The sequence below is a fragment of the Neovison vison genome, chromosome 11 (genome assembly GCF_020171115.1).
Source record: "Neovison vison isolate M4711 chromosome 11, ASM_NN_V1, whole genome shotgun sequence".
Taxonomy (NCBI): domain Eukaryota; kingdom Metazoa; phylum Chordata; class Mammalia; order Carnivora; family Mustelidae; genus Neogale; species Neogale vison.
The window spans coordinates 193,342,280-193,486,458 of record NC_058101.1 but is presented as its reverse complement, the minus strand read 5'-3'; the positions used below and the strand labels follow the sequence as shown (position 1 = coordinate 193,486,458).

The window sequence follows — 144,179 nt, the reverse complement described above, 5'->3', positions numbered from 1 at the left end:
TACCCAGAAGGGAGCAGGCAAAGGGGCCAAGCTGGGGGAAGCCCGAGGTCTGCAAGGGGCCAGGCAGGTTGTCCCTGCCAGAGGAGAGCCTCTTGTCCAGACCCGGGCAGTGGGAGGGGGCGGGGTGACTGCAGTTGGTGGAGTTTCTGAGCCGCTCTGAGCTGATAATGGCAGTGCGGTGTTTCGATCCTGGGGGAGATGCTGTTATGTGAAATGGGTCTGAGATGATAAAAAATGGTCTCGGTCGCTGCTCAACCTGACTTGCCGTAGGACTGTATACCGTAGGCCTGGGTGAGAATCTGTCGGCACTTAGCTCATTTGATTGATTGGATAAGTGCCCGCATTAAGATAACCTGGCAAAGGGAAGGGGGTTGTTCCCTCTGCTAGGCTTGCGGTCTCTGGAAGAACTGCAGGGGATTCCTGGTGAACTGGGAATGAAACATGAGCTCTGTGCCCAGCGTTTTAGAGGCCCACACACAGACTTATTTTCTTCTGGTATGAAAGGTAGTATCTTACAGTCAGTGCTGGGCACGTGGTCTGGGATTTGAGTATCTATTCTTGCCCCCAGGGTTAATCAGCCTATCACTACAGCAGCCCTGGTGGCGGTTGATGTAAGTAAGACTGAAGGAATTGCCACAGGTGGAAACAGATGGGTTGAAAATCGGAAAAACAGCGTTTTGCTGATGAAAAAATGGTGGCAAGGGGGCCCATCAAGGTCTCCCGTAAACAACTGTGGTGAGATCTAATATTATCCTGGACTCCCCCAACCCCACCCTTGGAGAAAATCGAAACAACCTGATTCAGTGCTGCTAAGCTTGTTGAAAGCATTGCCTAAGGGAAAGTGGTTTTCTCCCGTGGTGGAAGGCTCGAACAAGACAGGTGGGTCACAAAGTGCCCCCCCCCCCACTGGCGAATTTAGGGGCTGGCTACCCCTGATGACTCGGAGGGCATTAGGCCAGCATTATTCTCTAGTGTGAGAGATAGGGGGCAACCAGAGGGCCCCCCAAAGTGGAATTAGCCATTTATTGGTCTCCCCCTAACAGCCTGTTGTAGATCCCCTAGACAGTGGAGCTGAAGGCACTCTGTCCATGGAAATCCTCTCAAAATTTTGGGGAGAAACAAAAGCTGTTGATGGTCATGGCAGACGAATTGTCCAGATCAGACAAACTAGTCATCGCCTACAGGTTGGCAGACTTCCTCCCCACTGTTTTCTAGCGCACATTTCCCTCAATCCTGTGCACATTTGGGGTGTAGATGTTCTACAGGATCAGGATCTAACTTCAACCACAGGTGAACTCAGGTGAATTGTGTAACTTGTGACGATTTACCCTCCCTGTCTCAAGCGGTCTCGTCATACTAGGCGTACTTACAGCCCTGAGCATGGGCGATAAATACCTACAGAATCCAAAGACTACGTCAATCCCTGAAGCTCCTGGGGGAGACCCAAGGTGCTAGTGGCAGTGGTCATTGACAAAATGCAAGCCTTCCAAATCCCGCAAACACTAAAGGAATGACAAGTTTTAGTTGGTTTCCTGGGTTACTGGAGACTTTTACATGCCTTGATTAAGAAGGGAAGCCAAGGGGTCGAGTGCTAAACAAGAGGCTTTCTTAATGGCAAAAATGGTAGTAAAACAAATACAGGTCGTGGAGGTTATTAATGCCAGATGTGAGATACAAACAAGTTCATAGCCAGAGGGTTTGGTCAGGGACTCCTGGCAAGGACAAAATGGGAAATCAATTATTATTTGGATAAGTTCAATAAGAATCTGTTCTTCTCTTCTTAAGATGACACCATTGGAAGCATTGGTTGTATTCCCGAGGCTTTGACTGAAATGCTGTGTTTGAGAGAGACACACGTAGACTCAGGTCTGACCAGACAGCTTTGAGGAACTCGGATTAACTTGATGGAGCCAGTGAACCCCCTTGGGGGGGTAATTGAACTGGCACCTTGCTTACAGGGTTCCTGGGAGCCTTACCAGGTGAGTAAGAGAAGTCACTTCCTGGCAGGCTCAGGAACCTCAGGAGATTTAGGGGGGACCTCCAGAAGAGAGGAAGTAATCCAAAACTATAGATATGGCCAGCAAGTCTGACGGTGAGGATTTGGCTTGGCTCTTAGCCTTGAATGGCTTTAAAGGCTCACTCTGAAATTCCTTATGAAAAGTTCTAGCAAAGCCGATTAAAAAGAATCTGAATGACCAGTCTCTATTCTTACTGCCCTAACGTAACTGGGCCAAGTTGGTTAAAACTGGACTTGTTTTACAAACAACTTAGTCTTAATTTCGGTACCTTTGCCAGAAGTGGGAGTGACTTTGGAGAAGAAAAACAAAATTATTGCCATAACATACCTCTGTGGGTATTACATTCTAGCTCTGGTTAATTGTCGTGAATGTTTATTATTTATCTATAAAACCGGGCAGGATCCTGCATTCTGGTTTCTTTGCATATCTGGCTAATTTTCTACCTGATCGCTTGCACACTATAAGCCTGACTTTAAAAACCCAGCGGCAGGCCCATCTCCTGAAATGAGACCACTTAACTGACCTGACCTAATTGACCTGGTTATGAAATGCGGAACAGGTGCTGTCTCAGACCATCCAGGAGGGTCCAAAACAATGGCTCTATGAAGGATGGGACTCAGCTTAGCACTAGGCAACGTCAGCAGTTGGAAGCAAGCCAGTTTCATTGCCCAAATCATGATCTGTGCCCCCTTTCCAGCAGGAGGTAGCTAGAGCAATCATCACCCTTACACCTCGAGAATGAGGAATAGCGAAAGCCAGGGCAGGTCCTGGCTCACGGAGACCAAACAGCTACTGTGCTAAAATGAGATTTGTCCTGCTGCCCGTAAAGCATCTTCTGGCCACTAGCCTCACATTGCTGATGTTCCTTTCTGCTGCCTCAGGAAACGTCTTACTGTCACAGAACCCCACTTACACTGAAGCTCACAATCGCTACAACCGTGAAGTCTGAGGAAAGGACCGCTCTACCAGATCACTCACGTTATATTGTAGCTGTGGGGTAGGGATGCATGTTCGCTCCCGATATCTAGGTCTAGGGTCCTCAGGGAAGATTGGCATACCAAGATTACAGGGGCGGTAGAAATGTTGGGGTGGAGTGTAGGAATGCTGACAACACTGACTCCATCTTGTGTCCTCCATCTTGTCCCCGCCCCCACACGGATGGGGCCACTTGAGATAATTAGCAGAGCTTCTCGGCTGCACAGATGACACAACTTCAGATAACTGCCCCGTGACCCATCATTGCCCCTCACTTCGTGAAAGCTGTACTTGAGGTCCAGTAGGACAGACCCTGGGGCAGATCTCTCAGATCCCACCTGTCAATAAATTATTCTGAGTAACTCTCAACTGTAGGGAGTGGCTTGCTTGCGGTTATTATTTTGTATAAAAATGCCTTCTGAGGATTGAGGAGACACCGCTGACCCTCTTCCCCCTCGTGACTAGTTATTTTGCCATTTTATACATGAAAGAACTGTGCTTGGGCATTAAGAACCCCCGGAAGATTTCACATCTAGCAGCGATTAGTTAAAATCTTCACTTATCTTTCAGGCTTCAGAGACTATGATTAAAAAGCGTTCCCCTTGTAATAGGAAGGCTATTTTTTAACAGAAAATGTCTTTACACATAGCTAAAAGCATATTTTTTATCCTAAAGGAGGGGGTGGGAGGGATGGGGTGGCTGGGTGATGGACACTGGGGAGGGTATGTGCTGTGGTGAGTCCTGTGAGTTGTGTAAGACTGATGAATCACAGAGCTGTACCCCTGAAACAAATAATACAGTATATGTTAATATAAACATACCCATCCAGCTTCCTCCAAAGTGGAGGGCATGGGTGCCGTCTCATCTTAAGATGTGGCAGCACCATCTAGTGGTCACAAGAGGCATAGACCTAGGAGTTGATTTTCTTCATTGGACAATGATCCCCATTTTTAAGGGCGACCAAGATGAATCTGGGGCTTCCAATGAAAGATGAAATGACCAAATCTGTTTATCTCCCTTACTTGGGAAAAATTCTTCCACAAATACTAAGAAGACCGAAAGAGTACAAAAGGACTTAACAGAGGAAGTGAGAAGCCTTAGCCCGCTGAGGGGATAGGGGATGGGAGCCCAGGCTCAGGGCTGAGGCATTATGATATATGAATGCAGGCGTGAGGCCAGAGACTGGAAAATGGGTGAACTAAAACGGTCTCCACCCTGCCACCCTATAGGAGTCAGGAGGTCTACACTCGGGGCTGTGAAGTCAAGGGCAACAGACCCTGCTTAGATCGGGGGGATAAAGAAGGAAAATCCACACTATGAATGGTGTGCCTTCCACATCCTTCCCACAGTCAGCTCCCACATTCCTTTCTGGAGGAACTGAAGGGCGCTGGGGGAGACTCTGGCCATCCAGAAGTACCTCAGGAAGAAGGCTGCTGTCTTCTATGAGGCCAACATTCAACAGCCCATCCCTGCTTGTTTGAGTCTCTAAAAATGAGTGGATGGCCCAGAGTCCTCACAGATTTGGGAGAAACAGCAATATGAAAGAATGAAGATCAAAACAAGAAGTTAGTGGGAACAGAATATACAAGGAGGGGGACAAAAGGTCCACTTCATAGTGTCTCTTTTCCCCAAAAGTAGAAATGGCTAGCTATTTCGTGGCTTTGTCTCTCCTGTCAGGAAGGACCTTGCCTGCTTGTCTTGACTCACATGGGAGGAAGGGTGCAGAGCAGTTGGAAACTGCTTAAGCTACATTTGGTAACAGGGACGGTTAGGGGGGAGAATGGCTCAGGCACTTCTTCTCTGAAGCCTATATCTTCCCCAGGTTGTGGGCACCGAGCAGCCTGACTTTATTGGGCACGTCTTTTCTGCAAAAGACATACCACAGAATCAAAAACAACATGGTGAGTCTAAACTGTATTTTGGTTCTAAACCAGGACCCTAGGTCTGTAAGTAGCCAACTGAGAGTCCTTATTGGCACTTAGAGAGGAAAGGCTTTTCCCTATGAAGGCAAACCTGACTCCAGGTTTCCTCTTGAAGTCCCTGTGAGGCAGAAGCATGGAACAGAATAACAAAGCATGTTTGGGAAGATACAGCATGCTTACAAACAGGAAGCGCTAGTTAATGAACTTTCTGCAAGAAAAAACTTCAAAGACGTCTTAAAACAGTATTGCTATTTCAAAAGAGCTGCTTAGAGCCCTGTGTGTGCTCACTAATGGTCCGTAAAGTTGTAAATTCAGAAATGATGAATTTGGAATCGAATCCAGAGTCTGTTAATAGTTCAAGTAAAAGAGTTTTGTGAATTCTGAACCTTCTAACCCTTCGGAAATGCTTGCAGGATCATGATGAGGCTGTTTCTGAAAATGTTATAATCAAAAGAGGTTCCCCCTCCCTTTTTTAAAGATTTTATTCATTGCAGAATCATGATGAGGCTGTTTCTGAAAATGTTATAATCAAAAGAGGTTCCCCCACCCTTTTAAAAAAGATTTTATTCATTGACAGGGAGAAGGAGCAGGGGGAGGGGCAGAGGGAGAGGGAGAAACAGACTCTCTACTGAGTGGGGAGCCCGAGGCAGGGCTGGATCCCAGGACCCCAAGATCATGACAGACAAAGGCAGACACTTAACTGACTGAGCTACCCAGGATTCCCTGAAGTTTCCCCCTTTTGCAAGAGATTGAGAGATGCAGATAAAGGACATTTTCTTTCCACGAAAAGAGAAGAATCAACAGATATAGGTGTACAGGCTGGTCTGGACATCTTGGGGAAGCTCTCTCTCCAGATCTTATCTGTTCCAATTCCAGGAAACCTTTACTTTTAGGTCACCAGATGGAGTGTGGGTCCTGTCCGGGCTTGGTTCTTCCCTTAGATGTGTCCCATGGATCCAAGAGGCTGTTCTCTGGAATTTGGTGGCCAGGGGTTGGTTAGAAGTACCTGATGAGGGCCTCTCGCAAGAATTTGAAGAGAGTCTTTCTAGACAATAGACAAAATCAAGTTGCAAGGTGGGATGCTTAAGATCATTGTCTCCTGGGAGTGTAGTGTGAAAAGTTCGCTCTCCCAAAGCATGGTTATTTTTAATAGAAGCAACCAGACCTTTAGGGTATTGAAGTATATCTCCTTTATCAACTCTGGGTCAGAAGAGGCAGGGGCCAAGTGCAATGGACATCCTGTGACTATCTCAAAGAGTGAGAGTTTATAAGTTCTGAATGAGGTGGATCGGAGATTTAGAAAGATCAATGGCAATGCCATTGTCCAGGGCCTTGGGAGGTACTGACAAATATTGCCAACTGAGTGTTAATGGAGCAGTTATTGTGTTTGACCAACCCTGAGGATGATATGCATAATGAAAGTGTAGTAAGACTGGCCAAGCAGTACAGACTTGTTGAAGCCCCTAGCCAGTGAAATGGGTTCCCCAATCACTATGCAGTTTAAGAGGGGTTCCCCAGGTAGGGATAATTTTTTGTAATAGAATTGGGCTGTCTATGAGGGAAAACTTGGGTCAACCAGTGGGAAAACATACAAACCATGACTAAAACATAATTCTGTCCATGAGATGGGAAGTTACATGAAATATATTTGTCAAAACTCAAACGGTCCATTGGGCAATTGGAAAGGCCTGCAGGCAGGATGGACGGGTTTCCCAGGATTGTATTTTGGACAAGTGGGATAAGGTAGACACTTTTGTAGTCTTCTTAATATTTATCCACCAATATTGGCTCACGAGTGCTATCATTTTGTCAGGAGACCAATGATTTAATGCATATGCAATTGTAAGTAGTGGGAATTTCAGAATTTCTGGTAGGACTGGATTGTTATTTGGTCCAAATCAGACTTCTTTCTTTTTATCCAAGCAGCAGTTACTAGATTTCCAATATTGTTTCTCCTTTTCTGGGGCCAATTGTTGGGCATCCTTGGTCAATTTTTCCAAATTATCATTTGGAAAATCTCAAAATTATCCAATTCCCTCTGGAAGATGACAGAGATTTGGCTATTGGTCTCCTTGAGAGTAGCATTTTTGGCAGAAATATCAGCAGGGTGATTTCCTTTGGCCTCCAGGGAGTTGAGTCTTGAATACCCAGGAATCTTAGCAATAGCTCGAGCTGCCAGCAAAAGCATGACATCTGCTACATTTTGGACATGGGACCCATTTTGAATCTTATCCCCACTGGAGGTAGGGAGACCTCTTTGCTTCCATAATGTTCCAAAATCATGACCTAGCCCAAAGTCACACCAACTATCAATATAAATGTCTGTGGTTTTTCCCTTGGCTAAAAAGAAGCTTAAGTAAGGGCACAGACGTATAATTCAGCCTGTTGGGCTGACGTGGCCAAAGGTACAGATGCTGCCTCAGTGACTTCAAAGGGAGTTGCAGTCCTATACCCACCATGATATTTACCATTTTTATCCTTCAAATAAAAAAGAAGCATCAGTAAACCATGAAAAGTCTGCATTGGTTAGAGCTTTCTAAAAATTATCATGGGGAATCAAAAGGTGATCTGTGAACATTAAGCAGTTGGGGGGGTTTCATCCACGGAGGAGAAGGAACGGGCATCAGGGTTAAGGCTACGGCAATGAGAAAAGGTTACAGGAGGAGCAGTTAATGGGAGAACGTCCTGGGAGATGAGGCAGTAGGCTGGAAACAGTTGAGTGGGACGAGACCTTGGAATGGCTTTTGCTGCACAAGGCACAGGATGCTTAAAGGAAACCCTCAACTGTTTCTTCAGTGGCTTAATCAAAAGGACAGTGACAGGAATGGCTCTGAGGTAAGGGGGATGTCACCAAGCCACAGAAACTACTTGTTGACCACAGTACCCCATGGCATGGTGATGGTCCTACATTTTGGGCAAGCACTCCAAGGACATTCCACTTCCTCTCTCGTCACCTACAAAGAGGCAAGAGGGAAGTTGGGAATTAGGATGTCTGAGGGCAGGGGGCTTTGTTAGACTTTTCTTTAAAGTCTGAAAGGCTGTGTTACCACCACCCCCACCCCAGTTTCCAAATAGTAGGGTTAGGATTATCTCTTTTCACTAAAATATTCAGAGGCTGAGCCTAAAGACAGAAGTTTGGAATCCAATTTTTTAAAAATTCCAGTAGCATACGGTGTTAGGTTGGTTTTGGGTGTATAATAGAGCGATGCTACAACTCAGTACTCCATGCTCGCGATGGAGTCAGTGTCCTTATGCTTAATTGCTTTCACCTGTTTCAGCCATCTCCCCTCTAGTAACCATCAGTTTGTTCTCTCTAGTGAAGAGTTTGGTGTTTTGTTAGGCTCTTTTTTCCTTTGTTTCTTAAATTTCACATCTGAGTGAAATCATATGGTATTTATCTATCTTTGACTTATTTCACTTAGCATTATTCCCTGTAGATCCAACCACGTTGTTATAAATGGCAAGATCTCATTGTTTTATTGTTTTGTTTTGGTTTTATTCCATTGTATATATCTGGTTTTTTTTTTTAAGATTTTATTATTTGTCAGAAAGCACACATGCATGCACATGCAGGAGGAACAACAGGCAGATGGAGAAACAGTCTCCCTGCAAGACTCCATCGCAGGGTCCTGGGATCATGACTTGAACTGAAGGCATTCTCTTAACCCACTGAGCCACCCAGGCATCCTATCCACCATCTTTTTTATCCATTCACCTATTGATGGACATGGGTTGCTTCCATAATTTGGTTATTGTAAATAATGCTGCAATAAACACAGGTGTGCGTATATATTTTTGAATTTGTGTTTTCATATTCTTTGGGTAAACAGCCAGTAGTGAAATTACTGGATAATATAGTAGTTGTATTTTTAAATTATTGAGGCACGTCCACAGTGGTTTCACCAGTTTGCCTTTGCAGCAACAGTATGTAAGGTATCCTGCTCCACATTCTCGCCAACACTTGTTGTTTCTTGTGTTTTTTATTTTAGCCATTTTAATGGGTATGCAGTGATCTCATTGTAGTTTTGATTTGCATTTCCCTGATGGTGAGTGAGGTTGAGCATGTGTCTGTTGGCCATCTGTATGTCCTTGGAAAAATAGCTGTCCATATCTTCTGTCTGTTTTATAATTAGATTATTTGTTTTGGGAGCATTGAGTTTTGTAAATTCTTTATGTATTTTGGGTACTAATCCATTATTGGATATGTAATTGCAAATATCTCCAGGAGGTTGTCTTTTGTTTTATTGTTTCCTTTGCTATGCAAAAGCTTTTTATTTTGTTGTAGTCCCAAGAGTTTGTATTTGCTTTTCTTTCCTTTGCCTCAGAAGATGTAACTAGAAAAACATTGCTATTGCCAAATGATGTCAGAGAAATTACTACTTGTGCTTTTTCTAGGATTTTTATAGTTTCAGATCTCACATTTAAGTCCTGAATCCATTTGGAGTTTATTTTGTGTGTGGTGTAAGAGAGTGGCCCTGTTTCATTCTTTCACAAGTAGCTGTCCAGTTTTCCCAGCACATTTTGTTAAAGACACTGACTTTTTTCCTATTGCATATTCTTATTCCTTTGTCATAGATTAATTGACCATCAGAGCATGTGTTTATTCCTGGGCTATCTATTCTGCTTCATTAATCTATGTGTCTTTTTTTGTGTCCATACCATAATGTTTTGATTACTATAGCTTTGTAATGTAACTTGAAATATGGGATTGTAATACCTCCAGTTTTATTGTTCTTTAAGATTGCTTTGGCTCTTCAGGGTTTTTTTTTTTATTGTTGTTGTTGTTTTGTGTTTTTTTTTTTTTGTCATTCCATACAAATTTTTAGAATTTTGTGCTCTAGTTCTGTTGAAAAATGCTATTGGTATTTTGGTAGGGATTTGTATTAAATCTATAGATTGCCTTGGGCAGTATAGACATTTTAACAATAATGGTTTTCCACCCAAAAGACTCCACCCCTAAACTACTAGAACTCATACAGCAATTCAGCAATGTGGCAGGATACAAAGTCAATGTGCAGAAATCAGTGGCTTTCTTATACACTAACAATGAAAATAAGAAAGGGAAATTAGAGAATCAATTCCATTTACTATAGCACCAAGAACAATAAGATACCTGGGAATAAACCTAACCAAGAGGTAAAGGATCTGTACTTGAGGAACTACAGAACACTCATGAAAGAAATTGAAGAAGACACAAAAAGATGGAAGACCATTCCATGCTCTTGGGTCAGAAGAATAAACATTGTTAAAATGTCTATACTGCCCAGAGCAATCTATACTTTTAATGCCATTCCGATCAAAATTCCACCGGCATTCTTCAAAGAGCTGGAGCAAAGAATCCAAAAATTTGTATGGAATCAGAAGAGACCCCAAATCGCTAAGGAAATGTTGAAAAACAAAAATAAAACGGGGGGCATCACGTTACCTGATTTCAAGCTTTATTACAAAGCTGTGATCACCAAGACAGCATGGTACTGGCATAAAAACAGACACACAGACCAGTGGAACAGAGTAGAGAGCCCAGATATGGACCCTTAACTCTACGGTCAATTAATCTTCGACAAAACAGGAAAAAATATACAGTGGAAAAAAGTCTCTTCAATAAATGGTGCTGGGAAAACTGGACAGCTATATGTAGAAGAATGAAACTCGACAATTATCTTACACCGTACACAAAGATAAACTCAAAATGGATAAAAGACTTCAACGTGAGACAGGAATCCATCAGAATCCTAGAGGAGAACATAGGCAGTAACCTCTTCAATATCAGCCATAGCAACTTCTTTCAAGATATGTCTCCAAAGGCAAAGGAAACAAAAGCGAAAATAAACTTTTGGGACTTCATCAAAATCAAAAGCTTCTGCACAGAAAAGGAAACAGTCAAAAAAACAAAGAGGCAACCCACGGAATGGGAGAAGATATTTGCAAATGACAGTACAGACAAAAGGTTGATATCCAGGATCTATAATGAACTCTTCAAACTCAACACACACAAAAGAGGCAATCATATCAAAAAATGGGCAGAAGATATGAATAGACACTTCTCCAATGAAAACATACAAATGGCTATCAGACACATGAAAAAATGTTCATCATCGCTAGCCCTCAGGGAGATTCAAATTAAAACCACATTGAGATATCACCTTACACCAGTTAGAATGGCCAAAATTAACAAAACAGGAAACAACATGTGTTGGAGGGGATGTGGAGAAAGGGGAACCCTCTTACACTGTTGGTGGGAATGCAAGTTGGTGCAGCCTCTTTGGAGAACAGTGTGGAGATTCCTCAAGAAATTAAAAATAGAACTTCCCTATGACCCTGCAATTGCACTCCTGGGTATTTACCCCAAAGATACAGATGTCGTGAAGAGAAGGGCCATCTGTTCCCCAATGTTTATAGCAGCAATGGCCACAGTCACCAAGCTATGGAAAGAACAAAGATGCCCTTCAACGGATGAATGGATAAGGAAAATGTGGTCCATATACACTATGGAGTATTATGCCTCCATCAGAAAGGATGAATACGCAACTTTTGTAGTAACATGGACGGGACTGGAAGAGATTATGCTGAGTGAAATAAGTCAAGCAGAGAGAGTCAATTATCATATGGTTTCACTTATTTGTGGAGCATAACAAAAAGCATGGAGGACATGGGGAGTTAGAGAGGAGAAGGGAGTTGGGGTAAATTGGAAGGGGAGGTGAATCACGAGAGATGATGGACTCTGAAAAACAATCTGAGGGGTTTGAAGTGGCGGGGGGCGGGGTGGCGGGAGGTCAGGGTACCAGGTGGTGGGTATTATAGAGGGCACGGATTGCATGGAGCACTGGGTGTGTTAAAAAAATAATAAATACTGTTATGCTGAAAATAAATTAATTAATTAAAAAAATAATGGTTTTCCAAATTTATGAGCCTGGAATCTCTTTCCGTTTGTTTTGTTTTAAATTTCTTTCTTCAGTGTTTTATAGTTTTCAGAGAACAAGTCTTTCACATCTTGGTTAAGTTCATTCCTAGGTATTTTATTTTTGGTGCAATTATAAATGGGGCTGTTTCTTAATTTATCTTTCTGCTACTTCACTATTAGTGTGTTAGTGTATGCAAATGTGAGGGATTCCTGTGCATTGATTTTTGTATCCTCAACTTTATTTACTTTATTTATTTATCAGTTCTAATAGGTTTGTTTTTTTTCTTTTTGATGGAGTCTTTGGAGTTTCTAGATCTAACATCATATCATCTGCAAATAGTGAGAGTTTTACATCTTCATTACCAATTTGGATGCCTTTTATTTCTCTTTTTTGTCTGATTGCTGTGGCTGGGACTTCCAGTATTATGGGGAATAAAAGAGGTGAGAGTAGACATCCTTGTCTTATTCCTGACCTTAAGGGAAAATCTCTATTTTTCCCCATTTAGGATGATATCAGCCATGAGTTTTTCATGTAAGGCCTTTATTGTGTTGACGTACGTTTCCTCTAAACCTATTCTGTTGACAGCTTTTATTATAAATGATGTTGTACTTTGTCAAATGCTTTTTCTGCATCTATTGAGATGATCATATGGTTTTTATCCTCTCTTGTTGATGTGATGTGTCATGTTGATTTTGTGAATATTGAACCACCCTTTCAACCCCGAAATAAACCCTACTTGATCATGGTGAATTATTATTTTTTTTTAATGTGCTGTTGATTTGCTAAAATTTTGTTGAGGATTTTGACATCTATGCTCATCAGAGACACTGGCCTGTAGTTCTCTTTTTTGTATTGTCTTTAACTACTTTTGGTATCAGGGTAATGTATCAATGTATCAATCAGGGTAAGGTATCAGTGGCCTCATTGAATTTGGTAGCTTTTCTTCCTCTTCTACTTTTTGAAGTAGTTTGAGAAGAATAGGTATTAACTCTTCATCTCTTCTTTAAATGTTTAGTAGAATTCATTTGTGAAGCCATCCCATCCTGGACTTTAGTCTTTTGGGAGGTTTTGCTTTGGTTTTTTTTTTTTTTTTCTTTTCTTTTCTTTTCTTTTTTTTCAATTACTTATTCAATGTCATTACTGATAATCAATCTGTTCAAATTTTCTATTCCTATTTCTTTTGGGGGAGATTATATGTTTCCCAGAATTTATCCGTTTCTTCTAGATTGTCCAATTTGTTGTCAGATAATTTTTCATAATATTGTCTTACAATCTTTTGTCTTTCTGGGTGTTGGTTGTTACTTCTCTTTCATTTCTGATTTTGTTTGAGTCCTCACCTCCTGCTTTTTTTTGATGATCATGGCCAAAGACTTACCTATCTTCTCAATCTTTTCAAAGACCAACTTTGTTTCATTAATCTGTTCTTCTTTATTTTTTAAGTTTATTTCTAATCTTTATTAGAAACACACAACATTGTATGCCTGTAGCAATGTATATTAAGTTGATATAGACTTAAGTTTGAATCCCTTTGTTACTCCTTTTCCTCCCCCTGCCCCACTTTTTGGGTTTAGGGGTTCATACTTTATATCCTTTTATTTGGTGACTGATTATTATAGGCATACTTAATTTTACTGCTTTGGTGCTTCCTACTTTTCTTACTCCTACTCATGGTCTTTGCACACAAGCAGTCCCCTTTAACATTTCTTGTAGGGCTGGCTTAGTGGTCATGCATTTTTTTAACTTTTTTTTTGTATGGAAACTCTCTCCTTCTATTCTGAATGATAATCTTGCTGGATAGAGTAGTCTTTGTTGCAAGGTTTTTTTGTTTTTGTTTTTATTTTCTTTCAGCACTTTAAATACGTCATGCCACTCCCTCTAGCCTGCAAATAATTTGTGGAAAAATCAGCAGATGGCTTTACAGGAGTTCCACTGTATGTAACTGTTTTCATTTCTCTTGCTGCTTTTTAAAATTCTGTCTTTATCACTACTTTCTGCCATTTTAATTATTATGTGTCTTGGTGTGGACTTCCTTGCATTTTGTTGGAGGCTCTCTGGGCCTCCTGGATGTGGATTTTTGTTTCCTTCCTCAGATTCAGGAAGTTTTCTGCTGTTATTTCTCAAAATTTTCTGCCTCCTTTGCTCTCTCTTCTCCTTCTGGGACCCCTAGAAGGTGAAGGTTGCTATACTTCATGCTGTCATTGAGTTCCTAAAGTCTTTTTATTTTTTATTATTTTTTCCTCTCTCTTTTTCAGTTTTGCTTTCCATTGTTCTGTCCTCCAGGTCACTGATCCGTTCCTTGGCTTCCTCTAGTGTACTGTTCGTTCCATCCAGGGTATTTTTTTTTTTAAAGATTTTATTTATTTATTTGAAAGAGAGAAATCAGAAGTAGATGGAGAGGCAGGCAGAGAGAGAGAGAGGGAAGCAGGCTCCCTGCTGAGCAGAGAGCCCGATGCGGGACTCGATCCCAGGACTCTGAGATCATGACCTGAGCCGAAGGCAGCGGCTTAACCCACTGAGCCACCCAGGCGCCCCCATCCAGGGTATTTTTAATTTCAGTTATGGAATTCTTCATCTCTGATTGGTCCTTTCTTATGTTTTCTCTTTGTTGAGGGTCTCACTGAGATTCTCCACTCTTATGTCCAGTGAGTATCTTTATAAAGACCATTACTTTAACTCTTCTATCTGGCATATCCTCCCCATTTTGTTGGGCTCTCTTGCTGTGTTTTTGTCCTATTCTTTCATTTGACACCTATTCTTCTGTCTCCTCATTTTGTCTAAGTCTGTCTGTTTCTATGTGTTGGGTAAGTCAGCTATGTCTCCAGCTCTTGAAAGTAGTAGCCTTATGCAGAAGAGGTCCTGTGGTGCCCTACAATGCTGTGCCCCTTGTTCACAGATCCTGGCATATCAGGCATGTCTCCTATGTGTGTTGCATAAACACTACTCTTGTGGCTGAGCTGTGTTTGCCTCAGTCTGGTCATGGACGATGGATCTCTCTGCCTGATGTGGGCAGGGTTGGGTCCCTGTGGTGTTAGTGCACCACTCTGGGGCTGCCTTGTACTTGGGTTGAGTCAGACCAGGAATTTGCCAGAACTGCAATCACAGCAAACTCCAGGGGGCTCTCCCTGTGTTGTCCCCTGCAAAGCTTTTATTGGTAGGTGGGGCCAGCAGTCAGATCAGATGTCTGCCCCTAGCCCATTGCTGGGGCTGCAGTTGGACTGGAGTGTGTGTTATACTTTTCCTCTTCCCAAGGCAGGAGTCTCTCTGGGGTGGTGCTGGCCTCTGTTAGAGTTTCTTGCATACTTGCCAGGATTCTGGTACCCCTTAGGCATCTGGCAGGAGAACATCCAATTGTGGGGGTGGGGGTCGGTCCACAGAAGAATGCAGGGAAAAGGCACAGGGGGTTAGCGGCTCCAGGTCTGTTGTGGAAAGGGACCTGGAGCCAGTTTAGAAAACTTCTCCCACAGGACTGGAGGGGACAGGTCTTCAGGAGAGTGCTGGAGTGGGATCTATGGTGTCAGCTGGGTGTGGTCCCCTGGAGAAGGGAACCTACAAGCCTGGGATGAGGTTGGCCAGGTTGGAGGGGTTAGATCTACAGAAGAGTTTGGAGGTGGGCCCCGTGGTATTAGCAGGGTTTGCCAGGATCTGTTGTGGGAGACCTGGAGCCCAGGCCTGGCTGGAGGGGGCAGAACACAGGAGCACTGACTGGACTGTTAGCACATTAGGTGGAGAGTATTCAAGCTGCTCTTGTTCTCACAGGTGTCTGTGTATCTAGGTTGGGGGTTGGGAGAGGGAAATGGTGCCTGCCTGCCAAGTCCTTTGTTCCAGAGAAGTCTCCTAAAGATTTCTATTCCTCCAGTACATGTTCTGGGATTAGCTAACAACCTGAGTGTTTTTTCAAACTCTTCTACATTGAATCTCCATTGGTTAGACATTGTGTTGTCTCTTTAAGGGTGAGGACTCAGTTTCCTATGGCCCTCCTGGTTCTCCCAGAGTTGAACCTTCTGATTCTTTAAAGTTCTAGGTGTTAAGCCCTGAAGATTGAAAGAACTCATGTAGGGGCACCTGGGTGGCTCAGTGGGTTAAGCCTCTGCCTTCAGCTCAGGTCATGATCCCAGGGTCCTGGGATCAGCCCTGCATTGGGCTCTCTGCTCAGCAGGGAGCCTGCTTTCTCCTTTCTCTCTGCCTGCCTCTCTGCCTACTTGTGATCTCTGTCTGTCAAATAAATAAAATCTTTAAAAAAAAAAAAAGAAGAAGAAGAAGAAGACTCATGTAATTAGGCCCCTTTGGTTTTCAAAACCAAATGTTAGGAATCTGTCTTCCCTGGGTGAGTTCCCTGTGCCTGGGGGTTTCTACCGAGGTCTGTTTCCCTCCACCCCTGTGGGCATCCATCCCTCCCATAGATAGTGCCATGACCCCTTTTAACTCTTGAATGTGCCCTTGCCCTTCCTACCATCTTCAGTGTGGCCTCTTGTCTACATTTAGCTGTGGAGAGTTTGTTCTGCCAGGCTTTGGGTCATTTTCTGGGTTATTCACAATGATGTGTTGTGTTTTTTTTGTTTTTTTTTTTAAAGATTTTTTATTTATTTGTCAGAGAGGGAGAGAGAGCACAGGCAGACAGAATGGCAGGCAGAGGCAGAGGGAGAAGCAGGCTCCCTGCTAAGCAAGGAGCCCGATGTGGGACTCGATCCCAGGACGCTGGGATCATGACCTGAGCCAAAGGCAGCTGCTTAACCAACTGAGCCACCCAGGCGTCCCTATTCACAATGATGTGAATGTTATCTATGTGTCTCCATGGGACAAGGCAAGCATAGGATCCTCCTACTCCGCCATCTTCTTTGGAAATCCAGTGTGATCCTAGAATCCAGTTTTGACCATAGCCAGCCAGCCCGAGAAAGCCTCATAACTGGCCCTTAGCTTTTAGGTTTTGGGAAACTCAGGATTCTTTGAACTCTACCAGGATCTAAATCTAGTCCTTATTCTGATGCCACGTGCCCTAAATATCTAACCTGAGTTTGAGCAAAACCCAACTTTTCTTTGGGGACTTTCCATCCCTTTAAGTCTAAAAGTTTTAAGAGATGGATGCTTTCTCCCTATGAAGAGGTTTGACAAGGGGAGCAGAGAAGCAAATAATTTACGTATAATAACAAAGCAGAAACTGCAGAAAACTTCACTGTCTTCAAGGTTTGTGAAAAGTTACACTCTGTGTAACCCTGGGGCACTGCTGTCCAGGTGGATTGCCATTCTTCCCAAGCAAAGGCAACTGGAATACTAAGAAAATGTACCACATAGGTCCATTCCAGTGAAAATTTTGCTTTTAGTAGGACTGGATGTGAGCATATGAAGTTTAGGAATAATAGGATATTGAGGTATAACAACGCTATTTATTGCTTGAAAGTTTTGGACAAACCTCCAGCCTTGGCCATTAGGGACTAGTAAGGAAATAATAAGGCCCTGAGACTTATAGTCCTGTATTATAGGCTTGATGCCCTGAAAGGCTTCCTTATAAGACACTTTAATTCTAGGGAGAGGTTTTGAGGGATTTGTTTGAATCCTGGTGGAAGGTACACTATAGATTCTGCCAATATCATTTGAAGATTTTGCCCATAAAGAGGTTGGTAGCTGATCCTGTAGGAATAAGTGACCAGCAGCCCCAGACTCAGCTACATGCTATCATCAGAGACAGAACGTAGACAGGATGGCAAGGGGTCATTTATTTTCCCTTGTTCACTACTTTGGGTCCTACTGTGAAATACTGGAATTATTTTCCCCCTTTGAGAAAAATTCTGGCATGATATTTTCCTAAGAAATCTCAGTCCAGTAAATGAACAGGGTTGGAAGAAATAAGGAGAAAACAGTGTGAATCTCTCAAAGGACCTAGACAGAGTGGAACAATTTATAGATGAGTACCTCTTGAGGTTTTATCAAAGCCTCCCGTTATTTAAGCTGTTTTGGTGCCTGAGGCAGGGGCTGCTTTATAGTAGTGGGGCAAAGAATTGAGATTGTAGCTCTAGTGTCCATAAAGGCAGAGATGTTAGTTCCTAATCTGGAGAGCCTTATTCCCAAGCTAATTAAGAGAGGATTGGGAAGAGCCCCTATAGCTCCTTACAGTCCCATCATTGGGCCTTAAGAGGACGCTGGCTAGAGGGCTGAAGGTAGCTGAAGCTCTTAAATTTGTTACAGTCTTTTCTTTTTTTTTTTCCAGTGTCCTGGTTTCTTGCAATAATAGCTTCTGCTTTTGTCAAGGGACCTTCCTTTGCTGGAGTTGTACACTGAAAATATTAGCATTCCTTCCTTCAAGTGACTGATCTAACATGTGAGCAAGCTGGTGTGCCAGGTCAGTTAAATCTGCAGTGGGCCTCCTTTTCCATTTTATCCTGGTCCCTCTAACTAAACGGAAAAGACCTCAGATTACCCATTAAAAAGTATAGTTAAATGCTACCCCAGTGATTTCAACATCTAAAGAATACCAGAAGTCTCCTTAAAGACAATTTGGAGTCTGTTGTAATAATCATGAATGGGTTCATCAGGCTTTTGGGTATAAGTCTGAATTTTGTTCCAATCAGCAAACTTAGGAAGTCATTGTAATTTCTCAGTGAAGATTTCCAGTAGGTTTTTTAAGCATCTTGCCAAAAGTTAGGGATCTGTTTCTCTAAATTCTATTCAGGATGTTCCCAGTTGGACTAGTTTCATCCAGTGTTTAGCCTGACCCTCAGCAGCAAGCATGTGACCATTTGATACATATCTGAGAGACCAACTTGGTAAGTTTGAATAAGTATATTAAATTTTTTTGCAAACTTATGTTCAGTCACTTCAGGAAGCTCTTTAACTAGGGCTCACAGTTCAGCCTAGACCAGGGAACATCAGAAAGTTGGGTTCTATTTAGATCTTCAGAAGACTTGACTTTAAAGGGGTGAATTGGAAGAGGTCCAGGAGAGGAGGTAGCAGAGGGAACTTCAGAGGTGAGGAAGCAGTGAGCCCAGATAGCTCCAAGGATACTGCACCTGTCTGCTGACCCACCCTGGAGCTGTCGGTGGTCTTCTCTAGATCCCATCTCTGATCACCACTAAAATAAACAAGCCGTGGCAAAACTATAGACAAGTCTGAGGAACAAAAGAGAGGCACACTTTAAGGAGAAAGTAAGTAAATTGGGAAGGCTGTTAGGAACTAAAAGTCCATTTGAGTTTTACCAAAACCAAAGTTCAGTTGAAACAAGCATTGATAGGAAAGGAAAGGTTGCTCTATTTAGGGAACTGGCAATCTGAAAAGATGGTGAACTAATGTCCAAAAACCATCTCTCTTTGGTGAATGAGTTAAATATACGTAGGATTTATGCTACTTGGAACACAGTTATAGGAATAAGCTGGGAGTTCAAAGGATGGTGGTTTTTCATTGGTTGAGCTATTGCCAGTGAAGAAAGCATGTCTTCCGCTGGCTGAAGTAGCAAGGTTGTATCCATGGGCAAGGTCAAATCCATGTAAGGTCAACTCCCTCTCTTCCTATTGGTTCTGCAATTGACTGCAAGTAGTAGGATGTGGGAGCTCCCGTTGCCGAAACTTCCTGACTCTGTTTTAGGGAGATTTCTCATTACTTTTTTTTACAGTGTCTGAAAGAAATGCGTTTTTTAAAAAGAAAAACAAAAAGAGAATTCCTTGAAATTTATAAAAGTGCTAATTTAAATCATAAGTTTTGAAGGCTAACATTGAGGAAATTCCATGAATTCTACAAAGTTCCATGAACATAGAAAAAGTAGGTGGAGAATAGGGGACAAAAGAAATAAAAAGTTGAGAGCAAAAATAAGGGGAGAATATCTGTCTAATGGAACTTTCAGAAAGAGAAGAGAAAATACGTGGTATGTGAATTCTCAATGACATATCTTGGTGGGGCCTTTCAAACCACTTATTATCATGCGTACTTGGTAAACCTTTCAAAAAAGAGACTGGTTATCCCACTCAGGAAAGTGGGGTTTTTTTTTAATGATTTTATTTATTTGACAGAGAAGGGGGGCATAAGCAAGGGGAACAGGAGAAAGAGAAGCAAGCTCCCTGCTGAGCAGGGCCTTGATCCCATGCCCTGAGCCGAAGGCAGATGCTTAACCAACTGAGTCACCTTGGCGCCCCTCTGGGAAATGTTCTTACAGAGCTTTTCGTGTGAGCTGACAAAGCTCATTGTCATTTCTTAAAATTTACTTTTTTATTTTAATCCCAGTATAGTTAATATACAGTGTTACAGTAGTTTCAGGTGGACAATATACTGATTCAACAATTCCCTACATCACCTGGTGTTCATTTGACAAGCGAACTCATTAATCCCTCATCTATTTCACCCAACCCCCTACCCACCTCCCCTCTGGCAACCATCAGTTTGTTTTCTAGAATTAAGAGTCTGTTTCTTGGCTTGTCTCTCTCTTGCTCTTTTTTTTCCCTTACTCATTCGTTTTGTTTCTTATTTTCCATATATGAGTGAAATCACATGGTATTCATCTTTCTCTGACTTATTTCACCTGGCATTATACTCTGTAGCTCCATCCATGTCATTGCAAATGGCAAGATTTCATTCTTTTTTCATGGTGAATAATGTCCCAATTCGTGTGTGTATGTATGTGTATGTATAATATAATGCATAATACTACCTCTTCCTTACCCATTCATCAATCAATAGACACTTGGGCTGCTTTCGTATCTTGGCTATGGTTAATAATGTTGCTATAAAGATCAGGGTGCGTGTATCCCTTTGAATTAGTGTTTTTGTATTCTTTGGGTAAATATCCAGTAGTGCGATTGCTGGATCTTAGGGTAGCTCTGTTTGTTTGTTTTTTTCTTTTTGAGGAAAAAGAAACTTCCTACAGTTTCCACAGTGGTTGCACTATTTTGCATTCCTACCAACAGTGCAAGAAGGATCCTTTTTCCCCACATCCTCCCCAAAACTTTTTTGTTCCATTTTTGATTCTAGACATTCTGGCAGGTATGAGGTGATATCTCTTTGTAGTTTTGATTTCCATTTCCCTGAGGGTAAGGGATGAGGAGCATCTTTTCATGTGTCTGTTGGCCACCTGGATGTCTTCTTTGAAGAAAGGCTATTCATAGTTCTTCCCATTTTTTAATTGGACTGTTTGTTTTTGGTTGTTGACTTATGTACTTGCGTTATATATCTTGGATACTAACACTTTATTGGAAATATCATTTGCAAATATTTGCTGTGATTCAGGAGGTTGTCTTTTTAGTTTTGCTGGTTGGTTCCTTTGCTGTGTAGAAGCTTTGTATTTTGATATAGTCATGATAGTTTCTTTGTGCTTTTATATCCCTCGCCTCAGGACACATACCTAGAAAAATGTTATGACCAGTGACAAAGACATTGTCTGTGCTCTCTTCTAGAATTTTTATGGTTCCAGGACTCACATTTGAGCCTTTAATCCATTTTGAGTTTATTTCTGTGTGTGGTGTTAGAAAGTGACCCAGTTTTATTCTTTTGCATGTAGCAGACCAGTTTTCCAAACACCATTTGAAAAGACTTTTTCCCATTGGATATTCTTTTCTGCTTTGCTGAAGATTAATTGACCATATAATTGTGGGTTTACTTCTGGGTTTTCTATTCTGTCTCATTGATCTAGGATATCTATTTTTGTGCCAGTACCCATACTGTTTTGATCAATACCACTTTGTCATAGAACTTGAAGACTGAAATTATGATCTCTCCGTAGGATTATTTTAGGATTATTGTTCCACTTCTATAAAAGATGCTGGTGGTGTTTTGATAAGAATTGCATTAAATGTGAAGATTGCTTTGGGTAGTACAGACATTGTAACAATATTTGTTCTTCCAATCCATGAGAATGGAATGTTTTTCCATTTCTTTGTGTTGTTTCAACTTCTTCCATCAGTGTCTTACAGTTTTCAGGGTATAGGTCTTTCACCTCTTTAGTTAGGTTTTTTTCTAAGTACCTTCTTATTTTTAGTGCAATTGTAAATGGAATTGTTTTCTTAATTTCTCTTTCTGCTACTTCATTCACAGTGTGTAGAAATGCAACAGATTTCTGCACATTGACTTTGTATCCTGTGACTTCACTAAATTCATTGACCCGTTCTAATAGGCTTTGTTTGTTTGTTTTGTGGAGTTTCTAGGGTTTTCTATATAGAGTATCAGGTCATCTGCAAATAGTGAAAGTTATACTTCTTTACCAATTTGGATGTCTTTTATTTCTCTTTATTGTCTGATTGCTGTGGCTAGGACTTCCAGTGTTATATCAAGTGAAAGTGGTGAGAATGGACATCCTTGTCTTGTTCCTGACCTTAAGGGGAAAGCTATCAATTTTTGCCCATTGAGTATGATGTTCAGTATGGATTTTTCATATATAGCCTTAATTATTGAGGTATAGTCCCTCTAGACCTATTTTGTTGAGGGCTTTTATAATGAGTGAATGTTGTATTTGTCAAATGTGTCTATTGAAATTATCATAAGATTTTTATCCTGTCTTTTATTGTGATGTATCATGTCGATTGATTTATGAACCTTGAACCACCCTTGCATCCAAGGAATAAACCTACTTGACTGTGGCAAATTAATTGTTTTCGATGTATTGTTGGATTCAGTTTGCTAATGTTTTGTTGAGGATTCCTGTGTCTATGTCCATCAGAGATACGGGCCTGTTCTTTTTTTTTTTGTGGTGTCTTTATCTGGTTTTGGTATCAGGGTGATACTGGCCTCGTAGGATGAATTTGGAAGTTTTCCACCTATTTTTTGGGAACAGTTTAAAAAGAATAGGTATGAATTCTTCCTTAAATGTTTGGTGGAATTTACCTGTGAACCCATCTGGTTCTGGGCTTTTGTTTTGAAGAAGTTTTTTGTTGTTGTTTCTGATTTAGTGTCCTTCCTGATAATCCATTTGTTCAAGGTTTTTATTTCTTCTTGTTTCAGGTTTGGGAGGTTTCTAGGAATTTATCCTTTTCTATATTTCTATATGTTTCTAGGAATTTATCCATTTCTTCTAGGTTGTCCAATTTATTTAGCAAATAGTTTTTCATATTCTCTCTTACAAGTGTATTTCTGTGGTGGTGTTATTTCTCTCATTTCTGATTTTGAGGTTTTTTTGTTTTTTGTTTTTTGTTTTTTTTTTGGATGAGTCTGGTTAGGGGTTTATCAGTTTTGTTGATCTTTTTGAACACACCTCTTGGTCTCATTGATCTGTTCTATTTTTCAGTTTCTGTGTCATTTATTTCTGTTCTAATCTTCATCATTTTCTTTCTTCTGCTGGTTTAGGGTTAGCTCCTTTAGATGTAAAGTTAGGTTATTTGAGACTTTTCTTGCTCCTTGAGATAGACTTGTAGTGCTATAAACCTCCCTCTAAGAACACTTTTGCTGCATCCCTAAGGTTTTGGGCTGCTGTGTTTTCTTTTTTGTTTCCATGTACTTTTTGATTCGTTTTTTCTTTCTTTTTTTTTTTTTTAAGATTTTACTTATTTAGTTGCAAGAGAGAGCATAGGGGAAAGGGAGAAGCAGACGCCCCACTAAGCCGAGAGCCTGACATGGGACTTCATCCCTGGACCGTGGGATCATGACCTGAGATGAAGGCAGATGCTTAACTAACTGAGTCACCCAGGTGCCCTTTTCTGTGATTTCCTGGTTGACCCTTTCATTGTTTAGTAGCATGTTTTTTAAACCCCATGTGTTTGTGGTCTTTCCAGATTTTTTTCTTGTGGCTAACTTCTAGTCATACTGTTGTGCTCAGAAACGATGCATGGTATGATTTTGATCCATTTTAATTTGAGGGTTGTTTTGTGACCTATCACAAGATGTATTCTAAAGAATGTTCCATGTACACTAGAAAAAAGTGTGTTTTCTGAACACAGCTCATATTTAAATGCTTTATAATATTCTATTGTCCAGAACTAAATAACATATTTAACTATTCCTTTTTCTGGTGATCACTGAAGTGTTTTCTGTTCCTTGGTATTACAAATAATGTAACTATTTATAGCAATAAATATCCTATAATCCTATAATCCTTGTCTTTGCAGATGTTTTACTATTTCTCCAAGAAATATACCTCAAAACAAAATTTCTGGATCACAGAATATGAACATTTTTAATTTAAAATGCAAAGGTTGCCTTTTCTTCCCAACACACAAATTTGCACTGCCACCAGCAGAATTCAAGGTGCCATTTTCCCCATTCCTTAGCCAATGCTGGATGCTAATGATCTTTTAAATTGTTTTCCAGCCTAATAGGTTATAAAAATGAGGTCTCATTATTATCTTAATTCACATTTTCCTTAAAATTATTGAGGTTGAACAGTTTGTCATTTGTATTTCTTGTCCTATAACCTGTGAACTGGCCATTCATATACTTTGAAAATTTCTATTGGATTATTTTTTTCTCTTGATTTCTAGGAGCTCTTCATGTGTTCTGCATAGAGGCTTTTATCTTACAAGTTACCAATATTTTTTTCTAATCAGTTTTGTCTTCTATCTTTCAGATGTCTTGATTATACAGAAGTGTGTAATAAGTATGTAGTCAAAGGTTTTGTGTCTTACTTACCTGCAAGATTAAAATAGACTTTTGTATATTTCCGTGCAAATCTTGTGTTACTTTTTTATATTTAGCACTTTATTCTTCAGAAATTAACTATGGGTACAGTAACTTACTTTACTATGTTTTCCTAAGTGAATTCACTGACAGCAACACTATTTATTGAATAGCTTAACCTCTTCTCTTTGAGGTGAAATGACTATATAATGAATGGTATGTGGTAGTTTGGTTCATTGATCTACTTGTCTATTCTAGGCCAATACCACGTTTTTCCTATTATTCATTATAATTTAATGCTATATTTTAATATTGGCTTGAGAATATGCTCCTTCACTCTTTCTTAAAGGACTGATAAATGAATCTAATTTGTATTTTGAGCCCTTTTTTCCCTGGAGTGTTAAAAAATTTTTTTTTCAGTCGGTTTGAACACTCCCTCCTGCCCTTTCTCTAGGATTGCTGTAGATGCAAGGGGGTGGGTGGGCACAGGGCGCTGTCTCAGGGACCTGCCTGTGTATGACTCTGGTCTATTCCCTACAGTGCATTCTGCTTCTTCCCTAGAAAGCCCAGAGTTTTACTTTTTTTCTTTTTCAAATTTTGCTGAGCCATTTTGTTGGGTCCATAATCAAAGGAGTGAGACTGATACAAAGCAAAGGTCAAGCAAAGCTTTGTTTCACACCAAGCATTGAGAATCAAACTGACCGGCCAGGGCCGTCTCTTGCAAAGAGGCGAACTCTCTCTGCCTTACAGACTAACTTTTAAGGGCAAAGGCCATGTGGTTGGGCCTGGCCATGCACAAGTGGCCAATGCGATTGTAACACACACAGAAAGCTACATAGTCATGCTAGGTCACACATAAGTGATCAATCGAATTACAATTTACCCTATAGTAGATATTTGAACTAGCCTATCACCTTGGTCAGAATTGGCACCCAAAAGGCACCCTAAGGGCGGGGCCCATACTCCTTGGTAGCTAGGGAGACAGTATGCACCCCCACTGATTGAATACCTCTACCTGGCCTGACCCACCCTTGTATTTGGGTTTTGTTACCTAGGACTAGTTTCTGGGACTTGTTTTAAGTAAGTCCCCTGGGGTAAGCAGGGGCAGGGACAGTTTAAGTTTTACTGTTTAAACAATAAGGTCATTGTTTAACCAGATGGAATCACTCTGGCTAAATAGGCCCTTAGAATTTCTTCCATTTGGGCTACTATCCAGTGGAGAAGGTCATAGCACAACATAAATAACTAAAACTACAGTGATCATATATTGAACTGCTAACTAACACATTACCACAAAAGAAGAAAGTCCGTGTTCTTTACTGGGAGGTCAGATGGACTTTTCCAAGATGGTAGATCCTTCACATTTAGTGAATCTCCTATCTTATCTGCTTTATATTTTTCTTCCAAATGTTACACAGTCCAGTCTACTCAGTAAATGCCTGTATTTTCTATTACCTCACATTGACCCAATTCCTTGTAAACTACAATCCTGGTCTTATTGTGTCAAAGAGTCTTTGGCTTTTCTCCTGAGCCGGCTTTCATTATAAAGAGATCTTTACTTATCTGATTATACCTTTTGATGAGTCATCAAGATTAAATAGCACCACTCTGAAAAATTCCTCTTGCCACCCAGACACCTGGTTTCACTCACCTGACTAATCATCCTACCCAAATTTGGTAAACCAGTTGTTCTCTTAGTCTACCAGAGATGAAATCTTCATGACTTGCCAGCTAGGTTTGCCCGAAAATCAAAGGCATTAATACCACACATTATACAAAGAAGATAACTTACTAGTTTCTTGTTCTCATCATGTTAAACTCCTAACATTTATTTTATCAATACATAAACTAATACCCTCTAATAAGTTTGAAGCAGAGATAAATGTATGCATTTCTTTGCATTTATGAGCTAATCAAACATTATAAGTGCTTACTGATGTAGGGAAGTTTATGAAATTTCAGATAGTGTCTGAGTTCTCATCTAGGAGGTTGGCAGAACCATCCCACGCTAACAATGGGCTTTTGTGCCCAAGTGTACCTTCCTTCCTTAGTAATTACTGTAGTTTTTAGAGAATTCTAGGTTTTTGCTCATGCTGCTCTGTCTAGAGTTCATTCCTCGTCACCCAATTAAATACATTTATTCTTTAAAACAGCCTACAGTCCCTAATTCCAGGAGTCTTGGTACAACACATTGCCACCCAACCCAACATTATACCAATCAACTGACCATCTTTAGAATTTATATAATGCCCCAGGTGTTCTCCATTCATTGTTTCCACTATAATGAGCTCTCCCTGAGGGCAGGGATTTGGTGTTACTTCTGTTGCCAAGCACTTGGTGGGACAAACTGTTCATGGTGTGAATGAATACAGAAATCACAACTGCCATGAAAGAACACTTAAATGTGGTTCTATAACCAAAGTTCTCCTGGCCCTCCGTGATCTCTCAGATTGTAGTGTCAAGGACTGGCTTGAATTTAAGATGTGACAGAAGTCAAGGATGTCACAAAGATGACAGTGTCAAGCACTGTCATTAAGAGGCATAAAGAACAATAACATGGTGGGACACCTGGGTTGCTCAGTTAGGTAAGCATCTGCCTTCAGCTCAGGTTGTGATCCCAGAGTCTGACTCCCTGCCCAGAGGGCAGCCTACCTCTCCCTCTTTCTCTCCTCTCTCTCTCTCTCTCTCTGCCCCTCCCCCTGCTCATGTTCTCTTTCTCTCTCTCACTCTCCCTCTTGCTCTCTGTCGCTCTCCCTGTCTCTTTCTCACTCTTTCTCAATAAACATCTTAAAAAAACAAACAAGATAAACAATAACATGGTCACAGATCATTGGAGGAGAATCCTCTGGTTAGTTTCCTGAACCTAAAAGCAGGATCTTGTCAACAGAATCAATGTAGTATCAATCAAGGGAGAGAACCACCAGTTCAGCTAGCTCACAGAGATGCACATGTCTTTAGGACTAGAGAGTTATTTTTAAAAATTTCAATCTAAGAGGTGCCCAGGCGGATCAATTGGTTAAGCGTCTGCCTTCAGCTCAGGTCATGATCCTAGGTTCCTAGAATCAAGCCCCACATTGGGCTCCCTGCTCTGTGGGGGCCTGCTTCTCCCTCTGCCTGCCATTCTCCCTGCTTGTCGTCACCCTCTCTCTCTTTTTCTCTCAAACAAATAAATAAAATCTTTAAAAAGTTCCACTTGACAACTCAATGCAGTATTTTATACTTTACCATCAATAGCAAGAAAGTATCAACCAAACAGTGTACAAACTAATAAGATTGAGTTGAAGATGAAAATGTGCCACATCTTGTCTTTAAATAGTATCATTTTTAAATTAACATATAATGTTTGTTTCAGGGGTACAGGTCTGTGATTCATCAGTCTTATATAATACCCAGTGTTCATTACAGCACATACCCTCCCCAATGTCCATCACGCAACCCTCAGTTTTTCTGCTAAGATTAAGAGTCTCTTATGGTTTGTCTCACTCTCTGGTTTCATCTTCTTTCATTTTTTCCTCTCTTCCCCTATGATCCTCTGTCTTGTTTCTTAAATTCCACATATCAGTTAGATCATATAATTGACTTTCTCTGATTGGCTTATTTTAGCATAATACCCTCCAGTTCCCTCTATGTCATTGCATATGGAAGATTTATTTTTTTGATGTTCAGTTAGCCAACATATAGTACATCATTAATTTTTTTAATTTTTTTAAAAGATTTTATTTATTTATTTGACAGAGAGAGATCACAGGCAGGCAGAGAGGCAGGCAGAGAGGCAGGCAGAGAGAGAGAGAAGGAAGCAGGCTCCCGGCTGAGCAGAGAGCCCGATGCGGAGCTCGATCCCAGGACCCTGCGATCATGACCTGAGCCGAAGGCAGCGGCTTAACCCACTGAGCCACCCAGGCGCCCCACATCATTAATTTTTAATGTAATGTTCAGTGAATCACCAGTTATGTATAACACCCAGTGTTCATCTCCCCATGTGTTCTCCTTAATACCCATCAGCCTGTTACCCTATCCCCTCACTGCCCTCCCTTCTACAACCCACAGTTTGTTTCCCAGAGTCCAAAGTCTCTCATGGTTTGTCTCCCTTTCTGATTTCTTCCCATTCAGTTTTCCCTCCCTTCCCCTGTCGTCCTTCACACTATTCCTTATGTTCCACGTATGAGTGAAACCATATGATAATTGTCTTTCTCTGCTTGACTTATTTCACTTAGCATAATCACCTCCAGTTCCATCCATATGGATGCAGATGGTCGGTATTCATCCTTTCTGAAGGCTGAGTAATATTCCATTGTATATATGGACCACATCTTTATCCACTGACCTGTTGGAGGACATCCCAGCATCTTCCACAGTTTGGCTATTGTGGACATTGCTATGAACATTGGGGTGCATGTGCCCCTTCTTTTCACCACATCTGTATCTTTAGGTAAATACCTAGTATAGTCCAATCACTGGGTCATAGGGTGATTCTATTTTGAACATCTTAAGGAACCTCCATACTGTTTTCCAGAGTGGCTGCACCAGCTTTCATTCCCAACAATGGTATATGAGTGTTCTCCTTTCTCCACATCCTTATCAACATTTGTTGTTTTCTGTCTTGTTAATTTTTGCCATCCTACCTGGGGTAAGGTGGTGCCTCATTGTGGTTTTGATTTATATTTCCCTGATGCTGAGTGATCTTGAAGATTTTTTCACGTGTCTGCTAGCCATTTGTATGTCTTCTTTGGAGAAATGTCTGTTCATGTCTTCTGCCTATTTATTGATTGGATTATTTGTCTTTTGTATGTTGAGTTTGAGAAGTTCTTTATCGATCTTGGATACAAGGCTTTTATCTGTAATGTCATTTGCAAATATCTTCTCCCATTCCATGGGTTGCTCTTAGTTTTGTTGACTGTTTCCTTTGCTGTGCAAAAGCTTTTGATCTTGATTAAGTCCCAAAAGTTTATTTCTGTTTGTTTCCCTTGCCTTTAGACACCTGTCTTGAAAGAAGTCACTCTGACCAATGGTGAAGAGGTCACTACTGCCTGTGTTCTCCTCTAGGATTTTGATAGATTCGTGTCTCACAGTTAGGTCTTTCATCCATTTTGTGTTTATCTTTGTGTATGGTATAAGAGAATGGTCCAGTTTCATTCTTCTGCATGTGGCTGTCCAATTTTCCCAGCACTATTTATTGAAGACATTGTCTTTTTTCCATTGGATATTCTTTCCTGATTTGCCAAGATTAGTTGACCATAGAGTTGAGGGTTCATATCTGGGTCCTCTATTCTGTTCCATTGATCTATATGTCTGTTTTTGTGCCAGTACCATGCTCTCTTGATGATCACAGCTTTGTAATATAGGTTGAAGTCAGGCATTGTGATGCTCCCAGCTTTGGTTTTGTTTTTCAACATTCTCTTGGAAATTCAGGGTCTTTTCTGGCTCCATACAAATTTTGGGATTGTTTGTTCCATCTCTGTGAAAAATGTTTGTGGTATTTTGAAAGGAAATTCATTGAAAGTGTAGACTTCTCTGGACAACATGGACAGTTTCACAATGTTGATCCTTCCAATCCATGAGCACTGAATGTTTTTCCATCTCTTTGTGTCTTCCTCAATTTCTTAAATGTTCCGTAGTTTGTAGAGTATAGATCCTTTACCTCTTTGGTTAGATTTATTCCTAGGTATCTTATGGTTTTGGTGCTATTGTACATGGAATAAATTCCTTAATTTCTCTTTTTTCAGTTACATTGTTAGTATACGGAAATGCCTCTGATTTCTGTGCATTGATTTTGGTATCCTGCCACATTGCTGAATTGCTGTATGAGTTCTAGTAATTTGGGGGTGGATTTTCTTGGATTTTCCACATAAGGTATCAGGTCATCTGCAAAGAGGGAGAGTTTGACTTCTTTGCCAATTTGAGTGCCTTTTATTTCTTTTTGTTAGTTTGACTGTTGAGGCTAGGACTTTTAGTACTATGTTCAGCAAAAGTGGTGAGAGTGGGCATCCTTGTAGTGTTCCTGACATTAAGGGAAAAGCTCTGTTTTTCCCCATTGAGATAGATATTTGCTGTGGCTTTTCATAGACTGCTTTTATGATATTGAGGTATGTTCTTTCTATCCCTACATTTTGAAGAGTTTTAATCAGGAAAGAATGCTGTATTTTGTCAAATGCTTTTTCTGCATCGATTGAGAGGATCATGTGTTTCTTGTCTCTTTTGTCAGTGTCATCTATCCTGTTGACTGATTTGCGAATGTTGAACCACCCTTGCATCCCAGGGATAAATCCCCTCTTGTCATGGTGGAAAATCCTTTTAATGTACTGTTGGATTCTATTGGCTAGGATCTTGTTGAGTATTTTTGCTTCCATTTTCATCAGGGATATCGGCCTGTAATTTTCCTTTTTGATGGGGTCTTTGTCTGTTTTGGAGATCAGAGTAATTAATGGTGGCCTCATAGAAGGAGTTTGGAAGTTTTCCTTCTGATTCTATTTTTTGGAACAGTTTCAGTAGGATAAGTATGATTTCTTTTTTAAATGTTTGGTAGAATTCCCCTGGGAAGCCATCTGGCCCCAGACTCTTGTTTTTGGAGAGTTTTTTTATTACTGTTCCAATTTCCTGGTTATTGATCTGTTTAGATTGTCTGTTTCCTCCTGTTTCAGTCTTGGTAGTTTGTAAGTATCCAGGAATGTGTCCAGTTCTTCCAGACTGCCTAGTTTGTTGGCATATAGTGCTGATAATAAGTTCTAGTAACTGTCTCTATTTCCTTGGTATTGTTCGTGATTTCTCTTCTTTTGTGATTTTATTAATATGGGTTGTTTCTCTTTTTTTTTTGGTTAAGTCTGGCCAGAGGTTTATTGATCTTAATAATTCTTTCAAAGAACCAGTTTCAAGTTTCATTGATCTGTTCTACTGTTCTTCTAGTTTATATTTCATTGATTTCTGTTCTAATCTTTTTTTTTTAAATTTAAGATTCTTTATTTATTTGACAGAGATCACAACTAGGCAGAGAGGCAGACAGAAATGGTGGGGGTGGGAGTGGTGGGAGCAGGCTCCCTGCTGAGCAGAGAGCCCAATGCCCGGCTTGATCCCAGGACCCTGAGATCATGACCTGAGCAGAAGGCAGAGGCTTAACCCACTGAGCCATGCAGGCGCCCCTCTAATCTTTATTATTTTACTTCTCCTGCTTGGTTTAGGCTTTATTTGCAGTTCTTGCTCCATATCCTCTCAGTGTAAGGTTAGCTTATGCATTTGGAATTTTTCTTACTTTTTGAGCGAGGCTTGGATGACTATGTACTTCCCTCTAAGGACTGCCTTTGCAGGATCCCATAGGTTTTGAACTGATGTGTTTTCATATTAATTAGTTTATATGAATTGTTTAAGTTCCTCTTTAATTTCCTGGTTGACTCATTCATTCTTTAGCAGGGTGCTTTTTAAAAATTTAATTTAATTTAATTTTAATTCTTTTCAGTGTTCCAAAGTTCATTGTTTATGCACCACACCCAGTGCTCCATGCAATACGTGCCCTCCATAATAACCACCACCAGGCTCACCCAACACCCCACCCTTCTCCCCTCCAAAACCCTCAGTTTGTTTCTCAGAGTCCACAGTCTCTCATGGTTCATCCTCCCCCTTCTGATTTCCCCCAACTCACTTCTACTCTCCATCTCCCAATGTCCTCTGTGTTATTCCTTATGCTCCACAAGTAAGAAACCATATGATAATTGACTTTCTCTGCTTGACTTATTTCACTCAGTATAATCTCTTCCATTCCTGTCCATGCTGATATAAAATTTGGGCATTTATCCTTTCTGATGGAGGCATAATACTCCATTGTATATATGGACCATATCTTCTTTATCCATTTGTCCGTTGAAAGGCATCTTGGTTTTTCCACGGTTTGGCAGTTGTGGCCATTGCTGTTATGAACACTGGGGTACAGGTGGCCCTTCTTTTCACAAAGATCTGCTGTATCTTTGAGGTAGATACCCAGTAATGCAATTGCAGGATCTTAGGGTAGCTCTATTTTTAATTTCTTAAGGAATCTCCACACTGTTTTCCAAAGTGGCTCTACCATCTTGCATTCCCACCAACAGTGTAAGAGGGTTCCCCTTTCTCCACAACTCCTGCAACACTTGTTGTTTACCATTCTAACTGGTGTAAGGTAGTATCTCAATGTGGTTTTGATTCGAATCTCCCTGATGGCTAATGATAATGAACATTTTTTCACATGCCTGTTAGAAATTTGTATGTCTAGGGATGCCTGGGTGGCTCAGTGGGTTAAGCCTCTGTCTTTGGCTCAGGTCATGATCTCAGAGTCCTGGGATTGAGCCCCACATCAGGCTCTCTGCTCAGCAGGGAGTCTACTTCCCCCTCTCTCTCTGCCTTCCTCTCTGCATACTTGTGATCTCTCTCTCCCTGTCAAATAAATTAGTAAAAATCTTAAAAAAAAAAAAAAAAAGAAATTTGTATGTCTTCTTTGGAGAAGTGTCTGTTCATGTCTTCTGCCCGTTTTTTGATGTGATTATCTGTTTAGTGTGTGTTGAGTTTGAGGAGTTCTTTGTAGATCTTGGATATCAGCCCTTTGTCTGGAGTGTCATTTGCAAATATCTTCTCCCATTCCGTGGGTTGCCTCTTTGTTTTGTTGACTGTTCCTTTGCTGTGCAGAAGCTTTTGATCTTGATGAAGTCCCAAAAGTTCATTTTTGCTTTTCTTTCCTTTGCCTTTGGAGACATATCTTGAAAGAAGTTGCTGTGGCTGATGTCGAAGAGGTTACTGCCCATGTTCTCCTCTAGGATTTTGATGGATTCCTGCCTCATGTTGAGGTTTTTTATCCATTTTGAGTTTATCTTTGTGTATGGTGTAAGAGAATGGTTGAGTTTCATTCTTCTACACATAGCTATCCAATTTTCCCAGCACCATTTATTGAAGAGACTGTCTTTTTTCCACTGTATATTTTTTCCTGCTTTGTCGAAGATTAGTTGACCATAGAGTTAAGGGTCCATATCTGGGCTCTCTACTCTGTTCCACTGGTCTATGTGTCTGTTTTTGTGCCTGGACCATGCTGTCTTGGTGATCACAGCTTTGTAGTAAAGTTTGAAATCAGGCAACATGATGCCCCCAGTGTTGTTTTTCAACATTTCCTTAGCAATTAGGAGTCTCTTTTGGTTCCATAAAAATTTTAGGATTGCTTGTTCCAGTTCTTTTAAAAATGCCTGTGGAATTTTGATCGGGATGGCATTGAAAGTATAGATGCTCTAGACAGTATAGACACTTTAATGATGTTTATTCTTCTGATCCATGAGTATGGAATGGTCTTCCATCTTTTTGTGTCTTCTTCAATTTCTTTCATGAGTGTTCTATAGTTCCTTGAGTACAGACCCTTTGCCTCTTTGGTTAGGTTTATTCCCAGGTATCTTATGGTTCTGCTATAGTGAATGGAATTGATTCTCTAATTTCTCTTTCTATATTTCCATTGTTAGTGTATATAAGGAACTGATTTCTGTACATTGATTTTGTATCCTGCCACATTACTGAATTGCTGTATGAATTCTAGTAGTTTGGGGATGGAGTCTTTTGGGTTTTCCATGTAAAGTATCATGCCATCTGTGAAGTGAGAGTGTTTGACTTCTTCATTACCAATTTGAATACCTTTTATTTATTTTTGTTGTCTGATTGCTATTGCTAGGACTTCTATTACTATGTTGAACAACAGTGGTGAGAGTGGACATCCTTGTCGTGTTCCTGATCTCAAAGGGAAAGCTGTCAGTTTTTCCCCATTGAGAATGATATTTGCTGTGGGTTTTTCATAGATAGATTTTATGAAGTTGAGGAATATTCCCTCTATAACTGTACTTTGAATCATATTAATCAGGAACAGATGCTGTATTTTGTCAAATGTTTTATCTGCATCAATTGAGAGGACTATATGCTTCTTCTCCCTTCTCTTATTGATTTGTTCTATCACGTTGATTAATTTGTGAATATTGAAGTACTCTTGCATCCATCCCATGGATAAATCCCACCTGTTCATGGTGGATAACCTTTTTAATCTACTGTTGGATCCTATTAGCTAGGAGCTTATTGAGAATCTTAGCATCCATATGCTTTTTAACTCTAGTATTTGCATTCCTTCCAAATTTTTCCTTGTGGTTGAGTTCCAGTTTTAAATCCTTGTGGTCTGAAAATATGCAGGGAATAATCTCAATCTTTTGATATCAGCTGAGCTCTTATTTGTGACCTAGTATGTGATCTATTCTGGAGAAATTTCGATGTGCACTCAAGAAGAATGAGTATTCTGTTGTTTTGGAATGGAATGTTCTGTATGTATCTATGAAGTCCATCTGGTCCAATGTGTCCTTCAAAGCTCTTGTTTCTTTGCTGAACTTCTGCTTAGATGACCTGTCTATTGCTGTGAGTTTAGTGTTAAAGTCTTCTGCTATTAATGTATTATCAGTATGATTCTTTATTTTGGTTATTAGTTGGTTTATGTAGTTGGCGGTTTCCACAGTGGGGACATAGATATTTACAATTGTTAAATTTTCTTCTTGGGTAGACCCTTTAAGAATGATACAGTGTCCCCTACATCTCTTACTATAGTCTTTGGTTTAAAATCTAACTTGTCTGATACAAGGATTGCCATCTCAGCTTTCTTTTGATGTCCATTAGCATGATAAATTGTTTTCCACCCCCTCACTTTCAATCTGGAGGTGTCTTTAGGTTTAAAATGAGTCTCTTATAGATAGCATATAGATGAGTCCTGCTTTTTCATCCAATCTGAAACCCTGTGTTCTTTGATGGAAGCATTCAGCCCATTTACATTGAGAGTAACTATTGAAAGATATTAATTTGGTGTCACTGTATTGCCTGTAAAGTCCCTGTTTCTGTAGATTGTCTGTTAATTTCTGGTCTATATTACTCTTGCAGTCTTTCTTCTTTTGTAGAATCCACCTTAATATTTCTTGCAGAGCTGGCTTGATGGTCACATATTCTTTCAGTTTCTGCCAGTCCTGGAAGCTCTTTATCTCTCCATATGTTCTGAATGACAGCCTTGCTGGATAAAGTATGCTTGGCTTCATGTTCTTCTAATTTAGTACTCTGAATATGTCTTGCCAGGTCTCTATGGATAGGTCTTATGTTATTCAGATGTTCCTTCCTTCATACATAGGAAATCTCTTCCACCTAGTTGCTCTCAATATAGCTTCCTTGGCTCTATAATCTGGAAGCTTCACTCTTATATTTTGGGGTGTTGATCTATTTTTATTGATTTTGGGAGGGGTCCTCTCTGCCTTTTGGAGAGGAATTCTTGTTTCTTTCCCCATCTTAGGGAAGTTCTCAGCTATGATTTTCTCAAATATACCTTCTAGTCCTCTCTCTTTCCACACCATCAGGGATCCCAATAATTTTGACATTGGAATGTTTCATGGCATCATTGATCTATTTTCATGGGCTACTAGCAGCCAATTCTTCTTTTCCTCTACTTCCTTCCATTCTATCAGTTTAATTAATTAATTCTTCTGCCTCATTTACATGACTTGTATAGTATCTGGTTTAGACTGCTTCTCATTCATAGCATTTTTAAGTTCAGCCTGATTAGATCTCATATTTGCCTGTAGAGATTCTATATTGTCTCTGACATCTTGCTTATATCCATATCTATTAGTTCTTTGGCAGAGAACATTGTCTCTGGGTCTTTTCTTTGAGAATTGCTCCTCCTAGTGATTCTGTTGAGGGATGGTTGAGCAAATGAACAGAGTCTAGAATATCAACCATGACCCAAGCAAAATGCACCTTAGAAAAAATCTGAAGTGGTCAAAAGTTACCACAGATACGCAACCAAAGCCAAGATGATCCAAAACAATAAAATAGGAAAAACAAAGGGGGTGAGGGGAGATTATAATCCCTCAGGGTGGACAAAACAAGGTGATCTGCCTGTTCCTGAATGATTTTTGATCTCTGTGTTAGAAGATACTATATCCCAAAATTGCAAAGAAATCAGAATATATATGTATAGTTATAGATATATCTATAAATCTATACTTATCTATATATATCAACATATCAATATATTGATATATTTATATATATCAAGATAAAATTGAATGGAGTGAAAAACAGGCTAATACAGGGCATAAAACATAGATGTGAAAAAAATAAAAGCTACAAAGTTACTTAAAAACATAGGTTGGGAAATAATCTATTTGAAACATGAACGGGGTAAAAAAAAAATGTAAATAAAGAAACTAATAAAGAAATGTAAAATTTTAGCCTGAAGTGTAAGCGAGTCGTGAAGGAACACCCTCATGGAGCTCCCTCTATTATTTTCCCCTGGCACTGGAGTTTTACAGTCCTGTGGGAAATAATCACAATTATCATTCACCTGTCTTCTGGGGGAGGGGCCTGCATCAATGATGCCAGAGGGAGGTGTCTTTGCCTGGGTGGAGTTGCCCCATCCCTGTCAGAAGGCTTGGCCCATGGTTTATGGTGATTGGAGTTAAGAGTCTCTTCTAGGCTTGCTGACCATAACCAGTCTTCTGGCTCCACTGCTTGGACATTCCATTGGTTCAGGCTCCCCTGTTCTTTCTGAGTCAGCTGGAATCCTAAGACAACAAAAATCCACCCAGATTCTGCCCTATTCATCCCCTGTGCCCTTCTCAGAAGGGGGCACCTCTCACTAGAGCACATTTCTGAGGGTCCCAATTTTTTGCTTCAGTGTTCTCTGTCACTTTCCAGTGGCTGGCTTATGGAGGCTCCCTCCCCACCCCATTTATCTTCTATTTCCCCCAAAGATTCAAGGTTCTGCACCTCCTACCTTGCAAAAAGTAGTTGTGTTTTTTTTTTTTTGCTCATGGAGATCCAGATAAATCTTCTTACATTTCAGGTTGAATTTATGTATGTTCAGAATGTTTTTATAGATATCCAGCTAAATTCAGAGGACCAGATGAAATGAGGTCCCCTACTCTGCTGCCATCTTGCCCCCAGCCAAGACTTCTTTTTTGATGGCTACATAATATTCCTGTGTGTGTGTGTGTGTGTGTGTGTGTGTGTATTACATCTTCTTTATTCATTCATCTGTTGATGGACATGTGGGCTGTCTCCATAATTTGGCTATTGTGGACATTGCTGCTTTGAACATTGAGGTGCAGGTGCCCCTTCATATCACATTTGTATCTTTGGGGTAAATATCCAGTAGTGCAATTAGTGGGTCGTAGGGTAGCTCTATTTTCAACTTTTATTTATTTTTTTTAAGATTTTATTTATTTATTTGACAGAGAGAAATCACAAGTAGATGGAGAGGCAGGCAGAGAGAGAGAGAGGGAAGCAGGCTCCCCGCTGAGCAGAGAGCCCAATGCGGGACTCGATCCCAGGACCCTGAGATCATGACCTGAGCCGAAAGCAGCGGCTTAACCCACTGAGCCACCCAGGCGCCCTATTTTCAACTTTTAGAGGAACCTCCATACTGTTTTCCGGAGTGGCCGCACCAGCTTGCATTCCCAACAACATAAGACGGTTCTCCTTTCTCCACATCCTTGCCAACATCTGTCGTTTCCTGACTTGTTAATTTTAGCCATTCTGACTGCTGTGAGGTGGTTTCTTAATTTTGGTTTTGATTTGTATTTCCCTGATGCTGAGTGATGTTGAGCTTGTTTTCATGTGTCTGTTGGCCATTTGAATGTCTTCTTGCAGAAATATCTGTTCATGTCTTCTGCCCATTTCTTGGTTGGATTGTTCTTTGGGTGTTGAGTTTGGTAAGTTGTTCATAGATTTTTGATACCAGCCCTTTATCTGTAATGTCATTTGCAAATATCTTCTCCCATTCTGTCAGTTGTCTTTTGGTTTTGTTGACTATTTCTTTTGCTATGCAAAAGCTTTTTAATCTTGATGAAGTCCCAATAGTTCATTTCCTTGTTTGCTTGTTTCCTTTGCGTTTGAAGACATATCTAGCAAGAATTTGCTGTGGCTGAAGTCAAAGAGGTTGCTGCTTGTGTTCTCAAATATTTCAATGGATTTTTAAAAATTTTTTTTATTTATTTTCAGCATAACAGTATTCATTGTTTTTGCACCACACCCAGTGCTCCATGCAATCTGTGCCCTCTCCAATACCCACCACCTGGTTCCCCCAACCTCCCACCCTCCGCCCCTTCAAAACCCTCAGATTGTTTTTCAATGGATTTTTATCTCACATCTAGGTGTTTCATCCATTTTGAGTTTATTTTTGTGTATGGTGCCAGAAAATGGTCCAGTTTCATTCTTCTGCATATGGCTGTCCAATTTTCCCAACACCATTTGTTGAAGAGACTGTTTTTTTTCCATTGAGTATTCTTTCCTGATTTGTCAAAGATTAGGTAACCATAGAGTTGAGGGTCCATGTGTCTGTTTTTGTGCCAGTACCATACTATCTTGATGATTACAGCTTTGTAGCTGAGCTTGAAGTCTGGAATTGTGATGGCCCCAGCTTTTGTTTTCTTTTTCAACATTCCTTTGACTATTTGACATCTTTTCTGGTTCCATGCAAATTCCTACAGGAATTTAGCAAAGTGGCAGGATAAAAATCAATGCACAGAAATCAGTTGTATTTCTGTACCCCAACAATGAGACAGAAGAAAATGAAGGAGTTGATCCTATTTAAAATTGCACCCCAAACCATAAGATACCTAGGGATAAATCTAACCAAAGAGACAAAGGATCTGTACTTAGAAAACTGTAGAATATTTGTGGAAGAAATTGAGGAAGACAAAAAGAAATGGAAAAACATTCCATGCTCATGGATTGGAAGAAAAAATATTGTGAAAATGTCTATGTTACCTAGAGCAATCTACACATTCAGTGTAGTCCCTGTCAAAATACTATCAACTTTTTTCACAGAACTGGAATAAATAATCCTAAATGCTATCATTTTAATAGATAGCATGAAGCTTAGATTTGGTATTTATTCATCTATTAGTGTCAATTGTTAACAAATTTTGGATATTTGAAAGCTCATGGAGGGGAATTTTTAGATTTACTAATATTTATTGCTACAACTGATGAAATGTGGCAGATGGTGCTTCCTACTGCATTGGGTTTTTTTTTTCCCCCCCAATTTTCTACCAATTTCGTATGAAGAAACCTCCGGTAAACTTCTTCTGTCTAAAAACACATTCAAACAATGAACAGAGTACTTACAGGGCTGGATAATTGGAATGACAGGGAAATTTTGCTTCTTGCTTTTTAAATGTCCATATAATTTAAGTTTCTTTCTTTCTTTTATTTTATTCATTTGACAGAGAGATTTTATTTACTTGACAGAGAGAGACACAGTGGCAGAGGGAACACAGGCAGGGGGAGTGGGAAAGGGAGAAGCAGGGCTCCTGCTGAGCAGGGAGCCGGATGTGGGTCTCAATCCCAGGACCCTGGGATCATGACCTCAGCCAAAGGCAGACACTTAACAACTGAACTACCAGCCCCTTAATTTTCTTTTAAAAATGTGCATTATAGTTATACTAAAACAAATGGACTGAATAATATCTAAATCAGCTTGTAGTAGGTGATCTGCCTAACCCTCACTTTTTAGGGTCTGGGCAGTACTCTTCACTGCATTTACAAGCCTTTCTGGGAGAGAGGAAGGAAGGGAAGTCTGGGCCTTGACACTTGCAACCAAGTCCCCTTATTTTCCAGCCCCTAAAGACTGCAGGAAAACAGGCTAGAAAGAGCTCTAAAAGCGTGACATCTCAGCCTGCAGTTGATGTTCCTGAACACTAGGTGGCACTTGTGTGTCTCGACAGGGAAACCATCTAGATAGAAATTTTTAAAAATTAGAAGCATTTGACAAATCACCAGATTCACCCAAGGAGAAATGGAGTATACGTTTTCTTGACACATTTTTATGAGCAAGATCAGAAAAATTTATCTTGGTAATAAATTCTGTTTTCTCTTCAATTAGGAAAAGATAACATTCTGATATCTGTCTGAACTTCCTCATATCTTAACTCCAAACTCATGTATAAGATTATGGACACTGACTTATGAAAATGTGCATTGTATTTACATATTCATCTCATTCCAAATCTCTGGGTGCCTCCATGTGGTAAAAAGTCAAGACATGTCTTAGACCTAGCCTTCCCCGCAGCATAATTGAGAAACATTTGTTTCCTTCCAAATTTGGAGTTACATTGCAAATCAACCTTCCCTTAATTTAACACAGAATGGCACAAAATCCAGCCCCAACCAGTTCCTGGATTTTCCCAATAGTTGAAAGTGATGCCACCACACTTAGACTCAGGGCCTTTTTTGACCTTTCCAATGTGTGCGTGTGTCCTCATTAAGTAATATACACTTATGCATGGGGTGCCTGGGTGGCTCAGTGGGTTAAAGCCCCTGCCTTCAGTTCAGGTCATGATCTCAGGGTCCTGGGATCAAGCCTCACATCAGACTCTCTGCTCGATGGGGAGCCTGCTACCCCCACCCCACGCCCGCCTCCTGCCTCTCTGCCTACTTGTGATCTCTTTCAAGTAAATAAATAAAATCTTAAAAAAAAAAAAAAAAAAAAAAGGGCGCCTGGGTGGCTCAGTGGGTTAAGCCGCTGCCTTTGGCTCAGGTCATGGTCTCAGGGTCCTGGGATCGAGTCCCATATCGGGCTCTCTGCTCAGCAGGGAGCCTGCTTCCTCCTCTCTCTCTGCCTGCCTCTCTGCCTACTTGTAATCTCTCTCTGTCAAATAAATAAATAAAATCTTTAAAAATATATATATATATATACACATATGCATTACTAATAAGGGCAAAAAAAGATGTAACATATGTCTATTAACAGTAGAAGATGTAAATTGTGGTAGGTTCATAAAATGGGATGCTATGCAGCAAGGAAAATAAACTAATAATATTGATTGAAATAAGCTGGACACAGAATATATGATTCCATTTTTATAAATTCAAAAACAGGCAGAATGAAGCAATGGTTTTAGAAGTTAAGGTAGTTGAATTTGGAGAGGAGATGAGGTTAGTAATTCAGAGTGGGTACGACAGGAACTTCTAGCTAGTAGTTATGTTCCCGTCCTTCAACTAGGTATCTTCATTTTGTGATACTTGATTAAGCCATGCATTAATGGTCTGCTCACTTTTCTTTATGTCTGTTACACTTTGAATTAAAAAGTTAAAATACATATAAATCTTAATATCTCTGAATAACCCAGAGATTGAAAATCAACAGGCATGAGATTTAGGATCTAAATGCTGTATACATATCAAAAGCTCAACAAAGAGTAAATCCCTTGACCAATGTCATCTACTAATTAGAGCTATTTTGATAATTCTATATTCTGGCTTGCATATATTTGCTATAAACTTTTGAGTGCAGAAATAACATGGGTTCAGTCTAATGTAGCTTTTTGTGGTCTGTCACATGCAAATAAAATTAGAGTGAGATGAATAGATGAAGATCTGAAAAGTGATGCTTTCTAGGAGAAAGATCTAGTTCTTTCTAGTGCCTTCTTTTTTTTTTTTGACACTGCCCACCACTTCAGCTCAGTCTAGGCCAGCTTCTCCCCTCCCCCACTTCCTTTTGGCCACAGTGTAAGCCATACAAAGCTCCCTGTAGTTCTGCTCACCCCTTTATGTGGACCACTAACCCCCGCCCCCAGCGTTGTTCCACCTGTCCAGTGCTGGCCATTTTATCATTTAACCTGCTACGCTCACTTCATCTACTTCACAGCTACCGCTTACTCCCCAGATAGCATGGCCAATCCTGGCACATTAATTGGGCACCTAGCACATCTATGGGGCTGTTTATCCCGCAAAAATTCTAAGCTTCTAAAAGGCTGATTTGATTATCCCAAATATCAGTCCCAGAGTTGAGCACAAGGTAGATGTTAATGCGTATTTTCAGAACTCAAGATCTAACTGCGAACAAGAGTATGTCACTTAAAGAGACCTAGAGGTATTATAGACGGCACGGCTTGCATGGAGCACTGGGTGTGGTGAAAAAATAATGAATAATGTTTTTCTGAAAATAAATAAATTGGAAAAAAAAAAGAGACCTAGATTTTTCTCTGTTTGGCATTCCTAATCTTGATGCATTGTCAGCAATATGAAACACAGGTAGCATTAGAATCTGCAAAACTAAGAATGAAAATAACTTAAAGGCAGACTGCAGGTCCCAATAAATACATAGATACCTATAACTTCATAGAATTTTTATTTCCCTGTAGATCCCATTGATATTTTAATATTGAAAACCTTTTTTTTTAAAACATCTTAATTCCAATATAATTAACATACAGTGTTATATTAGTTGTAGGTGTACAACAGAGTGACTCAATTCTCTACATTACTCAGTGCTCATCATGATAAGTGTAATTTCAATCACTTTCACCCACCCACCTCCCCTCTGGTAACCACCATGTGGTTCTCTATAGGTCAGAATCTGTTTTGTGGGGGCGCCTGGGTGGCTCAGTCAGTTGACCATTAGACTCTCCGTTTTGGCTCAGGTTCTGCTCTCTTGGGTCATGGGATGGAGCCCCATGTCTGCCTCCATGCTCAATGGGGAATCTGCTTGAAGATTCTCTCCCTCTGCCCCTCCTCCTCCTACTCCAACTCACACATGTGCACACTCTCTCTCTTTCTAAAATAAATCTTTTTTTTTTAAAGATTTTATTTATTTGACAGACAGAGATCACAAGTAGGCAGAGAGGCAGGCAGAGAGAGGAAGGAAAGCAGGCTCCCTGCTGAGCAGAAAGCCCAATGTGGGGCTCGATCCCAGGACCCTGGGATCATGACCTGAGCTGAAGGCAGTGGCTTAACCCACTGAGCCACCCAGGTGCCCCACTAAAATAAATCTTTAAAATATAATTTTTTTGTATCTTTTTTTTTCCCATTTGTTTCTTCCATAGATGAGAAAAATCATGATATTTGTCTTTCTTTTACTGATTTATTTCATTTAACATTATTCCTCTAGATTCATCCATGTTGTTGCAAATGGCAAGATTTCATTCTTTTTTATAGCTGAGTAATATTCCATTGTGTGTATGGGTATATGTGTATGTACATATGTATGTACACCACTTTTTCTTTATCTGTTTATTTATCAATGAACATTGCTTCTATAATTTGGCTTTTGTAAATAATCCTGCAATAAATATAGAGGTACATATAGATTTTTGCACTAGTGTTTTAATATCCTTTGGGTAAATACTCAGTACTGGAATTCCTGGATGATATTGTAGTTCTATTATTAATTTTTTGAGAAATCTCTATACTGTAATCCAAAGTGGTTGTATTTCCATCAGCATTTCCATCAGCAGTGCACAAGTGTTCTTTGTTCTCCACATTCTTGTCAACATTTGCTTCTTGTGTTTTTGACTTTAGCCATTCTGATGGCTGTGAGGGGATAGCTCCTTGTGGTTTGGATTTGTATCTCTCTGGTGATTAGTGATGTTTAGCATCTTTCCATGTGGCTGTTGACCATCTGTATGTCTTTGGAGAAATAGCTGTTCGTGTCTTCTACCCATTTAAAAATTAGGTTATTTGAGTTTTTTGGTGCTGAGTTGTAGAAGTTCCTTATATATTTTGGATACTAACCCTTTATCACATATGTCATTTGCATACTTCTCCCATTCAGGAATCTTTTAGTTTTGTTGATTGTTTCCTTTGCTGTGCAAAAGTTTTTGTTTTGATGTAGTTCCACTAGTTTATTTTTGCTTTTCTTTCCCTTAGGAGACCTGTCTAGAAAAATGTTGCTATGCCCAATGTCAGAGAAAATTCTGTCTGTGCTCTCTTCACGATTTTTATGATTTCAGTTCTCACATTTAGGTCTTTAATCCTTTTTGGAGTTTCTTTTTGTGTATGGTATTAGTTAATTAGTACGGTGTGGTTTCTGTTTCATTCTTTTGCAAGTAGCTGTCCAGTTTTCGCAGTAGCCTGTGTTAAGGACACTTTTTCCCATTGGATATTCTTCCTTGATTTGTTGAAAATTAAGTGACCATATAAGCATGGGTTTATTTCTGGGCTCTCGTTCTGTTCTGTTAATTTGTGTGTCTGTTTTTGTGCCAGTACCAACTGTTTGATTACTACAGCTTTGTAATATAACTTGAAATCTGGGATTACAATACTTACATTTTTGTTCAAGATTGTTTTGGCTATTTGGAGTCTTTTGCAGTTCATACAAATAGGAAATTGGGATTATTTCTTTGGCTCTGTGAAAAGTATTGCTATTTTGATAGAGATTGCCTTAAATTTGTATATTGCTTTAGGCAGTAGGGACATTTTAACAGTATTTGTTCTTCCAATCTATGAGCATGGAGTATCTTTCCATTTGTGTCCTCTCCCAGTTTCTTTCAGCCATGTTTTATAGTTTTGTCAGTACAGGGTTTTCAACTCCTTGGTTAAGTTTTTTCCCGGATATTTTATTCTCTTTGATGCAATTGTAAATGAGACCATTTTCTTAATACCTCTTTGTGCTACTTCATTGTTACTGTATAGAAGTGCAGGAGATCCACACAATTTTTGTATCCTGCAACCTTCGTGAATTCATTTATCAGTTCTAGTAGTTTTTTGGTGGAGTCTTAGAGTTTTCTGTATATAGTATCACATCCTCTGTAAATAGTGATAGTTTTACTTCCTCCTTCCAGTTTGGATGTCTTTTATTTCTTTTTGTTGTCTGATTGCTCTGGCTAAGACTTCCAGTACTATGTTGAATAAACGTGGTGACAGTGGACATCCTTATATTGTTCCTGACTTAGGGGAAAAGTTCTCCGTTTCCCCTCCGCTGTGTTGCCTCTAGAGTTTCCCCCATGTTCCTTCTAGACCTACGTTGACGGTTGTTTGTTTTTTTTTTTTTAAAGATTTTATTTATTTATTTGACAGAGAGAGATCACAAGTAGGCAGAGAGGCAGGCAGAGAGAGAGATAGAGGAGGAAGCAGACTCCCTGCTGAGCAGAGAGCCCGATGTGGGACTTGATCCCAGGACCCTGAGATCATGACCTGAGCCGAAGGCAGTGGCTTAACCCACTGAGCCACCCAGGCGCTCACAGTGATGGTTTTTTATCATGAATGGACATTGTACCTTGTCAAATGCTTTCCCTGCATCTATTAAAATGATCTTAAAAATATATCACATCAGCAAGAGAAAGGGTGGCGTTGATTGATTTGCAAATATTGAATCATCCTTGTATCCCAGGAAAAAAAATCCCACATGATTGTGGTGAAGGTTGTCTTTTTGTTTGTTTTGTTTTTTTAATGTGCTGTTGGATTTGATCTACTAATACTTTTTTTTAGGATTTTGGCATCTATGTTCATCAGAGATACTAGCCTGTAGTTCTCTTTCTTTGTAGTGTCTTGTCTGGTTTTGTTTTCAGGGTAATGCTGGCCTCGCGGAATGAATTGGGAAGCTTTCCTTCCTCTTCTATTTTTTGAAATAGTTTCAGAAGAATAGGTATTAACTGCTCTTTAAATGTTTGCTAGAATTCACCTGTGAGGACATCTGGCTCAGACTTCTGTTTGTGGGAATTTTCTGATTACTGATATAATTTCATTGCTGGTAATTTGTTCAAATTTTCTTTTTCCTGATTGTTTTGGGAGCTTATGTTTCTCAGAATTCATCCATTTCTTCTAGGTTGTCCAATTTGCTGACATATAATTTCTCATCATATTCTCTTATAATCCTTTGTCTTTCAGTGATGTGTTTGTTATTTCGCTTTCATTTCTCATTTTGTTCTCTGTCTCTCCTCTCTCCCTCCCTCTCCTTGACTTTCTGTCTCAATGAGTTTGGCTAAAGTTTTATCAGTTTTGGTATATTTTCAAAGAATCAGCTCCTGATTTCATTCATCTGTTCTATTAGGGTTTTTAGTTTCCATATCATTTATTTTTGCTCTAATCATTATTTCCTTCCTTCTGGTTTTGTGTTTTGTCTGTTGTTCTTTTTCTAGTTCCTTTGGGCATGAGGTTAGGTTTATTGGAGACTTTTTTTTGCTTCTTGAGGTAGGCCTGTATTGCTCTTAACTTCCCTCTTAGAACAGCTTGTGGTGCACCCCAAAGATCTGGGACCATTGTATTTTCAGTTTCATTTGTCTGCAGGTATTTCTTTTTTAATTCCTCTTTGATTTCTTGGTTGACCCAGTCATTGTTTAGTACCATGTTATTTAACCTGTATTTGTTTTCTTTCCAGATTTTTTTCTTGTGGCTGATTTCTACTCTCATAGCATGGTCGGAAAAGAGGCTTGATATGACAGCAAACCTTCTGGATTAGTTGAGTCCTTTGAGCATAACATGTGATCTATTCTGGAGAATGTCCCATGTACACTTGAAAAAAATATGTATTCTGTTTCAGGATGGAATGTTCTGAATATATCTGTTAGATCCATCTGGTGCAAAGTTTCATTCAAAGCCACCCCTTCCTTGTTGATGTTCTATTTAGATAATTTATCCATTGATGTAAGTGGTGTGTTAAAGTCCCGTCCTGTTATTGTATTATTATCAATGTTTTCCATTATGTTTATTATTAGCTGCACCCACATTGGGTATGTAAATATTTACAACTGTTGTATCTTCTGTGGGATTGTTCCCTTTATGATTATGTAGTGTTATTCTTTGTTTCTTGTTACAGTCTTTTTTAAAGTCTCTTGTCTAATATAATTATTGCTACCCACTTTCTTTTCACTTCTACTTACATAATAACTGCTTTTCCATCCCTTTACTTTTAATCTACAGGTGCAGGTATCTTTAGTGCTGAATGAGTCTCTTGTAGGCAGCATATAGATGGTCTTCCTTTTTTTTTTTTTTTTAATCTATTCTACCTCCCTATGTCTTCAGATTGGAGCAGTCAGTACATTTATATTCAAAGGTAATTACTGCTAGGTATGGACTTCTTGCCATTTTGTTACTTGTTTTACAGTTGTTTTTATAGTTCCTCTCTGATCCTTTAGGAGCATTAGTTTAAATTCCCTATCAAGCAGACTACTTATCTCCATTTTGTTTAGCTCTGTCTCTGTCCTGTCTTTCATTAAGGACATGCTCTTCTGTCCTCTCCTTCTGTCTGACTCTCTGTGCCTATTTCTGTGCGTCGGGAAAGTCAGCCAAGTCTCTTGCTCTTGAAAGTAGTGGCCTCATGCAGAAGAGGTCCGAGAGTGCCCTGTGATGCAATGTCCCCTGCTCAGATCCTGGCACTTCGGGGCTGGCTCCTGGGTGCGCAGGTTGTGCCTGCTGTTGTGGCTGAGCTGCTTTTGCCTTCAGTGCAATCATCCGTGATGGCTCTCTTTGCCTGTTGTGGGCAGATTTTGATCCCTGTGTTGTTGCCAGTCTGAGCTGCCTTGGGCTTGAGTGGAGTCGGGCCAGGTGTTTGCCAGAGACAGTAGCACCCGGCTGCAGGGGCTTTCCCCGTGTTGTCACCTGCGAAGGTTTGTTGTTGGGGGAGGGGCAGGCTGCAGTGGAACCATCTGACGTCTCTCAGCCCCTCGCTGGGGCAGCAGCTGAACTGGCATGAGCCCTCTCCCCAGGGCAGGAGTCACTTTGAGGTGATGCTGCCCCTTGGGGCGGCTGCTTACAGGCTGTGACACTGTGGTACTAGTTTGGATAGAGCCCTGGGCAAGGTGTGTGGGAGGGGCTGAGTCCACAGGAGAACTCGGGCATAAAGCACCCTGCCAGCAAGCGAGGCGGAGGATGTTGGAATTGTGCTGTTCTCTCAGAGATCTCTGTGTCAAGGCCAGGGGGCAGGCAGGCAAGGGAAGTGGCACCTGCCAGCTTTTTGTCCCAAGAGGAGTCTTCCAAAGATCCCTGCCCCTTCTGGCATGCACTTGGAGATTATCAAATAAATCTTTCCATATATTCCCGGCTTCTTCCCAATGGCTGCTCCTATGCTGTATCTCAGAGGGGCTGTCTGTCATGCTGTCTCCTTAATGGCAGGAGCCTCGGTTTCCTCTTGCCCTCCTGGCTCTCCCAGAGCCAAGCCCACTGACCTTTAAAGCTCCAGGTGTTAAGCCCCACAGATTGTAAGAACTCATGAAGTTAGGCGCCTCTGATTTTCAAAGCCAAATGTTCTCAGGGATTTGTCTTCTCAGTGTGAGTCCCCAGCAGCCGGGGTGGTTGCTGTTAGGTCTCCTTCTCTCCCGTCTGTGTGCTCGAGGCATCCCTCCCTCACGCCAGCTCCTGACCCCATCTCTGCCCTCTTCAGTGTGGTCTCTTCCCTACATTTGCTTTGGATAATCTGTTCCGCCAGTCTTTGGGTCCTCAGTCACACTGACTGGGTGTTATCTACGTGTATCCGTGTGGCACGATAAGCCTAAGATCCTCTTCCTCTGTCCTTGTCCCCCTAGTCTAAATTTTGAAAATCTTACCAAGTTGGTGGTAACATGAACTCATTTATTCATGTATATCCAAATCTCTAGAGTCATTCTGTACGTGTTTTTTGAGTAACGATGATATGTACAAGGTGCTAGAAGCATTCAGATATTTTGACTTGGGATGGAAGGGTGGATTTTCCTGGCCGTGTCTCACATTTACCAGCCACACTGAGGGGAATGATAAATAGATGTTCTGGGACCCAAAAGCATGATTATGTTGAGTCTGACCTGCTGATTTTTCTCTAAGTCCCTTCCTTTCCTTGTGTTTGGCAATGTTATCTCTACCTACAAATCCTCCACCTGAAGTTACTAGAATCAGTTATGATCTAAGAAAGGGAATTTTCAACTGGCTTTCCCCATGCTTCCCACACAGCCTTTGCCTCATAATCCTTATCAGTCTGAAAGGAAGGCTGTGTTAATGTCCTGAGGCTGAGGAACAAAGTGCACAACCTTGTTTACCACAGCTTTGTGGTAAATCTTGAAATCAGGGAGTGTGAGTCCTTCTACTTTTTTATAATTGTGTTAGCATTTCCATTAATTTTAGGATTGGTTTGGTCAGTTCTTCAAAACAAAGTCATCTATATGCATAAGGAATATTGGTCTATAGTTTTCTTTTGGTATCTTTGTGGCAGCCAGGAATAAGTCTGATTTTTAAGAGACCAATGATATAAGAGAAAAATTATAACACAATACTCTGGAATGAATTTATCATTAAAGTAGCATGTTTCTTTTTTAAAGATTTTATTTATTTATTTGACAGAGATCACAAGTAGGCAGAGAGGCAGGTAGAGAGGGGGGGAAGCAGGCTCCCTGTTGAGCAGAGACCCCCCCCCCACCATGTGGGGCTCGATCCCAGGACCCTGAGATCATGACCTGAGCCGAAGGCAGAGGCTTAACCCACTGAGCCACCCAGATACCCCATGTTTGAAATGATTAAAGAGCATTTCAAATCAAAATATTAAAAATCAGAGTTAACCATAGGGCCTGGGTAGCTAGTTGGTTAGGCATCTATCTGATTCTTGATTTTGGCTCCGGTCATGATCTCAGGGTTGTGAGATCCAGCCCCACATGGGCATGGAGCCTGCTTGAGATTCTTCCCCTCTCCCTTTGCTCCTCCCTCCACATGTCCGCACCCCCCACAAAAAATGTCAGTATTAACCTGAATTATGATAGACAATAGAAGAAAATCATCTTAATGATGAAAACTTAATTACATTGTTCTCAAATAAGAACAGATTTAAGTGACTATTGACTGACTTTGAGGAGGATAATGAAAACAGCCTAGGGAACTGAAAACAAAGAGGTCAGAAGGATACAAGAGGAAGTAAGAGATATAGAAGATAGGGGATAAACCACCAAGAGAAGAAAATCAGCACATTATTTTTTAAAATTATATTCAGGAGAACTTTTTTAGAAATAAAAGGTCTGAATATTCATATTAAGAGTCCACCATTTACCTAAGAAAACTGAACTATAATGTTCAAGTTTGGGTCCGAGCCTTACAGACTTGAATGAATTTTTGTTTTGAAGCTGGAAGCTCCAGGTAAAAACCTAGATCACTTGCCAGACTGATTGTTGTTCTTTGTTATGCACATGTCTACGTCCATGCCTGCTGCGGTGTCCCCCACTTAGGAGGTGCTCTGTTAATAGCAGCTGTTGAAACTATTCAACTTGCCACTTACTGCCCTGTTTAGGGGTTGAGCATTTGAGAGCAAGAGGTAAATCACAGGTTTGTTCGAACTCCACTGAGGTGGAAATATTCTTGGAACTAAAGGTATGTTTTCCTTTCACTCCCTGGGTTGCATAAGGAGTTCTTAAAACCTTTCACCTTGCCATTTTGTTTTTGTCCTTGCTTATACATGTTCTAGCATGTTCTACCATTCAACAATGAGTTACGCTGTATGCTGCTACATCATTATTTCTTTACCTCCGTACTCAATTTGTTCATGATAGTAAAATTCACTTCAGTAACCCCGCAGTCACACATCTTTTTTTCCCCTCCCTTCCTTTCTCTCTCTTATCCTTCCTTCTTTGCCTTTTGGAAGTATCTGATCTGCTTTTGCTTCCTTGGAGTATCTTGACTAATTTCAGTGGCACTGGTTTATAATCAAATGGATTAAAGTTTGGTAATTATTCATTGAGTACTGAGTAATAAAGGCATTTTAAAGAATGCAGAAGCTATTTTAAATATGGAACACATAATGCCATATACCTTTGTTCTATTGTTGTTTGTTTTGTTTTAATTTAGATCTCTGCTAGTTGAAACTACATGAAGGGGTAAGAATATCCTACATGAGGGACGCCTGGGTGGCTCAGTCGGTTAAGCCGCTGCCTTCGGCTCAGGTCATGATTCCAGGGTCCTGGGATTGAGTCCTGCATTGGGCTCCTTGCTCAGCAGGGAGCCTGCTTCTCTCTCTGCCTCTGCCTACCACTTTGCCTCCTTGTGCTTGCGCTCACTCGCTCGCTCTCTCTCTCTCACTAAATAAATAAATAAATAAAATCTTAAAAAAAAAAAAAAGAATATCCTACATGAAATCTGAGTAAACAATACAAAACATTGAAAAAGTACAATGCATGATGGCTGTTATAATCAGGACAGGCAGCAAGTAAAATAGGGCCAAGCAGAAAGATCATTCGTGCTACTTGAGAAGTTAGGCATTTGACAGCAGAATGATTTTTTAGTTCAGCCTTGGAGGATAAGTAGAGTTTCACTATACAGTGTAGAGAAATATGGCTTCTAAGACAAGAAACCAATGCATAGGGCTGGTAGTGGAGGGTTCTTGGAGATCGTGTCAGGAAATATGTGACAAAAATGCAGTAAGAGGCTGAGAAGCACTGTAGGCTGAAGGTAGAGCTGAAGAGGTTAGACTTTATCCTTCCTCTGACAGCACAGGGATTATCAGAGGTTTTCAAGCCAGGGAACAAGATGATTGCATCAGAATTTTAGAAACGTTTTTTCTTGAAGTGGTGAAGGGGGTAAATGATGGACGGAGAGACTATCAGAAAAATTCATGAGACGAGGTCGTCTACCCAAATAGTCTTCAAACATTTTTGTTCATGAAGTCCCTAAAAAATTTGAGAAAAATGTTCCTCTTCACATATTTTAAGTTGAGACATAGGTTTTTATCATAAATTTAAATAATGACAAAAAAGTGCAATTTTCAGCTTACAGTAACAATATTTTACAATAAAACAGTAAAAGACTATTTTTAAATGTAAATGGAATAAATATGAAAGCAATTTGATTTTTACCCATAACCATTTTTTAAAAATATACAATCTCTTCTTTCATCCTTTTTTTCTTTAATTCCATTCTATTATCCTTCCAAGAAGGTTATATAACATATTTTATACTTGAAAGTCTTTTATTAATCACAATTTTTTGGCAACAAAACACACATGTATATGTATATAATATACATATATATTTGCCAGGCCTAAATCCCTTGAAGCCAGAAATTAAAAATTGACCTACTTGAAATTTTTTTTAAGACTTTATTTATTTATTTGACAGGGAGACATAGTGAGAGAGGGAACGCTAGCAGAGGGAGTGAGAGAGGGAGAAGCAGGCTTCCCTCTGAGCAGGGAGCCTATGGTGGGGCTCAGTCCCAGGACCCTGGGATCATGTCCTGAGCAGAAGGCAGATGCCCAACGACTGAGCCATCCAGGTGCCCCTTGAAATAGTTTTAATAGCGGTAGGCATATAAGGAGAACACAAGTGTATCAATGAATTATCTTGCCACCTTTCCAAATTATATAGTGCAGTTTCTGAATATAAACAAAATTCACTCTACACAAAGATTTTTCATGTGTCAAAAAGTAATAAATTCAACTTTATGCTCTAACTCTGAGGAAGGTAATAGTGTTAGATAATGCCACTTCCTGAAAATAAATTTCTAAGACATCCAGTGTTGTTTCTGAGTTGCCTAAGTGGAAATTTAAACCCAAATTCCAGATTCACATTCTCTATTCTGCTGAATTTCACTCCTTCAATATTGCTGCAAACTAAAGAGTCGTAGCTAACCCCCGAAAGCCATGACAATTCCCACTTTTCTTTTGTCTTCTAAAACAAGAGTTGAAATCTTCCCTGTATTTCTCGCTTTTGTTCTTCTTTAAGGATAAATGAAAAATTTATTCAGGGAATATAAAACTGAATGGCAGAGGACTGATGCTGGACAATGTCAAGTCAGAAACTTTTTATGATTCGAGTTTTTAATATCCCAGGTTGGAGAGCCTAGAACATTCTCCACTTAGGCCCTTCTGTATTCTTGCCTTCCCTGAGTATACCTGTTTAATGATTCTGTAGAAGACTATCTTCAGATGTTCGTGTTAGACATATAGTTACAATAATCGTGGTTATTTCTCATTGGAGTACTTACTCTTCTGCTGCATATTTTATATACATTGTCTCTAACCCCCTATTTTGAAAAGGAGAAAGCTGAGGTTTTATATATATTTGAAAACACCTACCCAAGCCCAAACAGCTAGTTAGTAAAGGGGCCTGGATTTAAATTTGGTTGTTTAAAGTGGTATCCTTTTTTTTTTTTTTAAGATTTTATTTATTTATTTGACAGACAGAAATCACAAGTAGGCAGAGAGGCAGGCAGAGAGAGAGGAGGAAGCAGGCTCCCTGCTAAGCAGACTGCCCGATGCGGGGCTCGATCCCAGGACCCTGAGATCATGACCTGAGCTGAAAGCAGAGGCTTTAACCCACTGAGCCACCCAGGTGCCCCAAAGTGGTATCCTTTATACAGAAAGAATGTACTATAGTCTATGAAACTGATAGGTTGTAAAAGTGTCAGTCTTAAAAAGTCATCTAACTTTACTTTCTATATTGTTCCCATTACAAAAGGAAAAATCTTATAAGAATTCTGAGTACCATGTTTTTTAAATTTATTTTTTAAATTCCAATGTGATTAATGCATGTCATATTAGTTTCAGATATGCAATATAGCTATTCAATATTTCTATATAGTACTCAGTGCTTATCATGTAAGTGTACTCTAAATACCTTCTATCTATTCTCCGCCTCCACCCCAAGCACTTCCCTTCTGGTAACTACTAGTTCTCTATATGTAAAATTCTGTTTTTTATTTGTCTTTTTTCTTCTTTGCTTATTTGTTTTCTTAAATTCCACATATGAGGGAAATCATATGGCATTTGTCTTTCTCTTACTTCACTTAGCATTATACTTTCCAGGTCCACCAATGTTGTTGCAAATGGCGAGATTTTATTCTTTTTCATGGCTGAACAATATTCCATGGCATACATATGCCAATCTTCTTTATCCATTTATCTCAATCAGTAGACAATATGGTTGATTCCACATTTTAGCTATTGTAAATAATGCTACAACAAACATAGGGGTGCACATTATCTTTTCAAATTAATGTTTTTGTATCTTTTGGGTATATACCCAGTGGTGGCATTACCACCACTTATCTTATATGGTAATCCTATCTTTTTTTGGGGGGAATTCCCATGCTGTTCTAGGTAGTGGCTGCACCAGTTTGTATTCCCATCATGAGGCTTCTTTTTTCTCTACACCCTCCCCATCACTGTTTTTTCTTATTTTTGACTCTAGCCATTATGACAGATTTGAGATCATACCTCAATGTAGTTTTTATTGTATTTCCCTGGTGATGAGTGATGTTGAGCATCTTTTCATGTGTCTCTTGGCCATCTGGATATCTTCTTTGGAGAAGACATTGATTTGTTCATATCTTCTGCCCACTTTTAATTGAATTATTGGGTTTTTTTTTGTGGGGGGTCTGGAATTGTGTATGTTCTTTATATGTTTTGGATACTAACCCCTGGCTATATCATTTGCAAATATCTTCTCTCATTCAGGAAGTTGTCTTTTAATTTTGTTTTTGTTTCTTCTGTTGTGCAAAAGCTTTTTATTTTGATGTAGTTCCACTAGTTTATTTTTGCTTTTCTCTTTCCCTTGCCTTAGGAGACCTATCTAGAAAAATGTTGCTATGACCAACGTTAGAGACATTATTGCCTGTTCTCTCTTCTGGGATTGTTATGGTTTCAAAATCTCACATTTAGGTCTTTAATCCATTTTGAGTTTATTTTTGTGTATGGTATAAGACAGTGGTCAGTTTCATTCTTTTGCATGTAGCTGTCCAGTTTTCCCAACCTTTGTTGAAGAGATGGTCTTTTTCCTATTGGATATTCTTGACTCCCTTGTCATAGATTAATTGACCCAGAAATGTGTGTTTATTTCTAGACTCTCAGTTTCATTCTGTTGATCTATATTTCTATTTTTGTGCCAGTCCCATACTGTTTTGATTACTACAGCTTTGTAGTATAACTTGAAATCTGGGATCATGATACCTCCAGTTTTGTTCTTCTATTTCAAGACTACTTTAGCTATTCAGTCTTTTTGGCTGTTGAGTCTTTTGTGGCTCATACAATTTTAGGATTGTTATTCTGTGAAAAATGCTGCTTGTATTTTGATAGAAATTACATTAAATCTGTAGATTGCTTTTGGTGATATGGATATTTTAAAAATATTTGTTCTTAAGACTAGTTGATGGGCATGAAATATCTTTCCATTTGTTTATATTTTCTTCAGTTTCTTTCATACATATTTCATAGTTTTCACAGTATAGGTCTTTTACTTCAGCAGAATTTGTTCTTGGATATTTTATTCTTTTTGGTCTAATTAGAATTGTTTTCTTGATTACTCTTTCTGCTGATTATTATTTAATATTATTTAATATTTATTTAATTTTTATAAATTTATATTTATAAATTTATATAAATATAAATTAAACATATTAATTTATAAATTAAATATTTAATATTTATTATTATTGTTTTCTTGATTACTCTTTCTGCTGATTATTATTTGTGCATAAAAGCACAATGGATTTCTATATATTGACTTTGTATCCTGCAGCCTTACTGAATTCATTTATCAGTGTTAGTATGTTTTTTGGTGGAGTCTTTAAGGTATTCCGTATACAGTATCATGTCCTATGGAAACAGCGAAAGTTACTTCTTCTTTACCAATTTGGATGCTTTTTATTCCTTTTTCTTATTTGGTTGCTGTGGCTAGGACTACTAATCTTATGTTGAATAAAAGTGGTGAGAGTGGACATCCTTGTCTCATTCCTGATCTTAGGGGAAAGGCTCTCAGTTTTCACCATTGAGTCTGATGTTAACTATGGGTTTTTTAATATATGGACTTTATTATTCTGAGGTATCATAAATGGACTTTAAAGTCTGTCAAATGCTTTTTCTGTGTTCACTGAAATGAACATAAGCTTTTTATCCTTTCTCTTGTTGATGTGGTGTATCATGTTGATTGATTTGGGAATACTGAACCCCTTGCCTCCTAGGAGTAATCCCACATGGTCATGGTATGTTGAATGATTTTTTTTTTAATGTATTGTTGGATTTGGTTTACTAATACTTTTTGATGATTTTGGCATCCATGTTCATCAGAGATTGGCTTATAGTTTTGGTTGTTTTTTGTTTATTTTGGGTGTTTTATTGTTTGTTTTTTGTAGTGTCTTCATCTGCTTTTGGTATGAGAGCAATTCTGGACTCGTAGAATGAATTTGGAAGCTTTGTGTCCTCTTCTATTTTTTGGGAATAGTTTGAGAAGAGTACAGATTGACTCTTCACTAAATATCTGGCACTATTTGCTTGTATTTGTGTAGGGTCCTGGACTTCTCTTTGTTGGAAATTTTTTGATTACTGATTCAATTTCATTGCCAGTAATGGTCTGTTCAAATTTTCTATTTCTTGCTGCTTCAGTTTAGGGTGGTTATATGATTCTAGGAATTTATCCATTTCTTTGAGATTGTCCATTTTGTTTTATAATTTTTTTAAAGATTTTATTTATTTATTTGACAGAGATCACAAGTAGGCTGAGAGAGAGGACGAAGCAGGCTCCCCGCTGAGCAGAGAGCCCGATGCGGGGCTCGATCCCAGGACCCCGGGATCATGACCTGAACTGAAAGCAGAGGCTTTAACCCACTGAGCCACCCAGGCACCCCTATATAATTTTTTATAATATACTCTTACCCTTTGTCTTTCTGTGGTGGTATTTCTCCTTTTATTTCTGTTTTGAGTCCTCTCTCTCTCAGTTGAGTCTGTCTAAAGGTTTATCAATTTTGTTTCATTTAAAGAACCAGCTCCTGGTTTCATTAATTTATTTTTTTAGTTTTTATTTCACTTATTTCTGATCTAATCTTTATTTCCTTCCTTCTGCTGTTTTGGGTTTTGTCATTCTTCTAGCTCCTTCAGGTGTAAGGTTAGTTTGAGATTTTTCTTGAGGTAGGCCTATATTGCTATCAGCTTCCCTCTTAAAATAGCTTTTGCTGCATCCCAGATTTTGGACCATTGTGTTTTCATTTTCATTTGTCATCATGTAAATTTTGAAATGCTCTTTGGTTTCTTGGTTGACCCACTTACTTTTTAGTAGCATGTTATTTAACCTACATATATCTGTGTTCGATCAATTTTTTCTTATGTTTTATTTCTGGTTTCATAGCACTGTGATTGGAAAAGATGTGGGGTATGTCTTCAGTGATTTTGAATTTGTTGAGGCTTGTTTTGCAGCCCAATATGTAATCTATTCTTAAGAATGTTCTCTGCGCATTTGAAAAGAATGTGTATTCTGCTGTTTTAGGTTAGAATGTTCTGATTATATCAGATTCATCTGGTCCAATGTGTCCTTCAAAGTCACTGTTTCCTTATTGATTTTTTGTTTAGAGGATATATTCATTGATGTAAGTGGGGTGTTAAAGCATTTTACTACTATTATATTACTATCAATTACTTACTTTGTTAATAGGGGCTTTATGTATTTGGGTGTTCCCACATTGAGTGCATAAATATTTACAATAGTTGTATCTTCTTCTTGGATTTTCCCTTCATGATTATGTAATGTTCCTCTTTGTCTCTTATTACATTATTTGTTTGAAGGTCCATTTTGTCCCATATAAGTCTTACTACCTTGGCTTTCTTTTCACTTCCATTTGCATAAGTGCTTTCCCGTCCCTTCACTTTCAATATGCATGTGTCTTTAAGTCTGAAATGAGTTTTTTGTAGGCAGCGTGTAGATGAATTTTGCTTTTGTATACATTCTGTCACCCTGTGTCTTTTGATGGAATGTTTAGTTTACCATTTACATTTAAGGTAATATTTATTATTTTTTAGTTGAGAAAGAGCACGAGTGGGCAGTTCGGGACCAGTAGAGGGAGAGGGAGAAAGAGAATCTTAGGCAGGCTCCATACCCAGCACAGAGCCCTTCACAGGGCTTGTTCTCACAACCCTCAGATCATGACCTGAGCAGAAATCGAGTCAGACACTTAACCAATTGAGCCACAGGGCCCCCCTCAAGGTAATTATTGATAGGTGTGTTCTTAATGCCATTTTGTTGTTTGCTTTATGATTGTTTTTTACTCTGTTCTTTTCTTCTTTGCTCTCCTTTATGGTTTGTTGGCTTTCTTTAAAGTTTTTGTTTTTTTTTTTTTTTAAGATTTTATTTTATTTATTTGAGAGAGAGAGACAGTGAGAGAGAGAATGAGCGAGGAGAAGGTCAGAGAGCGAAGCAGACTCCCCATGGAGCTGGGAGCCTGATGTGGGACTCGATCCCGGGACTCCAGGATCACGCCCTGAGCCGGAGGCAGTCGTTTAACCAACTGCGCCACCCAGGCGTCCCTTTTTTTTTTTTTTTAAAGTTTTTTTTTTTTTTTTAAGATTTTATTTTATTTATTTGAGAGAGAGAGACAGTGAGAGAGAGAATGAGCGAGGAGAAGGTCAGAGAGCGAAGCAGACTGTTGGCTTTCTTAAGTGAGATATTTGTATTCCATTTCTTTATTTTTTGCAAATTCTATTACCAGTTTTTTTTTTATTTAATAGTTACTATTAGGCTTATATATAATATCTTGAGTATATAGCAGTCTGTATTAAATTACTGGTTGTTTGAACACATTCTAAAAGCACTAAGCTTTTACTCCTCTCCTCCCTCACCCCCCATTGTAGATCTATAGTGTCATACTTTACACCTTTTATTGAAACCCTTAATGGATTTTTATAGATAGATTATTTGCTTTTGTGTTTTCCTATTTTTCTTATTCCTGCTTATTGATTTCCCTTTCCACTCAGAGAGTGCCCTTTAATAATTTTTAGTGGTGAAGCATTCCTTAAGCTTTCTTTCTTTTTTTTTTTTTTTTGTCTGGGAAACTATTTCTCTCTCCTATTCAGAATGATGGCCTTGTTGGATGTACTATTCCTGGATGTAGGTTTTTCTCTTTCAACACTTTGAACATGCTACTCCCTTCTGGTTTGTGCAGTTTCTACTGAAAAAGCCTCTGATAACTGTTACTTAGAAGAGAAACCCCATAAAGTTTTCTTTTCTCTCGCTACTTGTAAAATTCTCTTTATCACAACTTTTTGCCATTTTAATTACTATGTGCCTTTGTGTGGACCTCCTTGGACTGATTTTGTTAGAGGGTGTCTATCTCCTACATCTAGAAATATGTTTCTCCAGATGAGGGGAATTTTTGGCTATTTCTCTAAATTTTTGGCTCCTTTTTTCCTCTCTTCTCCTTCTGGGATCCCTATAATGGGCATATTACTATGCTTGGTGGTGGTCACTGAATTTCCTTAGTCTCTTCTCATTTTCATTTTAATGCAATTCTTTTCTTTCTCCTATTCAGCTTGATTCCTTTCCATTACTCTGTCCTCCAGGCTGCTGATCTATCCTTCTGCTTCTTCTGGTCTACTCTTATTTTTCAGTTACTGAGTTCTTCATCTCTGGTTGGTTCTTTTTTTATGTTTTCTATCTCTTTGTTGAGGATCTCACGGAGATCCTCCATTCTTTTCTCAAGTCCAGGGAATATCTTTATGACCATTATTTTAAATTCTTTATCAGACATTTTACTTCATTTAAGTCTCATGGCTTTGTCCTGTTCTTTAATTTGGTTTGTCTCCCTCCCTATCCCATCCTGTTTCATGGATTCTTCTCCTACCCACTTAAGCCCCCATGTTTAATTTGGGACCTATTCTTCTGTCTCCTCATTTTGTCTAACTCTCCATGTCTGTTTCTCTGTGTTAGTAAAGTCAGCTATGTCTCCTACTCTTGAAAGTAGTGGCCTTAGAAGAAAAGGTCTAGTGCCCTGCAGGACAATGCCCCCACGTCCCTGTGGGTTGCACATACCCTACTATTGTGCCTGACTTGCATTTGACTTCAATTGTCTGCAGTGGCTTTTTTTGCCTATTGTGGGCAGGATTTGGTGCCTGTGATGTTAATATCTTGGGCTTGTGTTGAGTCTAACCGAATGTCTGCCAAATCTGTAGTAGCACTAAACTGTGGAGAGCTCTCCTTGTGTTGTCCCCTGTGAGGCTTTGTTGGGAGAGGCCTGCAGTCAGACCAAATGTCTGCTCCCATCCTATTGCTGGGACGAATGTCAAATTGATATGTGGTTATTTCCCCCCACTCCAGTGGCTTGAATCACCTTGGAGTGGTCTTGGCCCTCTTGGGCTGCTTATACACTCACTGCCAGAGTTGTGGCACCATTTTGTGTGGTCTCCTGCTGATGGTGGGTTAGAGTAGGTGGGTCTGTAGAACAGAAGGGCTGGTTTCACTGTGAGCATGCTAGGCAGAGTGTTGGAGCTGCACTGGTTCCTGCAGGTGTCTGGGTATCTAGGCTGGGGGGTGGAGGAAGGAAATGGTATCTGACAGTTCTTTTGTTCTCAAAGAAGTCTCTTAAAGATTCCTGCCCATCCAGAGCATGTTCTGAGAGTAGTAAATAAACTTCCTTCCAGTATATCCGTCTTTTTTCAAACTGCTGCTTCTATGCTTTATCTCATTGTGCATGTTTGTTGTGCTGTCTCTTTAGAGGTGGGAACTCAGTTTCCTACTGCACTCCTGCTCTCCCAGAGTGGAGTCTGCTTATTTTTAAAGTTCCAGGTGTTACATCACTGATTATATGAACTTGGGATGTTAGACCTCTCTGGTTTTCAAAGACAAATGTGGGGGGGATTCCTTTTTCCAGTGGGGGTCCCCCATGCTTCAGGTGCCTGGCATGGGATCTGTACCCTTTTCTGTGCCTTTAGTTGTCCCCCCTTCCCTCCTGTAGACAGTCTTGTAGGTCAGCTTGATTCCCAACCTCATCTGCCCTTATTACTGTTCTTGGTGTGGCATCTTTATATTTGACTTTAGAGGGTTTGTCCTGCCAGTCTGTGTGTCATATTCTGGGTTATTTACACTGGTTGGGTGTTATGTAGATGTATCTGTAGGACAAGATGAGTTGGGTATCTTCCTATTCCACCGTCTTTCCTGGAAGTCCTTTGGTTAGCGTGGTCATTTTTACCACTAAACTAGGTTTTCACATTCACTTCTCTTGATATTTCCCAATAGCAAACAGTGGAAGGATAATGCCAAATACTCCAAGAGGTTTTTTTGTTGTTATTGTTTTGTTTTAAAGGTATATGCCTCTACAGTCATTCTTGACTACTATTTCCAGTTTCCAGTCTTCAAGCTTTTGTGTACTTGAAACATGACAAACTTGATCAGTGCAACCATGCTGTTCATAAAGGTTCAGGGAATCACAATTTCAAATAGTAAATCCCAAGGAGCAAGTAGTTGTAGATTGAACAGATGAGCTCTAGATGGCTGGCCATCCCTACAGGAAAGACATACAGGAATTTCTAAAGAAAAATATACCACCTGTTGATTTATTGATTTCATTTTTACATAGTGTTTTCTACTTTTTAAATATACCATGGGAATCGTGATATAATTGTACTTTTGGATTGTACTTTTTCACATGGTCTCTCCATTTGTTACCAATAATAGGCACTGGTTGTTTCTAAGTTTTTGCTGTTCTAGAGACATTAAGATCATCATCATTCATGTGGATTCTATTTTCTTGAATTAATGTACTTCCTTTAAAATAAGATTGGGTCAAAGAATATGACCATTTTAATGATCCTCGATACATACACTGCAACATAACTTTCTAAAAAGGTTATTAGCAATTGACACTGCTCCCAGAAGTATATGACCAAGCCTGACTTGGCCATCTCACAACCTGGGTGAGCTGCTTAAAAACAAGCTTTAATTTCATCACTGTATAATGCCTATCATGTGTCAAGCCTGTGATGTCAGAAAGTCAAGTGAATCATTTCCAGACCCTTCCTTACACACTGACCTTCTTAGATGTTTTATAACTTGATATGGCGGTAAGATCGAGCCAGATGCCTGGGTTCAAAGTCAGTTTCACCGCACATTAGCTGTGTAAATCCTTTGACAATCACTTAACTACTTAGTCTTCCAATTTTCTCATCCGTACAAGGAGAATGCCTACTTCACAGGATTTTTCTGTGGATTAAATATGGTCTTACTACATGTCGAAAGTAAGCCTATGCTCTTTTCAATACCCTAAGCCAGGACCCCAAGGACCCCAAAAAATCCTTACACATACATTTAATTTTGGTGAACAGCCAAAAGCTATTTGGAGGCAGGTCTGCAAGAGAACTCATTTATTAAACTGTTATAAATGTTTAATGTGTAAAACCACTTAACATTTTTAAAGTGCTGGCATTTAAGCATTAGTTTATGAAGAAAATTTATTTTTTTATGAAGAAAATTTATATTGAATTCATACTAGGCCAGTCCTGTCATTGCAGATCAATGCCAGACAATGGAGTTATTGCTATTGTTTGTCCTCCGTCTGCCTGTGGAAGCTTGCCTTCTTTCCCTTTAAATGAGTCAGTTTGGTCCCTGAGAAAGCAAGATTATTTTTGTCTTGAGGTCTGAGAAAACTACTTGTATTAATTGCTTCTTCTCTTGCACTCTCCTTAAAAGGCTTCTATTAGATGGATGTTAAAATTTGAATCAATCCTCCATGTCTCACACTTTAACGGGTCTCTCCTTGTGTTCTGGAAGGGGCCCCCATCCAACCTTCCACCTCACTCATTCATTCTTGCATGCATTCTTCTATTTTGCTCATCTACTTATTTTTATGATTCATTCACTGATTCAACAAACTTCTGTTGAATGTTTCTGTGGTACCAGGAATTGTCTAAAAACATTTTTTAGATTTCCAGATTTTTTGGAATTACGTATCCTCAAATCGAAGACTGTTGAGTTTGTTGTCTCATTTAGAATTTTTCCTCAAATTTCTAATACTTGTCTATTTATCTTTGACATTTGGGATCCTTGTTCATTCTTTCGGAATTGCTGGTTCAGTCACAGGTCACCTGCCTCCATTAACTGTGGGGAACACAGGGACACACGGCCACATGAGATAGTGCAGGAGTCTGCGGTCTTAGAGTGTGGGCTCTCATTCCTACTGGGGATCTATAGCTGATGTTTCACGGGCCTTCTCTAGCCCAGTGTCGCAATTCTGCGATTTGGCTGGAGAACTACTGTTGTTGCTACCTACGGCTCAGCCCAAGTAGGGAAGAAGCCAAATGATCTACTTTTGTCAGGTGTTAGCTCCCCCAGAAATCCTCTGAAGTCTTCTAAGATCCACCCCTAGTTTGGGGGATAGTCCTCCACTTCTGCAAATCGGTGCTCTCCTCAGTCTTCTAGATCATGTCCTGTTTCTCTATCTCAGAAATTCCTCAAAAGCATTTGTCAACTGATGGATTTTTGGTTTCACAACATCATTAGATTTCATTTTCTTTATTGTCATTTTGTTGGATTTGGAGGAGAGAAGGCAAAGGCATCGCTCAGTCTAACCACATTTATACAGTCTCTCTTCTTAATGGGCATTTATTTCAGTTCAGTGGTCAGCCTATTAAATCTGTCCAAACTGCTAGACACCAGTCATAATACTCGTGAGAGGGTTTATGCACGATTCAGTTACCTCCCATCAGCGCCATCGGCAAAGTACAAGGAAAGTGCTTTGGAGTTCAGAGTTCTAGTTGAATGAAGGCGTCTGGGTTCCTTGAAGAACAGGAAGATATGGGCATGTGGAGGCGGGCGTATTTAGAGAAGAGCAGCAACTAGCTACTTGGACTTGAAATGTTCAAAAGTGACGGGACTTAGTCATGTCAAGTGATGAGGGTAAGAAATCGATCAGGTCTTTGTTTCCCTTTCTGGATAAATGGTTCGTAAGGTACAGGATGAAAATAATTGTCCAGGGTTCTAAGAAAATCTATAGACATAATAACAGAACATACATCACAAAATTAGGGTCAAATGATAAAACTCATGAATTCCCATGTACATGTATGTATGCCCATGTAGTATGTACATGCAGACAGAGATCCTTTCATGCCCATTTGTGTGTGCGCTTATCAGCCGTAGATTCAGCACCAGGTAAATCCTACTACTTTCTCCTACATATTTTGAGAACTACAGGTAAAATCTGCATGTGTATTACTACCCGGACACTACTCGACGGGCATTCAATAGTTTATTATAAGAAAGTTTACCACTCCAGAACTACCAGTAAGGTACTTTTGGGGAATGGCCCACTCTTTTGACAAATCCTTAATTAGCATAATTAACATAAATTATCTAATTAGCACAAATTAGCATAATTGTGGGGGCAAAGGAGAGTTCACTAGACAGTCATTTCTGAATATATTTTTTATAAGAATATTCGCTGTTCAAAGACTTATCTATATTTGGAAAATCCTACCCAGGAAATTGGGGCCTGGTGTTTAATCTAGGAATCTCTAATGGGGGTAACGTGAAGAATCATGTCTTTATCCTAATTCTAAATGTTGAAAAATGGTACTTTAAAGGTTTGTTTTAGGGTCTAAAGCCACCTTAAGACACTGGATTGTTTAGTCAAATATGATCAAAAGAAGTATTTTGAAGGCTACAAGCTTCTCGTGTCACAAAACAATAAGCAAAACTCATCCGATCTTTATGACACTGACCTAAAATATAAGAAAAAAATTATTATGAATTTAGCTTTTATTCAAAATTAAATAAGCAAAAGCAAAAGTTTAAGAAACTTTTACAAAGTACTTACATAAAAGAAAGTTAATAGGGACAGTCACAAGTTTGCAACAAATAATTACAAAAGTATCTAGGGCAGCAAGAATATAAACCATGCCACAGCATGGTGATCTAATTGTGATATGAATAAGGCATAACTAACATTTGCACCAAGACCAGAATTAAAAAATAAAACATACTTTAAAAGCTTAGTTCTACATTAAGCTTCTCCTCCTCCCCCAGATCCTTAATGCGTGTATCCTATGTAATTCTTTTAAACACATCATGTCAAACTATAAATTATATAGATGGGCAGTTAATGTGAAAAGCCCCCTAAAATGTACAAACTAACTGGTACTGAGTTGAGTTCTCCATTTACCTTTATGTACAGTTAAATGTAAACCATATTTTCACAGTTTTGAGTGTTTTATGAATAGATGCACAGTACCATGGCAGGTTTGCAATTGTTCCTGAAAACTGGCTCTAGATTCTGCATCCCAAGCCTGCCGGCCTCTAGGACGCAAGTATTTATATAAATAAGGAACTGTGTCATAGTCAGTGGTCAAGACAGTTCAGCAAGAGCAGGATTTCCAACCGAGAGAGATACTCAATACCGTAGCTTACAGACTTGTGCAAATAGAAGCATTTAGGACAGATACATCTGAGGCGAATTCAACTCGCAAAAACTTGTCTTACTGCTGTTGTAAACTCGGGCAATAACCAACCCTCAGCAAGGTCTGCTCTCTATGGCTTTTTTTTTTTTTCTTTTAAAATTTTAAAGCCAGAGAAAATGCACACACGCGCACGCACACACACACACACCCCACATACACACGGGTCTCATTTCGTTTTAGAATATGGTACATAGTGCAACTTCATGACAATGTAGAGGTCGGACACACATTCAGTGCGTGTTTTTCTGTGCAAGTTCTTAGTGGTCTCCGTCCTACTTGAAGGTATTGATTTGCAGAACCACATGATTCAGGAGGTTGAAGGAAGGGGGAAAAAAAAAAGGTTTCCTTACATTTCTCAAACCAGCACTGGATGTGCAAAAGGCAGCAGACAATCCGGCCGTTGGCACAGCCAGATCAGGGTAACTTTAAAGGAAGATCCAAGCAGTCAGTTTACTTAGATTGGTCTCTAGAAAAATAGGTCAGTATATGCTGTATCTTTGTCAACCGTTCTTTCAAAGACTTCATCGACAAGACAGACAGCTGGTATCGGGGATCTACAGGGAGAACGGCCAGGAGCCACCAACACCAAGCCGGTCCGTTAGGGGTTGCCTAAAAACGATCAAGTTCATAGTGTTAATACAAGGCACATCTCCGGGACAAAAGCAGTAACAAGCCAACAAACCACTGGTCACTGAGCGCTTTACTATGTGTCCAAGAGTGTCTCTCAAATTCTTTTAACAGGCAGGTAAGGAAGGCCCTTATGCCCGAATGAAAGGGGGAATGGGGACACCAGACTAAAACCCAGACCTGACGCCAGGGCCGGCCCTCTCTCCTTGGCCCCAGGCTGCCTTGCACCAGGGTCTCTCTGCTTCAGGCTGTGGACCTCTGGGGACCGTCCTGTGCCTGGTGTCCTGTTCAGCAGCAGGTCTGACCTCTCTCCACTAAGACGCCAGCGGCAGCAGTGAAAAGTTCTCTCGAATTGCATGAGGGGTGAGGTCTTAAATGTGAAAGACACACAGGGAGTAGCAAGGGAAAGAGGAGATGAGCCGTCAAAGACAACGACACACCAGATGTGCCACGGGGACAAAACTGTCCTGAGAACTACTTTCTTAAAATACATATCTAAAATGTTAAGCGGATATTTAAAAATGTCTGCAAAGAACTGTGGAATCCTAGGCAAGATATGAAAAGGTCTCCGCCTCTAGCTTTGTTTAAAAAATAAACATTTCCAGCAAAGAAGTCTTTCGGATGCTGCTCTGGTGTTGCAGGGGCTGTCTGCGAGCTACTGAAAGAACTTGGAATTTGTACACAAGAATTTTTAAGCCACTTCTGTTGCACACTGGCTTACTTCCTATTGAACCTGAAACCCAAGGTTTCAGAATGACAAAAGGCGCTCCTGAGATCAGTGTGGATCCCTTTAGAATCTCCCGGAATCACACTGAAGTTGCTGTGTTTGTGGACTATCTCTGCTCAGCTCAGCATCACTACCTCCTTCTCCTCGCATTTCAGGGGGGTTGGAAACGTTTCCCAGAATCCGTTCCCTCACATGGTTCTGGGTTAGACTTGGCTAAGGAGAGGCACACTTCTGTGAGATGTGGAAGTTGGAAAAGAAGAAACCATTGTTCTCCTGAGACTGTTGCAAAGTGTTGGCAGATCCACAGGAGCGTTCCAGAGAATTCTTAGCAGCCACCTGCTACAGACTGATACTGGTGGATACCTCCCTGGTCTTCCTAAGAATTATAGAAACTTCCTGCAAGTTCTTGAGAAGATGGTGCTTCACTGCGTCAGGCTGAGATCTATGGTAGCAGGTCCCCTGTCTCCCATCCGTGAGGTCCCTAATCTTCACTCCTCCAGCTCTACCAACAGCTGTGTCAACTCTACGTCCTACAGTAAAGCCCTCCCGCCTGGATTATACAGTGCGGCTGCTTTTGTTTTCCCGATGGAGTCCTGACTCCCGACAGTATGACCAAAAAGCAGTGCTAGAGGACGGATAATAAAAGGGAAGGGTGGTGAAGACAAGGTTGGATTTTTACATTTAAAATCTACTTGTTCAATTTGATGATTATCAAAGGCCATTCTGTCCCAGCTAATCAGATTCAGGTAGCCACGATAAAACAAATGTGTGGCAACTACTGGGATGCAGAGGGATACTCAGTTCAAAGAAGATGGTCCAGTGTTAGAAGTTCAGGTGAAGGATTCAACTGGGATTCAGACAGACTTAGGCGAGCCTTTGAAAACCAGAATGAGAGGCAGTGTCCATCACACTGGGATCTAGTCTCTCTCCCTCTTCATCTCTTTCTAGACATTCCATTATGAAATCTACTACCCTCTGACCTTCAACATTTTAATCAATTCAAAATGCTTAGGTCTAAAAGTTAGTGTTTTGATGGATCTGTCATCAGATTTTCCAGAATGAGGATACCTCTCTTTGTGCGTCTTACAGTGCCGACTGCACCGATTGGCTTGCACAGAAAGTGCCTTCTATACATTAAAGTTAAACATAAACCTTAAGTACTTGAGCAAGACCATCAGAACGAAAGATTCTTGAGGAGTTAAGTGTTAAATGTGAAGAGACACAAAACCCAGCTGTCACAGAATAGCTGACTGGCTCCAAGGCTGACTAGGTCTATTAATCACAATTTACTAGGTGGGTACCATTTTACTAGAATATTCTACCTTCCACTCCTTATGCCTCCTTCAAGCAAATCCCCTGTGAAGGGCTTTGTTCTACGCACTCACAGCTACATCTACCTCAGGTGACAACTCTGTCCTTGCCCGTTCCTATGCAAACTATAGTGGACATCAAAGGAGAACAGGGTCATGACTTTAAAGACAGCAGGGACAAGGAAATGCTGTGCAAAAGGAAAACAGAACTTAAAAATCCATTATTTGAGTTCATTTAAAAAAGACTTTTGGAAACTATATCCAAGCCATCCTACCTGAAGGTTCTCCTCCCTCCCAGGCATTGAGCCAAAGTGCTGAAGAATTTGGCTTCGAAATCTGTCTCTTAAATTCTGAAACCAGCTGCAGGCTTGTGAGTAGACCAGATCATGAAGCTGTCTGAGGTTCTTGATTTCCTCTTCATTCTCAACCTAGAAACACAACAGTCAGTTAAGACTTGTGTCTAGTCTTCCGGTCCCTTATCACTAACCCTACAGAAATGAGAAAATAGTAAGAATTTAGAAAGAGGCAATACCTATTCCAGTGCTGGATCAGAGTACTCTGCAATATATATGTATATAAAAAATATATATCATATATATATATATATTATGCATTTCTGCTTCACGTGCTGCCCACAGCCAGATGGAATAAGCACCAGTGGAGGGCCACCCCACTTGTCCACAATACTGTGGAACCCTCCCGACAGCTTCCAGGGGGGAGCAGGACTCCTGGGGGTCAGTTCTTGGATAAAGGGCTATGCAAATTTAGCATTCCTTTTTGGCTTTATGGATTAATGGCCGTTGAAAATAGTGGAACAATAAAAGGGAAGACCAGGGGGGCAAGCTTTAGGCAGAGCTACCCCAGCAGAACCCAGGAACAGGATGGAGGACAACCTGATGACACCTTTTTACCAGGGAACTGGGTCATAACAAGAAACTAAAACCAGTATATCAGAAAAGAGAGAATAAATTATGCCAAGATGAAGTGCTTCTCTGAAGGCCAAGGCTGGGGCTACCTCCATCATCCCTCCCTGCATCCGGCAGCCAACACGAAATTCAACGCATCCGCCTTGCAACCTAAGATCCAGAAGGAGTAGCCTCACAGAACCCAGGAGAGAAAATAGAGCATTAACTCCTCCATCCTGCATTGATTTCTTCGGCACACGCTTCTAGCCCACTCGCTCCATGCCAGGGAGCACTCCACTTCACATACATTAAGTCCTCCCAACAAACACCAGGCCTGACTCAGCCTTTGATACTTTTAGAGTGACTCACTATAAAAACAATATACTTTTTATTTTTGAAAGATCAGAAATGAAAAATTAAAAATCACCTGCTTTTTGCACAGTGTGAATGTACTTAATGCCACTGAACTACAGACTTAAAAATGATTAAACTGGTAAATTTTGTTAATAAAAAGACAGAAGAACCATACAATTGAATTCTGGTCTTGGAATGATGACAGAAGGTTCAGTCCCCTGCTAACACACACTGGTCTTGACAGGAGCTGGAAACAAACTTGTGACTTGTTAAAAGTATTAAAGAAAACTGCTACTTTGCACCCTGCTAAAATTCAAGGAAACCACGCGCTGGAGAAAACAATGACAAAAAGGTGAGTGCCTGAGATGGAAAACGGAGCTGGCTAAAAGCGAGTAGAACTTGAAGTTTTCAGTAGAAGTCACAGAAAATAGAATCACTACACTAAGGAAAAAAAGAAAAGCGTTTCGTGTAAAAAACAAACTTGAGAAGCTCTTCCAAAGAAGACAACAAATCATTATGGGGATGAGGCCTTAGGAGGAGGAAAAATTATGAGACATTCCTAAGACTACAAAGACAGAGAACTGTCTCTAAACCTCAAATCCATAATGCTTTCAATATGCTATTCTCTTGCCCCGTATCGACAGTCACAGGCTTAGCTATATACTCAAGGGATTTTGTCATCAAATCCAAATGTGAAGATGTAAACTTGCAAAAAGCTAAAACTTTTACAAGGAATATTGCCTTTAGCACATGATTCCGTTAACCAAGTATGTCTGGTTATCAAGGCACAGACGTTATCAATCAGCTCAGAATTTCAACTCATTTCGAGGTGATGGGGAAGGGGAAGGGAAATATGTGCCATAGGCCACCGGCAAAGAAAAAGCGTCGTGTCCCCATGGCATCGGGAAGGGAAATTTGTGTCATAGGTCACCAGAAAAGTAGTGTCGTGTCCGCATGGCATAGGGAAGGGAAATTTGTGCCACAGCCCACCAGAAAAGAAGTGTCGTGTCCCCATGGCATCTTTAAATAAGCTAGGACAGGCAATATCAGACTAATTGAGTTCAACAGAGAGGCAGTACCGCATATGAAAGCAGAGCACTCAGGGACCAGAAAGCTTGCTTTCAGTTTTAGGACTCTGCCTCTAGGATCTTAGGCAAATTAACACTTTTTTTTTTTTTTTTTAACCTCCCTCATCTGCTAGCTGAGTTTTGCAAATTCAATGAGCTTATGTCTGTAGAAGTGCCTAATGTCAACATTCAATAAGCAATTAAAATGAAGGGCCCAGTGGGAAAAGCCCATGAACAGAGGGAGCGTAAGTTCAGTGGTTTTATAATGTCCTTCCAAAAGAAACTGCCTTTAATTTGGTACCTAACCTAACTGCAGATGGTGACTGAGCTACTGGAAACATCAGAAGGGCCCCATGAACCCTTTCCAAGAAGGTCATCCCAATAAACCTCCCCAGGTAAGCCGTTACCAGGAAGTGTAGTGATGGTACTTTCTCCGTGAAGCCCTAGACTTTGAACACATCACCCAACTACGTCCCTTTATCATTAAGGTTATGTCACACACATATAGAGCAGTTTTTAAAAGATTTTGTGTTTAGATTTATGTCACATTTCAGTCTGCTGATTGTATCAGTTTTGACTACTAAATTTAATCAAGAAGGGCAGGGATTAGCAGCTTTCCTAACTTAGATGGACTCAGCATCCACCATGCCCACATACTTCCAGGCACCATGCTGGTTCTAGAGCCTGGAGAAATGAAGACCTACGTTCTGGACACCCAGGCTCACATGGAACTCTCCGTAAGAACGAGACAAGAAAAAGGTAACTTGCAGGTAAAATGTCTAACTCTAGAACTCTAAACCGTTTTCCTCCAACGGTATCAACCACAGACCTTCCAAGAGGTAAGAAATGTACATTCCTAATTTGTAACATACAGCCATAATCTGCAAAACTAAGAGAGAACTTCTAATAAATACCAAAGTTCAGATCAGTGAGGATCTCTGAGAGGAAAAAGCGTTTTATGTGCCTGGAAAAGTATCAGCCTGCATGTCTGTGTAAGGACTCGGGCAGAGGATACTGAGGTGGTAAAAAATCATTTTTTCATACCTTCACATCTTCCAGATATTCAATGTCTGCAGTGCAATATCCATCTTTCATTCCCCTTTTTAAAACTCTAAACCGTTTTCCTCCAACGGTATCAACCACAGACCTTCCATCAGGTAAGAAATGTACATTCCTAATTTGTAACATACAACCATAATCTGCAAAACTAAGAGAGAAATTCTGATAAATATCAAAGTTCAGGCATGCGAGTTCCGATACAAACAAAAAGATTTATGCACAGAAAAGCGTACCTATTTTGTGTGTCACTGACACACATTCCAAATTGCTTAGTCCCAGTTTGCATACTTCTTCGAATCATCAATCTGTATCTTGGCTCAAATACATGAAGAGGGCAAGGCACAGTGGGGTAGGCCATAGTGCAAACAAATATTGGAACATTCTTGGTCAAGCTGAAGAAGAAAAAAGTTTCATTATCACACATCAGAACATAAAAAAATCTGTGAAGCTTGCCACATTATAAATTAATATAAACAATTAGCTCTAAATGAAATGATTTTTATTTTTGCCAAGAGCAAGAATCAGCATCTCTTCATTAAGCTCTCACAGATGCAATAGTAACACTAAAAATCTGTGATCCTTTTATCAAAGTAAATCTGAATTTAAGATACCAAGTTATTATATAGAGCTAAATCATCTTTATGAATAAAAGGTATAATTAGTATTTGGTATTAAAAATTTGTTTAAAATATATGTAAGTTTAAGTTAACCTTTTGTCCATAAAATACTCTTAGAGAAGGAAAAATGAGCTCCCACAATAGACAAAAAGCAAATCCTTAAGATTCTTAGTGCATTTGAAAATATTTTCAAATGCACTATGAAAAACAGATTAACTCTCTTTTCAGGATGATTAAAATTAGAGAATATTTTTCACGGCCAGATTGGCAGGAAATAAGAAGGATAAAGGCAACGCCCAGTCCTGGCAAGTTCGTGGGAAAAACCGGCAGTGCAGAGGACAGTTTGAAACCAGACAACCCTGCTGGAGAAGAATTTGGCTGCGTGTGTCAAAAACTTTAAAAAGTTCATATCCTTTGAACTTCTAGAAATAATTCTATAAGCACTTTAGGACAGTTTACTGTAACGCTGTATACAGTAACCAAAACTTAGAAGAGGGACTACTAAAATCTTATAGGCCTATCCACAAAATGAAACACTGTTTTCATTAAAAGATGTGTACATGTTGACTTGGAAAAAAAAAAATAACAGGAGATTATAGACTAACAGAATAAAATGATCTCATTTTTGTTTAAAATATATTTATACATATATTAAAATCTAGAAGGATATAGATCAAAATGCTCATGGGTGATTCCTTTCAGGTTATAGATTGTGACCTTCCTCCTCCCTTTCCCCACAGGCTCATTTACAGTATTTTCTAGTTTTTCTTCAAAAAGGCATAACTATATTAAAGTAATATTTCATAATACAAGTGCTCGTTCCTCTTTTGAAAATGTGTATTCTACCCTCACTGAGCACTCTATTGGGTCTTTTGGGTCTTCTTACAGCTCGTACGTTGACGAGCAGTGGATCTATTTATTAGGAAAACTCTGGAGTACCTGCGGATGAGCTACCTCTTAAAAAATCCCCTGTTGGTAAGCAGCAAGACTCCCTCCGACCTCCCTGCCTCACTCAGCACCCCCTCCCGTGACTCCTTCCTCTGTCATTTGAAGATTCCAGTCTTTGGCCGAGTTTGGTTGTGTTACTATATTTGAGATTTCTAAATTATATCTGAGGCTTTCTTATACCTGGCTTTTCACACTGTTGACCAAAAAGGTTCATAATCCTCGTATCAAAATATTTTCTATCCTAAAAATCACACAACAGAATATGAGCTCCATGGAAGACAAATCAGTATCCATTTTGGTACAGAGAAGACTGGAAATCATTCTTCTGTGGAAGGCCCCTGGCCCAGTGAAGACAGTCAGTGGACACATACTAATTTTGCAAGCACAGTTTTTTCTTAGAAAGTAAGAAAAATGTATTTTGAAAAACAGTGAAAGCAAACAAAGTATTATGTAAAAACTGCAATTCTGTTCTTCAGGGTGGAAGAAAAAGTCAAGAAATACGTAGGAAAATTTTGAGAGACTCGGTGACTGGAGCAAGAGGGAAAGACATGAAGGGAAAAGAACGGAAGAGAAGGACGAGGAAGAAAGAATACAGAGCAACAAAAGCAGGTCCGACCTCCCCAGCCCCGACCAGGCCTTGTGTGCTCGCTCTTCACAGCGGTCTATACCAGCTGTACCAGTCAATAATCTTCACTGACGGAGAATTTGGCCCCTAAATCACTCCTTCCAATTTCAGTCTCAGGCCTCAAGGTCCCACCCCCTTCCCCAAGCTCTAATTGGCTCCCGCGCCTGCCAATCAGGGCCCTCTCTCCTCAACCCTCTTCTGTCCTGCCTCCCCGCACCGAGGCACCTGAGGGCTCCATTCCCAGTCCCACGGCCTGAAGTCCCTGCAGGAAATCCCTCCTCCACCTAAAAACCTGCTTGGGGCAAAGAGCCGAGTTGCCAGCCTCCAGTGGAAGATCTGGAAGTTACCAGAGAAACTCTTAAAAACTCTGTCTGTTGAGGCCAGGGGAAGCTGACCAGGGTTTGTTTGAAATGCGCCTCTGGCTAGACTGGCTTGGACGCAGACGGGAGCCAGCTCGCTGGGAGGAGGTCTCTCCTTACTGTGTCAAGGGGTGGGGATCACAGTAACTTTATGAGAAGAAACTTACTGTGAGAGCTCAGCAGTTTCTTCATCATATATTTTTTTTCTCTCAGACAGCTCATCAGGCAGATACTTCACTATCAATTCTTCCAACAGCTGTGTGACACAGTACCTCCTATCTGCTAGATACTAAAAGACAGTATTATTTTACATTCCAGTGCTTTTCCTACGGTATAAAACAGGCAAAACAGTTGAACTGAATAGAGTAAAGCCTTAATGACATATTTATACAGTCGAGTCTGAATTAATGGGGGAGAGGGGACATGACAATGGATGGTGCCACACGGGTCCACCTGCCCAGGCCGTGCCCGAGACCCTGAAGGCTAGGCGGCTGCAGCGGAAACTGTGCCCTGGACAGAAGCCCCTGGTCTTGCGGTGGCCACAAATCCTCTCTCAGCGGCAGTCAGGCCTGCCCTGCCCTCTCCCACACCAAAGGCCAACTTCTCCCGCGCGGCTCCTGGGTACTTCAAACTAGCATTTTGTCGGAGGAACAAAAGCTAAGGAATAAAGAAAATAAGGCCCTCGCCTTGTTTAAGTTGGGTTCCCTATTTCAGGGGCGGAGTTCCCAGATCGTTTTTCTTTCAGATTTTCCTTCCACCGTCACCTGCTATCACTCAGACCCTGAGGGAGCGGTTGCTTTTCCCCCTCTGTATAAAATGGTACATTTGTACTTCTCCCTCAGCCCTCGGAAAAACTGCCCCTCACGCATTTCTGTCCCTCTCCCTCCTGCCTAGGAAGAAGCCTGCCTGTCCTGCTGCAACTTTACCTTTTCCACGAAGTCTGCTTAAGTAGTTTTCTGTCCCCCAAGAGGCCCATTTTTACCACCTTTACCACAAAAAAGGCCGTCATCACAGCCTGCCCCGGCCACCTCCGTGGACAAGGAGACCTTCTACTTCCGTAGGTAAGATAAAAACTGCCTGAGGCCGGGGACCGGGTCAGAGTGTGTGTCCAGGATTTTGGAACAAGAAAATGACCAGTATAATTTCATAAAACTAGCGAGGCACAACTCTTGGGAAACAATCACAGGATTAAAGAGAAGCCATACTTTTAATCTGCAGATGTGGCAAAAAATAAGGGTTTGTCATTATCCGATGAGGAACAGAGGAGGAGGGAATGTGAGAGGTTGGGAAACGGGGGACAGGAGTGGTTTTCAAACGTGAGCCTCAGTCAGGGCTTGTTAAAATGCAGATTGCTGAGCCCCAGCCCAGAGTTTCTGACTTAGTGGCTCTGCAGTAGGGGCTCAGAATTTGTATTTCTAACAAGTTCCCAAGTGAAGGGGAACACATTTTGAAAACCAGGGTGCAATATGTTATACATAATATATAATGTAATACTCATGTACTAAATTTGGGGAAATACCTCTCTTACATTACCAACAGGAATCTAAATATGTACAATATTTCTGGAGGACCAAGCAACGCAGAAATTGGTTTTAAGAGTCTTATGAATATATGACTTTTGATCAGTAATTCAACCTTCCAGAAATTTTATCCTAAGGAAATAATCAAAGACACAAAGCATAGCATATTAAAAAAAAAAAAAAGAAAAGAAAGAACAAAACAACTTACATACTCAACATATAAGAGAAATGTTAAATCAATGGACTATTATGCTGCTATAAAAATCCTATCTTTAAAATACATTCAAATGAAAAAAATGAGCAAATTTTGTTCTTTAAATATTAGAAATTTACCTATTATACAGGGTATCCTTAGGGCACAGGGTAAGATTATTTTCAAACAATACATTAACTGTATTTATGACTATTATGCTTATAAGGTGAGCTCTCTCTACATTTGAAGCCACATATTTAATTATTAACTTGAGAGAAAGCATAATAAAAGTATCTAAAAACCTGGAAAAAAAACAGCACAGTTAGAGTACTTCACCTGAAAGCATAGCAGTTGGAATGTAACTAGCAAACTCTTTGAGTTTATCTTGTTTCTGGACTTTACGAAAATTCTGTATATGGTTTTATGTCTCACATACCAGCTTGTTATGTAAGACCCATATCAAATGTAATAGCACGTATGTATTATTACGGTATCTGTACAGAGCTGAGTTTTCTATATAGAAAATAACTATGTACATTCAACTGCAAAATGTCTTATCCATTTTTCATTCATATTGGAAGGCACTTTTTTCTTTAAGCAGTCCTGTCACCCACAGAGACAGGATCACTCTCCCTGATCAATGCTATTCCTGCAGTTGGAGCTTCGAGTTCTACAGCCGGGCCTCAGCTTATGGGGGCTCCAGTCACCCAAGCAGGACTGGGAGAATGCGGTCTTCCCACTGGCGACAGAGGAGATGCACCTGAGATCTAGCTGTTTCCCTAACATAGGTTACCACTGACCATACAAGGGGTGTGGGAAGTTGTGCCTCCCTCTCTTCTATCCAATATAGCACTTTCTAGAGCTGGGCTGCCCAAAGCGTAGCCACCAGTCAGTCACATGTGCCCACTTATATGAGAATTACAGTCTAAAATACAGTTCCCCAGTCACACTAGCCACATTTCAAGTGCTTAATTACCACATGTGGCTAGTGACTACCATGTTGGACAGCACAGATATAGAGCATTTCCAACAATGCAAAAAATTCTATTGGACAGAGTTGGTCCATACCTTAAGGGGGTAGGACTAGGGCTGAAATCTAACCTATTAAGGGTGGAAGATAGGGCAATTGGGTTTCCCCAATAGTGTCATCATTAAAATGGAACCAGTTCTAGACCAGGTACTTGACCATCCCCCACCTTCTTCAAAAATAAATAAGTACATGGGACTTGGCCTCTAGGACCACCCTACTTTCCCCTGTGCTCTCTAAACTCACATTTCTCCAGCAGTAGCATTTGGATAATGAAATGTCATCCTCCTTGGTCACTCAGCCTACATAATGTAATTTATTCTGAACACGATAATCACTATTTCTGTGGCCAAACAGAAATCAGCGTTGCCAAGCTTAAGACAAATAAGATAAATAGACGAATGTTTACCTCTTTTAAGCTTTCTTTGCAAAGAGGACAATATGGTGTATGATCTAAACAACGCTCAAGGCAATTCTTACAGAATGAGTGTCCACAAGGGGTTGTTACTGGCTCAAAAAACAACCTGAAAACAACCAAAACACCTGTTAGTTTTCACATTAAACTTTCCATTGGAAAATGTGAACACTACTCTCTAAGGAGGGGCTGGGGAACAGGAGAGGAAGGATGGGGCAGTGATAAAGGTAATTATGCCCTCCTGAACCTTTTAAAAGTTCTCATCAACAGGGGTACCCTGCCAAGAGCCTAATGCTATACTGACTAATGGAACAGCCACTCACCACATGGGGCTACTGCGCACTTGAAATGTGGCTGGCCAAACTGAGAAGTACAATAAAAGTAAAATACACACCAGATTTCAGAGACTATGTGCAAAAGAATTAACATAAAATATTCACCATGATTGTATAGATTCTTATCATCACTTTAAAATGGCCTCTTAATATGCTTATAAAAGCCTTACTATCTAAAATTTATTAACAAGAACCCAGTAAACCTTACAATTGAATTTTAAATATTAGGTTTAATACCATGTATAATAAACAATATAGAAAAGACTGATTTTACTTACATTCTAATTCTTTTCTGAAACATGATACTTCTGAACTGCCTCAAAGTATTGCTAGATACACAGGTACTTGAGCATCATCTGGCCTAGCCCTCGGCTCAGGGTGGAAGACGTGAAGGCTCGAGGCAGGGGACCTGCTGGGAACTCAGCTAGTTCCTACCAGCCCGATGTGGCTGGCACCGGGTCTCCTGACTCTCCACGCACTGTTCCCTTGACTCCACCACAATCTCAGTGGAAACTGTTCTTTTGAAACTCTTAGTCTTCTAGAACTACAAGCATTCTGCATGATGGAAATCTTTATCCAATTTTACTTTAAAAAAAAATTGGATGTACCTACATTTCAATAATATGTGTAACTTCTACAGTATTTCCAGTTTCCTAGTAACTTTTTTATATTTAAGTCGGGTAAGTCTTACACCACCTGCAGTGTAGGCTATGCAAATACTGACTCCACTTTCTAAGTAAGAAAAATCCAAATAGTGTTCAGAGATTAAGTTATTTGCCCAAGGTGTGCAAGGTATTTCTATCTTTTGATTTAGTCCAGGATTCTGTCACTTTACAATGCCTATTATTACAGTGGGTTACCTTTATCTAGTCTGTACTTTAAAATATTCATCACTGATAAAACCTTATGTACTTACCTCATGCAGAGAGAACACTCAAAATCTGAGACATCGATTAATTCTTCTGGGATGTCACCAGAAGTTAATGAAAATGTACAGACTTCATTACGAGTTTCTATTAAAACAAAGAGACAGGACTATTATCTTTAGGAAAAAGTTTAAAGACCATTCTAAATAAGTAAATGTGTTTTCTACGACTGTAGTGACATTTTTACCTCCTTGTTTTTTAAGCTTATTTCTTCCATCTTCATCTACAATCACATCCTGGTCTAAGAGAGACAACTTTCTTTTCAGCAGAGCACCTTTTTCTTGAACAGACAGTAAAGGTTCCGAGGACACTCTTTTTAAACAGTCCTCTCTGGCAGGCATTTCTGTTGAATTTATAGCCTGTGCTGACCAAGCGCGGTTTAAGCTTCCTCTGATAAGCTCAGACGTGACCTCTGGTACTTCTTCGTTCTACAAAAATACAATAAACAAGGGTAACTGTGTATCTTCACTATCCTTTATTGCTCTCACCAAGAATCCACTGAAATGAAATACCAATGTCTCACGAGGTTCATTTTACTGTTCAATTAAAAACACCAACTATTAATTCTAATACCCTGATAGATGACGTTTGCCACTAATTATGCAGCTCTGGACGTCAAGCTAATATTACAATGAGGTTTACACAGTTATGCTAATATACTTGTTCCAACCCTGAGGCAACTAAAATAAATACCGTGTTCTATATTTTCCACCAAAGTTTTCTGATACGCAGGGTGACCTAAAATTGTGATTAATGATCAAGTATTTTACATAAAAGTTTAGTGTGAAATCAAAGGCTACAGACAAAAATCTAAGACAATGCTTTATAGATTAAAAGTGCCTAGATAGATTCTAGTACTCCAAACAAAGGAAGTGAGAATTGTGTAAAGAAACAGATTCACTACACCCATGAAAATCCTTCCTCACCCCTTACCTGCTCTGGACTAAGCTCGCTGGCAGAATGAGACTCTTCCATTACTGAAGGAAAACCAAAATGTTTGTTTTTACTACATGGCAATGAGCTCCAGGAAGAGTCCTTCAGGCCTTCTTTTAAGTTCTCAGGTGATAATAAATCACATAAAATCTGTAAGAGAAATATTATAAAAGTAATGGAAAATATAAAATATTTGGTTAGGAATAATTTAAAGTATCTAATATTTATGAAATTTTAGAAAATTCCTAGCAGACAATGAGCAGAGGAGGAAGAGATTAAGTAATAAGCAGAACTGCCAAATTATTCGAAAGTGCGCAGTAAAACCAAGGTGTGCTTTAAATGGGGGTCAGGTCACCTCAAAGAAATCATTCAAAAGGAAGGTATGGGAGCAGCTAGACTACTAGCCCAAGAAGGAACCCAAAATAAAAACCAACTTTTTAATGAAGGATTGTAAAAAGAAGAGATCTTAGGAGATCTTATGTACCTCTGAACTTTAGGGAGTCCTATCCTGTCAAAATTGTTCACAGTTCACCCCAAACTATATTGTATGGCTGGGCTCTGAGTGTTTAAGTGAACTAAAGAACTCACCTAATTACAAAACTCTTAAAATTCCATGCGTTTATACTGACTTTAGCTACTCACTGAACAAGTAACCTGCGCGGGCAGCTATCACTGCCCAGCTCTGGGATGGGAGCGCCATACGGCAGCTGGCCCAGAGTAGCTGGGAGTGCACCTGGAAGGCAGCCATCATATTCCTGATAGAAGCACCCAGAAATTTTAATACATCTATACACATCTAAACTCTCAAAAGTAGGTTAAGTTAGGGGCAGAACCTGGCTACAAGGAAATGAGAAGGGCTCAAATGTCTTTGTCAAATAAGTTGTATTAAATGAACAGCAGAGCATTTCTTAAAGTCTAAATCCAGAAGTTTGGTCATTCAGTTATACTCTCTCTCGATCTCATAAAAATGAGATTAGTCCTGAATCATTACAATGTAAATAAACAGGGGATATAGTCAACGTAAATAAAAGAATATCTGGTAGGAGCTCTAGCAATGCCCCCTTTAATGAACAAGCATTTTAAAATTTTTATGTTTTTACATTTTCCCTGGTCTGAGTCTTAAACGCTCACCTACTCTAGGCCCCTGCAGATCCAGTAGGCACTTACCAAAGAAATAGAAAAACACATCTTGTGTTAGTTGTGAACTAACACAAGAACGTTAGTTCATACCAGCAACTGGTAACAACGCAAATGAAAATCACTACTAATACCATAAGTTGTGCTATGCTTCTACAATGGAATGCTTAGTGTACAATGAAATTTTTTTTAAATTGCTAGATATATCTCAAAACTATTATGTTCTGCCGAAAAAAAAAAAAAAAAAGCCAGACAAAAGAATACATGTGTGATTCCACTTGCGTGAAGTTTAGAATAAGTAAAACTACTCTATTTATACTCTAATAAAAATCTAAACAGTAATTGCCTCTGGGAGCAGGGATACAGGGGATTTGTTGAAAAGGGGATGAGTGAGATTTCTAGCATGATGGAAATATTCTACATCTTGATTGGGGTGCTGTTACATGGATGTATAATTTCCAAAACAGTGGACTGTAAAATCCATGCATCGTACGTAAAGTATACCACAATTTACAAAAAGCATATTGGGAGAAAAATATTTCAAAGCATCAGCTGTTTTGCCTTCTCCTAGCCTTATTAAAGGTCAACTTTTTAAATATTTACAGAAATAAAAGGATATTTATTAGCATGGAAAATGCAAAATTATAAGCCCTTAAAAAGTCTGCAGTCTCCTCAGGGAGAGACCACTAACAAATATAAAACAGAATACACACAATAGTAAACAATTTTTCATTAAATCAATGGGCTAGAAGCCTCATGGAGGATATATTGATTATTAGCCATATTCATGAGGCATTGGGGATCTGAGAACATTTTCAAAGTTGTCATCCTTCTAAACGCACAAGAATCTCCCTGGGTTCTTGTAAAACTATGCCCAAATTCCAGAGATTAATTCCAACAGTCTGTGGTGAAGTCCAGGAATCTTTGCATTTACCAAGCACCCAAGGTGATTCTGACAAAAAGCCACAATGTATAAAACACTATCAAGGTGACAAATAACACCTCATGTTTTGTGGATACTGAAGAGAGCATCATGATGACACTACAATTATATGGGGACAGATATTCCCAAAAAATTTTTCAAAGACTCTAGTCTTTCCAGATGCTCTTTGAATATGTTTGACAAAAGCTGAATGCTCTCATGTTAGCGGAGCAAAACCTCTGAGAACTTCTGAAGAAACCTGTTTACCTTGGTTTAACCCATTGTTCCCCAAAAATCATTTAATCAGAGGACTCCTCCTTTTTACTTAACACCTACTAACACACCATAAAACAAACTCTGGAAAGTGATATATGGATTATGGTGAAAATTAAGGCAAAACAAATTGGGGCACTACTATGAGCACCTTGAAAATAAGCAAAACTTACACTGGAAATTAAAAGCAAAAAGCAGCCCAATAAAAATTCTTAGTTAGGGGTCCCAAAGTGAGAAGAGAAAGGGCCAGAAAGCTTCTCTAACCTGGGGAAGAAAACAGAATCTCTAGGTCCAGTAAGTACAGGGTACCAAAGAAGATGAACCCACATAGATTCACACCAAAACACATTATAATGGAAACAGAAAAATTTCAAGACAGAATTCTAAAAGCAGCAAAAGAAAAACTTATTATTTGAAAGGGAAACCCCATAGGCCATCAGATTTATCACCAGAAACTTTGCAGGTCAGAAGAAAGTGGCATGACCTATTTAAAGGGCTGAAATGAAAAAACTTCCATCCGAGAATTCTCTACCCAGCAAGACTGTCATTCAGAACTGAAAAAAAGATTAAGAGTGTTCCATACAAGCAAAGGCTAATGGAATACATCACCACTGTACTGGCCCTACAAGACATGTTAATGGGACTTCTCTGAACTGAAAAAAAGTGGCACTAATTGAAAACATCAAAGTAAACATCTTAGTGGAAAATAGTAAAAGTAAGTAGATCAATCACTTATAAAGCAAGTCTAAAGGTTAAAAGTCAAAAAAATTAAACTACAATAATTGGTTAAGAGATGCATAAAATAGATGTCTAAGGTGACATGTAAAAATATAAAAGGTGAGCAGGCGGAGAAAAATATAAAGTTATGGAATGTGTTCAAATTTAAGTTGCTATCAACTTGAAACAGACCATTACATACAAAGGAAGTTCTATGTGAACCTTTTGGTGACCACAAAGCAAAAACTGATGGTAAATATCCAAAAGAAAATGGGAAAATAATCTAAGCAAAGCACTAAAGAAAGCCATAAAACCACAAGCAAAGAGAGAAAGAGAAAAAAGACAAGGAATGATGAAAAGAGTAAAAAAAAATCATTAACCAAATGGCAATATACACATACTTATCAAGCTTTACTCTAAATGCAAACAGACCACACTCTCCAATCAGACGATGCAGGATGGCTGAATAGATAATAAGATCCATCCATATGCTGCCTGCCAGAGACACACTTCACAAATAAGGACACATACACAGTGAAAGTGAATGGATGGAAAAGGTGTTCTGAGCAAATGGAAATGAAAAGAAAGCTGGTATAGCTATATGCATAACATACAAAATAGACTTCAAAGCAAGAACTTTAATAGTAGAGAAGGGCATTCCATAATGATAAACAAGATCCAACAAGTAAACAATATTTATAAACGTATATACACCCAACACAAGAGCACCAAGACATATAAAGCAAATAAAACATACCTAAAGGGGAAAACTGACAGTAATACAATAATAATGAAGGACTTTACCACTCCATTTACATCAGTGGATAGTTCATCCTGACAGAAAATTAACAAGGAACCATTGGCCTTAAATGACACATTAGACCAGATGAACTTAAGAAATATATACAGAACACTGTATCCAAACTGCATCCAAAAATTTCAAGTGCACATGGAACGTTTTCCAGAATAGATCACGTTAGTCCACAAAACAAGCCTCACTTAAAGAATGAAGAAACCATACCAAGCATCTTCAACCACAGTGGTATAAAACTAATAATGACTTACAAGGCAAAAAAAAACAACCAAAATGTGGAGATTAAACATCATGCTACAAAACAACAAATCTTTGTACCATCAGATAAATATGAAACTTTAAAAAATAGCCAGAGATAAAACAGAGGGACAATTACTAAAATCTTTGGGATGTAGCAAAAGATGTTCTAAGGGGTCTACCTCAAGAAATAAGAAAAATCTCAAACAAACTAACTTTATACTTAAAGAAGCTAGAAAAAAAAAGAGAAACAAAGCCCAAAATCCTAGAAGAAAGGAATTAATAAAGAACACAGCTGAAATAAATGAAACACAAAAAAAGGGAAGATCAAAGAACTAAGAGCTGGGTCACTGGACACATTAATAAAATTGGCAAATGTCAAGACTAAAAAGAAAAGAGGGCTCTTGCATTAGAGAGAGAAAATTTGGACAGACCAATTCCTAGCAATGAAATTGATCAGTAATTAAAAACCTCCCAACATATCAAAGTCCAAGAGCAGATGGCTTCATAGAGGAAATCTAACCAAACATGTAAGAATTAATATCTATTCTCAAACTATTCCAAAAAAAACTAAAGGAAGGACAGATTCCAAATTCATTCTATGAAGTTAGCATTATCCCAACACCAAAACTAGATGAAGACAATACAAAAAAAGAAAACTACAGGCCAGTATCTCTAATGAACACAGATGAAAAAATCCTCAACAAAATACTAGCAAACAGGATCCAAAAGCACGTTAAACAAAATCATTCAGCATGACCACATCCATTAAACAACCCTTGCATCCATACTTACAAATCAGTCAATGTGATATATCACATCAATAAGAGAAAGGATAAAAAACTACATGATCATTTCAGTAGAGACAGAAAAAGCATTCGACAAGGTAGAACATCCATTCATGAAAAAAGCTCTTAAAGTATGTTTCGAGGGAACATACTTCAACATAATTAAGGCCTTATATGAAAAACTCACAGCTGATATCACCCTCAGAGGGGAAAAAACAGAGATTTGCCCCTAAGGTCAGGAATGAAACAAAGACGTCCACTCTCACCACTTTTCCGTAACACAGTATTGGAAGTCCTGGTCACAACAATCAGATAAGAAAAAGGTATAAAGGCATCCAAATTGGTGAGGAGGAATTAAAGTTCACTATTTGCAGGACATGATACTCTATATAGAAAACCCTAAAGACTCCACCAAAAAACTACTAGAACTGATAAATGAATTCAGTAAAGTTGCAAGATAACAAAATGAATATGTAGCAATCCACTGCACTTCTATACACTAATAATGAAGCAGCAGAAGGAAACTAGGAAAACAATCCCATTTATAATTGAACCGAAAACAGTAGGATACCAGGGAAAAACCTAACCAAAGAGGTGAAAGACCTGTATTGTGAAAACTATAAAACATAGATGAAAGAAACTGAAGATGACACAAATAAATGGAAAGACATTCCATGCTCATTGATTGGGAGAACAAATGTTAAAATGTCTGTACTATCCAAAGCAATCTTTGGATAGTACAATCCCTATCAAAATACTAACACCATTTTTCACAGAACTGGAAACAATCCTAAAATCTGTATGGAACCACAAAAGACCCCAAATAGCCAAAGCAATTTTGAAAAAGAAAAGCAAGGCTAGAGGCATCACAATTCCAGACTTCAAGTATATTGTAAAGTTGTTGTAATCAAAACGGTATGGTACTAGTACAAAACCAGACACATAGATTAATGTAATGTAATAGAAAACCCAGAAATAAACTCACAATTATATGGTCAATCAATCTTCAACAAAGTAGGAAAGAATATCCAATGGGAAAAAGTCTCTTCAACAAATGGTACTGGGAAAACTGGTCAGCTACATGCAAAAGAATGAAACTGGACCACCTCCCCCCCCCCCTTTCTTATACCATACACAAAATTAAGTTCCAAAATGTATTAAAAACCTCAATGTGAGGGGCGCCTGGGTGGCTCAGTGGGTTAAAGTGTCTGCCTCCGGCTCAGGTCATGATCTCAGGGCCCTGGGATTGAGCCCTGTATCGGGCTCTCTGCTCAGCAGGGAGCCTGCTTCCTCCTTTCTCTCTCTGCCTGCCTCTCTGCCTACTTGTGATCTCTGTCTGTCAAATTAATAAATAAAATCTTAAAAAAAAAAAAAAAAACCTCAATGTGAGAGCTAAAACTGTAAAAATCCTAGAAGACAGCACTGCAATGATGTCTTTGACATTGGTCATAGCAACATTTTTCTAGGTAGGTCTCCTGAGGCAAAGGAAACAAAAGCAAAAAGAAACTATCAGGACTACATCAAAACAAGAAGCTTCTGCACAGTGAAAGAAACCATCAGCAAGGGCACCTGAGTGGCTCAGTGGGTTAAAGTCTCTGCCTCCGGCTCAGGTCATGATCTCAGGGTCCTGGGATCAAGCCCCACATGGAGCTCTCTGCTCAGCAGGGAGCCTGCTTCCTTCTCTTTCTGCCTGACCCTCTGCCTACCTGTGATCTCTCTCTGCCAAATAAATAAATAAAATCTTAAAAAAAAAAACAAAAAACCATCAACAAAACAGAAGACATCCTGCTGAATGGAAGAAGATGCTTGCAAAAAATATACCAACAAGAGGTTAATATCCAAAATATGTAAAGAACTTACACAACTCACCCCCCCGCAAAATAACCCAATTAAAATGGGCACAGGACATATAAAAGACATTTTCCCAAAGAAGACATACAAATGGACAACAGATTCATGAAAAGATGCTCAATATCTCTAATCATCAGGGAAATGCAAATAAAATCACAATGAGATATCTTCTCACACCTGTCAAATGACTAAAATAAAAAACACAAGAAATAAAAGGTGTTGGCCAGGATGTGGAGAAAAAGAAACATTTATGCACTGGGGTAGGAATGCAAGCTGGTGCAGCCACTGTGAAAAACTTTGTGAAGTTCCCTCAAAAAACTAAAAATAAAGTACTATATGATCCACTAATTCCACTACTGGATATTTGCCCAAAGAAAACAACATTAATTCAAAAAGTTATAATGCACACTGTGTTTACTGCAGCATTATCCACAATAGCTAAACTATGGAAGCAACAGCTGAATGGATAAAAGAAGAGGTACATACACAATGGAATTTTACTTGGCCATAAAAAGGTATGAAATCTTGCCATTTGCGACAACATGGATGGATCTAGAGAATATAATGCTAAATGAAATTTAAGTCAGTCGCAGAAAGATATATACCATATGATTTCACTCCCGTACGGAATTTAAAGAACAAAACAAAAGGACCAAGAAAGAAAAACAGACTCTTAAAGAATGGGTGACTGCCAGAGGGGAAGGGGAGGACAGGTGAAATAGATGAAGGGATTAAGAATATACTTAAAATGATAAACACTGAGTAATGTATAGAACTACTGTATCACTACTATAGTATACATGTGAAAGTAATATAACACTGTATGTCAGTTATACTAGAATTTTAAAATGTTAAAAAAAAAAAACCCCTGCCAAATAATAAAAAAAGAGCACTCTGATAAAATCAGAAATGAATTATGACTGACACCACCAAAATATAAAGGATTATAAGACACTACTACAATTACATGCCAACAAATTGGACAACCTAGAAGAAATGTATAAATTCATAGAAACACACAATCCTCCAAGACTGAATCATGAAGAAACCGAAAATTTGAATAGATCAATTACTAGTAAGATTGAATCAGTAATCAAAAACCTCCCAACGAACAAAAGTTCAGGACCAGATGGCTTACTAGTGAATTCTACCAAACATTCGAAAATTTAATACCTATCCTTCTCAACTCTTACAAAAAATTGAAAAAGGAACACTCCCCAAATCTTTCTGAGGCCAGCAAGCTGACAAGAAACCACAGAAAAAGAAAATTACAGGCCATTATCAGTGACTAACATTAATGCAAAAATCCTCAACAAAATATTAGCAAACTGAATTTAAAAATACAGCAAAAGTTCATACACGATGATCAAATGGGATTTATTCCAGGAATGCTCATAGACTGGAGGAATTACTATTGTTAAAATGTCCATACTCCCCAAAGCAATCTACAGATTCAATGTAATTCTTATCAAAATCCCAATGGTATTTTTCCACAGAACTAGACCAAATAATTCTAAAATTGTCAAAACTCACAAAAGATCCCAAATAGCCAAAGCAATCTTGAGAAAGGAGAACAATGCTGATTTCAAACTACAGAACAAATCTATAGTAATTGAAACAATATAATAATGGCATAAAAATGCACACATGCCATCAGTGAACCAGAATTACGAACCCAGAATTAAAGGCACACATATACAGACAATTAATTTACAATGGAGAAATGAGTCTCTTCAATAAATGGTGCTGGGGAAAGCTGGAGAGCCACATGCAAAGGAATGAAACTAGACCAGTGTCTTGCACCAGAGACAGAAATTAACTCAAATGGATTAAATACTTGAATATAAGACCTGATACCATAAAATTCCTAGAAGAACATAGGTGGTAAGCTCCTCAATATGGGCTTTAGCAGTATGTTTGTGACTCCAACACCAAGGAAAAGAGCAATAATAAACAAATGAGATTGCATCAAACCAAAAAGCTTCAGCACAGCAAAAGAAATCATCAAAACAAAAAGGCAACCTACTGAATGGGAGATTTTTGCAAATTGTATATCTGGTAAAGGATTAATATCCAAGATATATAAAGAACGCCTACAACTCAACAACAAAAAGACAACCTAATTAAAAAATGGGTAGGGGATCTGAATAGACATTTTTTTCTAAAGAAAACATACCAATGGCCAACAGGACCATAAAGGATGCTTAACATCATTAATCAGGGAAATACTGACCTAAACCACAATAAGGTATCATCTCAAATGGTTAGAATGGCTATTACCAAAAAGACAAGAGATAGCAAGGCTTGGAGAGGATACGGTAAAAAGTGGACCCTGTATACCATTCTTGGTAAAGCCACTGTGGAAAACAGTATGGAGATTCCTCAACAAATTAAGAATAGAACTTCCACTTCTGTGTACTTATCATCAGCATGCAAAAAAAAAGACGTGTGCATTCCTATGTTCAGTGCAGCATTGTTTACAATAGCTGAGAAGTGGAAAAAACCTAAATGTCCATCAGTGGGTGATGGAATAACTAACTATAAGTTATACATATACAATGGACTACCACTTAGCCCAGAAAAAAACTTGTGACAACACGAATGGACCCTAAAGGTATTATGACAAGTGAAAGAAGTCAGAAGGAGAAAGATAAACATGGTATGACTTCACTCCTATATGGGATCTAATACAGAAACAAAAAAGAAATGAACAAAACAAAAACTCCCTGATATGGAAACAGAGATTGGTGTTTATCAGAGAGTAAGGGGTTGGTGAAATGGGGGAAGGGGAGCCCCTGTACGATGATGGATTGTAAATAGCCTTTTAGTGGTATCTCTTATAATGTATATGGAAACACGTAATGTTATAGACCAGTTCTGCTTTAACTAGAAAAAAAAAAATTCTGAGCAGGAATATCATGACAACAATTAAGAATGATTAGTTTGGCTCCAATCAAACAAACCAGTAGAAAGCACCTAAATTTAAGCAAAAATAACACATTTAAGTATCCGCAAATGAAATGTTTTGATTTCAGTAAAAACTCGATACACTAAGTGTATGACCCTGAAAGCCCACTTGTCAAACTGCTGCTAAATTTGACTTACTGGACTCCTTATGTTCTTACCCCAAGTTTCTAATTATAATTAGCATTTTTAAAAAGACCTGAGTCTCAGACCTGCCTCCAACTACTATAATTGGTAAACCGATTACCTTTTCCACTTCTAGCTTTGCAGGTGCAAAATCCTCATCCAGAGCTAAGCACTGAAGAAAGAGCTGTAAGGCATCACCTAAAAAACCAGCATCCTGGAGTACTTTTCCTTTCCTGAAGTAGACCTTCAATGAAAGCACAAATACACAACTTTTACTGACACAATTATTTTTGAAAAATCAGTATCTACAAAAAAAAAAAAATGGTTTGCTTGGAAATGTGCACTTTGAAATTCTGAATAACTCTGAGGAGCCCAGAGTATTTCAAGGTATGTTTATATGCTTCCCTGGAGAAGCACTTATGGGAAAATGACTTCAAAACTATATTTCTAATTATATCACTTCAGTAATAAATGCAGAGGATTCCTTCTTTTTTAATAGTTTTAAAGCTGTCCATACAGATCATTTTCAATCATTATATTTGCTTTATACTAACCAGTCAAGCCAGCATGGGATTTGGTATCGTTTTTCATATTAATTTATAATTTTTTAGAGCATCCTTAATATATTGTCCTCAAAGGCATCGTTTCAAAAGGGGGAAAAGTCATATAAAATAGTAACTTCTAGCTTGAAGAGCATATACGGGACATGAACTGATTTGCTTTGGCAATTGGATAAAAAAATTAGTAAACTGATTACATATATTTGCCTCAAGTCTTTTTTAAAATTGTATGGGCAAGACCACCTCTGTTGTCCCCATTTACTGTATTAAATCACTCCTCATCTGGTCCCCATGATGCCTCCATTTTCCAGTCTCTTCTCTTCCCATGAGTACACCTCCTCCACCAATTTTCAGTTTGGATCCAGTAGGACCAGTTGTATCTCTTTGAGGAAATTTTGCATACTCAAGTCTCTTATTATTATTACTTTTTTTGCTCAGTGCCTTAAATCCAGGTTGTACTTTAGTTAGGAAATGAAGGTTTCTTAGGGTTTAAAAAAATTGCTTTATAGCCATCTGCTCGAAATACTAACCCTAGATTTCTAGAACGCTATATGTTTTATTTAAAGAGCCAACAAATCTATTTTGTTTAAACTTATAACCATAACTGAATTCAAGTTCCCTACAGGTGAAATTTTTAAATATGTAAATGTAAAACAGTAACTTTACCTCAGGCCAATTTGGCAGTTGAAAGAGGACTGCATTTAAATCTTCTATGGCGGCTTTAAACTCTTGGAGACCAGCATATGATTCCGCTCGGTAAATTTTTAGAGTCACGTCACTGGGCTCTGAAACAAATATTTTATAAAGGTTTATTTTTAAAATATTATTGTCAGATCCACAAAATACAAACTAGATTAAGAATTGACTTAGTGATTCCAGCTAATAACCACCAAAGCAGAGTACAGGTGCAACCCATGCAAGTGTTGAATTTTATCTAGACGTTTAATCGTTAAGACTATATGTAGATAAATTTACCACAGGAACGGATCGTTTTTAAGTACTGAAAATATTTTATAATGTAAATAATCACCTCTAAGAAAACAAGTGTTTTCTTAAAATAGGGAGGGCATTCTACACCGACCTGAAAACCAGATCTTAGATGTTTAGAAAATTTGCCTCTTCGTGGGAAATCTTAATTTTTCAAACCTCAATTTCTAAATCCTCACTGACAAACAACCATATGTGCAACTACTCCACACACAACTTCCACAGGAACAAAGACTGACCAAGGCTCAAACTTAGGAGGGTACACAATGGTCCTGATTCTGGAGGAAATGGATTGATAATTTAAGAGGTCAAAATTTTAAATCTTTTTTTTTTTTTTTAAGATTTTATTTATTTGTCAGAGAGAGAGAGAGAGCACAGGCAGACAGAATGGCAGGCAGAGGCAGAGGGAGAAGCAGGCTCCCTGCCGAGCAAGGAGCCCGACGTGGGACTCGATCCCAGGACACTGGGATCATGACCTGAGCCGAAGGCAGCTGCTTAACCAACTGAGCCACCCAGGCGTCCCAAGAGGTCAAAATTTTAATTCCTGCCATTAGCAGAAATGATATTTTGTCACTGCCAAACAGATCTAATTTTGAATGTTTCTGAGAAAAAAGCTTGGTTGATATTCTGACTACCGTCCTCTACCTCTGTACTTGAGAAACCAAATTCGTACCCAATGGCGGTCAGAATTTCAGTTAGGTGGCACCGTCTGTGATACTACCATCACTTGTTACAGGTACATAGATTTGAAATCTGAAGTCTAAGCCAGAAACTGATTTTCAGCACATCTACAGACAAAATTAATCTGACTCTTTTAAAGCTAGTCATCTTTGAAGCCTTCAAAAATACATGCTTATGAAATAAGGCATTCATTGTGAAGAGGGTAAAGACCCATAATGCCTCATTGAAATAAAAAAAAGACAAACGGTAATAAAACTCCTCAATAGCTCCCTGGTTTACTTTACTTTTTAGATGACTGCTTTCCTACAGAGAACTCCTGACAATGGGACTGGCCTTTTTCAGCTGATGCTTAAGAATTGGAACTATGTTGTTCCTTCGAATTTATACCAATGGAAATTTTCAAAGAATGAAATATTTCAAGAAAATATTTCATGTTTCCTAAATAAAAAAGACACATCTAGAATATGTTGTCTTTTTTTTTTGTAAAGGAATGTAACTGGAAACCATTATCTCTGAATAAAAACACATGGAAACTGAAAACTCAATATGGATTCATCAATCAAGAATGAAAATTCCTGGGACGCCTGGGTGGCGCAGTTGGTTGGACGACTGCCTTCAGCTCAGGGCGTGATCCTGGAGTCCCGGGATCGAGTCCCACATCAGGCTCCCAGCTCCATGGGGAGTCTGCTTCGCTCTCTGACCTTCTCCTCGCTCATGCTCTCTCTCACTGTCTCTCTCAAATAAATAATAAAAATAAAAAAAAAAAAAAAAAAAGAATGAAAATTCCTGGCACAAAACTTGACCCTGTTGGTGCTCCGAAGATTTTATTTTATCCCTGTCTTTGAGGAGTTTACAATCCAATTAGAAAACTTTATATTATGAAATGGGATCATGTAATCTTGATTTGACAAAAACAACTGCAGTTCAGAAAACTGAGAGCAGCGCGTGCCAAAATGGTCCAAGAAGGAGTAGCTCAAAAGCACCAAAAGAACCCGGACCCGTTAAGGACTGCTCACCCAGAGCCGGGTGCTTCCAACAGCATCCTTGAGCCCCCCTTCTTTGCATCTCAAAGAGAGGGAGTTCACTGTGGCAGCAAGCGGCCCTTTCCATTCTCGGTTCCCTGAGGGGCTTTTTTCATTTCAATTTTTTCCTTTTACAGCAGGTCCCCCACTGCATCACACTTGATGCCGCACACATTCAAAACTTCTGAATATCCAACCCTTTTATCAATGCTTTCACTACTGAATACAGCTTCTTGGGGTTAGCACTGTAGCAAGTGTCTGAGGACACGTCTGTCGTTGACAACACCCAGCCAACGTATCACACTGCTCCACTCTGACCAAAGTGAAAAAAGATGGTTTCCCCACTCCTCTCAACACACACACACTCAGGATCTTGAGATGCTCTAAAGGCAGCCTAAGTAGTTAGTATATATTGGGAGAAGAGAAAAGATACACATAAAACGACAAGAGGGCTAGATTTTAAAAGCCTTGCTCCCTAATACTTTGTAGGTAACATTTTTGTTAAGAACATCAAAAGTTAGGGGCACCTGGGCGGCTCAGTGGGTTAAGCCTCTGCCTTTGGCTCAGGTCATGATCTCAAGGGCCTGGGATCGAGCCCCACATCAGACTCTCTGCTCTACAGGGAGCCTGCTTCCCCCTCTCTGCCTACTTGTGATCTCTCTGTCAAATAAATAAATAAAATCTTAAAAAAAAAAGAACATCAAATGCTAATGGAATAATTATTTTAAATGACTTTATAAGGGGGGAAAAAAACCTCATCAAGTGAGTTGAAATTCCTAAAGCTTCTTAAGAGATTAGGGTCACCCCGCCCACTTATTTCAAACCCTTAATTCTAAAAAAAAAAAAGCCAAATGCACTGATTGAGACCCTGGAATCATCAAAGCATACAATGTCTGCCCTCCATGTAAACTTCTGTAAAAGGGAACTATAAACCACTCTCCTTTACTCCCCAAAAAACAACTATCAGCCCAGCTGTGTTAGTAACTCGAAGTCTGAAAGTGTCAACAAATGTTCCCAGTATGTTCTCCACCTGGCCTTGAGGACCTGGGTGTGAACAAGTCACTCACGGAGCATGCTGTTGGAGAGAGGCCTCCCAGGCCACTACTGTGGGCACCCTACTGCCTGGCACATAACGGAGCCAATCTATTGAAAAGTGAAGAAATACAAAGATACGGTTTGGGCTAATTGTACTAAACGCACGATTTAACTCCCAAAGCTTTATCTTCAGTTCTGAGCTTTTCAACCTGCCTTCAGATTCACCAAATTTCCAACTGCCTGCTATAATTTTCACATACTCAGTGCATTTCCATTTAAAAAAAAAAAAAAAAAAAAAAAGGTCTTGGGATACCTGGGTGGCTCTGTGGGTTAAGTGTGTGCCTTCAGCTCAGGTCATGATCCCAGAGTCCTGGGATGGAGCCCCAGAGTGGACTCCCTGCTCAGTGAGGAGACTGCTTCTCTCTCTCTCCCTCTGCCCCTCCCTCTGCTTGTGTTCTCCCTCAAATGAATAAAATCTTAAAAAAAAAAAAAAAAAGTCTTTTTACTGTATTCTCTACTAGTAAAACCACTGACTTCCCAAATCAAATCCCCAATTGTGTCAATTTTACTTCCTATAATATTTCTCAAATCTGTCCCCGGTCTTTTCCAATCTTTCTGCTAACAGCCTTACTTAAGGGTCTGGGTCTAAATCTCAAGATTTTTTGCAAGCGCTTGCTAACTGCTCTCCCTGCCTCCAGTCTTCCCCCACCTATATCCTCACCCTCCAGATCAGATGGGTCTATTAGTCCAACACGCAAATTCCTACACACCTGGCGCCTGCCCCTCTCCGGCCTCACCTCCCATCATTATCCAGCTCCCATTTGAGGTTCCAATAATACCTAAACTCAGCCTGCCCCACGTCTGCCATTCTACTTCATGCCTCCTTCCTTGGCTCACAGAACTCTCTCCTTGGCAGAACTCTACTTCAATACCGCACCTCCCCTTGGTCTGAGGAACTATTTTGCAACCAACGGGACTCAGCTCACCAATCTCTTTCTCAAGATGCTTTCTTCTGAGTCTACTCTCACTTGGCACATCACTGCGGATCAAGAACAGGGGCTCTGAGGTTCTCACACTGCCGGGTTCAACTTCGGGCCCCTCCACTCACTGCGCCTGGGGCAAATAGCCAAACACCTCTGTACCTGTTTCCTCAGCTACAAAATTGAGTGTTTCCCCAAATTTATTTTTATTTAAGAAACACCACTTACTATGATTTGCAACCTTCCGAACAATCCTATGTGGGTCTGGCACTGTCCACATATTCCCAGATAAGGAGACCGAACACAGTTTAAGTAATTTGCCCAAGATCAAAAAGCTAGGAAGCGGTGGATTCAAGATTCTCGCTCAGGCAGTCTGGCTCGAGAGTTCTTGCTGTTCACCTCTGCAAATAACGGTATTTACCTCACAGTATTACTCAAGAATAAGTTAATATATGCAAAACACCCAGCACAGGGCTTGGTCCATTATAAATGTTGGCTATTATGACTGTGTTCCTTCACTGTATGTGCATTGCATTCAGTCTAAAATCTATTTTTGAGCTCTCTCCATTATTTCCTGTCTTTGTGTCCTCAAATCCTGGCTTTGCTAAATGTTTGCTGAACAAGGGAAACTTCATTAAAATCTGTCCCCTTATGCTCCTTAATTCACGCTCCCATTTTCTCTTCTCTTAGACCCAGTAATACTGCCAGTCACCAGGCAAATAAAAAAACCGAGATAAAATTCTGCTTCACATCTGAGGAAAGCAGGTCTTAAGCGGCCGAGGCATTGCAGGGGCTGAGGAGAGTTCTTCAGAATCCCCATTAATCATCCTTCCTAAGGTAGTTTCCTTAGTTCATCTTCAAGAAACTTTTTTTCAGATTATAAAAATGTTTACTTATACAATTTGAAAAACCTACATATTAAGAAAGAAATTTTTAATTAAGAAATGTTCCCACCATAAAAAAATAATCAGTGTTGGCCAGTTTTTCCTATGTGTGTAGATTACATTTTTAATTTTACAGTTTTATGAACTCTACCCTATATACAGTTTACAACCTGCTTTTTGGTCACTGTAATTAAATCCACATGGTTTTTAATGGTTGCAAAATATCTACCATATTCACAATCTATTTCAAAATACACTACTCAGCAGTTTTTACTTCTAATGTTTGCTAATATAAAAAGTACTACAGGGACCCCTGGGTGGCTTGGTTGATGGTCCTACTCTTGATTTCTGCTCAGGTCATGACCTTAGGGTCCTGGGATAGAGCCCAGCCTCAGGCTCCACATTCAGCAGGACCGTGCTTGAAATTCTCTCCCTCTGCCCCACCTCCCCATTTGTGTGCTCTCTAAAATAAATCTTTTATTTAAAAAAAAAAAAGAGGTACTACAAGGAACATCTATCTGTATGCCTTTATATATCTGTTTATTTCCTTGGTCTAGAAAGTTGAATGGCTGTGTAGAAAATTATATATACAAAGTTTCAATACATTCTGCTGGCTCTTTTATAAAAACTTATTTTGGGGCGCCTGTGTGGCTCAGTGGGTTAGGCCTCTGCCTTCAGCTCAGGTCATGATCTCAGGTTCCTGGGATCGAGCCCCGCATCGGGCTCTCTGCTCGGCGGGGAGCCTGCTTCCCCCCCCCCCGGCCCCCGCCTGCCTCTCTGCCTACTTGTGATCTCTCTCTCTCTCTCTCCCTCTCTGTCAAATGAAGACATGAAATCTTTAAAAAAAAAAAACAAAAAAAAACAAAAAAAAAACTTATTTTTACGTTCCCACAATCTGTGTATTTTTGTTTCCTAGAAAAATACAAAAAAGCATTGTTTTAATGTGCATTTCTTCAGTAAGTCTGACCTTTAAAACTATATATTTACTGGCTACATTGTTTATGCATAAGAATAAACATTCCACGTTCATAATCTTTTACTCATTCCTCTGAGTGCCTTTTTCTTAGATTTGTATGTTGAGCTGTTTCAACAACCTCAGTGGCCAACCAAAATGCCAAATTTCTTTTCTTCTGTCACTTTTTCAAGTTCAGTATGGTAGGGCTTGGTTATCATAGAAGCCACTTGGGTGCCTCAGTGGGTGAAGAGGCTGACTCTTAATTTCAACTCATGATCTCCGGGTCCTGAAATCGGGACCTCCCACCTGGACTCCACGCTCAGCCAAGGAGTCTGCTTGGGATGCACTCTGGCCTCACCCTCTTGCCTCTGCCCCTTCCCCTCCCACCTCATGCTCTCTCTTTCTAAAATAAATCTTTAAACTGAAAGCCACCAATTGACAAGTTATTAGTGATTTATTAATGGTATACTATGAACGGGATAGCCTGGCATTAACCATTGGATTCAGAGCATCTGGGTTTAGATCCCAGGTTGAACAGTTTACCTTACTCTTTATTCATCCGGCTCCTGACCTGTACAATGTTGGTGACACCTATGTCGTAAGACAGTTGTAAGGACTACACAGACATTCACACAATGCCTGGCACACAAATAATAAATAATAGGTACTGTTACTATTATAAAATGTTTCAAAGTAAGTTGAATAGCAATGAGATTAGCTCTCGATACAAGGTATTAGAGTGTTTTCCTTTCTCTTCCCCAAATAAACCTTTGCTGCGTGACAAACATCTTTAGGGATTGGTAGTGCAAACTGGACAAAAGGAGGGGAAGTGGGGGGACCAGACCGATCCCATCCTACCAAAGGTAGGGAGGGGGTGGAATTTGAACAGAAGTTTCTGTCTTGCATTTTAGAGTCTAAGTCATTCACCTACAGTTAAACATAGTAACAATTATGAAAAATATCTTTACAATGCAAGGTATGGAATACTATATAAACCCATTTAAATTTTCACTTGAATGTATCTAAGCCTCTTAGAATATTCCACTACATAGAAAAACAAATTCTAAATACACCAAAGGTTTATATACAAATAAGTAGAAATCCAATATAATAAGAGTTTTGGTAAATTCTGCATTGTTTGATGAACAAAGAAAAAAAATGAACAGAACACTTAATATTTACATAACCTGTTTTCCCATCTTCTATATCAATAAGAATCTGCCACTGTAACTGGTCTTTGTAATGACCCTGAGGCATCACAAAAATCCTTAACATGACTTCTGATTTTAAAAAAGGGTGAATCAGAAATGTACTGCATACAGGCTCAATTTGTCAGAGGTCAAGTAAGCAATAAGCCTCTTTTCAATAAATACAAGTTTGCTGTGATTTCAAATGAAATAAAAAAATATAAACTCCATAAGGACAGGGTCTTTATTTTGTCCACTTCTCTATTTTCAGCAACTAAAACATAACACGTACGTAGTAAGTCCTCAGTAAAAACCTGCCGAATAAGAATATGTGAGATTCAGGATTTATATGCTAATTTTTAAAATCAATTTGAGTCTTAGAAGCAACATCCAACACACTTGGTGCTTCTGCTTTCAGTTCTAACTTGCTTATTTGCTTGCCTCAAGAAAAGGCACTTAAAATTCTTGGAGCTCTCTTCTTCAGTCTCTGAGCTAGGAATGCTCAAGTTGCCCTTCTACCTCACATGATCTTTTGTAAGGATCAGTTAAGATAATGGAAAAGAAAATATTTTGTGCACTATGAAACACCAAATAAATGTCAATGTTTACTGTTTCAAGTATTTTACAGATTAAGTTAGGACATACTAAGTTTACTGATTAAATCAATTTAAATCTCTTCACCTTAACCTAGTTAAGATATTAAACACCTTTACATTTTCTGTAAGTGTATTCAGCATTTACCTACAATTTGGCTCATCTTTTTATAACTAAAGCCTTTCAGGATCTGTACTTTATTGATGGATGCTAAAATGTCACTACTAACTCGCATATATAGGCTAGAATCAGGATTTAACCCTCACGCTGGTAATATTATTAATGTGGGAGAGAGAAAAGAACAGGACTTGATGTCATAAAATTTAGATTTTAATTGTAGCTAAATCATCTAGTTGCAGCACAGCTTTTGCATTTCAAAAATATATTTTTTAAAGATTTTATTTGAGAGAAAGCAAGAGCCTGAGAGAAAGCATGGGCAGGGGGAGGAGGGGACAGCAGGAGAAGCAGGGAGCCCAGCTCCCCAATTAGGAGCTGGATCCCAGGACCCTGAGATCACGACCTGAGCATAAGGCAGATGCCCAACGCACTGAGCCACCCAGGCACCCCTAAAATTTTTTAACTAATATTTACCAGGCATTACTCCGTCAGGTACCATTCAAAGCATTTTACATCTCAGTTCTCCTAACACCCCTAGGTAGCTGTTAACCTACTGTGATCCATCTGGGAGTTATCTATCTACCAGATATTCTCGCTTTTCAAATAAGGAAACCAAAACAGTAAGGTTAGACAACAGGCCCAAGGTCAGAGAGTTAAGTGGAGGGCTGCGCTGGGACACACGCCCAGGCAGTCAGCTGCCAAGGTGTACAGCTTTAACCACTAGGCCACCCTGCACCCGAATGACGGCTGCCTCAATTTCCTTCTGAGGTAAGGGTATTCCACAGGATTCTTTGTGAAGATCAAATGATTAAATAACTTTTTTAATGCTCGATAATATGCAAGAACTACATAATTAATACTAAAGACAAAAATTTACAAGTATTTTAAATAAACTGCTCTCCTCTGAATGACATTCTTAAAAAAAAAAAAAAAAAAAACAAGAACAGTTCAAACTGTAATATACAATGTTCTTTTGTCTTCTTTTGGGAGAGAGGGATATATATGGGGAGGAGGCAAGTCAGTGTAAAAACTCATTAAAAATTAAAGGGAAAACAGCATAGCAAACTGGGATAATTTCAATAAGTATAAAGACAACACAGAAGAGACTTTTACACAATAGCCCTAAACTAAAGAGACAGAAAGTTAGGAAACATCTGAGTTAATACCAAAAGATCAATAGATTAAATGTTATCTGAATATATTTCAATTCAACAGAAACTTATGTAATCTCAATGGGAAACTTCTGATTTTGGAAAAAGGTTTTCAAGCCTTCTTTTCTTATCAACAGGGATAAACTGGAACAGGTGTGGGCTAACTGCAGACTAGATTCTTTTTCTAGTTAATAGTATTTCGTTTTTCATGATAAAAAAGAAATTACAGTGAAGGTCTTTCAGTAATGAAAAGTAGCATGGGGAGCTACACCTGTACAATTATATAAACACATTTCAAACGCCTATCTAGTTAACTAGCTGACACTGAAAAAGTTAAAGCCTAACTACAGATTTATAACCCTACTGAACATTTTTATTCACCTCCATAAATTGTTTATTCACCTCCAAATTGTTAGGACACTTGATATCTATATCTCACCAACTACAATTTGTTAAACTCTTAAGATTTTTTTCCCCTCCTATGTTGCGCTAAAAATTTATGGGATCAAAAAACTTAACCTTGTTACTAACATTCAGATACATTTTTGAGTATGAAATTAATGATTTTTCAAAGACCTCAGAAGAGGGAAAAAATAGGTTAATGAGGTGAACGAAGACTTGAGTTCTAGTTCCACACTAGTAAGATTTAAGTGGCTGAACAGGCAAAATTCCCATGTGCTGACCATGCAAATTGTCTTTACAAAAGGAAAGCAGATATGGGTTTTTTTTCTGTTAAAAATAATATCCTCAATCCAAGACCCAAATCTTCCTTAATTAAAAGATTACTTGTTATAGAACATTAAGCCGAACCTTAAATTAGTAAATGTGTGCGCTGTTCTGTAGACTCAGACCTGAATTCCTAGTAAGTCCTGATTAAATTCTTACAGAGTGCAGTATTTAATGCCGTATAGTGCTATCAGTAAGTTTCAGCCTTTATTTTATACTAGTGACAAAACTCCCTTGGGAATTGGTTAAACATTTTCAATGGTTGAGCTATAAAGCCAGGACCAACCCTGGTGCAACAGGAGAAACGGATGATACAATGTTGCCTCTACAATCAGCTAGCTGCCTGACTGTAGACAAGTCATTTCACTGCCCTTGCTTCGGCTTCATTTTTTTTTTTAAATGAGGACTGTGGCCTAGATGGTCTGCACTTCCTCACTCAAACTACCCAGAAAGGCGGAGCTGTCTGTATCAGAACTAGTATTCCAACTAGTTCTCTTTTGTTCTGGGTCTATCATTCTACTCCATTTTATAACTGCCTACACTTCCCATAAAGATTCTGAAAGACTATGAAAATATGCCAAGTTTATGTTTTGAACTCTAAAGGTATTATTAAATAATATACTGTCACTATTCGAAATGACTAAGCACTTAGGATTAAAAAAAATCCCACAAAAAAAGAGAGTTTCAGTTAAACAGTTTATAAATTTACCTGATACATAATATCAGTTTATATTTTAGATGTCTTTCTCCAGGATTATTCTCTCCAGCATTATTTCATGCCAATAAAGACACCAATTTTGAAATAGGCTTATTTAACACAAGATGTAACAGTGACTCTGTTGACATTGGGGGGCTGGTAACTGTGTGGGAGGCTGTCCGGTGCTCTCTCCAATGTTTAGCGGCATCCCCAGCCCCTACCCACGAGATGTATCAGCACTACTCCCACAATCGGTGGCAGTCAAAAATGTCTCCAGGTATTACCAGACACCGCTCTATATAATGCCTCCTGGGGGGTAAAATCCCCGCGCCCCGGGGTGGGGGAACCACCGATCTATAGAACTCTTTATTCTCCCTAGAAGAGTCTGGCAGTGTCCCTTTCCACAGCCTAAAACCATCTTAAAAGTGCTAACCTAGGTTAGGAAGCCGAAGCTGCTTCTTGGAGGAGAAGAAACAGACCAAAGATCTAAAAGGCTTTTCCCCACATCTTGATCAAGTGTGGAAAGGCAAACAAGGGCGTCTAAGAACTCATCAGAGACTACCCCTTCATCTTGACCGTGAAACTAGGGGTATTCGAAAAGTAAGCCACGTGTGTTTACGAAACAAGTATGATCCGGGAATAGAGAGGTAAACCGGCATTTTCAGGTAAGCCTGGACACCCCCGAGCAGCTCCGACACCCGCCCCAAGCCCAGCGGCCGGCGGGGCCTCCCAGAGCTGGGTGCCGGCGCCGAGCTCCCGCCACGCCCACCGGACGTCACCCGTTACACAACCCCCCCCCCACCCAGCTTATGCAATTCTGCCCTCCCGCGGCTTCCAATTGCCCCAGTGACTTTTGTGGGGGTACGACCGTAAACGGTGCACGCCTAGCCTCGGCCGGAGCGATCCTCTCCCCGCCCCGGCTGTCGTGTGCCCGCAGCGGACCCGGCCCGGCCCGGCCTGGCGGGCCAATTACAGGAAAGAGCGCGGCAGGAAGCGAGCGGTCGCTCCGGCTCGCCCAACTTCCACCCCATCCCGCGCTCCCGCGGCCTCGCCCGACCACCCGCTCCGCTCGGGACGCTCCCTCCTGACCGCAAGGCCGCGGCCGAGGGAACCCCGAGCCTGTGCGCCCCTCCCCGCGCCGCGTCACACTCGGCTCCGAAGGCGATCCCCATTGTGACCGAAGCACCCCGGGGCGCCGCCCCCTCCCACACCCTCCAGGACCCCGAAACCCTACAAGCGGGAGTCAGGCGGCGGAGGTAGCGAAGCCTCCCTGGGGCGCAGACGAGCTCCGGGTAGCCGGGCCGTCGGGGAAAGGAGGGTGGGGTCGGCCGGGCCCACGCCGCATCCCCGCGCGGTCACCTGCTCGCAGCGCCTCGCAGGCGGCGGCCAGGGCCTCCCGGTAGCGCCCCTGGTGCAGCAGCTCCCCGAGCCGGCCAGCCGCGCGGGCTCGCTCCCGCTGGCCCGGGAACCACTTCTCGGCCAGGTGGTTGAGGACGACGCTGGTTCTGAAGCCCGAGGCGGCGATGGCGGCGGCCAGAGGCGGCGGCCGCGGGGTGGTGCCCTCAGCATCAGTGGCAGCGGCAGGCGGCAGCCGGTCCCGGCAGAGGCGGCAGCGGGCGCGGAGCTCTCTCCGCAGGCAGCGACGGCAGTAGCTGTGGCCACAGGGCACGGTCACCGGCTCGCTCAGGAAGCCCCGGCAGCCCAGGCAGCTGAGCAGCCCGCCGGCACCGAGGTCTGCGCCCGCCGCCAGGGTCGCGCTCCAGCCCAGCCCGTGGCGGAGCCGGTAGTTGAGCACCAGGCAGTCCACCAGGGTGCCGAGGCACTCGGGCCTGACCGGGGCCCCGCGGCGCAGCGCCGCCGCGTACGCCTCCAGCGCTCCCTTCAGGTGGCCGCCCAGCGCCAGCAGCTCGCCGCGGCGGAGCAGCAGCTCCCAGCGCTCCGACTCCGCCGCCGCGCGCTCCAGCCGGTCGCCGCTGCCGCCGCCCACTTCCCAGAACCGGCCCCGGCTCCGCGGCGTGGGGGCCATCTCCCGGCTCCCTCCTGGGGAGCTCCTCGCCACGTCCGGAGAAGACATGGCCCGCGGAGGGCTGCTCCGCCGCCGCCGCCCGCCGCCACGGTCGCGGAGCCTCCGGGGCGCGCGGCTCCGCACGCGGCCCGCGAGCTGGGGGGCGTGGCGCGCGGACACAGCGGGGCGGCGCGCGCCCGGGAAGCCCCGGGGGCGGGGCCTGGCGGGCGCGGGGCGGGGCGGAGCGTCGCTGAAGCGCCCGGGACTCCCCCGCACGGCCTGCGCCCCGGGTCCCGGAGGAGCCTACAGCCTGGCCCCGCCCCTACCGAAGCCCCTCCTGGGGAGGAACCCGAGGTCAGATGATCCCCCAGCGGGGATCTAATTGGCTTCTCCCGAAACTGGGGCCTGGCTTGTAATTGAACAAAGCCCCTAGGAGCCCGGGCCTCCACCCACCTCGCCTTTCCTCTGGACGCGTACCCTCACCTGCCAAGGCTTCTCTCCTAATGCCTGCCCGGTCGGTACTTATCTGCCGGCGTCTGGCCTCCCGGGACTAAAGCCCAGATCGCCAGCACTCCCCTGACATGGCCGGCGTCCTGAGTGGGGACCCGCCCTCTCTTCCTGGCCGGTGGGAGCTTCCCGGTGAAGATGTCAGGTGGAAGTCTGCATTTTCTTTACACCCAAGTTACAGATGGACATGTAGAGGCAGAGGACCTAAGAACGCGCAAAGTCGGTCTGATGACTTAGTGCCTCCTCAAGTCTAGGCTAGGTCAACTTTAGGAACGAAATGACCCCATCCACGTTCCTGAGCCGACTCCCTCCAGTGGCAAGTTACTGTGACCTTTCCCTTTTAAAACACCCCCACTTCCAGGAAGGAAGCCCACAAGTTCCCAAGGTGTCAGATGGTACTCTTCACATCTCATTCAACGCTGTAAAGCTGGCTAAGCCCTATATTTGACATTTTTAAAGAGAAACCACCAAGATAAAATAGTTTTCATATGTCAGTCACAATAACACTACAACCCAAGCAGGGTCTGCAATACTGCCAATGGAAGAAAAAAAAAAAGATCTGGGTTTTATATAACGGACTATATTTCCTTTAAACTTGATGTCAGAGTTTAAAGCTCTCAGCTAAAAATACAGATTTGATTAGAGGCCACTAGATTGTTACTGCTGGAAGTGACTTAGAACTTTCAGTCCTTTTTCAGATGGTTAGAAGCAATGGCCCAGAGAGGGAAGGTTACCTGCCCCAAATCACACAGCTAATAATATACAGAGGCTCTGCTTCCTACTCTCATTTCACTGTTAGGTTACTATGTTAGATCTTAGAAATATATTACACAAGATTTTCAAAATCAAGGAAGTTGGTAAATGAAATGTTAACCTGAGCCTGCTATGCCTGAAATTGGCAAAGGTTTAATTAGCATCCTTCTTTATATGGAACAGGCAGTTAGGCTCAAAACTGCTTTTTGAGTTACATATGTTTCTACTACACAATGAGCAAATTCTGTAACTTCAGAAAAGATGCAGCTATATTGCCCCAAAAGGAACAAGGAAAAAGCTAGCTGAGGAAAAGCTGAGGTTCCCACTCCTGACAGGGTGCAGAGGGAACAGGCTCATTTACCATTCACACCTCACCTGAAACTGTAGCCAAGAAACAAGGAGCAACTCCTGAATCATTTGAGGTGGGGAAGATTGGGATTAAATCATACGCATAACCTTGAATTTAATCTTCGCCCCCCCATATTACCACCTTCCCTCAATATTATTAAAAATGACTTTAGTCAGATGTCCACATTCTCATTTGAGACTTGAAACCATAACTGGTAAAACAAATATCCATATATATGGACATTGACTTTTTGTGATACATACATTCCAGCAGCTGGAAAAATGTACATTAGTAAATACTTAATACATGTGTTCATGATTACCCATGAAGTATAAATTGATAAATCTTATATATAGTTCAAATCAGGTTTTCTTAAGGAATTTCCCCCCAAAGTAAAATGTGTGGTTCAGAAAGTAGTGTGAAGTATCATCTGTCCTTTGGAGTTTCTTTCCCTAATAAATGTGACAGATAACTACATCTGATTCTGGTGTGAAATAAAATGGTACAATTACAATAATGTGAGAGGGGAAAAAAATGGTACCGTGGGAGGAATCTTGCCGTGATCTCCTTGGCATTTGTGAATGGTTATAATTCATGTTTGCTGGTTTATACATTTACATAACTGGTTCTCATTTATGTAACTTATTTATGTAAGAGGCTGTACCGCCTCTCTCGCCTTTGTGTGCTGCACAATTTCCCTCTGAAACAGGAAGTCTGGGGCAAAACAATCACCGGCTGTAGACAGGTCAGTCTTCCATCATTCTGTGCCACCAAAAGAGGATCGGTATGCACTTTGATGTGACTGCCTTTTAAATTAAGAGAAGAGAAAAATGAGTACCTTTCTTCATTCATTTTCTAAAATTCAGACTTTGGTCTCTGGCTCACCCGGGAGGCTGCAGTGGAGGAGAGGGATCCCCCAGGGGAGGGGGGAGAACAGCGCCCTGGCAGGAAAGAGAGCACTGGGGGGAAGCTCTCCCCTCTTTTCCTGCGAGCATTACTTGCTTCTGTCTTTGCTAACAAAGTAGTAAAATCATGAGATTTGTATTTCATTTCAGTTTTTTAGTGTTGTCTTCTAAAATAGATCAGTTATGTAAGAGAGTAAGAAGAAAAGCATATCTGTTTCCTAATTTGGAAAATGCTTATCACCCATTCCCTCCGTATCCCTGCCCTCCCCCCCTCAGCCACACCAGAAGGAGACTTTTCCTGATATAGTTAGGTAAACTCCTATTTAAGAATAACGTAACATAGTGCTTTTCCTGGACATGAGTCAGCTGAAGATGTGTATTTGAGCCTCTTTTTTTTTTCTTTTTTCTTTTTTTTTTTTTTTTTTTGCTGTGGGTGAATTTACCATTTGTTTCTTCACATTCTTACCATTAAAAAAGAAAAACTGAATTTAAGCTTTAAAGAGCCAAGCAAAATTATGTCCTCTTCCTGGTAACATTCTAGCCACTGCATGGAACACAGTAAACTCTAAAGTCCAATATAATCAGTACACACCCAGTAGCATATCTGACCATAATGCACAGATGAAAGGGTCTTCAGAGACCACCTCTCACATAGCCCTTGTTTTATGTGTATGAGAACACTAAGATCTGCAAAACTCCTGGTTTAACGGAAGTCCTCCCGGAGGGGCAATCCGGGGACCTAGGGCTGCCCATTTTTGTGCTCACTCTGGGAGGAAGTCAGCGGGCCTCCCTGAGCCTCATTTGCCATCTGTGAAATGAGGGAACTAGAACCATCTCTCAGGTGCCTCTGTCTCTGGAGCTGAGCCCCAGGGGTTTGTTGGAACACAACTGACAGGAGGCAGAGAGCCTTCCAAGCTCAGGAACACAGCAACGTGACACCTGTTACATGAAAATGTCAGAGGCAAGGCTGAGAATAGAAGAAGGGGGTATCAGGAAGCACATTTTGCAGATACACACCCAGCCCCGTCCAGGGAAGGGGGAACCAGCCTCTAGGACGTGAGCATTTTCCATCCCAGAACAGGGATCTTCCCATCACGCACATGTCCTCGCCCCTACTGTAAGTCTCTGAGAGGCTGGAGAAAAGTCTGGGTGGGGGGGTGGTTATATAACTTGGGCATTTGTAGGGAAGTTTATATAAGATGCTAAAAATACAGTATATGATTGCTATAATGGTGTTCTAAGTGAAAAGCCCTAATGAGGACAACCTGAGTAGGTTAAATAGAGGTGATGCTATGTAGATACCTAAACCCAATTGTCTGCAGTGACTACTGTCTAAGCAAGTACTTTGCTACTCATTATTCAAATATTCTGTTATCTTCATGGGTAACACTGTACGTGTGCTCGGGGAGCACACTACACTTACCCTGGGCGTCATTCTTCATTCTTCTTTCCAATACTGTAATAAATCTAGAAATACTAAGTATGTGACCCATATTCTATTGTATTGGTAGTCAAATTGATAAAATGAATATATTTCCCAGTATCAAGCTGTTAGAAACAGATGCAGGAATAAATCCCAGATATCATTTAATAAGCTCTAAGAACTAACCACATATGAATTTCCCTGGTCCTCTCTAGTCTCCTTCCTTGTCTGCACCCTGCCCCATGCATTTAGCACTTATCCTCATCTCATATATATATAATATGTCTCCACTCTCGAGAATGTAAACTCCTGAAGAGCTGGGATTTCTGCCCATCCTGGTCACCGATGTGTCTCCAGCCCCTAGGGCACTGAAAAGACACTGGACAATCCTTGTTGAATGAGTCACCGACAAATTAATGTTATCACCTAATAGTCTTCATTCTTGTTAGTGATGAAAACACATTTACCGCTAACACACGAGGACAATTGATTTCCTTCATTTCTCCTCTCTGCCTCTTATACTTTTCATCTGGTCTGCCAAAAGATCTTTTTGGTTCTGCCTTCAGAATATATCCAGAATCTGACCCCTTCTTGCTGCCCCCCTCCGCCTCTGACCTTTCACCCCGTCCCTCCCTCGCTCCACACTCCCACAGTTACCCTGGCCCAAGCCACCAACATTCTCCAACTAAAACAGCACAACTGGTTTTGGTATTCCTTAGATAAGAATCTTGCAAGTGGAAACAGATATAAAGAAAATTATACTCAGCCACACTATATATGTATTTGCACCTCAGAAGAACAAAGAAATGCATAGTTGAACAACACAAGTTTGAACTGTGCAGGTCCCCACTTATACGTGGATTTCTTCTGATAGATACAGGATAGTACTGTAAATGTATCTTTTTCTTATGGTTTTCTTAATAATATTTGCTCTAGTTTACTTTATTGTGAGAATGCAGTATAAATACATAGAACATACAGTATATATGTTAATCAAACGTTTGTGCTATTGGTAAGGTTTTGGTCAACAGTAGACTATTGGGTCTTACAGTAGACTGTAAGGGGTGGTCAGTACTTCTATCCCCTGCATTATTCAAGGGTCAACTGTAAAACCACCTAACATAGCAAATGAAGCTTTAAATATCTGAAAATTATAAAGCACTAATGCTTTGGTGCAGTCATTGTGCCACTGCTGGCAGGGAGGGTGAAGTTTATGGAATTAAGCATGTGGCATGAAACCTGCAACACAGTTTCCTCTGACAGGATCTAACAAAAGAGTAATTATATTTAGAAAGAGAAGTAGAAATAAAGTTCCAATGTCAGCTTACTTGTTTTTCTTTTTTTTTTTTTAAGATTTTATTTATTTATTTGACAGAGATCACAAGCAGATGGAGAGGCAGGCAGAGAGGGAGATAGAGGGAAGCAGGCTCCCTGCTGAGCAGAGAGCCCGATGTGGGACTCGATCCCAGGACCCCAAAATCATGACCTGAGCCAAAGGCAGCGGCTTAACCCACTGAGCCACCCAGGCGCCCCAATGTCAGCTTACTTGAAAAGGAATCCCTAACCCTAGTGGACAGCACCAAGCAAATATACTTTTGGAAAATTCACATATGTCCTGGAAAGCTAATAAATTCATCATACCCATCAACTATAGAGGAACCCCCACTTCTGTCCCCCTCCAATGCAGTTTCATTTCATTTGTACATTCCCAAGATTATACAGTTTGGTCAGGCTAACACCTGGCTCAGAGGATAAAGGCTTCCAACGCACTTTTGCCTGGCTCATTTTCAACTCCTGGGTGACTTTTTTAGAATCGGAGTTACTGAATTGTAAAAATTTCAGATTGAATTCATAGAAGAAAGAATGATGTGTATAAAGTGAACATGTGTATAGTTTCCTCTGAAAGACTGAAATAAGTTATTTGGGAGGGTAGGCATTCGAGTTGGTGAAGGAGATTCAGCACGTTAAGAAGGCTATGAGTAGCTTAGGCCAGATGACCTGTGTCCTAAGATGGTCCACGAGTTCTCCAAAAAAGGAGAGAGGATAACTTCAGGTAAGAGTTCACAACCAGGAGATGAAAATATACAGATGAGAGAGTCAGGGCAAGGAGATAATGGTGGAATGAGCCACCAGGCTAAGGTTGAAAGTTAAGAGAAAACCAGAGGAAGATGAAGATATGGAATGTATCAGGTGGACAGGTGTTATAGACCATCTTTATTCAGTGTCCAGTGTGTGCTCTAGACCAGGCTGGCTTAGGGCCTTGGGAAGACGAAGAATGTTTTTCTATTCCTTTTGCAATTCTGATATAGCTAGATGAAGAGACATTCTTATGACTTACAGGAAATAAGTTAAGTAAACAACACAGACTCTGTCATCCAGTATGGAAAACTTATTATCCCCAAAATAAACAGTTTTGAACAAGTTTAAGAATGATGGATACATTAAAATACTACTAAGAGAAGTCAGGCCCAACCAAAGTTTTAGGTCAGCCCAGAAAGACAGTGATGCTTGCCCATGATTCATCCTTTGGTGTTTCTGTCAGTAAGAGAACACTGGGCTGGATGGTCTGGGGATCTAACCCCGTAAGATCGTTCCTACATTCTTATGTCATGTCTTAATTCATCCCATTAGCTCCCTTATGAAACCAAATCACAAACACATAATAACTCCGAATAAATTGACTTACAATCCAAAATGTCTTGATTGGAGCTGTAAGTAAACTGGGAAGCTTGGGAGTATGTTCCGGTACATATATGGCTTTAAGGCGACCCCTTCTCCCTCTTAACAGGCTAGCTCCTATGAACTCCTAGAATTCTGGCCACTACTTTAATCTGATTCTGACCCTGATCTTTGTAAAAATTCAGGACCTGACATCTTTGACTCTGACTCATTTGTTAGGTGACGATCCTTCTTATCCAGTGTGGAGAGAACCAATGCTTCTTCCCGCAAACCCATTTATTACCAGGGTGACTTCGCTTCGAGTGCCTTCAACTTTGGAGGATTTCTTTATCCTGGTATCACTGTATCTTCTCCCTTATTACATCAACCCAGGCCTAAAAGAATTAAGGCCTATCTCATAGCAAGTGCTCCTCCAGATTTAGAGCAAATCTTTCTGAGCAGAAGAGGATTTTGAGTAATAGAACACCTCCATTTTTGTTTCTCCTAAATTTGATGTAGTCAAGTTATTTGATTCCAAATATAGCTAAATAGCTCAAATGCAGCTCTCAATAGCCGTGAACACTAAGCTTCCATCTACAACTTACCCTTAAACAATGTACGTTTGGGCTGTGAAGATCCACATCCAGGAAGACTCTTTTTCCATAGATACTGTACAGTCCTATAAATGTGTTTTCTCCTCCTTATAATTTTCTTAATAACATTTTCTTTCCTCTACTCGCTTTAAGAATACAGTATATAATACAAATAACATATAACACATAACACGTGTGTTAATAGAATGTTTATGTTATCAGTAGGCTCTCAATAGTTAAGTTTTGGGGCAGTCAAAAGTTATCCTCAGATTTTTAGACAGGCAGGGGTCAGCCCTCCTACCCACCCCTACACCCCCTCAGGTTTTCAAGGGTCAACCGTAAATCTGTTAAAACAACTTGTTTCAAAGAATGTTTTGGATTTGTTCATAGGATAAATCAAACTTGCTTTGTGTTTATCTGGGGGGGGGGCGGAATGCCACTTCTATGTATAAGGAAAGTTTGCAAATGCAGAGATGCTGTCAGTTGAAGGAAACTGCGTGATGCCAAAAAGCATCTCAGTCAGAGGGTCAGGCTCTTGGATTCTGGGTACCTGTGGGAAAAGTTACTCCAACTCTGTGTAAGATGAGGGGGTTATAATACATAATTTCTGAAGTCCCTTCCAGCTCAGAAAGACTGTAATTTCTGAACAAATACAGCACCTGCCTTTTGATAATTTTCCAGTGGAAAACGATGCAGTTTGGGCCCACGTGTGAAATCTTTAACTTTGTAATTACAAGCCCCCTTCTCCCGCCCCCAGAGGTTTGCCAGTCCCTGTAGAAGACGGTGTCTGCGCATGCGCCTGCCATTCCGCCGGGCTGTGGGCGGGGTCTTTGAGTCTGCGGGGTGGAGTTCCTACCCGTAGGGGCCTGCCCTGGCTGAACGAGGACAAAGGGTGGTGGGAAGTCTGTAGGTCACAATGGGCAAGAGAGGGTTAAAGGTGGCCCTGGGGTTGGTTGTAAGGAAGGCTCGGGAGGAAGGCGCGTTTGGGATTGGCTCACGTTGAAGGGTGACAATCAGCAGCGGTGGAGACCAAGGGGGAGGCTAGGGGAGACCCCTCCACTGCGTGTCCCGCATCTCCTGCCTTCGGGGAGTAAGTCAGGCTTGTCCGGGGCCGGCTGCAAAGGGCTGAGTGGTAGGTAATCAGCACGCCCACACCTTCTTGACTGATCCCCTCGGAGCGCCCCGGAACCAAACGGGGTCTGCACAGACCAGGCTCAGCCACCTGTCACCACCGCCTGGGGAGTGCTGGTGGCCTGCCTTGTGAGGTGTGGTGAGGGAGGTATGGAGGACCCACAGAGAGGTGTCTTGGTAAAAGATAGCCCTGAGCAGCGAGCCTGCCCATATTACACAGCGGAAAGCAGTGCGTAATGACTATTTGTGTTACCTCCACGGGGACACTGCAGCGACAACTATACAATGGAGTGACAACTGTCCAAGGGAGAGTGTGCTATATTCAAGTACCCACGGACCTTTGAGACAGCCTTTATCCAGATCAGCAAAAGAGAAGTGATGGAGGTACACCATATGCTGGTGGTGATCTTGAACCTTGAATCCACCAGCCCAGCAAGCCCTGATACTGTGATGCTGGCCTAGCTGGCTGCGTGCTAGGAGAAGCAGGAAGATGTGGAAGACACCTAGAGAAGAGGCCATGGGCCTACTAAGACCTGGGAGCTAACCAGGCACCTTCCCTTGAAGTTTGTAAAGATAGCCATCCAAGTCATGAGAAACCACAGTGCCACCTGAAGCTTGCCACCTGCCACATTTTTAACTGTCAGCTGTGCCTCCCCGCCCCCGCTCTGGGTACAAGGGATCTTTTTTTTTTTTTCCATTAGGGAAATCTTGTTTATCCCCAAGACCGCCATGGAGGCTTACAGCTATACCCAGGCCATCCCAGGGGAAGACACAGTGGACATACCTGTGTTTGAGGCAGAGCCCCACGGACAAGGGCATCACCATGAGATCAACATCATCCCTGAGGTGTTTGAAGCCACCTGCTGTCATTACGAACCATGCTCACGGAAGTACACCCTTTCCTAATCCCAGGGCCTACAGTGCCTGACAGAGAGGTAGCAGTGGTAATTGCTGGCCGTGGTAATGATAGGCACCACCGCAAGGTGGTGTGGACAAGGAGGCAACTGAATGCAGATTTGGCATGAATACAGCACCGGCGGGAACAGCCTCATGGATCCAGCAGGAATTGGAACCCACGTAGCCATGACAGGTGCTTATGCTGTGGCCTCAAGGTCTTCACGTGCTTGCTTCTAGTGCATACTTGCAGCATGTCCACAAGAGCTGCTGGTCCCTCCCTTGTGGGTAGCATGCGTGTGGCCACCGTAGGGCAGAGATGACCAGCAAGCCTGGGGCGGAAGCAGTTACAAGCCCCACAGCAGACCTCTCCTCTCAGTGTTGCAGAGTGAAAGCTACCCAGTGGATGGGATGGAAGCCCAAGAGCCCCCCAGCCCAAGGCAGAAGTCTAGAGGGGGTGAAATGAGGAGGACTGAATTCCACCAGAAGTCCATTCCAGCACTACAGGACCGGGGAACATAGGCAACCTTAATATCGTCCTTCTTTTTCTCCTTAGCTCCCTAACACTAAGGGTGAAGAGAAGGAAGAAGCCCCAGCAGCCTGGGGAGCTGAGGACACAAGTCTTCTCCCATGAAAACACCAGTCCGGCCTTATCACAAAGGAGTCTAGGTCATCCCAAAATCAAGAAGAGCTGAACTACTGCTAGCGGAAAGTGTTCTTCATGAACGTCAATGCCTGCCTTACTGCACAGAGCAGAGAGGCGATCATCAAATCCAAGACGGCGGAGCAGTTGGCATGGAGGCCACCATGTAGTCATCTCAGTGTGACAGGGCCTCCGGCTCCCTGGGACTGTATCTGAGAACAAGGACAGAGTAATTTTGAAGCCTATCCCAAAAGGAGTCAGAGCATGGAGACCTAGGTGTTTTCAGTTTAGTTTGCCTTAGATTTAAGTAAATAGTTTTTAAAAAACGAATGATACATTCTAAGAATAATAGTAATAAAAAACCACCTTAAAGCACAATTCAAAGGCACATTTCTTTTCATCATGACATTTATGTATGTTTATTGGTGAGAAGAATTTAGTAGGTGATGGAAGAATCTGAAAACACCTGTATTCACACGGAGAATGAAACTGTGACTCAGGGGGTTGTGCTGCTCAGAAGAGGAGTGTCTTACCTTCTTAATCTGGGTGCACTGCTGTGACAACAATACCATATACTGGCTGTTTAATAAATAAACATTTATTTCTCACAGTTCTGGAGGCTGGGAAAGCCAAGATCATGGTGCCAGCAGATTCGCGGATGAGAGCCCACTGCCTCATTTATGGCTATCTTCTCACTGGCAAGTGTTAGCTCTGGGGCCTTCCTTATAAGGGCGCTAATTACATTCAAGAGGACACCACCCTTAGGACCTAATCAACTCCCAAAGACCCCACCACCTAATACCATCACTTTATGGGATAGAATTTCAACAGATGACTACTCAAGGAACACAAACAGAAAAAACCCATAGCGCCTTCCTTCCTTTTCTCTAAAATGCACTTATTTAATTAGCCCAGTGATTCTCAAACTGGATTGAAGAATCAGCCGGGGTGCTCTCCAAAATGCTGATTCTTAGCCTCAGACAAACTAGGATAGGACCGTCTTAAGTGATTCTGATGGAGGTGACCCAGGATCTTCACTCAGAAAAACAATGTGACATGATCCAATTTAAGAACTGACCTTGAGAGGCAGCAGGTAGGCCCTGTAAGTTTTTCATGTAGATGTGTTCATCTTTTTGAACTACGTGCTGGTTCATTTTAATCATACCTACTGTAGATATTTACCTTATTAACAAATATTGGAATAAGGGCTTACTGTATGCCAGGCACCGTTTTAGGTGTCTACCAGTTAAGCCTTTAGATTTTAAAAAGATCTGTTTTTTTATAATGCTACACATAGTCTACCTAATTTTTTAAGCAACTGGATTGTATAGATGAGTGCTGCATAGCCTAAGAGACAGAGGACGGGATGGAGAAGGGAGACAAGAGCCTTGCTTGTTCTTATCCTTCTGATAATTAACCTTTGCAAAGTAGAGGGCAAGCACTGAGCTCCCAAGGCTTATCATGTTGCCAAAAATAGAAATACAAATATGCCACAGAAATATGTAGGAAAAGACAAGTGTTTTCCAACAGTGGGTTGGGGGCGGGAGGTCAGAAGCAGTGGCTATACAGGACAAAAGAAAAGGACACGTCCTTCTGCTGTTTTGAGAAGGTATCCAAATTGGGAAACATAAACTTGTCTCCCCTCTTAATCACTGGGGACTAGAGTGAAGGAGAAATGACATACACATTTAAGGAAAGGAAATAAAATGCCTACAGTACCAAATGATTGCTTCTGTCTTACAATATTACCTTGTCACAGTCTGGTGTCATATGTAGGGAAAAAAATCGGGTCCTTTAGCAAATGACAGTCCCCGTGGGGAAATCCATTTGCTTTGGTTTCTACAACAGAGTGAGAAGTTCACAATGTCGACAGGTGTGGTATAAGGCCTCAAACTAAGGCCCTGTGTTATGGACCACCTTGACATCTGGTGAAATTGCGGGGGGCCTTGAATGTCCTAGTGGACCTCATGGATAAAGTCCCTCACCAAATAACCCTCCTTATCAAGGAAACCAGAGGTCATTCCTACTTGTCCTGGAGCTAGCAGAAGCATTCAAACAGGCCACCGAGGGAACCCCCTGCCACCTCCCTCTCTTGGCAACAGTTTGCCACAGCCCTTAGCTGTTCATTTTGTTCCTGTGTGGCCCTGCATGACATCAGTGTCCTCGTCTGGGCTCTAAGTCTAGTGACTCATGAACTTCCATAGGTTCCTGTCTTCCGGGATGGGTGTTATTGATTTGGCCATCCCTGTAACCTTAGGGTAGGAATCCCTCATCAACGGGAAGAAGAGGTGATTAAAACATGTTTTATCCACTGAATAGGATCTTTGTTAAAGCGAACTTCTCTAGTTTAAATAAAAGAAGCTTGTGCATAATTTTAGAACGCTTTTTTTTGGTTTGTTTGTTGTTAACCAACAACGAGTTGGTCAGAAAAGGCATCTCCTCGGATACTTTGTTTGCGTCCTAACCTGCGCTTGTGAGAGACGGGTGGTAACGGTTGAAATGCTTGGCCAGTTACGCTGTGTCTGCAAGGGCCACCGGTTATCATGACCACAGTGAGCCCAGAAATGAGTCAGTCCAAGGTAAAAAAAGGAAACTAAAACATGCACAAGGAATAGGGCCTCCCTCGAATGTATGTGTAGGTTAAAAGTGTGATTAACACCTGTTGCTTAGTTAACCACAAATTAGAGCTAAGCTCCCAAGGGCCACGCAGCACAGGGGACTTGAGGGCTCCGGAAGAAGATGTGAGGGAGAAGGAAGGGAAAAGCGTGTATGTGCCCTCAATTCCAGGTTCTGCCCCAAGTGCACGTGCCCAGCAGGGCCACGGGGACCCTTTGTGATTTCCGCCCAGGGATGGTTTCCACCCAAGAGCATGTGGCGGCCAGGCAGTGAAGGCCCAGTGAGGCCACACAAAGATTATGCTATGTAAAGAATGCTCTGGAAGGTGAGGCCAGCAGGTAACAGGGAAGCGGCCTTTGACTTAGCAGGGACAGCACTGGGGTTGAGCGGCTGCCTCCGCTCCTGTGTGAGAGAGACTTCCCTCACAGTGCTCCCCTGAAGTGGGCCACAAACGCTGGTTTTCACACCATCAAATGCACCTGGGTGTTCTATAATCAAAGTAGCTAGCATCTATTAGCTCCTATGTGCCACCTACGGCTACATGATCTCCTTTAATCTGCTTACCCACTTTTGGAGATAGGTGCTATTATCCACATTTTAGCAAAGAGAAAACTGCATGGAGTAATTTATTCAGAGTCACATAGCTAATAAGAAGCAGAGTCTAGATTCAAACCCAGAGCCAAGGTTCTTCAAGGCAACCAGGATGTGTCTGGGCGTTTCTGGAGAGAAGGAACTAGAAGAAGGGGGGCTATCTAGGACAATCAACTCCATGCACAACGCTAATAAAGAAATAGGTCATGGGTGCCTGAGCGGCTCAGTCAGTTAAGCGTCTGCCTTCGGCTCAGGTCATGATCCCAGGATCCTGAGATAGAGTACTGTATTGGGCTCCCTGCTCTGTGGGGAGTCTGCTTCTCCCTCTGCCTCTGCCCCTCTCTCTGTAACTCTCATGAATAAACAAATAAAATCTTTAAAAAAGAGAGATTGTGAGAAAGAGGTCATGGCTCTACCAGAAATACAGTTTTGTATTAGAGCAGGAAATAACCAGGTGTCCCATAAGCATCTATGTTGGAATCGACAATCCAGTTACGATGAAACAGACCCAGAACCACAGAACCACACAGCCCCGCTGTGTATTTTGATGCCATTTGCTCCTTAGCTTGCACCTTCTTGCACAGATCTATCGAAGTCGTGTTTTGTGTTGTACATGAAGCACGATTCAAAGCAGGCAAGCTCTGGCATCGCTCAGCAGCCAGCAGGACATACCGGTTGCGTGTTTATTTCTCCTTCCCTTATGTAAGCATGTTTACATAACATCAATACCCATCGCGGGAGCCAGCTGACGTGACGCTCACTGATGGGAGCAGAAAAGTTCTGCGGAGCTCAGCACTTTAGGACAGCGCTGTCTTCTGATGGGATCTAGTAATGCAAAGCCCTCCACCTGCAGAACACACCTCCTGCAGAGGCGGACTCAGTTCATTTCCTGCCACTGCTTCTCTTGGGTGGATGGCAGCCCGGCTCTAATTTCCACTGATGAATTAGGGTTTGATTTAAGCAGTTTTAAAATCCACTGAGGCTTTAAAAAACAAAAAAACTGACCCAGCTGTATGGGTGGTGACCTTGGGGAAGGTCTCTTGTTAAAAGTTCTTTGTTATGAATTATTTTCAACATAACGATCTATGATGGCATTTGCGGACCTTAATGTTAGGTCTGAAGGATTCACTTGTAAATTGTGTAATTTGAGCAACAGCCACGCTAATTGTGTTAGTTCAGAAGAGTGTTTGCAGGGACACGAAATCACTGTTTTGGAGACACCGCCGTCTCCCAACCCGATGAGGTTAGTCCCCCTGAACTTCAACACTCACTTTAATTAGTATTTATGTACACCCTATAAATATGTAATTATTTGCACACGTCTGCTCTATGGTCTCTAATTAGCTTTGACTCCTCTTTATTACTTCAGAAAAGAATTTTCTTTCAGATGCATGTATGTTTCCCTGCTCTCCCAATTCCCAAACTCGGTGCTGAAATCCTCTGAGCACTGGGAACACGCAACCAGGATTTCATCTGGCAGCAAGACTTTCAAGCCAATTAACGATCTCACAGCTTTGCAAGCCTCTCACAGGAATCAAACCTAAATGACTCTTTCCAGAGACAAGTCATCTCTTGGGCAGTTTCTTGTCTTAGAGTAAAAACACTTCCAATTGCTTGTTTATGTATTCAAATGGCCATGCACTCCTCTGAGAGCCCACGTTAGGAGAGTCAGCATCTAAAGAAGCATTCATTTGTAAGAGATCTCCCGGTATTGAGGGGCCGAAGAGAGTTTGAATGTATATGCTCTTTCTATGTTATTTACCTACTAATTTACCTAATTTCCTTTTTTTAAAAAAAGATTTTATTTATTTATTTGACAGACAGGGATCACAAGTAGGCAGAGAGGCAGGCATGCCCCCATGTTCCTTCTAGACCTACGTTGACGGTTGTTTTTGTTTTTTTTTTAAAGATTTTATTTATTTATTTGACAGAGAGAGATCACAAGTAGGCAGAGAGGCAGGCAGAGAGAGAGAGAGAGGGAAGCAGGCTCCCTGCTGAGCAGAGAGCCCGATGCGGGGCTCGATCCCAGGACCCTGAGATCATGACCTGAGCCGAAGGCAGTGGCCTAACCCACTGAGCCACCCAGGTGACCCCCTAATTTCCTATTCTTATTTTTCTTCTCAGCCTTTTTGCTCAGAGCTATGAGCAACCCTTGATTTTCCCCAGGTCATGCCTATAAGTATTTCTAAAGCTCTTCTGTGTGCTTCAGTTACCTGATAGGTGATTTAATGAAAATCAGGCATATTAAAGCTTGATCTTGTGGTGCCTGGGTGGCTCAGTGGGTTAAAGCCTCTGCCTTCAGTTCAGGTCGTGATCTCAGGGTCCTGGGATCGAGCCCAACATCAGGCTCTCTGCTTCTCTCTCTCTCTGCCTGCCTGCCTCTCTGCCTGCTTGTGATCTCTGTCTGTCAAATAAATAAAATCTTAAAAAAAAAAAGTCTGATCTTCTCTAGTGGTTAAATTGGGAAGGACTTTTTTCCCCCTTATATTGCGAAGGGTCCTTTACTGCACAAAAGGGACCACTGACCTCTCATCTCTTCTTTCTGTAAATATTATTGAGCACATCTGTGAGATAAAAAAGGAGTTCTTTTGATGACACTACAACAGTGTGAAAGTACTAACTGCCACTGGTCATGGCCCTGAGTTCCCTTCACTGCCCACATGCCCACAGGTTAGTCTAGTGCACTGACCACGTAATGCAGGAAACGTGGCACAGTGCTGGGCAAGGTATGTTGCTCAAATGGACTGTCTAGCAGAGGGAATCTCACATACATACAGGGGCTCAGAGAGCGGCCTAACATCAGGACGTAGGTTAATGTGAGAGGTGGTCAGCCTTCTCACCCATGCAGGGAAGGGCTCCATGGCTGAGGAATCAGCATAGCCCAAGGATTTAAGGTGGGAGAGAAATCAATGTATCTGAGCAACTAATAAAAGGTGAGTGTGGCTGAAGAAATTCAGAGGTGGAGAAAAAAGTGGAAAGAGAAGAGGTTGGAGAAGAGTCAGAATCCCCATCACTCAGGCCAAAACTATTTGGATTTTATTCCGAGTGAAAGGAAAGCCACTGGAAGACTTAAAACTGGGAGTTGACAGGATGTTGTTTATATTAAAAACAAACAAACAAACAAAAAAAACCCCAACACCCTGATTGTAGTATGTAGATGATGACTTGAAGGGGGATAATAGAAACAGACAGAATGGGGACTTCTTTGAGTATTTTCTCCTAATGTATCCAAAAAATATAACTTGCCTTTAAAACACAATCATTTAAAAAAAAAAGGGGGGGGGGCGCCTGGGTGGCTCAGTGGGTTAAGGCCTCTGCCTTCTGCTCAGGTCATGTCATGGTCTCAGGGTCCTGGGATCAAGCCTCGCATCGGGCTCTCTGCTCAGCGGGGAGCCTGCTTCCCCCTCTCTCTCTGCCTGCTGCTCTGCCTACTTGTGATCTCTGTCTAAAAAATAAATAAAAACATTTTTAAAAAATTTAAAAAAACAAAACACAAAGGACATTGTATTTTTCAGGGGTACATTTCAGGCAAAATAAAATGCAAAGTATATCCATTGGTAATTGTTTCATTATACGCATCTAAATTTTTTCTTTGACCTTTTCTACTCTGCCTCTCCTTAATTTGCTTTCCCTCGTATTTTTCCTGAATTTTCCAGGGTTGTTTTTTGACCTAATAGATGATTTAAGATAAATCTGTAACCTATAATCTAACAATCATCAGATGCAATGTATTATTATTGCTGTTATTTAAATATCAGATGACAAAAGCACTCTAAACAATATTTCACTGGCTCAAAACATGTTCCTAAATTATTATTGCCTTCCCATTAAAGGTAAATATTGCCTTTCCTTTCGTCTTATTTGAAACATCTAATTCTTTCCCAACTGATGAGCATGACCCCTGGAGATCAAGTAGGAGGTCCTGAAAAAGGGCAAAGTTCTGGAATAAGCCACATACTGTAAAAAGTGTTTGTTTCAACACTAAAAATAATAATAATAATAATACTTGAATTGCCCAAACCAAAGACTGGCAAAAAAAACACACATGGAATGAGGAGAGAATTCCCACGACCAATAATGAGAATAAAGGGGTACTGAGAAGATGTACCAAGGCGCTCTGTCTCTCTTCATCTTCAGTCTTCCCTTCAAAGAGCAACAACCACATCCAGCATAAGAAAATACCTCGTAAGGGTATAACTCAAAATGCTCAGGCTGTACACACTAGGAAACAGGACTTTGTGTCCCTCCTCCCAGGTTTAGGGTTTGAGAGGCAGCCTATGTGATGTCATCCTACCTACAAAATTCCCACTTTCATCTCCATGTCTCTCTATGCCTATCCAGGTCCAGCCACTTTCTGAAAACAACTGTGATGGGAAGGTGTAGAAGAAAGACGGTATATATTGGTTTAAATACATTCACTGCTGAAACAAAAAGCCTAACGTGTCAGTGGCTGTAGCAGAAGTGTTTTCCTCCCTCACACAGGCGTCCAAATTGTGTTGCAAGATGGTGAGGAGGGTGTGGGGCAAGGTCCACTCTACACAGAGACTCAAGGATCCAGGTTGCCACAGGCTCTGCCCTCTTAAACAGGTGGCTTTTGGGGGAGGGAAGTGGGCGGGGAATGGGAAGCTGTTCAAAGGGTATAAAATTACCAGTTATACAAGACCTATAAATTCTAGAGCTCCTATCAACCCAGAGCCCCAGTGAATAATGTGGTATCGTGCACCTTGAAACATATATACCAAATAGGTGCAGTTTTTCATATATTAATTATACCTCAATAAAAACCATGTGGCTTCTAATGTTTCCTTGAGTACCAACCGCCAGTGAACAGATATGGGAAGCAGTGGGCCACATATGGGAGCTCTGGCTTGGTCAGATCTAGAAGAGCTGTATATCACTTCTGCTCATTCCTCTGGCTAGAACTGTAACTGTGAAGGAACTGAGATAGCTAGCCTGGCCCTGTGTCCAGGAGGAAGAGGAAACAGGGTTGTGATCAACATTTCAGTCTCATGGAGGATGCTGTGGTTCTCGTGTGTGAAGACCTAAAAGAGTAGGAATGGAAAGTGGGCTGCTGGAAGTTGTGTTTTATTTACTTGTTTGCTCACAGTTACAGAGAACCAGAAATTGGCGGTGGAAAAACAATTTATTGTTTGGTAGTAGATGAATATCTATTAGGAATTTGAAATAGCTATCAACTTACCCAAACATATGAGAAGAGCAATTATTTATCACCGACATTCAAAGGGCAGAGCAACAGTGATTCAACTTTGGCATATTTGTGTTGGCAAACACTGAATGAGTCCGTGCTGATTACAATACGCAGAAAGACCAAAAACCAAATGCGGCTTATAAAATTCTTCTTGGAAAAAATCAAAGGAAATATCATGGGAAGACAGACTAAAAACATACCTCTGAACATGATTTGTCATAGAAACCAGAAGTAAAACACTCTCAGTAGAACGAGAGACAGCAAAGCTTCTAAGACATGAAAGTTGTGTGAGGAATGAATTGTCCAAGATGAGAGAAAAATGTGAAAAGAGAGGAAATGGTAGGAGGGTCATTAACGACGTAAGAAAGGATGGGAAAGGCACTAAGGATGGAATAAGTACATTAAAGTCATCCTTGGAAGTGCTTAGGGTGCCACTGGAGTGGAAGAAAATGGATTGGGGGTATGGAAACAAACTGGAATTTTCACAGAATGAAAAGAAAGTGAAGAGATATGAAAGGATGCCAAGAAAGAGGATTGAGCTAGTCATGCAGGTGAGTTGGCTTTTGGGAAAAAAGCCAGAAAAATACTTTATGAAGGTGATTTAAGAGCTGCATATGGAGATTAAGAGTCCTTGAATTCCAGGCAAACATGAAGTCAAAGATACAAAGAGACACGTCCTGGCACATGTTTGGATTTATAAGTATAAAAATACTTAAATCCTACCTGGGTCAAAAGATAAGCCACCCACAAAAAAAGGAAAAACAGGTGAGAATTCACCTGCCCCTGCATCTCTTGAGAACTGGTGATGAGATCGCTATATATCGTCATGACAAAAATCATTTGAGATCCAGCTCTTCTGAGGCTGCCAAATCGTATTTTAGGCAAAATAAAGGTATGTTTAGAAATGCAATCACTTAGAAAATGTAGCATTTGTGTACTTTTTTGGAAAAAAATATTACTCAACAGCATAAATCAATCGGACTAGCAGTGAAGCAAAATTGAGAGCTCAGGGATGAGAAAGTGGCCGTACGGGGTGAGCAGCAAAAGCAGTCATATGTTGCATTAAATCTTAATGATGTCCTAGTTACAGCTGCACATGAAATCATATCAGAATATTTCTTGGAAGACAAAATACGTAATGTTAAAATGGTCTCATTTCCTTCATATACATCCCGCCCCTTCTCCATCCCTGTGGTATCCTCTGAGCAGCTCTCTGGGGGTTCTGCCGAATCCCCTGGAAACCCCAGGCTCTTAGACTGGTCATCCTGGCCCTCCATTACATACCACCATGGTCTTGTCCAAGATACCACAAGATCTTCTGGGATGTTTTCCTCCCAAGGATTCTGATACCCAATGTGTGCGTGTGCCCCACACCCACGACCAGCTCTCCAAATCTCTGGATAGCAACTGGGTGTCCTGTTATTCAACTCAGTTCTGATACTAACTACCCGGAGTTAGGGTTAGACTCAACAGGCTCAAGGCTCGGTCCTACAAGACTCCCCTCATTGAAATGGCAGACCCAAGTGCCCAGGTGCCACCTGTCCTTTTGACCAATTGGCTACACATCCAGGATTCCCATGACCTCCATTTCAGTTTTGAGAATTTGCTAGAACTACTCACAGAACTCAGGGAGAACACTTCTCCTGCCTTTACCAGTTTGTTATAAAGGATACAACTCTAGAATAGCCAAATGGAAGAGATTCAGAGGGCAAAGTAGGGCAGTAGGAGCAGGGACTGGAGAGCTTCCAAGCCCGCTCTGAGGGGGCCTCCCTCACAGTACCTTGATGCATTCACCACCCTGGAAGTTCTCCAGATCATGCCATTTAGAGGTTTTTACGGAGGTTTCACTGCATAAGATGAAACCATTGAACTCAATCTCCAGCCTCTCTCTCCTCTCTGGATGTCCTGGGGAAAAGGATGAAAAGTTCTAACCCTCTAATCACAGAGTTGGTTCCTCCGGCAACCAGCCCCCATTCCAAAGCCATCTAGGGATCTACAAAGAGTCACTTTATCAACATAAACTCCAGTATGGTTGAAAAGGGCTCATTATGAATAACAAAAACTCTTCTAGCACTCAGAATATCCCAAGGATTTGAGAAGTTCTGTGTCAGGAACCATTGAGAAAGACCACATATACAGTTCTTATTGTATCATACTTCTCAGACTTTCATTTGTGTTATTTTATTATTGCTTTTTGTTTGTTTGATCCTCGCATGCTTGTGGTCTGAGTCCTTTCACGAATGAGGCAGGAGAAAACATCATAAAGCACAGAGTAATACAAAGAGTGCCCACAGAGCAGGCACACTATCAGGATGAATATAGCCAGCAAGCCAGCCCAAAAACTAAAAGCAGGGACTCTTTTGTGCAGTTGATTTCCTGTGTTTTCCACAGTTTGTCAATTACTTGGAAGAAGGGATACAATTGGCACAGAGAAGACATAGCCCAGCAAGGTAACAGGGGAAGTTAATACCTATTCACATGGTTCTCTGTTGTATGTATGTATGTATGTATGTATGTATGTATTTAAATTTATTTATTTCACAGACAGAGATCACAAGCAGGCAGAGAGGCAGGCAGAAAAGAGAAGGAAGCAGGCTCCCTGCCGAGCAGAGAGCCCGATGCGGGGCTCGATCCCAGGACTCAATCCCAGGACTCTGGGATCATGACCTGAGCTGAAGGCAGAGGTTTTAACCCACTGAGCCACCCAGGTGCCCCTCTACTGTTTTAAAAAGTCAAACTGGACCATTATTTTTCTTCTATGGACCCCATTTTTTTTTTTAAGTAAGCTCTATGCAGGGTCTGAACTCATGACCCACACAGATCAAGAGTCATGTGCTCCATTCCCTGAGCCAGCCAGGCGCCCCTGGACCTCGTATTTAAGATGGAATGAATTAAGCAATAATTTTCCCAGTTTTAGTCAGTGTAGATATTGATCATGCATTCTTTTTTTTTTTAATGTTTTATTTATTTATTTGACAGACAGAGATCACAAATAGTCCGAGAGGCAGGCAGAGAGAGAGGAAAAGAAGCAGGCTCCCTGCTGGGCAGAGAGCCCAATGTGGGGCTCGATCCCAGGACCCTGGGATCATGACCTGAGCCAAAGGCAGAAGCTTTAACCCACTGAGCCACCCAGGTGCCCCTTGAGCATTCTCATTGGAGACAAAAATTACTTCTTATGGACCGTATGACAATATCTTACTCTTCATCACAAAGCACAGATACGTAGATATGTGGGGGTATACAACACATAAGAGCATATGCAATGTATCTATGGTATTAAAATTTCATGGGGGTGACTAGGAAAAAAATATATCTAAAAAGACCCCTTGGGAGATGATGATTTAAAAAAAGAAAAAGGCAATGCTGATCTCATATAAATGACTTCCTTTTTAAAGTCTATTTATTTATTTAAGTAATCTCTAACCCAGTGTGGGGCTCAAACTCACAACGCCAAGATCAAGTGTGTTGTGCTCTTCTGACTGAGCTGGCCAGGCGCCCCAAATGACTTCTGATGAGACCTTCTGAACTGTATGACATTACCAGTATTAATACATTCAGTGAGAATTTCAATCAAAAACAAATAAATGCCATATCTTAGCCTGTGGATAAATGTAATTGTTCATTCAACAGTGAGCGCTTTGCAAAGTCATGATCTAGAGTACAAAATGCTCAGAATAGGAAAGGATAAAAACTGAGTCCTCCCTCTCCAAGAGCTTATATTCTAGTTGGGAGAAACAGTAAACAAATTAATAAAAATATGTATAATATATCAACTGATGATAAAGTACTGAAAGAGAAAGAATGCAGGATTTGACAGATATTCACTGTTTCACATAAGGTGACCAGTTAGAAAAGGTTCCCGTTGGTGACATGACATTTGAATAGAATTCTGAAGATTTGGGGGCAGAAACTATCAGGATAACTAGGGGAAGAATGTAGGTAGGTAGAAAGAACAGAAGTACAAAGAACCTGTGATAGGAGTGGCTCAGTATGTTGGAAGTATAGTAGAGAGGTTCAAGGAGTAGCAACAGAGTGAGCACAAAGAAGGAGTAGGACATGGGATCAGAGCGGCAGGTAAAAGGGAGAGGTCAAGGGATGTAACAAAATGACATAACTGAGTAAGATGGCAAGTCTTTGCAAAGTTTGAGCAGGAGTTTATGGTGTGATTTCCATCTTCAGAGGTTACACTGGCTGACTTGAAGAGAACAGACGTTGATTCAATGAGCTTGGAAGCAAGCAGACCAATTGGAAGGCTACTGCAATAGTCCAAGCAAGAAATGATGGGGACTAGATGAGGATATCCAGGTTTGGGATATATTTCACAACATGCATTTTTGGAAAATCCAAAACAGCTTAAGACCCCCATAGTGAAAGATTTCATATTGGGAAATACAATATCATTCTACAGTTCTAGGTCTTATTTAGGGGAAATCTTAATATGTGTTTAAAAAAGAAAAAGAATTCTTCCTGGTGTGGTGAATCTTCAGGTTGGCAAAAAACAAATCAGCAAATCTCGTATTTCCTTTTATAGGAAAATTTTGTTTGCTGTTGGACTGAATTTCTATTTGGGCAAGGAGTGGCTCTTATTAAAAGACAAGCTTTGTTTGTTTTGTTACACAGATGTCCTTTATTTCTGAAAGCGGTCAACAACATCTCCATGATTGCGAGTGGTCTAGGTTGATGTAACCTGCTATATTATGGAGGGTTTGAAGGGGGTTGAGGGTTTGTATTTCCAGAGCTCCGAAAGTACATAATGAGCATTAATGAGTCTTTCCATGCAATTCTTAGCTCATGCCTGGCATTGCTCAACTGTTAAACTTAGTGTGGTGAAACTTTCTTCCAGATAAAAAAAAAAAAATCCGACTTTGGCCCTGGAGTCTGTTTTTCTGATGGCTATTAATCAATTTTGCAAGCTGCCTCAAATTCTTTTTGGAGATAGGCTGTCATAAATAAGTAAAAATAATCATTAGTCCGGAAGTGGGGAAGTACGAGCTCGTCTACGTGCCAGACAGCACGGCTGGACGTATTTATGTATATGGGAAAGCCTGGTTCTTCCCTGTGGTTACACCGGTCATACTGCTTGCATATCATCGTCTTCTCAGTCTCACAAAGGGTTGTAAACAACATGAATCTAAGGGACTGCCATCAAAACAAATTCATATCATGAGATGCAAGCTGTCACTTTACTTTGGCAATGACTTGGGATCGCTGGTTAGAGTTTTTATAGCTTGTTTCCATAATGGGCCTGTATTTCTTATGAAGAGTGGGAATTTATGGGAAAAATAAATCACAAGTCTTTTTAAACAGAGCCATAAATTGGCTTCCTCGTTTCTGGAGTGCAAATAGATAATATGGCTGAACAATATGTATGTAAAAATATATTGAGAAAATATTTGTATTGTATATCAAAGATAATGTATACTCTGTGTGTGTGTTCAACATATATAAATAAGTATTTATAAAAGGAAAAAATCATGTGGCTTATCTTCTAGCTCAGATAAAGAAAAAAGAGCTGGCCAGCCTGAGATTGGGAAATGATCATAAAATATTTAATGACCTGAGGACAAGAAGGAGAGGGCTAAGATCAAACTCACATCAAAAGCCATATAGCAAGCCACCAAAGGTGGCTGAGTCTCACTTGTCCTGATTGAGAGTGTAGGAACCAGAAGTTTGGGGACCTGATTATTCTTAGAGAGAACTCACTGGAATGCAAGTTGCTGAGGAGAGAAGCCCATGAGAGTAGCCACCAAGACAGTTGTCCCTGGCATGTCAAGAATGGACATGTTTATGTTCTTTGGGTAAGCACATGAAGGAAAGGAAGGGACAGAGGAAGAGGGACAGTCCAAGCTTCTGGCACAGTCCTGCCATGGCCACTAAAAAAGGAGGCTATGAAAGCCACAAATCCCTAAACCCTGAAGTGCTTTTTGAGTGTCTGTACCACACCAGCTCTAAAAGTAGCTCATCACATGATGGATTTAGAATAGAATAGCCCTAGAATCTATGGCATATAAATGATCCCTGAATGATGCACTTTGATTTGAAAGCAATCACCAGAATGTGTCACATACAGTATTATATATCGATATTAGTTATATATCTATATCTGTTAGTTATAGATCTAGATTAGTTACATGTGTCGCATATAGTATAACTAAACATAGTGATACATGTTATTAATATACATATGTCTTTCAATATATGTCAGTTCTAACTTAAGAATTTCACAAGAATATATTAGTAAGTAATTAAACCACCTCACAATTTACTTAGACTGGTCTCATTTAAAAAAAAAAAAAAATACTTTCAGGGGCACCTGGGTGGCTCATTCAGTTAAGCATCTGACTCTTGATCTAAGGTCATGATCTCAGGATCTTGAGATTGAGCTTCTCTTGGGACTCCTCCCTGGGCATAGAGTCTGCTTAAAATTCTCTGTCCCTCTCCCTTGGCCCCTCCCCTCCTTCTCTTTCCTTCTCTAAATAAAAACAAAAACAGGGACACCTGGGTGGCTCAGTCCACTAAGCGTCTGCCTTTGACTGAGGTCATGATCCCAGGGTCCTGGGATCAAGCCCTGCATCGGGCTCCCTGCTCAGCGGAGAGACTGCTTCTCCCACTCCTCCTCCCTGTCGCTCCCCCTGCTTATGCATGCTGCCTCTCTCTCTTTCTTACTTTGTTGAATAAATAAATAAAACATTTAAGAAAACAAAAACAAAAAAATTTTCAAAAACTAAATAGAGAATAGCCCTGTTTTTAGAACAACATGCAGGAGATAGAAAACAAAATAATAAAAATGCCTTAAAGGTGGGGGTTGGGGGGAATCGGCACCAACATTAATATTTTACACACTCCTGAGATCTCAAGGCTTTTTTGAAGCTCTCTAACAGCAGTATCTCGAGAAGTCAACTTTGCCATGCACAGTCCAGGACTTGCAGCCATGACAGTATCTGAAAACTTGAATGTGAACTCTAACTAAATTTGCAGTTCTACAGATTCAAGTACAGTAAAAGCAGTCTGAAAGTCAGCAAGACCCGACATGTGCTTGGGAATCATCTTTTTAAGCCTTGCTCGTAAGTAAATCTGTAATTGTTTGTAGTTGTTTATGTCCTTATATGGAAAAAGAATGTAATTTGCTCGGGAAAAACAAAAATAATGAGCTGGATTTATGGCTAATTTTTCTCACTTATCTTCTTCCACAAGACCTTAATCCAACAATATTCAGGGAAGTAATGATCCAGTTCCAGAGATAGTTACCAGAAGTGCAAGCACTATTTAGGAAAGATATTTCATTCTTAGACTGCATATTGTAACATACTAAATCGCCTTCTTTCCACCAAGAACTGGGCACGAACTTTCTTTCTGAGTGAGGAGACCACTGAAGCAGTTAGGGAGGATATTAATATTGTATCATGTTGATTTCCAGATTTGCTAGCTGTCCTGAGGCTTTCTAGGAGCCAGCCTTGTTTTTGGGTAATGCACACTCCAGTGTTTGTGGTTAATGGCCATCAGGATTACAATTTACTCAAATGGCTCAGGGAAGAAAAACAGCAGAGAGAAGGAAGAACCAGACATAAAATGTAAATGACTAGGTGCCAAGATGAGAAAGCTTTTTGAATTGTTCTTGCCACTTTTCTGTCAGTTTGAAATTATTCCAAATTAAAAATAAAGCATATACACAAAGACATAGTTTAAAGAGTGACGGGCCAAATTTTAGATTCTTTGAGGTTCGGAAAAATTGTGATTGTAATTGTAACTCATGAATAAACAAGAATCTGTGAGTCCACAATGACAGAAAGAAAGAAAAGAAGAAAGAAAGGGAGAGAGAGAGGAAAGGAAGGAAGGGCGAGAGAGAGGGAGAGAGACAGAGAGAGGAGGGAGAGAGGGAGGAAGAGAGGAAGAAAGAAAGGAAGGAAGAGAAAAAGATGGAAGGTGGGGAGGGAAGAAGGCAGGAAAGAAAAGAAGTGCTTAGGACCACCAGAGTCCTATTACTTTGCCAATATCTTACTCTGGTCTTAACTCTGACATTTTTTAATAAGCGAAGAAACAATCCTTTACCATGTCTTTTTTAGGGGAATTATAATTATCATCAGTTGCTGAGTGATAGAAAGATTTTGTTTTGTCTTGTTTTTTAGAAGAATGACATCTCACATATATTGAAGAAATGATAGACTAAAAATCACCGTTTAACAACGGATACAGGGTTGCTCAGAATTTTGTCCCTGAGGCACCAAAGAGTTGGTGAGCTGAGAGCAGAATGGGGAGAGAGAGCTTATCGAGTAGCTAAGTGGAGTCCACTCGCAAAAATGAAAGTGGGCCAGTGCTGGAGCTAGGGTGGCAATGGCCCCAAGAAGCCCCAGCTGTATCCTTTCAAACCTGCTTTTTGCATATGTAAATTTGTCTTTGATTGACAGCTAGTGGTTGTCTATACTTCGGCTTCTGCGCATGCACCTACCCATGATCCATTCTGTTACAATTGTGCTTCTTAATACATTGCATATTTATGAGTTTCTAAGGGGCTTTGTTGTGACTTCAGGTTACTTAAGGGCAAGTGGCACCTTTTGTGCGCATGTTCGGCTCTTCGGAAGTCCCCTTGTGGCTTTTGTATGGCTCTGTGGTTAGGTCTTTCCTGTTCTGTTAACTCTAGGGGGAGGCTCTAAGGGTGTGGCCAGCATCTGCTTTATCCCTCCTGGCTCACACCTGACTGCTTAACATTCCCCCGTCAAGGGATTGGACTCAAGATCATTGGGAATTGGGACAAAGACCACTCTGGCTTCTTTGAGCTGTGAAGATCTGAGGAGTCTGTCCCATGCTAATTGTCAAGAAGAGAAGGTGGAGGTGGCTGGCGGAGTCCATACAAGGGACTTCTGAAAGGGAGAGTTATAGGCATCTAAAGGTTGCCATCCTTTGTTGAGGACCAGTGGGAGATTGATGGCCTGTAATCTGGAAGAGACGAAGGGTACCAATATATTGATTAGTTGGGGTCCAAAGAGTAGTACCTAAAGAACTTCTAGATAAGGGGAATAAAGGGTGAAACCTATTGCCATTTGGAGGACAAGTGATTCCACCTGAGGGTTTGGGTATATTGGTTTCCAAGTCGAGTGGCACAAAGTTCCCAAAGTTCTTGTTAGACTTCTAGGGATTTATTGACATAAATGCAACATTCCTCTTGCAAGAATAGACAGGTTCCTCCTTGTGCCACTGACAGCAGATCCAGGGCACACATGTTTTGGAGAGCAACTGCGGCAAGAGACCCATCTTTCCAAACCTTGAATAGAACCTGGTCACCAGGTTCATGTAGCAGAGGTGCCTCTTATTTGGTGGTGGAAACTGTTAGGCTGTATTCCTTTAAAGTTGGCTGGAATTTGGATAGATGAGTTTGTATCCCAAGAGTCTGTGGACCTATGAAGAAGTCTGTAGTTAGGAAAGGTCATCCATCCAGAGTCTGCTTGGAAGCTATACAGAGAAGGGTGATTGGCAAAGCTTCTTTCCAATTCAGTGATATTTCTTGTGTGAAGTTTTTTTTTAATTTCTTTTTTTTTTATTTGACATAGAGAGATCACAAGTAGGCAGAGAGGCAGGCAGAGATAGAGGAGGAAGCAGGCTCCCTGCTGAGCAGAGAGCCTGATGCAGGGCTCAATCCCAGGACCCTGGGATCAGGACCCAAGCTGAAGGAAGAGGCATTAACCCACTGAGCCACCCAGGCACCCCTTGTGTGAGTTTTTTAATACCTTTTGGTATTGGTTGACCATTTCTACCTTCCCCGAGGACTGTGGCCTCCAAGCACAATGGAGATGGTATTTGATACTCAGTGCTTTGGAGGCAGATTGAACTACGGTGGCCACAAAGGAGTGCTCATTGTCACTCTGAAGTGACTATGAGAGACCAAATTGAGGGATGATTGCATGTAGAAGTTGTTAACTCCTTCAATTGCCCTTTCAGTATGTGTAGGGTATGCCTATATGCATTCTTATGAAGGTATCAAGAAGCATGAGGAGGTATTTGTATCCTCTTCAGGGTGACATCTGGATGGAAGCCATCTGCCAATCTTTTCCTAAGTAGGATCCTCTTTACTGGCTGGGTTAATTATGGCTGACAGGTGCCCTGTGGGCCATTATATATGTGCAGATGGGGCAAGAGGTTATTTGTTGAACCATCTGGGAGAGTCCTTTACCTTGGAATGTTCTGGAAATGAGAGTTCTCGCCCTAAATAAATGGAGTCCTGAAGGGCTTTAACTAGTTTCCCTTGAAGATTTTGAGGAATGGCCAAGATTTCATCTAACAAATACCATCTGCTGTCATCCAGGGAAAATTCTTTTTGTTTACACAGGCTTTGTCCTTTTCTGTATATTTGGGCCATGGCAGCAGTAGAGGGCCTGGTATGAAGGCCCCCTATAGGGAAGGCTGCCTCATTAGCAGCCTGATCTGCAACCTCATTGCCCTCTATTATTTGAGTCCCTTTTTTGAGGACCCCTGCCACTCCCTTGGGTTGGTGTACAGCCTCAAACATGTGGGTTATGTGAGTTGCATATTTGATGGGCTTATTTTTGGAGGTAAGTTATCCTTTTCTGCCCAAATGGCTGTGTGGGCATGTAGGACTAAGAAGACATATATGGAGTCAGTGTAGATAAGTAACCCTCCTGTCCTGAGCCAGCTCTACCACTCTATTAAGAGATGTGAGTTCAGCTAGTTGAGTTGATGAGTTGTTCTACCCTGGAGAAGGAAGGGACACTATCACATACTGATATGTGATAGCTTTTCTCTGGCCCTCTTCCAAGGAGCTACAACTATCTTCCATCAGGATTTTGTAAAGGTTGGTCAGTGAGGTCAGGCCTAGGTTTTGTGGATGGAAAGGATCTCTGTGCATGAATGGAAGGGTGCTGTGCCATGCTCTGAAACTGGTAATAGGGTAGTGGAGTTGAGAGCACAACAAATGCAGACTGATATTTCAGAGTTTTCTAGTAGCAGAATTTGGTTTGTAGAAGTCTGTTGTCAGAGAGCCAAGTTCATGCCTGATTAGTCACGAGGTCTGGAATTTGATGAGTGTTGAGGATTCATATGGGTGCTCCCAATGTTAGTTTGAGAGCTTCTTCTGTTAGTAAGGCTAGGGCCCGAAGGGCTTGGAGGTGAGGTGGACATCCACTGGCTGTGGGGTCAAGAAAAATAAGCCATAGCCTGGGGAGTGGCCCCAAGCTTTTGTATTAAAACTCCCAGAGTGATGTCCTCTTCTTCACAGACATAAAGTCAGAAAGTCTTGCTGGGTTGGGTAGACCTGTTGCAGGTGCCCTTCTTAAGAGGCTCTTCAACTGTTCATAGCTAACTGTTGTGAGGGTCCCCAGTTAAGAGGAGCGGAGTCTGATTTGTCTTTTAGGGCCTCATAGAGCAGTTAGGCAATAAGTCCATAGTTGAGAATCCAGATTCTCCAGTATCCCATAAGGCCCAAGAAGGCCTCAGTTGCTTACAGGTAGAGGCATGGATAAGTTAATTATGGCTTGGATTTGTTCCAGGGAAAGACTGCATCTCGCAGGGGTTATGGTAACTCCCAGGTAGGACACCTGTTGCTGTTACCAACTGAGCTTTGGACTTGGATACTTTATATATATATATATATATATTTATATATATATATATATATATATATATATTTTTTTTTTTTAACCCAGAAGTTTAGGATTTAGACAGTATGTTGGATGGCCAACTCTTGAGTGGGGTAGCACATTTGCTACCCCACATACTGGAGGATAGTTTCCCCCTCAAGTTGTAAGTCTTGTAAATCCTTAGAGAGGGGTTAGCCAAACAGATGGGGGCCATCCCTGAATCCTGTCGGAAGTACTGTGCAAGTAAGTTGTTAGGTGGGCCCACAAGGAGATCCCCATTGAATGCAAACAGAAATTGCAATAGGATTCGAAAGAAAGCATCTTTGAGCTCCAGGACCATAAACCAGAGGCTGTTTGGGGGATGGTACCTAGTATAACATTTGGATTTCTCATGGTTGGGTATCAGAGTATAACAGCCTCATTAACAGGCTTGCAAGTCCTAGACTAGGCAATAGCTATTGTCCTTTTTCTTAACTACTAGTATGGAAGTGTTACAGGGTGAAGTTGTGGGTATAAGTAGCCCATGTTCTAAAACCTTGGCAATTATGGGCAGTACGTCCAGTCTTTCTTCAGGTCTGAGAGCTGTTAATGAGGGTAGGAATGGGGATCCTTAGGTTCAGTTATAATGGGTGTGGTTGACATTGCTCTGTAAGAGATTCTCTGATCCCAGATGTCAGGATTGTCTAGGAAACCCCAGTCTTTTAGCATGTGTGTTGGAATGGGTGAAGGTGATGCTAAGAGAGCCCCCAGCAGGTTCCCTAGGTAGTTTTCAGCCCAAAGATAACTAGGGACCTCCATTTTTGTGGGGTATCCCTGCCCAATAATGAGCTGGAACATTCAGGCATAATTAAAAAACTATGGGTAAATGCTTATTCCCCCCAAAAGCAGAACAGGGGATCAGTGAAATATCTGATGGCCAGTCGGCCAGCCACTCCCATGATGGTGCAGGTTTTGGAGAAGGGGGGTCTAGAGAAGGAAATCAAGACGAACTAAGGGGCCCCGGTATCAAGTACGAAAGCCCTTACCCAGTGATCCAGGTCGGTTCATAACTACCAATGAAATAATCAGTTATGCAAGGGTCATTAAGGCACACTGGAAAAAGTGTGTGTGTGTGTGGGGTGTGTGTGTGTGTGTGTGTGTGTGTGTGTAAATACAAAGAAAGATAAAGACAGTGAAATGTTAACGGTACTGATATTAAATCTATAACCTGGTGCACAGATATTCTATTATTCCTTCAACTTCTTTGTATGTTTGAAAACATACAAACATACAAAAGCTTCTCCAGTACCAGTGCCACTTGATGTTTGACTGGAGTTCTAGAAACTCAGTCCAAGAGGAGATATCCATCCCATCAAGTCATTAAAAGATACATTTATTACTTTGCTCACCTTCTCGATCACAAAATATACACATGGGAAGGGATGTTCTATTGGCTGCTGAATATAACTAAAGAGTAATTTCTGGGGCACCTGGCTGGCGCAGTCGGCGGAGCATGAGAATCTTGGTCTTGAGACTGTGAGTTGGAGCATCATCTTGGGTATAGAGAGTTATTTAAAAATAAAAGTCTCGGGGCACCTGGGTGGCTCAGTTAAGCCTCTGCCTTCAGCTCAGGTCATGATCCCAGCGTCCTGGATTGAGCCCCGCATTGGGCTCTCTGCTCAGCAGGAAGCCTGCTTCCCTCTCTGTCTCTCTCTCTGCCTGCCTCTCTGCCTACTTGTGATCTCTTTCTGTTAAAAAAAAAAAAAAAAAACCTAAAAAAAATTTAGAAAATAAATAAATAATAAAAAATAAATAAAAATCTTAACAAAAAAAAAAAAAGTAATTTCTGAGCGCTACAAGCCATGGGCCACCATCAGCTTTCAGTCTATTTGGATATAATGCCGTTTTGCTTGACCCAGTAAAGTTGGGTCATGCATTAGCAATCGATGTGTCTGGACATGGTGAAAGAGAGTTAATACTAAAACAAATGTAGAACTACTTCATATACCCAGACTATACTGAGCCGTGAATCCGTGATTAGGTATCAGTTTCAAGCCATTCAGATCTAAAGAAACCAAAGGTGGTAGAACTCATTCTTAGTGGGGCTGAGTAACATTTATTTCACTCCTCTGCAAGCAGAGCTGTAATCATCTTGGTGCCAACAGTTTTGACTTGTACATGGTTCACTGCATTTGGGTAAATTTCTATCCTGAAGGTGCATTGCTGTAATAACGAATTATAAGGAGAGTCAGCTCCTCCAAAGCAGCTGACTCAGGACGTGATGGGAGTCCTGAAATTGTGCTTCTCACTGAGAGAAGTTTCCGGGAAGCCAAGGCCTTGGGAACAGCGTGCGGCTGGGCCAGCTGGTAACCCTCCGTTCCACTCTGCGGGCGCCAAGCAGCTTTTTCTTTCTGATTTTGGGAGAGACCCCGAAATCTGTGTAGTTTACTTCAAACCTCCCTCTCACTTAGGAATACTTGGGGAAAAGGCTTGTTCTTCATTCCAACTGTAGGTTCTTGAAAGTTGATGTACGGTAAGGCAGAATGTCATGATCAGTTATAAATTACCTGATCTTTGCTCTCTGGGTGGACTGTGGTTAGTTTACAAGCATTATCTCTTTCTCATTGTACAAGGTTTCTATAGAAGTCTTAACGGCACTGACCACACCTCATTTTAAAACAACCATGACTGAATGTCTTCATGCTCGTAAACCCAATGCATGTGGAGGCTTTCTTTTCTCTGGTAAATACTATCAAGCAGGAGTTTTCTCTATGCAGGTATTTTCGGCTTGTTTTAATTATTCTAGCTTTGAATAGATGACCAGATCTGCTTTCAACTCCTTCTACCTCAAGCTTTTCAAAATACGGGTTATGAAAGTCCCATTTCCCCACACCAGCAACCCTCTGTGGAAACTCAGCCCAGGGACGGCCTGAGGCCTGTAGCAGTTCTCAGTGTCTGAGCCTCCTGGGTTTGCAGGTAGCCCAAAACAGTGGCAAAGGCCATCCAAGACTACATCCTGGCTCAGCAGGGACCCTAGAGACTCGTGGAACATATATTAATTATCTCATTGCCACATTTGTCTAGAAAAAGGAGAGGGAAGTATAATGGCCATTCAGGAGAATTTAACGTGGGCCTGGTGTTTTGCTAAGTGCTAATGTATTTGTTACCTCACACACCCGCAGGCTCTAGTCACATAATCTCAGTTCAAATCCTAACAACCCAATTTACAAGCTGGGTGAATTGGGCCTCAGTTTCCTTATCAACGGAAGAAGGAAAGTAATAATACCTACAGTGAAGTAGGCATTATTGCTATGAGGTTTAGATGACTTGTTTTTCCTAGATAATGTCAGTTACGTAGTCAACTGTCTAGAAAAAACACTCCTGTGTTTATCCCATGCCCTGGCACTCTCTACCTCTATATTCTGGTCACCAAATGTGGGAAAGGGGTTCCTTACACCAAGCCATTCTGCCCCACCAGCTGGTGTCCAACAATTCAGTTTTGACACTGCCTCCCTGGAAAAGGAATCAGATCCCACAGGCTAAGGACTCAGTCCTACAAGACCATCCTCCTTCCCTGTCCACTTCACACACCAATGTCAAGTCCCAGGTGTCCCCCAACCAGCCATAACTCAGAGGTTCCCATGGCCCCCTTCTTGGGTTTGATTAATTTGCCAGAGTGGCTCACAGAACTCAGAAATATCGTTTGCTTACTAGATTACTAGTTTATGATAAAAAGACATAACTCAGCCAGATGGAAAAGACACGTAGGGCACGGTATGTGGGAAGGGGCTGAAGCTTCCATGGGCTCTCCAGGCATGTCATCCTTCTAGAGCTTCCATGCGTCTGCCAACCTGGGAGCTGTCCAAACCCTTCACTCTTGGGTTTTTATGGAGGCTTCAGGATGTAGGATGGTTGATGAGATCATTGCCCATTAGGATCAATTTAACCTCCAGTCCCTCGGTCCTCCGTGGAGTGGAGGGCATCATTAGGGATTTTCCATAAGTCACCTCCTTAACACAAACTCAGTTGGGTTGAACGGGGGTTAGTATGAATAACAAAAGACACCTTTACCACTCTTTTAGCTCAGGAAATTCCAAGGATTTGGGGGAAATCAGCGCCAGAGACTGGGATGGAAGACCAAATATATATTTCTTATTATAAATCGCATTTCACATAAGCACTCAACATATGTTGGTTATTTTAATCTAAATCCTCACAGCAACGCTGACAGGTACTGTTGTTCTCATTTTACAACTGAGGAAATAAGCTTAGCGTAACTAAGCAATTTTCTTGGGTCATATGGCAAGTAAGGGATGATGCTTATATTTGTCCCTTAGCAGGCGGATCTGACTCTAACGTTCAACTTTTTTTTCCCTGCATCACACAGCTCCATGAGAAAAAATATATATATATGTACGTTATAAATGAGAACCAAGCACAACCTGATATACAGAGAAGGCTATCTGAGTCATGTCTGACTTTTCATTTCTATTTCAGTCAAAATATCTGAAAATTGGATTTGGTCTAAATCTTTTTCAGAAAATGACGATTATGACGATGAATAGTGAGCTCCCCATTTTGAGGAGCTGTTTTGTGAGATGTGGGAAAATTAATGATTTCCTCAGTGATAAGAAATAGCCACGTGTGGAATGTGGCCTGGAGTTTCAAATTTGATTGTAAAACGGCTCTTTTTTTTCATGGCTCATGTAGGAACCAATCTAAATATCTCCCCAATTTCTAAATTACTTATTGTTCCTATCACAGCTTTGATTTTTTGGCTTACTTCTCCACATGCTTCTATGACCAGAAAAAGCTGGAAAAAGACTAGAAAAACTAAGCTTTTCTTTTGTCTTTTTTTTTTTTTTTTGTCTTCTAAGAATTTGAGATGCTTTAGTTCTATAGACAAGAAGCTGTTGAAATCAAGAGAGCTCAGCAAGCAACAACAATGTAGCACACTTTTCTTTTTCCCCTCCGAGCTGTCGATAACTGGAATAGTTCAGGCACCCCATCTAATCTCTTACATAAGTCTTATGCAAGAGATGTGAGCCAGTTCTTTCCTGAAACAGTGCCAGGGCTAATTCAGATATTGAAAGGCTTTTGCTTCCTAATATTCCTGGTAAGCATGGCATACACTTACTTTACTTAGTCACTTAGGTTATTTTTAGATCACTCGGATAAACACACACACACACACACACATTTATAAACATCCTTGCCAACACAGTGAAAGCTCATATTGTGTGTGTTCAAGTATGCTTAGCCTGGGTAGGAATGAGGAAAGGAAGAGAAAGGGTTGGGATGATTAGCACTCCTTCCTTCATCTTTTGTAGAAACATATGCAATAACGGAAGGCATTTTTAAAATGAGCTATCATTATTCATCAGGCCTTCTGTAGGACAGAACTCCAGCACAGGAGGCTAGCAGCCCTGTTCAATGGGCTCAGGAATTTGGTTTTTCTCACTCTAAGAGCAGAGAGGGAGGGGAGCAGGTAGCGGAAAGTCCGTGACTCAAGAACAAAGAGGCTGGATTAGGTCTTGGAGATCCTGTTTGGATCCCAAGGCAAAGAGTAGCAAAGAGGGAATCCGAAGAGAAAAACAAAAGAGACAATTCAAGGAAACTCTTCAATCTCTTTGTTTAGAGCTCAGACTCCTGGGATGGCCCTCTCAGTCTTGGTCTTACTGGTTTACCAAGTAATGCTGAATTCAAAGTCGTCTTTTTGCTTCCCAGGTGAAGCTAGGTAGTAGCTGCTTTCTGTGGCTCTTTCTCTTAGAATATTAATGAACCCAGCATTGCTTCAGGGCAACTATTGTTCTAGGCACAGGGAGTATAGGATTGAACTCATCTTGGTTCTGCCCTCATGGGACTGACTTGGAGGGTGAGGTCCAGTGAATGGTTCTCACTCCTGGCTGGACTTAAAATCAAGCAAAAGCTTTTATGAAATACTATGCCTAGGTCCTATTCTCCAGGCAGAAACGTACATAGTTGTCTTGAAGTGGAGTCAGGGTGTGGCCAAGGTTGAGCGCTACTGGTCTGGTGGCCATGTGCTGGGTGCAGGCAGCTGCTCTGGGCAGGGTCATATGTCATCATGCTCTTCAGCTTTTCATTTAAACTCTTTTTCCAAAGTGTGGATTCATATCTCTAACGATATGCGAGATAGGTTTAGGTTCAGAGATGAGTGTTTCTTATTCAAATACTTACGTATTTTTATGTGTACTTAAAAAAATATATAACTGGCATGCCGAACTTGTGAATTCACAGATATTTTTGCTCTGTACAACAGTATGAGAGTTTCCTTTAAAACAAATGAATTAAAACTAAAAATTGAGTCAGTGTAAGTAAAATATTAACTAACGATGTGGATATTGCAAGAAATCATGGAGTTGGTATGACAATGACCCCAAATTAGAAACACTAATTTAAACAGTATGAGAAAAATCAATATGTAGGTCAAAACATGTCATGGGTTGACTGAATTATTCTTGGTGGTGGCTCCCATGCATACGTCAACTTCAGGATGAGAAAGAAGTGAAGTTGACTTCGTTTAGCTTCCTAAATGACTACTTGACTCATGGCCACCTCACTGGATGGCCCAGCTGCTAACAGCCTAGTCATTGAATGATCATCTAACTAATCCACCAAATGGTTACTGAAGGACCAATCTCTTAAACCACGTCTTTTGCCCCGGGAAGCAGAAGCAAATATATTGGAAAGATCTGGGATAGGAACTAAGTCCTCAAAAATAGAGAGTGAATTGCACTGAAGTCAAGCTCTGCTTATACATTAAAGAAGTATTCTAGTTTCCAAAATGTGAAATACACTTGAGATTCACATTCAACTGAGCTGGGCCTAGAAATTCATGGTGAGATGACTGAGGTAACACTGAGGAGATGGTACAATTAAAAAATACAAAAAAAAAAATTTCAGTCACATAACAGTTGATGGAGGTGAAGATTTTTACTGAATGGCTTTTACTGAGTAAGCTGCTTGACCAACTGGCTTCCACAAAACAGATTTGCTTTAGAGCAGCAGTAGTTACTTTCCTTATGGCAAACCAGAGTACCTTTTTCTGTGAAGAAAAATTCTCTGTAAAGGCAACTTTTCATTCCAAATTTATTCCTCTGTAAAGGTCACTTTAAGGCAACCAATTTGAACAATGGAAGCGCAAGTAAGGTATAAGGGCCCATAGTGACCCCCTACTCCCCCCCTGCCCCCATACCCTGCTGACTACAAACAGGCCCATGAGGAGACCCACCTCAAAATATCCAAAAGCCCTAACCTACCAGTGGACTACTTACACCTGGACACAGTTACTAAAAAAGGAGAGTTCCATACGTTTCCATACCTCCTCACCTTCCTGCTTAACTACAGCCCCTCAGCACTGCCTCCTGGCAGTCTCTCCCTTGGTGTCTGACTGCTGCTCCCTTGAGATGTAATCGGTAAACTTCCGTTGCCTTTGTTCTATCTCAGGTGTATTTTTTCACGCCATCAGCATCGGACTCTATCAGACCAGGTAGCTCCACATCTAGTGGCCCCCATTTGATTGCGAGACCTCACAATCTCTAGACTGCTAACTTCCAGAAGTGCTGTGTTACAACTTTGTGTTCCCCATAACACCTGACTCCTAGACCTAAGATATGTCTGGGAAGAGTACCCTTTTCTTCACATCGCCACTTAGGGTACACAGTCTCAAATTCAAGCATCAGTTGAGTCCCGCCAATCCAAATATCTATGAATTGGAGTGCTGAATAGGAGACGCAGCCATCTATCTATTGATTAGAAGATGAATTTTAGTGAGAATTTAAAAAACCCAAATCATCAATTGAAAAAGACTACTTTCAACCATACGTCATGAACTATATACATTTAATTATAAAGCTTAATTTTTTTTAAGGGGGGGCTGTAATCTGAGAATCTTAAGCAGGCTCCATGCCCAGTGGGTTTCAATCCCACAACCACGAGTCATGACCTGAGCCGGAATCGAGAGTTCGATGCTCAGCTCGCTGAGCCACCCAAGTGCCCCTGCAGTGAGAATTTTAATAGTGATTTATATCTTGTCTTCCCAGCAGGTGTTGATTTGTGCCTTCCTTCCTTGAAGGGACTAGTAGGATTGTTTCTGTTCTAATTTGGTCAGAATTCTCTTCTTATATTGACCCTCCAGGTCCTGTTGAACATTATATATCATATATATATATAAGCATATATATACATAGATATCTATCTTTCATATATCTTTTGTTTGATTCTAGTCCTAGGGTGTTTTGTACTGAGGTTGTCACTCTCATGTATTAAAGGAAGAAAACAGTCCCTTGTAGTATAAATGTTCAAAGTGCTGGATTTAGGTTCAATCTTCACCAGCTATATTTAAAGGAGTTGCTTTCCTCCCAGGATCCCTGCTAAGTACTGGCCACATGATGGGAATATCTCCCCTCTTTATTATTGACCTTGCACTTCTTCCTCAGACTCAAACTTCTGTATTCTGCCTTATGATGGCAACAGAAACATTTGAAACTTGGCAGCTTCAAGCCGGAAGAGTAATTTTCTGACCTGATCTGAGCGGATATGATCCCTCCCCTCTTCTAACATTTTCAGTCAAACACCATTTGGTGCTCCCTTGGGCAGCAGAACTTCAAGGTTTTACTGCTTAACCATTTCATACTCATTATCATACAGGCCTCATTAGGGTGACATGACACATAGTAAGTGTGGAATAAAAAAACAACTTTTCAAACAAGGTACTCCTTGACTCTAACGGCCATGTTTGTCTCTCAAAATCTGATCCTTCTAAGAGATATTTCATGTCTTAATCTAGCCAATTAGTACAGCCAGAATAGAACCAGCTGTGGACATAAGGGAACTCGGTGGCCACCCAAGTATAACATGGTTTTTAAGGGGTGTAGGGTTCATTCCCAATCCCAAATTTCCCTCCTGAAGTTCTATAATAAGAGGCATTTCAATAAGTACTTTTCATTTGAAAACTAAAATATTCCTGTAAAGGATTATATATTATGGTCCCAAAAGTTTAAATCTGAACTGGGTTTAGCAAGCAGATACCTTGAAAGAAAAGTCTTCTGGTAGATGGCACAAGAAAGGAAGAAAGCATCTTGGTGCTTTGTGCAATGGGGTAAGGGATCAGGGACTGAGAAGGCAATTGGTGTGGTGGGAAAAGAAAACCAGAAACAGGAGTTATCTAGCTCCTAGCTCTGTGAAAGGGTGTCTAATCCTAGACAGTTGCTTTTTGACAGAAGCAACAAAGTCTACAGACCACCTCCAAGCTTAGACTAGCACTGACGATAGACCTTTTGAAAACCAGGGAAGTATTTTTTTCATCCGCTCATCCAATATGGTACCCAGTGCTACATGTGGGCACTGAGCATTAAACTGTGGCTAGTGTAATCAAGGAACTGAATTTTTTTATTGAAAAATTTAAATATATATAACCACACGTGACTAGTGGCTACTTAGACAGCAAAGGTCTACCTTGTTCCCTTTGAGCGTTCTGCCTGTATATTACCAAGATCAAACAAAACTTGAAAACTAAACCTTTTAGTTCTCTCCTTCTTCATTGCTTTTGTTGAAATATTTCCAAGTGAGATATACTAATTAGTGTAGCTATAACTACTTCTACATTATTATCTAACTATGGAGTACATTTATCATTATTTCATCCTAACAGATCTGCAATATAAATATCGATTTTTTTTAAACAGGTGAAGAAACAGATTCAGAGAGGTCATGAAGATAGTAAAGAACAGTGTTGGCATTTAAACCTAGATTGGTCTGACTTTCAAGTCTACATTCTTTCCCTTCATCACACTAAAGGCACAAAACATATAACACTGTTTTATTTTATTTATTTTTTTTTAGTTTTTTTTTTTTAAGATTTTATTTATTTGACAAAGAGAGAGAGAGATCACAAGGCAGAGAGGCAGGCAGAGAGAGAGAGAGAGAGAGAGAGAGGAGGAAGCAGGCTCCCTGTGGAGCAGAGAACCCGACGCGGAGCTCGATCCCAGGACCCTGAGATCATGACCTGAGCTGAAGGCAGAGGTTTTAATCCACTGAGCCACCCCGGCGCCCCTATAACACTGTTTTAAAGTTGTGTCTATGTTTGCTTTTCTAGGTCAAACCATGCCTTTATTGCATTTTGTTAGCACGAGTAATGAAATTTTCCCTTACTCCATCATTTTCTGTACCTATTTATCTCTATTTGGTACAAATAGAGACTGCTATCTACAGCAGAAGTGATTTTCTTAGGAGACAGAAATGGAGTCACAAAAGACATGAACAAATTCATGACTAAAAGGGCCATAAATTGCTCTTAGGGTTTTGGGATATGGTTACTTTCAGATTGTTACATAGAACAGTTGCATATTCCCAGTACATGTTACTTGAGGTAATTGTGCAGGCATGAACACTGGGATGGATTGATCCTGGCATGACTCAGTTCAAATCCCTATATTCTTATGATAGGCGTTAGCAAATTATGGGATCCGAATTCTACGTACCACCCCGTGGCAAGTCAATCATTTACTAGTTCAGGGAAGGCCTCTTGTTTTACTTCTCAGTGTCATGTTATGCAAAAATACTATTTGAAAATGAAAGACTTAAGAAAATCGAACATATAAAAGTATTCAAATAAATTCATGACAAGCAATAATAATCTTAGACAAGGCAGAAAAAGCACAATTGGCAAAACAGTTGTAAAGAGAATCCCAATTAATGAATTTTTTAAGTGCTCTTTCAGTTGTTGGATTAGGCTTCTCGAATCAGAGTTTAAATGGCAATAAAATGAGCCAAAGCCGAAAAAGAAAAAACTAAGTATCCAATTGGAACCCCGGTGTTGAGAGAAAGCCAGGTTTTTGAACAAGTGGTCCAGGTCAAGGGTCAGCTATTTTAGGAACAAATGGTACCCAGAAATGTGAGCTTAAAAGGAATTCTAAAAATTAAGAGTAAGTTCTCAGGAGAAAACCAGGAGATATACAAAGTAAAAGCCCCTGGTAACTAGCTTGACAGGCAGCGCAGAGGACAAACACCTCCTCTCTCTACCTTCCATCCCTCCACCGAGAGGCATAATCGGAATGAACCAGAGATTTTCACCCTGGGCAGTGTAGGGACACGCTTTGAAAACGGAGGTGTTTTCTGATGGCAAGGGCAGAGGAGCCTCTTTCCACCTTCGTGTTTTTCTTCCCGGCGAGAAGCAAATGCTACAGTGTCTTAGATGCTATCCAGACATACCCAGGAAAACCACAGCGTGTTCCTGCTGTCTTTGTGCCAGGGGCAGGCAGAACTGAGAATAGGAAAGGCCACACTCCAACAGCGCACGACGAAAGGTCACTGATGATCTCTGCCAATGAAGGGCATGCTTTGGGAGACTCACGTGACCCGATGGCCTTCCACCGGCATCCATTCAGTCCCCTTCTGTATGTATTATTGTGCTCCCCCACCCAACGTGTGAAAGTCCTAACAAGTGCACTGAAGAGTTTAGCTTCTTTTCTTGGCTCCTGAGAGAGAAGGCTGGGGGAAGGAATGGTTGGGGGAAGTGTATCTTTGACCTGCTGTCAAAAGGAGAGCAGTGACACCTCCTTTTTGTCCTCTCCCTTGTCAGTTTCGCACAGGCTTGCCTATGTGCCATTCTCCCTGCTCTCTGTCATATCTCTCAGGACTTCCTTTCTTTTTGAAACCATTCATTGGAGCCACTGGGCGAACATCCAATCAATCTCATAATTATTATCTTAAGAGAAGCATTAAAATGATCTTAAGAGAAACA

The 144,179-nt window shown here is 40.8% G+C and overlaps 1 protein-coding gene across 1 annotated transcript; it reads right to left on the bottom strand.

Moving 5' to 3' along the window:
* Window positions 1-64,503: 64,503 nt before the first annotated feature.
* On the bottom strand, window positions 64,504-102,681 carry LONRF1 (LON peptidase N-terminal domain and ring finger 1). The gene is made up of 12 exons (XM_044225540.1): window positions 101,931-102,681; window positions 90,222-90,340; window positions 89,117-89,239; window positions 79,167-79,316; window positions 78,421-78,661; window positions 78,224-78,320; window positions 76,967-77,081; window positions 73,985-74,106; window positions 71,502-71,660; window positions 71,254-71,416; window positions 68,159-68,311; window positions 64,504-65,828 (listed from the first exon to the last, which is right to left on the bottom strand). The coding sequence occupies exons 1-12, from the start codon at window positions 102,643-102,645 to the stop codon at window positions 65,670-65,672; spliced, it is 2,316 nt and encodes a 771-aa protein (XP_044081475.1). The 5' UTR covers window positions 102,646-102,681; the 3' UTR covers window positions 64,504-65,669.
* Between the last annotated feature and the right edge of the window lie 41,498 nt (window positions 102,682-144,179).

Coding starts and splice junctions, on each gene's coding strand:
- LONRF1 (XM_044225540.1), bottom strand. CDS start 102,645: ATGTCTTCTCCGGACGTGGCGAGGAGCTCCCCAGGAGGGAGCCGGGAG. Junction 71,417..71,501: donor GTCAGTGACACACAAAATAG/GTACGCTTTTCT, acceptor TTTCTCTCTTAG/TTTTGCAGATTATGGTTGTA. Junction 65,829..68,158: donor GGAGGGAGGAGAACCTTCAG/GTAGGATGGCTT, acceptor GATCGTTTTTAG/GCAACCCCTAACGGACCGGC.